The 144,179-nt window shown below is 44.1% G+C and overlaps 1 protein-coding gene across 1 annotated transcript; it reads right to left on the bottom strand.

Moving 5' to 3' along the window:
* Positions 1-462: 462 nt before the first annotated feature.
* Positions 463-73,611, bottom strand: LOC112235335 (teneurin-2). Its single transcript, XM_024403762.2, is given in 29 exon segments — positions 463-2,217; positions 2,351-2,481; positions 2,600-4,220; positions 4,461-4,757; positions 5,125-5,360; positions 6,382-6,557; positions 6,914-7,788; positions 8,207-8,361; positions 8,961-9,193; positions 11,657-11,677; positions 11,790-12,042; positions 12,690-12,833; positions 13,351-13,618; positions 13,958-14,219; positions 14,402-14,521; positions 15,015-15,225; positions 17,083-17,229; positions 20,535-20,720; positions 21,043-21,243; positions 23,194-23,388; positions 23,740-23,841; positions 25,612-25,807; positions 26,401-26,606; positions 28,864-28,986; positions 41,265-41,503; positions 50,588-50,810; positions 63,542-63,615; positions 63,617-63,764; positions 73,293-73,611. Coding segments are annotated over 29 exon segments (7,797 nt in total). The 5' UTR covers positions 73,309-73,611; the 3' UTR covers positions 463-1,479.
* Between the last annotated feature and the right edge of the window lie 70,568 nt (positions 73,612-144,179).

Raw genomic sequence — 144,179 nt, forward strand, 5'->3', positions numbered from 1 at the left:
TGAATGTGAATGTACACATTTAACTTGGTAATGTATAGGGAAACATGTTTCACAGTTGTAAAGACAAAAAAAAGTAAACAATATAAAAACACAACATACACCATAATTTAGGTAGACCTTTACTTGACACCCAGTGTCATAACACATTATGACACGGTCATAACAACTGACATAACTTGTCATAACCTGTCATAATATGGTCATAACACTGTCAGGTGTCTTGTCCTGCTCCTGCATTCATCCCAGTCATCAGCAACAGAGCACTAGCGTAGGTGCATGTCTGACATCAACGTGTGCGCAATTACAATGATAATTTAATATGGTCAATTAAAAAACAAATATATATATATAACAAGCATACTGTTGACACATAGGCTATGGTGTAATGGAATGTTTTGCCTTGTGTGGTAGGTTTGGTGGGTTTTGACACTTATGTAGGTGTCATAACCAGCTATAAAATAACGCACCTTATGTCACAACAGGTCTAAATATATGTGTCATGACGGTGTTATGACCATATTATAACAGGTTATTTCAGATGTTATGACATATTATGACATGGTTCTGACCGTGTAATAACGTGTTATGATGCTGGCTATCAAGTGTTACCATATTTTATCTGTAGCATGTCTTGGGCTGCAAATTCAAATTCATGTATTGAGAAAACTTTAATATATATATATATATATATATATATATTTTAAAAGACATGTATTTCATCAATACAAATTCTTCATGATTGTCATATAGTGCAAACAAAAAGAGCAAGAAAAAAAACTATCCTGTGATTCCATTTGTATTTTTCTTGAAATTGTGAGAGTTATCCTGATTTAGCTTCGATAAGTCAACAGGAGTGCCCAAGTGAATGTCTTGTTTCAAAGTCTACAGCACAGGAACATACAAATCTACATATATGTCATATCCTCAATCTCTGTTGTTGTTAAATTAAACCATATTTTACTATGTACTCTGAATGAAGAACAATTGAGCGTCTTTAAACATTGCTCATGGTTATGATGATGTTGGCAAGTGATGGCTCTATGTTCTTCAGATGGTGGCCTGAGACAGTTCAAGAGTTGTTTAGCCATTAGAAATAAAAGCCTCGACTGTGTTGTCATTGTCTGAGTTGGGTCAGATACGTCTGATAAGCTGTTGGAATAGCAGTTAACCTCACTGGCATCAATACCAATCCCTCAAAAAAGAGTGAAAAATATTTTCAATTTTTTTTCCACATAAAAAAGTCTGTACAGTTCACATCATCAGTAGTTAAGGGTGCCTTTTTAATTCATAGTCTGAACTCATTCAGGCGTTGTTTTTGCCTTCAGCACGACATCCGTTTTGTGAGATTGTGTCCTCTCAGATGCCCCTGCAGCACTGCCAGGGAAACCCCATGTTTACTCTCCCTAGGAGATGAAGTGTCAGAGGGGCTGTGCAGAGGGAATGTGCTGTCCCAGAGGGGCTGTGTTGAATTGTACTCTGTTACCTCTTGCCCATCTCCTTCTGTCTGAGGAACTGGATGTTGCTGCTGCTGTCTGCCAGTTCTGGGTACTGCTCCACAGGCAGCACATAGTACCCATCGTAACCTGGCACCTTCCCTGCTGCTAGGAGCTGCTGCCTCTCTCCCTCTGCCCACAGCCTCCCACCCTCTCTGCTTTCTCTCAGACACTGCTGCTCCCTCATCCAGGCCCCCGACAGGGCCCTCTGGTGGGCCTGCTCCAGCAGGCGACCCCGTTCCTTCTCCAGCACGTCAGCCGCCAGGCCGTAACGTACACTCAGGGACAACGCTACCGTGTGGATCTCCACGGTGACACCCCGACGAGAGCGGCCGCTTACGGTCACGTTGACGCCATTCTCCAGGGCTTTCCTCCCGCTGCTCAGTCCTAGAGACAGCAGGTCACTGTCAGCCAGGCCCAGCTTCACAAAGAAGTGGCAGTCCTTCCCGTCTACGGTGTAGTGGGTTCCCTCCAGATAGATGGCGTTGTTCAGGACTTGGGCCACCTTACGGCTGTCCTCGCTGGCCAGGCCGGACACTCCCGTCACCACATGGCCCTCCTTGATGGCTAGCATCATGCCCCGGCCCACGATGGGGATCTTGGTGCCGAACCAGTACCCAGGCTTGTCCCGTTTGGCCCGGTGCTCCTTGTTGAGCAACCTCCCCTCCAGGGCCATGAAGGCCTGGTTATAGCGCTCCGCTGCATGCTGCACCCCTGTGATCAGCTGGAGACAGAGCAGAGGGTCGGCCAGTCACTTGATTATTTTGTTTCAATTAATAAACATAAAAAAACATGGAGATTTGCCTGTGTAGTCTCAGTAATCAGTAGCTCAAATATGTATTTGACACATAACTCACCTGAGCAGTCTCACAGTCCTGGCTTGCAAGTAGTTCATAAGGCGGCTCAACAAAATACATGGGGTGCCTGGGGAAGCCTGGTATGATGTTACTGAGCTGGAAACCGAACATCACCAGCCAGCTCTTCACATCTACAAAATAGGGCAAGAGTATTAATGAATTAAAACATGTCAAGATGTCATAACAACATACTTAGCTCACTTGATGGATCTTTTTCCATAAGAAAAAGCAAACTCAAATCATCCTCACCTGTCACATAGCTCTTGACGTCTATCATGTCACTGAGTGGGTTGTTGTTCTTGAACATGTACAGATTGAACGGGGATGGCTCCTTGCCAATCTTAGGTAGGAGTTTATGGTCTGGAGCAGTCCATCTGCCTGCCAGCACATCGTAGTCTCTCTGGCCAAAGTGCACCAGCTTAGTGAGGGGGTCGTAGAGCCCTCCGTGGAAGCCCACCGCCATGTTGAAGTCAGGGTTGGAGTCGTGGTACACCTCCCCGTAGGCAGTGTACTGGAGCTGCTTGACCATCTGTCCGTTGCTGCTGAACACGGCGAGCGGCGTGCCCGTGTTGTCTGAGGCGATGTAATACTCCTCCCCGCCGGTCACCTCCATGGCAAACAGATGGCCCTGCAGGTCGTAGTAGAAAGAGGTGATCTCCCCTCCAGAGTGGTTGTACACGTGGGTTATCCTGCCGGGGTAGTTGAGATCTGCGTAGAAGAACTGCAGGTGCTCTCCCTCATTGGTCTTCCTGGAGATGCGGCGGCCCAGGCCATCATAGCGGTAACGCACGCTCCACCCCCTGGGCGTACGGCTGTACGCTTGCTCCAGCAGCCCGTTGGAGTTGTAGAGGAAGACGTCAGCGCCGCGCTGGCCCAGGACGCCGTCCTCATCCACGCGGTACTGCATGTCGCCCAGGCGGGTGATGCGGTCGCGCAGGTCGTAGCGCAGCGGTAGCAGGCGCGCGCTGTTCCCAGGGTTCAACAGGTGCAAGTTGCCGTTCAGGTCGTAGCTGTAACGCCAGGTGGACCAGTCGTTGACTTTGACCCCGACAAGCTGGCCGTCACCGTCATATTCATAGCGGTACTGTGTCGTGTTAGCATATGGCCCGATCTTCAGCTCTCTCTTGATGACCCGGCCCATGCTGTCATACTGTACCGTCATCCAGTACATGAGCGAGCGGAAGATCTCGTACTGCACCTCTTTGATGCGGCCGTGGGCGTCAAAGTGCTTGCTGAGGGTCATCACTGCCGTGGTGATTATCTGATTGACGTCATAGTAGATAATGCCAAACTTGCCAAAGTGCTCCACCTTGCCTGAGATCTCATCGTAGCGGTAGAGGTCTACGGGCAGGGGCGTCTCGCCGATCACAGGCTTGACGCTGGCCACACGGAAGCTGTTGTCGTGGTAGGTGTAATCAAAACGGGCGTTAACCATGCCCTCCTCAGAGAAGCGGTACATCTGTTTGTCCACTAGGGGGCCAACTTTACGGTAGCGGATGGTGCAGGAGAATCCCCCACTCTGCAGATTAACCATCTTCAACACTCCGGCTGTCTCGTCGTAGCCGAACGTCACAGCTGTGCCGTCGTACAGAACCTCAGACAGCTTGGCCAGCTTGCCATACTTATAGATGACGCGTCGACCCGTGCCTAAGTAAAAGGTGGCGCGGGGTCGCCCGTCTTCGCTGAAGTCGTGGATGACTGTGGCGTTGCTCTCGGGAGGGTTGTAGATGTTGCGGATGTAGCCGATGGACACGTGGGTGGACATGGTGTGTCTGGCCATGCTGGGCATGGTGACAGAGATGATACGCCCCGAGGTGTCAAACTCAAACACATACTGCCTCTGACTCTGCTGGAGGTGCAGCACCATGGACTGGGGAGGAAGATAGAGAAAACAAAAAAAAGGTACATCCATTTGTATTCTCTACTGTACATCCACAATAACAGAGACCTTGAAAAACTACTCACAAAAAAAAAACCTCAGGGACAGGCAAGAGTAAAAACACTGTTCCCTCGCAGCTTACAGCACGCACGCCAGGCAGACAAACAGGCAGACAGACAGGCAGGCAGGCAGACAGACAGTCACATCCAGTAGTGTATCAGAATGCCTCACCCTGTCCAGATAGCTGAAGCTCCACACCTTGCCGTCCACAAAGGTGCGTGAGAGGATGCGTCCGAAGGTGTCGAACTCGCTCCTCTGGCTCATGCTGCCTCTCTGCAGGCCCACTAGGCGTCCGGTGGGGGAGTAGGACACGTTGACCACAGCCAGGCTGCTGCTGGGAAGCCAGGTGGCTGGACGGCCCTGCTGGTCATACATGATCCTCAGTGTGAACTTACGGTGGTCGTCATAGATCTTCTCTGTGCGAGTGTTGCGGTCAAAATCAATGGAGAGGAGGTTCCTGCCATGGGCCTGTGCAGAGTGTGAGGGAGGACATTTCATTAGTTATAGGTATTAGGTCAAAAATTATTGGCACCTGACTGTACATGAAACATGAGAGGAAGACATCCTAAGCCTGTATAATCATCTGCATTCTGATAAAATCAAATGTTTTTCTGGGTGAAAAACTAAATGTTCTCTCTTTTGCTCAGAGATGGCTGTGTATCATATATAGTTAAACACAACATTACTCTACAAATCCTATATTGTAGCTCTATTTTCCTTCTCAGTGATAGAGAGGGACTTCAGTTTGACAGAGAGCAAGCTGCATTGATTAAAAAACCTCCAGAAATGGATTGACATTAGAGACAGCACTTTAAGTGCATTGTGTCCAGCTTACTCTCAGCTTCCTGCCATAGACGGTCACTTTGCTCTTGATGAGTTCCTTCCTCATCCTCCACTCGATAGAGTTCAGCCCGCTGTCAGTGGGCAGACTGATGTTGCGCTGACCAATGGTAGGGCTGACTGAGCCGGCTAGGATATGGGGCTCTGTGTGGAAGCTGAGGCCCATGCCATTGGCATACGATACTCTTAGTGTACCATTGTAACAGAACTGGTAGTTGTTCCGCACTTGGTCTGCAGGGGGAGCAGCAGACACAGGCACACATACACAAACAGGCACACACACACACACAAACAGGCACACACACAGAGGTTGGATTAGAAGTGAGAAACTGAGGGCATGTTTTATTACAGAGAAGACATTACATTTGATCTGATTGAATGCTCTGCATTAGGGGAAATGCAGTCTCTTGGGCTGGATCTGTGTACTTTTCTACCAGACAATAACAAGTATCCTCTCTCATAATGACATGACCAAAGATAAGAGGGTTTTTAGTCTTTCAGCAAAATGCAGAACATTAGCTTTTTATTCCATTTACATGCAGTAATGAGATCATGTACTACATTTGAGGAGGAAAGGTACCTGGAAGCAAAATAATCCATGGAGCTTAATGCGAAGGAAACTTCCGAACACGTCTAACCAGACGAGAGTACTCAAAACCAGCTTTTAACGGCTTTCAAACTCAATTTATCTCCCTGAAACAGTAGAAGCAAACTTTGGAAGCCTTTATAGACAGATTTACTTTGTAGAGTCCATTTCAGTCAGAACTCTCGCATTAGATTGAAATAAAGTGTGCAGTTTAAGGTAGCCAAGTCGCTTTCCCTCTTTTATGAGCCCCCCAGGGCACACTTTCATATAAATCTCTTCAATTCTTATTCTCGCGGCTCCAGTAGTTTCCAGACGTACAGATGAGATTGCATTTATTTTCTGTCACACCCCCATGGGTCAGTAGGGAAATCTATACTCTCTCCTGCTCTTTCCTCCACACTGTTAAACAGCTGAAATAAGCTCTGGGATCAGGGGCCTTCTTGTTGGGCAGCAGCCACCTCCTATGGCGCCCACAGACACAGATGAAGATTTACTGTGTCCTAGGTAATGAATTTCCACCTCAATCGCATTTGTCATAGGACTGTAACAAGTGTCAGGTACCCTAGGGTGTTGGAGTTGGGGAGACAGAGAGAGCGAGCTGGGTAGGGGATTATAGTACTGTAGTTTAAATATGAGAAGGATCCTTTTAGGTGACATGTTTGCTACCTTGCACCACAGTGTACGACGCCTCCGCAGAGGACAGGTTGGTGATGACGGTGACATCATCATCCCTGTTGGAGCTCTCCATGTCGATGTTGATTGACTGGTCTATCTCCCGGTGCAGGCTGGTCACCACTCCCGTGGGGTAGGTGACGTTAGTCAGACGCCCCTCACTGTCATACCTGCATGGGAAGAGTAGGATGGAGCTGAGTCGAGGGGCCATGGAAGAAAAATCCTACATGTGCTGGAATGTTTGTCAAACGTGAGACCAACAGATGTCGTCTAGCACTCCGAGCAGTACCAGGGTCAGACACCAGATGGTGACAATGTGACATGACACATACTGTTGATTTGACTCCGAGTGGCCTGACGGAATCCAGACTTCTTTTTCTCTCTGACTAATGCATTACTTCCACACCAATAAATGGCTATTGCTCCTTTTCTTCACCTAATATTAATACACTGCACTTGTGAGCTATACCACTGAATACGTTAGGCTAATTTACAGTCACACATACACTAGTTAATTCCCACATACTCATAAAAGTTGGTCCATCCAGTCTCATCAGCCTTGGAGGCCAGCAGGCCCGTGTTCGCAGCATAGCTCATCAGCGCCACCTCCTGGTTGAGGGCAGATACGGAGCGCAGGCCACCGGCAGGGTCCAACCCCAGGGTGACCACCTGGTTCTCAGGCAACAGCACCAGCCTCAGCTGGCCAGATCCGTCTCTCCTCACCCTCAGGGTGTTGTTACAGTTATCAGCAACAGCAGCCAGCTCCATGTCCGGCCCGTAGGTGAAGTTATAGAGAGGTTCCCCGGTGATCAGACTGACTGTCTGTCTGTGGAGCCCATCTCTACTGAACACATACAGCTCCTGCTCCCGGGGTGACCCCACCTCATATAGTCCCACTGGCGTGGCCACGGGCCTGTCGCGCCGCACTGCCCGCACACGGATGTTGTTGAGGTCAGCGATGAACAGCGTGCCGTCGGGAGACACAGCGAGCGAGGTGGGGGCGTTGAGCCCGGCGTCCGTGGCATAGCCCTCGTCGCCAGAGAAGCACTGGCAGTTGACGTCGTTCTTGCAGTCGCACTCGGAGGTGGCGCCGGCCAGCAGAGAAGTCTCTCCGGAGGCGCTGACCTGCCGCACGCGGTTGATCTTCTTCTCGTCCGTCTCGGCGATGTAGAGCACACCGGTGTGAGAGATGGCTATGGCCGTGGCGCTCTCCAGGGCAGAGTGGATGGCCAGCTTGCTCAAGGAGTAGTCGATGCCCGGGACCTGGCAGTGCATGGGCCTCCCAGCGATGATGTTGACCTGGTGGTTCTCTGTGATGCGGAGGATCATGTTGTTCTCTAGCACGTACAGGGAGTTGTCTGTGGGGTTCACCGCCAGGTCTGTGGGCCACTCCAGACGCACCTGAATGAACAGTTACACAACACATGAGTAAATCACAAATCCACTGGAACTCCCCAGTGCTCTTTAGATCTCCAAGTCTTTACCCAAATTCCTCTCTCTCACACACTATTCAGAAGAGAGCACAGCTAGGATAGCTTGGATAGGTGGGTATAAATACTGTCAATTGATGACAGCAAAGAGGCAGCCCTCTTATGTTGGACAGTAGTAGATATATCCCTCTAAAGAAAAGTCTCTGTAGTGGTCCATGCTTAGCCTATTTGGCCATAAGGCAGAGGGGGGGAAAATAGGACAGATGGGGATATCATTTAGACTGCAGACTCTCTTCCCACCTGGCTATTAAGAAAAACATATAGCCTCAGCACTACACAGGTTTCCTGCCCCAAAGGATGATTTTTTGTCCCCCAGTTTTTCTCCCCACCTGACTGACGTCCATGCTGGAGTCACAGCTGAGTGGACGGACCGCTGTGAGGTCATTGGTCTTGATCACGGTAGAGATGATGCCGTTTTGGTCCACCCTACGGATCATGGTGGCGTCAACAAAGTACATTAGGCCGTTCTTATCCACCGCGATCCCTGACAGACAGAAAGATGGAGACAGAGTTCAAAATCATAACATTCTGACATATCAAAACTAGTTCTACTTTACATCTGGGGCTGCTAACACAAACAGTCATAACACTGTCAAAGTTGGGCTCATCAGGCATTCTGCAGGGTTGTAACCTCATCCTGACATCAGAATGTCTCTGTGTTAGAGTGTCACCTCTGCTGTGACACCAAGTGACAGTGTTAACACTCCGCCTGGCAGTTTGGTGTCAAGAAGACACGCTGTTTCTGTTCCAGGTCACTGCTCTGAACAAACAGATTGCAAATCACTCGTTTACATACACCCTCCCTCCTGAGGACACCACTAGATAGATACTGAGTGACAGCTAAAGACCCCAAAAGAATAGCAGGTGAACATGTGTAAAATCACACAATATGAGTGTTTCTTACAAGGGGGTATAAGTGACAGACTGTATGTAACAGTCAGATATAACTAAATAATCCTGATGGAAATTAGATGTGTGGATCTGATTTTATATGGAATGTGTGGAGCAGAGCATCCCTAAAATAAGGAAAGGCTTCAGTCACTGTCACAGTAAGAGTTGATACACTATGCCCCTGGAACTCACCCCTAGGGCTCATGAGTGTGGCCTCCGCGGCCTTGCCCCCGTCCCCACAGCGGGCCTCGTCGAAGGGGACACACTGCTCGCCGGTCCCAGCCACCACCTGGGCATTGTCCAACAACTGCCGCCCGCCGGTCAGTGAGCGCACGCGGTAGATCTGTCGAGAGTTGGTGTCCGAGAGAAAGACCGACCCAGACAGCGGGTCCACCGCTAGGTAGTACTTGTGTGTTGGGTTGTTCCTAGGTAGATAGGAAATTAGAGAATATTCTAGATAGATAATCCCTCAAAAGGACTGAGACTATAGGAATTACAAGAGAGATAACTTACAGGTAACGATCACTTTTGCTAAAGCTATATGTCAGGCAATGTTACCAAGCTGGAGGATACCAAAAGTGCTTCAACAAAGTACTGAGTAAAGGGTCTGAGTACTTACAGTACCAGGTTTAGACACACCTACTCATTCAAGGGTTTGTCTTTATTTTTTACTATTTTCTAGATTGTAGAATAATAGTGAAGACATCAACACTATGGATTAACACATATGGAATCATGTAGTAACCAAAAAAGTGTTAAACAAATAAAAATATATTATAGATTCTTCAAAGAAGCCACCCTTTGCCTTGATGACAGCTTTGCACATTCTTGGCATTCTCTCAACCAGCTTCATGAGGTAGTCACCTGGAATGCATTTCCAACAGTCTTGAAAAAGTTCCCACATGTGATGGTGTGGGGGTGCTTTGCTGGTGACACTTTGGTGGTGACACACATAAGGCACACACCCAACCTCAACCCAGTTGAGATGGTTTGGGATGAGTTGGACCGCAGGGTGAAGAAAAAGCAGCTAACAAGTGGAACAGAGCAACCAACAAGTGCTCAGCATATTATGCTGAGCACTTGTTGGCGGCTTTTTCTTTACTCTGCAGACGACGTCTGCGGCTCCCGAGTGGAAACTTTCAAAGTTCTTGAAATGTTGAAATTGTCCAGATTGACTGACCTTCATGTCTTAAAGTAATGATGGACTGTCGCTTCTCTTTGCTTATTTGAGCTGTTCTTTCCATAATATGGACTTGGTATTTTACCAAATAGGGCTATCTTCTGTATACCACTCCTACCTTGTCACAACACAACTGATTGGCTCAAAAGCATCAAGAAGGAAAGAAATTCCACAAAATAACTTTTAACAAGGCACACCTGTTAATTGAAATGCATTCGAGGTGACTACCTCATGAAGTTGGTTGAGAGTATGCAAAGAGTGTGCAAAGCTGTCATCAAGGCAAAGGGTGGCTACTTTGAAGAATCTCAAATATAAAATATATTTTGATTTGTTTAACATATGATTCCATATGTGTTATTTCATTGTTTTGATGTCTTCACTATTATTCTACATTGTAGAAAATAGTAAAAATAAAGAAAAACCCTGGAATGAGTAGGTGTCAACTTTTGTTGAAAAACATGTCATGTTTTTTTTTTAACTTTGCAAAAAATGCAGCCTTATTCTAAAATTGATTAAATTGTTTTTTTCACTCATCAATCTACACACAATACCCCATAATGACGAAGTAAAAACAGGTTGAGAAATGCTAAAAAAAAAAAATTAAAAATGAAATATCACATTTACATAAGTAAATTGGTCACCTCCCTGACCAAGGCCCTTCAATATCAATTGCTCAATTTGGCCAAGCAGCCAGCTCCAGGGAGAGTCTTGGTGGTTTCTAACTTCTACCATTTAAGAATGATGGAGGTCACTATATTTTTGGGGACCTTCAATGTTGCAGAAATTTGTTGCTAGCCTTCCCCAGTTCTGTGCCTCTACAATCTTTTCTCTGAGGTCTAAGGACAATTCCGTCGACCTCATGGCTTGGTTTTTCCTCTGACATGCATCACATTTCCAAATCATGTCCAGTCAATTGAATTTCCCACAGGTGGACTCCAATCAGGTTGTAGAAACATCTCAATGATGATCATTGGAAACAGGATGCACCTGAGCTCAATTTATTTTTTTGGGGGGGGTGTGTAGACTGATGAGGAAATATGTTTCTTCAATCAATTTTAGAATAAAGACTCTAACATAACTAAATGTGGAAAAGGTCAAGGGGTCTGAATACTTACTGAATTCACTGTAAAAATGTACAATATATTGATGATTTATAAAGCCAGGCACATTTAACAGTTACGCTATTGATTATAGACCTAATTAAGTTGGGGTTTCCTCTCGCCTTAGACAACTAAGGCAAGGGCTGTTTTCTCCTCTCCCAACTCCCCTGCTGTCTCCGCCCATTGTTCTCAACACCAATATGCTGGTTAACTTTGCTATTGTTCACATAGCAACATGGTCTAGGAAAAGGCACCAATTCAACAGCGCAGTGATGATGTATTTCAGAACCGCGGACAGCGACCGCTACCCAAGCCGGAGAATTGTTATAAAATAATATCATTTTTATTAGTGTTGCACCATTGTTCTTACTTAATACAACCATATATATTTTCAGCAGCACATGTCTTAGAGTGATGGACTGTGTCATCCCCGCGGCCTCCACAATAGATTAGTCCACTCAGACAGGTGTCTTGTACGACATCATTTTTCATTTTTGTTTGCTGCTGCTCGACTAAAGAAATTTCGGTTGACCAACAGCCTATCGACCAAACAATCGACCAGTCGACTAAATGGGGTCAGCCCTAGAGGATACACAAACATAACTTACCCATGCCTCAAGTCTTTATTTCTGGAGAAAAACAAAAACAAAATAAAACAACCTTGTTAGTTTCCACCTATCATGTTACTCAACCCCTCCTCCATTGATAACCTCTGTCCATCCGTCATGTCTGCCAACCTACCTGAGCTCCAGCACGGCTGTGGTGTTCAGAGTGGGGTAGACCCGGCGGACGAAGTTGAGGTCTCCCACATACAGGCTGCCGTCTCCCCCACAGGCCAGCGCCATGGGGGCCAGCAGCTTGTTGCCTTCAGCCAGACCACTGCAGCTGGGGCAAGAGATACTGCGCCTGCGCCCGTTCCCCATGATGCTGTTGATGACTGGAGGCTGCTGCTCTGATACAAACACGTTCTCCCCACTGCCCTTATGCAGGATCCCTGAAACAGTAGAGGCATTCCGATTCAAAACAATATCCTTTTAGATCCTAAACTTTACATCTACGCCGTGAAGAGAGCTAGGGAACAAAGACCCAGTGTCACTTTTTAATCAGCCTCTATCTTAATATTGACTTACTTGTCATTTTAGACTTTAAATTCCCTGTGTACCTAAAAATAAAACAATAAAGTCATCCAATAATACTGTTCAAACTGTTGCTATAGAAACTGAGTGTGAAGGTGTGAGAGTCAGAGAGGTATACTATTAGTGTTTTTCATCTTATTGACTCCCTGCTTGTCACTGCCTGGGCACAGGACTATTCCATTGGTTTTCAGTGGAAACGGGGTGCTGTCAAATATGGAGACGAAAGAACACTGTTTTAGGAGATCCTCAGTGGCACTGCATTGATATACAGATGCGACACAAGAAAATACACGACTACTTGGATGTTGAACATTCATTCATGCATTCCAAGACGTTGTCTGGTTTCAGTGACCATTTAATGTAGCTACACCATAAATAAAAATAAAAAAACACACTTCTCAACACTAACAAAAGATGATACACACGTGTAAATGATCTGTCCTGCTGTGAGTGAGGTTCGTAGCTAAAATGTTCTAAGTGCGTTTTAAAAGGCTGTAGGTCGTACCACTGGCAATGTTGAGGGCGTGGTGTTTGTCCAGGGACCAGCCCCCCAGGTTGGACGGTAGCAGCTCGTAACCCTGCAGCACCGCTGTCCTCTTCTCCCATAGGATCAGACTGGGACACGTCTCATACTCAAACCCCACTGACACTGTAGAAAAACAGAGAATATAACTTTTCCTCCCCTTCCACACTTTAGCACCACCTCAAACTAACACAGGGCGTCATCACACTACATAGCACGTACAGTCATTGAATGCTTTAAATGTACTCTCAATGACCACAGGAATCAAATGCAATACACATACGTGTGGACGAACGCATCAGGTTTAGCCTGCTTCCACGAGAATGTTAATCAAGCGAGTGAGATTTAATGAGACGTGTGTGCGTAGGGAGAAACGTATGCAGTGTGATCACATAGTGTTTCTGTCAATGCATGGTTCACACCTACACAGCACCACACAGTATCTTACTGTGTAGGTGTCAACTTAATTAAACGCTTGTGTTGTGGCTTTCTTTTGTCAGGAAGCCACAACAGAAGTTCTGCCAGCCTGTTGCGGTAATAGAAGGCACGGTCCTGTGTCTTGACAGATAGAGCTACACAGTTACATCTAACATAACCGACAAAACATAATCCAAACACTACAGAATCTCACAATGCCACTCACCAGCAGCCTGGGTCAGCCCATAGACCCTCTGCCTGTAGGCGTCCATCTTGTCCCAGATGTAGGAGTAGGCCAGGTTAGGAGAGGCGTGGAACCACTTCTGGAAGAGGTGTCCCTCCACAGCCACCATCAGGTGCACCTTGACCAGGGAGAGGGGCACCAGGGTCTGAGTCATGGTCACCTTCAGCAGGGCGTGGTACCCCGAAGCACGAGAGCTCAGGTAGCACAGCTTCAGACCTGTACCTGGGATCTCTAGCTGCTCATGAACCACCTAGGAGGAGGAGGGAGAGAGGGAGTTAGTGGAAGAGAGAGAGAGAAGAAAGTAACAGACAAAGACAGCGAGAGGGAGGGAGAGAGAGAGAGAGAGTATGCTAATATATATATATTTTTTAAATTGTGGTTTGATACTTTATTCAGACAGTAATGACATGAGATGGGGAGACAGGCAAATACTAGAAACAGTGGCAAGGTTGTAAGCAGGGATTGATTGGAAAGTTGTAAGCAGAGAGAGACAGAGAGAGAGAGAGACAGAGAGAGATTTAGAGAGAGAGGAAAGTAACAGACAAAGAGAGCCAGAGGGAGAGCTACTGAAATTATGTACAGTAAGTACCTGAGTCTCAGGGATGATGTGCCTCTCTGCAGGATGGGAGCTGAAGAAGGAGGAGAGGGGTGAGGCCACCACCACAGGGTCAGGGTGGACGTAGCCACTGAGGTCACAGGCTGGGATGGTGTTCTCCTCCGTCTTCAGTATCAGCGTGTCCATGGCATAGAACCGGTTCCAGGGCAGCCACACCGTGCGCTCTTGGCTCAAGAACGGCGCTCGCTCGAAGTGCAGGGTCAGAGACGCACCCCCATTGGCCACCAGGTCAAATCTACAGAGGAACAAAGACAGGGTGATATAAAGACGTTGATCGACACGGTCCTCCATTCACTCTAAGATGTTTGTAATTCATGGGGGAACTAAGGGACATACAGTAAATCCATTAATAATAAAAATAAAAAAAGAACAAAAATGGTAGTCATTGTCATATTCAAAACCCAAACGGTCACTCACGTGCCGTCCTGTCGAGTCAGGGTGTAACCATAGTGAGGGTACTTGACAAATGTCACGTTGACCCCTACCAGGGGAGTCCCGTCCGTGGTCAGGACCTGGCCTCTGATCAACGATGCCAGGCTGCAAGAGGAGGTGAAAGAAGATACAGTTGCTTCCTAACTGACTGCCAAGGCATGAAGATGATGTAACAGCAAGTGATCCTAAAATCTCAATGTCAAAGTCAGTGGTAATTGCTTAGTGACAGAAAAATACTACACGTTTGGATATATTTGAAACTCTCATATATATTTAAGCAATAAGACCCGGGGGTGAGTGGTATATGGTCAATATACCATGGCTAAGGGCTGTTCTTACTACAGCCCTTAGCCGTGGTATATTGGCCATATACCACAAACGCCCAAGGTGCCTTATTGCAATTATAAACTGGTTAAGAACGTAATTAGAGCAGTTAAAATAAATGTTTCGTCATACCCATGGTACACGGTCTGATATACTACGGCTGTCAGCCAATTAGAATTCAGGGCTCGAACCACCCAGTTTACAAATGCTAATATTTATTGCATAGCTAGTTGATTCCATCCAAGGAAGTGAAATGAACAGATGGGTACACTACCTTGAGTTGAAGGGGTTGTTTCCAGGGATGATGTGGGTGCCATCCCTCCCCACCAGTAGCTTGACCCTGTCATAGAATGATCGGACTTTCAGGGATGGTGATTGACTTTGCTGGATGATCTGCAGTGGATCCCTTGCTCCCAGACACAGTGGATTGGTCAGGCACAGACTCTGAGTGCAGCAGTCGGGATCCATGCAGTCCGTCAGTCCGTCTGCACGGGGAAACACACAGAAATATCATCTGGACGGACAGACAGACAGCGCCGCAGCTAAATAAGGATTCAACGGCATTCTTTATGTCAAATTGGTCCTCTTGTAGTTGGGCAGAACAGAACAAGGTGATTGCTCACGCAGGAGCAGAGCTGATAAAACGACAGTCGAAATGGAATTTAACATTCAAAGACATGGCACAGCATTGTTTAGCATTCGGGGTGCCCTCTACACTGTGTCCATGTGAACCACAACGTGTGCATGATTCAAAATGTATAATCCCTTTCCATTCTTCTCCTGATTGTTTCATGAGACAGTTATAATTGAGCTCTTCATCTAACGCTCTATTTTCATTAGGACGGGTGTGTGGTGTTGTATTTTCTCCAGGTTCTCCTTTAGAAGTGGTGCTCTGCAGCCTGCTCCCCGGCACAGTGCCTGCATGTCCTCCTTTTAATCAAACCCAATAACACTGGCATCAAAGTCAAACGGGACATAACGCACAACCCTGTGGGGGGGGTCTCCTCTTTTCATCTCTCTTTACGCGCCCGACACAAGCACGCGCGTGCACTCACCCGCCTCTATTTTCCTTCCCTCCCTTTTACACCTCCCATCCGCTTCAGACCTGCCAAAACAAACACTGCCAACTACTTTCAGAGACTTTGTACACATTTTCCGTTTGATCTTTCAGGTATTATTTGGTGAAATAAAACCCAGACAGAGACAAATAGAAAGGGAGAGAGACTGATAAACACACAGACAGACATACATACACAGCGAGAGTGTTACGGATTAAGGATGCGACTTGGAAGTATGACAACATCTCCACGGAAGAAGGAAGACGATTGGATTAACCACATCAGCCAGCCAGTTAGGCAGCCAGGCAGCCAGCCAGTCACACATTGAAACATGCACTGAGCCAGTCTGGTAATGGAGGGCTGTTCAAGTGAGCCATGTTTGAAAACCCATTGTCCTCGGAGCCCATGACCTTATTGCTCAGACGCAGACGGGGAGATGAAAGATTAAAGGCTTCCAGGGGCTGCATTAAGACACCTGTTCAATCACCACCCGTTTCCTTGGTGACAGGCATCCTCAATTGCATGACATGCCACAGAGAAAGCGCTCTTTAAAATTGACACAGCTCTGGCCTCTGCAAACTACTTAGCCGTTAATCAAGGAAAAATACATCTGGGTATCATTTTCATGTTAGATAACCCTGCCCTGACATGCTGACTGAGGCTGACTGGCTGACTGCTCAGAGCTGCTGCTTGCCCTGTGAAAAGCATCTATTGCCGAGGCCTCTTTGATCCTCTCACAAATGGTCACAGGAGGGGGTCACTCCATCTCCCACCAGGGAGGGAGGGAGAGGAAATAATATGGGCATCCATCTCAGCAAACTCTAGGTCACTGATCCCCACATGCTCTTAGGAGGAGGAGGAGGCATTGATTCAACCAGCCTCTCCTCTCTCCCCAGCCCTCTCAGTACTCACACCGACAGAAGGATGCCATAATGGGGCCATTCAGACCTGATAGCACTAGCCCCGCAATCACACCTCTTTGATCCGCTAAAAACACTCACTGGGAGGAAACCTCTCAGAGAAACCTGGGCAGGCGTCTGTCTGGCTGTCTGGCTGACTGCTGCTCATCAGGGAGAATCAAGTAATTGTCACGCCTGAGAGACACTGCTATTATTAGGAAATAAACTGACTCAAAATCTAGACCAAATCAACAGTACAGTTGCACAAATACTGTAACTCCGCCACAGCTGGTTCAAAATCAGGGTATAATTTTTCATAGGCAAATCTACAAAGCGTCAGCCTGCCTTCCTGTGCTGCGATCCTTCACCTCTTCAACACACTCACCTCCTTCGTTGTCCTTGTTGTCAGCACAGGAGATCTCCATGGCAACGCTGCAGCCAGGTCCTCTCCAGCCAGTGTGGCATTCACAGTGCCAGTTGTTCTGTCCCAGGGTGCATTGGCCGTTCCCGTTACAGAGGCCCGGGCACCCGTCTGAGAGAGAGAGGGAGGAGGGAAATAGAGGAAGAGTGGACAGGGACCAGAGGAGAGGACCGATCAATAATAGTGACATAGTAACTTGTGCCAGCTAAGGGAGAGCAGCACACCAACTTTATATATTTAGTCTCTGTCTACCATTGCATCACACAACAAAGGCATTAAAAAAAACCGATTGATTACATGGCAAGGGGATTGCATCTCATCACAACAATTCTCTTCTTGTGGATGTGGATTTCATACAGCTACAATATATACCCTAGAGGCAAAAGGGAGGGTTTTGGCATGCGGTAAATTGTTTTGTTCAATATCCATTCATAGCTAAAAGTATTCAATAAAAGAAAGTACACAAGTTCACAGCCAATTCATTTGCAGTGGTTGATTTGCCTCTGGAGGCTGGCTGGGTTGTAAATGCTGCCTCATGAGAGAATTTGATTAGGCAAAACTGATGAGATTACAAGCCACCTAGACTTTGAAAACAGGCAGGGAGAACAACAGGAGAAATGCTACACATCATTGATGACTGCAGTCCCCCTCAGCAGATGTACTATTCTCCCAGGCTAGGTTAATGAAGAGGACATGATGAATGCTGCTGGGACATCTGTCTCAGTGGTGTAGTACAGTCTGTACAGGAGACCAGACGTATGGGACCAGGCAGTCGGAGGTATTGGACTGTAAACTCGCCGATGGTGTACCCACGAATTACCATCACCAAAAGGTCAAAAGAGCAAACCTCACTGAAAATATATATATATGAAGAAGTGATAAATATGAATCCATAAACTGCATTTAGAAAATCAGACACTTTCGTCAAATTAGGAAACGTCAAGATTAACATTAAGACCCCCCCGAACAGACTAAAATCTCATTAAACCGTATTAACCTTTCATTTAAGCCAGCCTCCTAACAACATGTCCGCCGTCCTGTCCCGATGTGGAGCAGTACAGTCATTAGTATTCTCCCAGCAGGGATGAGCATGCAGCTTCACTGGTCCAACTCATCTATTAGTATTCTACCTACTGCTGGGCAGATGCAGCTAGAAGGCCAAGGCCATTAATATTCCCATGGAGGGAGCGGACTGCTGCAGCAGAAATAGCTGCCGATCGGTCTCCATTGAGCCCACTTAACATGGAGTAGCAACGCTAACGTACACTTCCAGCTAACTGTGTGTCTACAACAAGACGTTGATAGACAGATAGACGGACTGACAGGCCGACAGTCGCAAAGGAACACACTTGACACAATAGTCCTATGCTTAACAAAGCACAAGAGAGAAATCAAGGCAATGGATACAAATGATAAGTCTATGAGGAAGGGGTTCATCTGTAGTGGACAGACTAGTTAAACATATAAATGGTACCATCTGACCATCTGGGTTAACCAATATTAGGAAGTCGTAGAAAGGGTGCACTAGCTGAATATCCCAATATGAGGGACCAATAGGGATTGGGGATACTAGCAAATGGGAGTTTGCATCACTCTACTGGAACTCTAAAACACCAGCTACCACTAAGACATGGAGTACAAACACTCCTCAACACTTCACAATACTAAAGGAACCCTCTTACATCCCTCTTCTACACAAGAGAGTGGTCTGTTTGAGGCGTGGGGAACTAACGCACACATCAGATCACCTCTTGTCCAAATACAATACCTTGTTCCAAGCTTTCCCAAAAGTCTGCAAGAAACCAAAATAGGCAGGTTTGACACGTTACTCGTGTGTGGAGGACAAAGTGGGATTCTTAACATGGCGTGGTTCATCACAGGTAAATAGGAGAGATAAATCTCCTTCAAACTCAACTGTCCAACACTAAGAGAGAGACGCATAATGAACAGAGAATGGGAGCTAGCACAGCTCTAACAACACAGCCCACAGTGGAGCCCCAGGGAGGTGTTTTTCTCATCAGATGGGAGGAAGATAAAGAGAGGAAAATAGGAAAATAAAGCCCTCTGGCACTCAAGAGCACTCTGGGGGAGAATGAGGGGGCAGAGTGGCTGTCCCTCTCTGTTGGCTCCCAGGGAGGCTGAGTGGGTCTTAAGGCTTCCACATGCTTTGGTTCGGCTGGCACCTAGCCGAACTAGGCTAGGCAAATCAAATGAGTGTGCTGGCATACTCCCTTAAAAGACGTTCGCTTGAAAAACAAGAAAAAAGCTGCAATAGTACTGTTTGTCCATCTTGAGAAGCCGTAGCCAGTATACACGTCCTCAAAATAGTCCGAATTAATCTAAGATAACTCAAGAAATCTGTCATTCATTTTGATGTTCTTGTTGATTAACTCTTAGTCCCGGCATTTAACATCTAACTAAGATGTCTGGTGCAGTATTTCTCAAGTGAAAAAATGTGCATGAAAAATAATAATCTATCATAGAATGACAATAAACCCTTCATTGAAGAATCCCTACTGTTGACCAATGACCGACGAAGGGGCGTAGACTTCAGCTACCAAAATTGGGCTTGCCTTGAGCCAAAAATAAGTGCGCACGAAGCAGGAAAAACCCTTGACGAAGACCAAAAAGAACAAAAACGTCAGAAAAATGCACAATCTGTTCCGAACAGTTTTGGATGGAATGCATGCAGACGCCTTAAGGGAGCACCAAGAGGCCTGCTGCCCAGCCTTCTCCACCGGAGAGTGGGTGACTAGGCTGGAGGGGTGAGGCTGCAAATAGATGTGGCTGAGTACTTTGGTCATGGATGAAACATTTGCACTGTAGTGGAGAAACCATTCCAAATGAATGGGAGAGCTTCTTAATGACATGAAGGAGCAGAGCAGGAAAGGAGGGCACTCATCAGCATTGGTGGAAGTATCTGCTGCTGAGTGCTATACTTCAGCAATAAGGCCAGAGAGGGGGGTGGTATACGGCCAATATACCACTGCTAAGGGCTGTTCTCAAGCACGAAACAACGTAGCATTCAGGGCTCGAACCACCCAGTTTAGAATGCTCTTTATATAATCATAGAAAGAGACACATTGGACATGGCTACGGGAAGATGTTTTGTGTTAGGGGTGCTGTCGAGGGGGTAGGGTTTGGTGCTGAGGAGTACTTTTCTCCGCTCTGCTGACAAGTATTTTTCCCCGCTCATACAGAATTAATAAAGGCCGAGTTCACTAATAAAAAAATTATAACAGAAAAAAGTAAATAGATAGATAGATAGCATCTTTTAAACATGTGGGGGTAGTGACAGTTCCACTCCTTGGCTGAGAGTTAGTATGGTGGGAAGATAGAAGCATGATACCGCTGTGTGTGTTAGCGTGCCAGGGTGTTGGCTGATTGGCTGGCTGGCTGGCTGGCCGGATGCATACCGATGGTGCAGTGCTCTCCGTTCCAGCCCTGTTGGCACTGACACTTCCCATCCCGGCATGTCCCGTGCTTCACACACAGCGGGTTGCAGACACGCTGGTCACACCCGGCGCCTGTCCAGCCCTCCTCACAGCGACACACACCGCCAACACACAGGCCGTGGGCACCACAGTCCGACGAGCACACCTCTGTGGAGAAACACACATGTAGGCACATGAGCACAGTAACAGGAGAGGAAAGCAGTACAGTAGACGGACACAGGGAAATGGATGGGTTTCACAGAGGAGGTAGTCACAAAGAGATGTGGCGATGGTGTGTGTTGAGTGTCTTTCTGAGTTGTAGAGACTAGTGAGAGAAGTAGTATAATATATGCCATTTAGCAGACGTTCTATCCAAAGCAACAGACATGCATGCGTGGTCCTGGGTGTTGAACCCACCATCTTGGCATTGCAAGCACCATGCGCTACCAACTGAGCTTATAGAGGGGAAGGTGTGTGTGGTATTACCTACCCATGGAGCAGTCTGGTCCCATCCAGTTTGGGTCGCAGCTACAGATGCCTGTGTCGGGTATGAAGGCACCGTGTCCATGGCACTGGTCTGGGCACTGGGCCCTGGGATGCTCACAGAGCGGGCCGGCCCAGCCTGGCTTACAGTGGCACTGCCCACTCACACAGGTACCATGGTCAGAGCAGCCTGGGTCAAGACAGTCCACTGATACACAGAGAGAGAGAAACAGAGGCATGCCGTCAATGCACCTAACAAAAACGTAGTAGCAGTAGTAGTGAATAGTGAATATACTTAAAGTAGGGAATATTCTGAAAGAAAGGAGGCAAAATGGCCATTTCTGATGTATTCTCAGTCCCTCTGTATAACTAGAACTCTCTCTACTCTGCCATCACACATCTCGCTTCTCTACTTACCCTACTTTTGGCTCCAACTCCACTTCATCCCAGATGAGCAGAAAACCCATCAGAACATAAGTGAATGAATCAGCTCCAGGGCAATTATTTAAAAGCGGGATCAATAGAAGAGATTCCATTCCCGTAATAACGTTTCTGATGTACAGTGGGGGTCTGAAATGATTGACGACCGTGACAAAGTTGAGCAAAGAATGACCGTGTAAAATAAATCATTTAAATACTGAGCTATATTGTATGCAAAGGATATTATATTATTTTTTATACGAACAGAACTGCTCAGAGAAAGAGATTTTTGTTGAACAACTCATTTAAAAACAATTCTCAAAAAGGTAGGGGGTCAAAATGATTGACACCCCTGTTTTCAACACTTCAGGTGGTGAGGATAAAAGAGTCTTCTTCTAAAATGTTTCATGAGATTGGAGAACACACTGGGAGGGACCCTTGACCGTTCCTCCATACAGAATCCTTCTAGATCACCGATATCCTTCGAACTGCCCTGTTCAATTCAAACAGCAGGTTTTTAATGGGTTTCAAGTCCGCCAATTAACCATTTCTTTTTTTGAAGGTTTTTGGCTAAAATATCCTGGTACAATGAAGTTCATGATGCCGATGACCTTAATAAGAGCCCCCAAAGACCAGCGGCAGCAAAATAGCCCCATAACATCAAATATTATTTTCTGATCATGCGTTCTCGTCTTGACGCCAAACCCACCACTGGTGTGCATGGCCAAAGAGCTCTTGGATTGGAACTGGAGCTTTGGTCTGATGACATGATACAAAAAACTATTGGATTTTATTTGAACTATTTATTTTATACAGACAATACTTGCTCATCATTATCAAGGGTGTCAATCATTTCAGACCCCGCTGTGTACACTGAGTGCACAAAACATTAGGAACACCTTCCTAATCTTGAGTTGCATCCCCTTTGCCCTCAGAACAGCCTCAATTTGTCAGAGCATGTACTCTAACAAGGTGTCAAAAGCGTTCCACAGGGATGCTGGCCCATTTTTGACCCAAATGCTTTCCACAGTTGGGTCAAGTTGGCTGAATGTCCTTTGGATGGTGGACCATTATTGATACACACAGGAAACCCAGCAGTGTTGCCGTTCTTGACACACTCAAACCGGTGCGCCAGGAACCTAGTGATACCCCGTTCAAAGGCACTTAAATATTTAGTCTTGTCCATTCACCCTCTGAATGGCACACATACACAATCCATGTCTCAATTTTTTATTTTTACCTTTATTTAACTAGGCATGTCAGTTAAGAACAAATTCTTATTTTCAATGACAGCCTAGGAACAGTGGGTTAACTGCCTGTTCAGGGGCAGAACGACAGATTTGTAACTTGTCAGCTCGGGGATTTGAACTTGCAAGCTTCCGGTTGCACCGCTCTAACCACTAGACTACCCTGCCACCCCAATTGTCTCAAAGCTTAAAAATCCTTCTTCAACCTGTCTCCCCCCCTTCATCTACACGGATTGAAATGGATTTAACAAGTGACATCATTAAGGGATCATATCTTTCATCTGGATTCTCCTGGTCAGTCTATGTCACGGAATGAGCAAGTGTTCCTAATGTTTTGTCCACTCAGTGTATATCACTGCAGTCGCATACTTTTTGAAACGTAATATGGCACTACATTGTGAATCTCCCTGAAGGCAGGTGTGTGTGCGTGTGTTTGTCTGAGAGTGGGCGTGAACAAGTGTGCGCGTGATCTACAGCGCTGTACACCCTACCTTCCTCGCAGGTGTCGCCACGGTAACCTGCAGAGCACGTGCAGGAGCCCTCGGAGCAGGTGCCACGGCCGTTACAAACTGGGTCAATACACTGGCCCACTGGGACGTCACACTCTGAACCCTTCCATCCGCTGTAGCAGATACACGAGCCCTTGTCATACTGGCCATTGCCACTGCACAGGACCGGGCAGGCAGCTAGACAACGTGGGAGGAATGAGATACAGCAAGGGAGACAAGGTGAAAGACATGGGCTTTAGGTCCTATTTGAGTCATGCTCCATTTTATTTCAGTAGATAATCACTTATGTTGAGATTGGACTCAAACAAGTCATGGTGGCTCTTGTTACGAGGATCATGGTAGGGGTAAAATATTCCACAATATACATTTGAGTGATGCTTCATTTGAATATATCAGTATTGAGTAACTTACGTTGAGACGATCCTATTGGACATGTCTCAAAACGATGATGATTTTCAAGATAGGGGTGAAATATACCTACAGAATACACAACTTGACAGCCGAGCGCACTGATACCAAAGTACATACCTTTGGCACAATCCATGCCATGGAATCCTGGAAAGCAGTGGCACACGCCCGACATGCACTCTCCGTTTCCATGGCAATTCTGAGGGCATTCTTGCACTGAATCTATGATCGAACAGAAATCATTGAAAACAGACAAGTAATTACAACCAAAATATGAGATCTAATATGATACAGGATGCGATTGTTCCCACTCCTCTCAACTCCCTCTGTTTGATCCCTCTCCTGTTTTGATTAGGCAGACCTCCCCCACATCACCTCTTCCCTCCTTACCGTTCATAATTAGATGCGTCTAAATAATTAACAGTCATTAATGTTTCACCGGAGGCCGAACCTGCTACTCTTTCTATAGCTAATATAATAGTCTGTGCCAATAAGAATTGAATGCAGAACGTCAAGTGTTTGATGGAAGAATACAATGAAGCACTAGAATGGTATGAACACATTGACATTACTCGAAAAAAGGGGGCAGCTCCTGGGGGGCATGTCAACATATACTCTATACAGCTTCATGCAAAGGCTACAGCTCAGCATTAAGAGGACAGGTGAAGACAGATGAGCTTTTGCGATTCGGGTCATTTTTATTAAAAGAATTCTCTGTAAATATCCGTTAGCAGACCATTCAAAAACGCCTCTGTGGTGTGACGTCTTAACACATTATTCAAACGATTCAGCATACCAACACTCTTTTTTAGCACACCCCAAATGTCCTCAAACAACCCTCCCTCCTCCACCCCCCCCCCCTGCCACAAGTGAAAACCTCCCCCCATTACAACATTACTCATCCCCACTGCTCAGTTAAGTACAATTACTGTAATATAATTGCCTCAATCACTCAGTGTCCCTACGGCAGTACGCCAGTGGCAGAGGCTACTCCACCACTGTATGTTGCTGCCACTGTTGCATGTCCTGTGTGCCTCCCCACGGAGGATTAGAGGGTCATGGAAGCATATAAGGCAAATGAATAATGAGCAGATGTGTATTCATGTACTAAGAGAGTCTACTGTTGAAGACAAAAGCGCCACTTTGACCTTGTGCATATCAATGTAGCCAGTAGGCCAAGCCAACCCATTCGTCTCAGCTCCCGTTCCCCTCTCTTTTAGTCAAGTTTAAGCCCACGCCCTGTTCTGTTGCCCTTTGTTCTCCTTTCAGTAGCATCATCCTTCAGACCAGTCTTCCTCATCACTGGTTATCATTTCAACTCATCTCTAAATCAAAAGATGTTGTTTCATGCCTTTACTGCAGCAGAGCCTGCCTGTGTGCTGTGTAGAGATAGTGTTTTTCTTCAGGGGAGCTCCTGACAGTCATGAAAACTTCAAAACCAAAGCAAGTGCAAAAATTAATGTGTTTTTTTTTCTTTTCTTGTTTTGTTCTCAGCTGTTGCACTCTTGTTTACTGTTAAGCGATGGCGAACTGTGTGACAGCTGCGGCAGGTAGCTTAGTGGTTAGAGCGTTGGGCCAGTAACCGAAAGGTTGCTGGATCGAATCCCCGAGCTGACATGGTAGAAATGTGTCATTCTCCCCCTGAACAAGGCAGTTAACCCACTGTTCCTTGGTAGGCCGTCATTGTAAATCAGAATTTGTTCTTAACTGACTTGATTATAGATTTTTTAAATGCAGCTTACAGACGGAGAGGACTCCACAGGCATACATCTTTTACAACTCAATCTCTCCCACTCAACCTTGCCAACACAGAGTTCAGAGTTCACTACTAATATCAGTCTAACCCGAACTGGCCAACAGGGCTGCAAACCTGGAATGGTGCATTTGTAGAACTCACTCAGAGGTGTTACTCGCTACCAGAATCCAAAAATGGTTTCCATGCCGAAGAGAAAACAGAGATATAGAGCAGGGAAATACAATAACAGCACCCACCTAGAGCCACGGTGCTGAAGGAGACAGACTCCTTGTCCTTGCCGTCGTTGTAGAAGGCCAGATGCCAGGTGCCAGGGTCCAGGTATTGAACAAAGATGGCCTCGTTCAGAACCACCGTGTGGATGCTGCGGCGCTCCCGAGGAGACTCCACCACACTCCACTTCTCCTTCCCGTCCAGACGCTCCATGTAGTCATACTGAACAGAGAGAACAGGGTTAGTCAGGAAGGAAGGGGCATGGCAGGAAGTAGTCAATTCTGCTTAATAAACCTGGTTTATTAAATTCAGGTGGAATTAATGTCAAGGTCTATAACATATCTGTGAAATATGTAATATACTTCTATGATAGCTATATCCAGGTCTTAAAACATGACCTATCCAGGTCTTAAAACATGACCTATCCAGGTCTAAAACATGACCTATCCAGGTCTAAAGCATGACCTATCCAGGTCTAAAGCATGACCTATCTAGGTCTAAAGCATGACCTATCTAGGTCTAAAGCATGACCTATCTAGGTCTAAAGCATGACCTATCTAGGTCTAAAACATGACCTATCTAGGTCTAAAACATGACCTATCTAGGTCTAAAACATGACCTATCTAGGTCTAAAACATGACCTATCTAGGTCTAAAACATGACCTATCTAGGTCTAAAACATGACCTATCTAGGTCTAAAACATGACCTATCTAGGTCTAAAACATGACCTATCTAGGTCTAAAACATGACCTATCTAGGTCTAAAACATGACCTATCTAGGTCTAAAACAATATAGACGGCCATTGCTGGGTACCTGTGCATGGGAGGGGGGCAGACCCTTGCGGATGTACACCCCAAAGAGTGCATCTTTGCCCAGGGAGATGTTGAACTTGAGGAACAGGGGCTGGCGGAGGTGTAGTAAGGAGCGCCAAAACACTCCTGGGGGGATGTCCTGGCTCACCCGCCGACCTACCTCCAGCTCACCTGTACTTATACTACTGTTCCTGTACACCCATGGTCCTGAAAGAGAGACGGATGAGGGAATGGGGATGGGAGAGAGAGAGAGAGAGAGAGGGGGTGAGTGAAAGAGAGAAGAGAGAAAGAGTAGGTTAGACATACCGAATCCAAGGTAAAGGCCCCTGTGAGTTTACCTCAGACCTCTGTCGAAATAACCCCTCTGCTGTGATAAAACCCAGAGGAAAGTCAATGTCTCCAGCTCATGGAGAGGCAATGCAAATATTTGTGTTTCATTGCGGGGGGAAAAAACCAACATACAGATGCTGTTTTACTAAGGTGGGCATTTTTACAACACTATTAATCATCTCACACTGTAAAAGGGTTTTAGATTCATGTTTACATTGTAGTGCTGTAGGATGCGGCATCACACAGTTCCTGTAGCTCCTTTTCCCTATGGGGACTGGTGAGGAACTAAAGGTCTGCTACCATTCTCCTCCTCCCTCCGAGGGGGATTACCGTATTCCCAGACCTGTTTATCATGCAGCTCTCATGGGACTGAGGGGGTCGACAATAGTGAGGACTTTGCTAAATCATCGTAGTCCACCATCATCTGTGGTGCAACATACTGCATCTCCCCTTAAAAACAAAAAAACGCTTGAGAAATTGATGCAGGAACAGGAAGTTCCTAGTATTAACTATAACTGCAAAGGTTGCTATCCCTCTCTGGTTTTGAGCAGTTAACCCCAAATAGTTTATTTTCCTAGCTGAGAAACCTCTGGCTGTATTAATATTGGATGAGGGAGAGAGATAAAGAAAGAATGGGGTGGAGAGAGAGAGAGAGAGAGAGAGTGAAGGGAGATACAGAGAGAAAGAGATGAGGTCCTAGGTAGCGATCTGTTCCTCCCACAGTATTAAAGCAGGGGTGTTATTCCTCCTGAACACATCTGGCAGATCTGCAAATGTCCTCCTGACAGTGAGAATCACAGACACACAGCGAGAGAGTCACACTAACCACAATGCTCTGGCTCGCCTCCAGCACAGTCTCACAGCTCCCTCTCTATGTCTTTACTGCAGAGTGACCTCAACTCATCTAGACACCAGGATCCAAGCCCTGGAGGTTAGGGATGCATCGACCGTTTAGTCTGGAGGTCTGCCTCACAACACAGTCTTATGAAAAACTATTCCCAGTCCTGCCAAACCCCGGAGAACCCAACGCGACTGCTGTATCTCTCAGTAGAGAGCCGTTTGATGCCATTCCCAACAGATGACAGATGTGCTCTCACTCATATCTTGTCCTTTCCACAACCTTCTCTAATTACATGAAGCCCAGCAAATTCAAACGCTCAATTTCAGCGTCTGGCTTAAACAAACTAGCTTGGCCCAGACATGCAGTGTGTGTGTGTGCGTTTATGTGTGTGTGTGTGTGTGTGCGGGTGTGTCGGCTCATCAGACAGCCCATGCTTGGCGGCTCCTCAGAGCCACTCCAGAGGCCCTCCATCAAAGCCAACGTCACGCTGTTGGAAAAACACTTCAGAGGACGAGTTCACAGCTCGAGTCTCCGAGAGCGATTTCACAGCTCCTTCCGCCCACACTACGCCTCCTCTAGTTGGATTAGATGGAATGTGTCGTTACAGTCCTCCTAAATTAAGACGTGCCTCTGACGCGGCCAGCAAATTCTACAGACCGAAGGGCGTGATATGGTGTTTTAACAGCAATCAAACAAATGTGCATTGGTATGTGTGAGGAATTACTAAATATTTATCTGAGGGCTGAATGCTTCCTTTCTAATGTGTTACTAATTCACAAGGGAAATGAGGCATTACATGCACTATGACGGACGGATGGTCAGCCTTGTGCCATCCTTTGATTGCGCTCCGACAGCAAACTTCAAAGCGCAAGGTAAATAACCTGAGTTCTAATGCAATTGGCAACGCTCCTTTAATAGAACCTGTGTAAGCTCTGTTGATGTGATTAGTATTCTATTAGGAGTTTTGCACCAGACGGGGTAAGCTTCACTATAATTCAAACACTCCAGCCAGCAGAAAAGGGAGAACTCGTTATAATTTGTTGATTAACAAATGAAAGCCAGGGACTTCTTGTTCTTCGTTCTTGCACATTAGCAGGTTGTCGATTTCCACTACATCCTTCCCTCCATTCATAAACAAATCTAGCCCAGAGCTACCAGAACAGCCAGAGCCTCACTAGCTGTTAGAACCCCCAGTACAGTCTCCAGTCATCCATGCTGCCTCAGTGTAGTGTAGTGGAGGGTTTCAGCACCATGGCCAGGGGCGGTAGCTGTGTGGACTCTGGCTGTTCTTACCTCTGCCTCCGGAGGGCACTGTTGCCACGTCGCTCCTGCCCGGCAGGCCAGTGCTCAGTCCGTTGTTGATCAGGTGACCATCGGCTGGTTTCAGCTGCCAGTTGAGCCCCAGCAGATTCAGAACTGATCGAGACACAGAGAGAGAGAGAGAGAGAGAGAGAGAGAGAGAGAGAGAGAGAGCGAGATAGAGAGAGAGCGATAGAGAGCACAATACCATAGTGTGAATATTGTAGTGTATATACCACTAATACACAGAGCTGTGCTGTTGAGCTGTGCTGGGTTGGGCTGGCCACAATGGCCAGGCAGCTTGCCCACACAGGTGGACTGGAAGCCCACAGCCCAGGAGAACAGTTTGATAAGCCTCTCACTTCACTACTTAATCACAATGGCCTTTAGGTAAATCACTTCATCCCAATACTCAAGAGAAAACTCTTTAAACAGACATTATAGAGTTGGCTTTGTCTCATACCTTCCTGTATATTGGATTAAATGCTGGGACATCCTAAATCTTGATTAAAAAGAGACAAATAGGCTGAAATCGGAATAATAATAAAACAAAAATATATGAAATGCTTTGAATTTAGTGACAAAGTGGCAAAGATAACTCTTCTTCTTGAGTTAATCAGCTCGTACATTCCATCGCTAGGAAAAGACCTTGGATTAATATCTCAGCAATTTTTCATCTACTCCCCAGAACGCCAATTACTGCTGCCAATGACCTTTTGCACAGAGCGAAACCCAGAGAGTAGAACGTTCAGGTATATCAAAATTCCCAAAAATGTAGCTATTAGGTTGGGACAGGGATGGCATCTGCTTGAAGCACACGTCAACCTCACTATAACAAGTCAGACAGATCAACACTCTTATTTTATAATTGTTTTAATTGTACCTTTATTTAACGATGCAAGTCAGTTAAGAACAAATTCTTATTTACAATGACGGCCTACCGGGGAACAGTGGCTTATCTGCCTCGTTCAGGGCCAGAACGACAGATTTTTACCTTGTCAGCTCAGGGATTCGAGCCAGAAACTTGTCTGTTATTGGCCCAATGCTCTAACCACTAGGCTACCTGCCGCTCTCTATGATAATATAAGGAACAGTAGTTTTGTCAGTCAGAGGTCCTAAGGTCATCTACATGACAACATGCAGAGTGGTCCAATGGCTGTTCATAACAGGGGTAGAAATTAAATCTACTCTACAAACGGCTATGTGGGGAGAGGCCGAGGGGTCTTAATACTCTACCCAGTCCCTCTTACCCTAGTCCCCTAATGGATGCACACCAGCACACACACTGACATTGGTATGTACAGGCACAGCAGTATGCAAACAAGCATACGCATGCAAACATATACACGCATGCACACACACACGCGTGAAGATGCAGACGTATGCAGTATCAGTGTTAATGACTCACCTTCATCTGTGCCCTACTATCCCAGCTACTGCCCTACTATCCCAGCTACCCCCCCAGGGCTGAGGCAGACAGTAGGCTGAGGAGAATGAATGGAGCAGGATGGGCCCCTCGGTATAGCTCCTGTCTGAGCTGTTCAGCTTGACTTGTGGGCAGGCAGGCTATGCTCCTGTGCCACTCCACTGTCAACCTCTCTACCGTCACAGAGATGGGAGCAGCCTTTCTTCACTATCTCCATTTACTCTCGCTTTCTCGCTCTTCTCTCCTCTATCTGCTTATCTGCCACAATCTCTCTCCTTCAATCTACCTCTGTCTCCACGTCTCCTTCATTCATCTCTCTCTGCAGCCTTTCTTTTCTCCCACAGCAGTCACTAGGCCTCTGTCCCAGATACACTTTGCTATCCAGACATTGGGCTGCTGCTGCTGATCCTGGCACAGATCAGGGACAAAGAAGTCCAGGAACGTTATCAATAATAAGCTCTCTCCGAAAGCTTTGTCTAATGGGACACAATTCACTGCATTTCTGTCGATGCCGGCAAGAAACCCATTGTCTTTCTACTCAGCCTGTAGAGGGCATCCTTGCTATAAACCATTGCAGAGTTCAAAGGGGAATTTCTGATAAGGTCTATGCATGGGGAGCCAAACTGCATATCGACTCGGTCTTGCAGCGAGACACACCTCTATACAGCAATGGCGCCACCTTCCGCAATTCAGGATGGTGCCAAGGGCCACATACAATCAATTGCTAATTGTATTAGATCATTTAACAACAATCAAATGATGCCATTCTAAAAATAGCACTTCTCAATGACTATTTTCAAGCCATCTCCTCACGGTGTGCACACAGTCACCCTACATTTAAACACAAGAAACAACAAATCAGGCTGGCTGTGCAGCTATAGTTATGCACACTATAAATGTGCCCATGGGGAGGAGTGTAGAAAAAGGATCAGAGAAACAGGCACTTTGCATACATTAGCTCAAAGACAAGAACTGCAGAACTGCACTGCTTACTGCGGTCTGCATGCTGCCTGTACAACTCCCAAGGTTTACCTAGATAATCATTAGCTGATTGAATAAAAAGCTTGTCAATGAGGCGAAGAGACAGTAAAAATAAACCTAAATGACAGGCGGGCCCCTCAAGCTGTTGGTCATCCTCAGTTAATTCTGAACAAGAACCCAAGTTCTGCCAAGGCATTAATAAATCCTCGCCTTCGGGTTCCTCCTCCCTCTCCAGCTTCTTTCGGTACAACACACAGTCTTCTGCAGGCCTCTTTAAAGACACACATATACGTGTAAAGCAATGTAAGCTAGGTAATCAGTGGTTCATCAGTCTGTCAATGAACCAGCATGGCAAGTGTTAAATACTCTCTGTCGCTTCAATGCACTTAAGACTGCTTAATCACATCTGGGGGAAATCTTCCACAAACTCATTTTCGGCCCTGCAATAAACATGAATAATTAACAGAAAATGTGTTGGATGAGAAATTCATGAGATGGTGCATAACAATTTATGTAATCTTTATCTATAATTCACCTCCTCAAAGTGATGTATAACATTACCTAGAGAAGTACTAATCTGAGAGATGACCTCAACTCTACCGGGAAGGCACTGTGAGTTCCCCGTCTCGGTCTCTGCTGCAGGAGCAAGACGCTCCGACTTCAGGTCACATCCATCATCAAGGAACAGCACAGAGAGATACCCCCCGGTGGACTAATGCAGTATATTTATTTATTATTGGCTACCACTCACTTCAGTGGTTATGTATCAAAACTCAATGCGACGATCCAAAAAAAAGATCAAGTTGTAATACATTGGTCTGGGGAGTCTGATGAATTTTATGAATCTAACAGGTGAAGAGTGCTCAGTTTGAGGACTGAGACTGGGTGTGGCAAAAAAAAAGAAAAGATTCCCGAATATTAAGCCTTTATTCTTGTAATACCCCCATGTGAGCTGCTCCCTCCAGGGGATTTCTCCTGCAAACGCAAACACAGCTAAGTCTAAAGGCTTTGAAGTTCAACTACAAAGTGGAGCAGACCCAGGGGCCAGGGGAGGGAGCTTGCCGGGCCGGCTGAGGAAAGGAAAGCAGGCCGTGCTGGGGATGAGGATGGGCCGTGATGTGATGTGATGGAGGAGCGTAGAGCTCAGGTCTGCTTGGTTGGTCCCCTGGCAGGACCAGCCTCTGATGAACCGGTAATGAAAACAGCCGTGGGCCTTGCTCCCAGGGTGCCACACCTCCTCTGACTGATGCAACTAAGTGGCAGTTCACAGCAATCTGAGGACAGGATTACAGGAAGTTAAAAGCAGGTGTGCAGTCTGTGCAGCACCACCACCACCACCACCCATCCCCGAGAGACAACTCAAATTATAGGTGTGTAAACACAGACGTTAGGCTCCAACTTTCACACACGCACACACACACACACACCATATAAGTCACACACTTATCAACACAAACTCAAATCACCAACACTCTGCCACACACAAACACACACAAAAAAAGCACACTGTGAAATAAAAAGCTTTTATTCCCACTGATCTCCCGGCGTGTTTCCATCTTTGAAGTCTGTTTGATTTGTCGTTCACAGCTTCTAGCAACACTGTTGTGAATACAAATGTGTGACTACGAGAAATCGACAGTGTCTCTCCTAACAATGAAAAGCCAAGCCAATAACAGCAGCCCTTTCTGGGGTCTATCCATCCCCGCTGCAGCATTCTCTCCAATCCCTCCACAGTCTGTATCTTATCCGCTGCTCTATCCCTGACCACTGAGGGACCCCAGCCTCTGAGAGATGATGCGACATGCCTGTGCTGCGGAGCCATTTTGTTGTCTGATCATCACCCTTTCTGCAGACCCATGGAATCTAAAAAAGGATTACCACCCCACCAGCAACCCCCGCGACCCCCCCTCTCTGCGAGGGCGAGATGTGGGTGTGAAGAGCAGCGTGACGAGATGGATCCAATCTATTCCACTCCGCTTGTCAAAATCCCTGAGCCCAACCATCGGTCCCCCAGACACCTTTTCTTTCTTCTATAATTACAACCTTCGCGTTATGAGTTTCTCTCTCTTACTCTTTCACCGACTCCAAATGGACCATGTCACCATCCTGCCCATGTGCAAGTGCTGAGGAGACAATTTGTGTGACAGCGTTATATACCCGTCGGTCTCATGAAGGAGAGCCAGGGAGAACGTCCACACATATGCCAGCAGCATACCAGCCTGCATCCCACTGCTGGCTTGCCCCTGAAGCTAAGCAGGGTCGGTTCTGTCGGTCCCTGGAAGGGGGATCAGATGCTGCTTGAAGTCAAATCAATCAAATGTATTTTATAAAGCCCTTTTTACATCAGCCGATGTCACAACGTGCTGTATAGAAACCCAGCCTAAAACCCCAAACAGCAATGCAGATGTAGAAGCACGGTGGCTAGGAAAAACTCCATAGAAAGGCAGGTATCTTGGAAGAAACCTAGGACAGGATTACAGTGGTTTTGGAGGGCCAGTAGGGGGCACTCTTCCCTCTGGTCTAAGGAGATCCCCATTTCAGGGCAGTGAAGGGGACATTGCCCTGCATAGGGTGCCTTCTTGTGGAGGGAACGTTAAAACAGGTATCCTGACTCTCTATGGTTATTAAAAGTCCCATGACACTTAGCATAAGAGTAGGGGTGTTAACCCCGGTGTCATGTCAAAATGTCCAACCTGGCCCCATTCCATCATGGCCACCTAATTATCCCCCTCATTCCTAATTGGCATATATCACTTACCTGATAGCTGATGTGTGGTGAAAATGGCACAAAAATGGTTGCTATGCATCACCCAGGTGGGTGCTACAGTACACATTGATGGTGGATGAGGTGAGTTTCCCCCTACTATAGGAAACGCCTTGAGTACCTCAGTTGGTAGAAAAGCGTTATATAAATCCAATCAATTATTTATTATTATTATTATTATTATTATTAACCTGGAGTCAGGCCACATGCTCAGCCTCCCTCTACAGCTGCAGCTCTTGTACAGCTCATACTATATGCCTCTAACCGTAACCGGCCAAGTTCACCAATGGTGGCTGGCCATTCCAGCAATATTGCCAAGGTGCTCTGCTCTCTGCTGCTTTGAATCCGAAATAGACCTGAATTTACTATTACTATGCAGGCTGGCATTTGTTTATAGCGAGAGGTAAAAATATTAAATTAAGTGGAATGGAAATAAAGTTGAATTTTGATTGTCATTTCTGTACGGCAGAAGCAGAATTTAGAGTAGAATGAAGAGACGAGGACTCAGGGTTGTGGATTGTTTTTTTCTCCAGTTTAAAGCGCGTGCATTGTATAGCATATCTAACACATCCATGACATGCGGCATAAGGAGAAGTTTCACTCAAGGCCTCATCTCCAAAGTAGGGGAAGGGAAGGAATTTCAGGTTAGTCTCTCTCCAGTGTACACCGGATTCATTCTGCACATTAAGTTTTGCCAGCATGAAGGTCAAAGTCTCCAAAGGCTTGGGGACATTGGGGGTCGTGTTTTCCAGGGTAGAGTCAGTCTGATGAGGCAGATATAAAAAATATATATATTTTTTTAAACTGACAGACTAGGCGTATTGATGGAGCACTGGTTTCACCCGGAGAGAGGAGAGCCACGCAGGGCTGAGGACGTCTACCACCTGTCTCACATGTTTTACCACATGGCCTGTCACTAATGATGGACAGATGACTACAATCAGAACCCACACATAAAAGTGACAACCGCCAACCCTGCTCCATCACTGATACCGGAGGGAGAAGGGGAATAATATGAGTGGATATGTGTCTGTGTGTGCCTGTGCCTGTCAGGTGGTGTGTTATTCTAAATACAGTGGGGGTTGGGAAAGTATTTAGTCAGCCACCAATTGTGCAAGTTCTCCCACTTAAAAATATGAGAGAGGCCTGTAATTTTCATCATAGGTACACTTCAACTATGACAGACAAAATGAGAGAAAAAAAATCCAGAAAATCACATTGTAGGATTTTTAATGAATTTAAAATTATGGTGGAAAATAAGTATTTGGTCACCTACAAACAAGCAAGATTTCTGGCTCTCACAGACCTTCTTTAAGAGGCTCCCCTGTCCTCCACTCGTTACCTGTATTAATGGCACCTGTTTGAACTTATCAGTATAAAAGACACCTTTCCACAACCTCAAACAGTCACACTCCAAACTCCACTATGGCCAAGACCAAAGAGCTGTCAAAGGACACCAGAAACAAAATTGTAGACCTGCACCAGGCTGGGAAGACTGAATCTGCAATAGGTAAGCAGCTTGGTTTGAAGAAATCAACTGTGGGAGCAATTATTAGGAAATGGAAGACATACAAGACCACTGATAATCTCCCTCGATCTGGGGCTCCACGCAAGATCTCACGAAAATGATCACAAGAACGGTGAGCAAAAATCCCAGAACCACATGGGGGGACCTAGTGAATGACCTGCAGAGAGCTGGGACCAAAGTAACAAAGCCTACCATCAGTAACACACTAAGCCGCCAGGGACTCAAATCCTGCAGTGCCAGACGTGTCCCCCTGCTTAAGACAGTACATGTCCAGGCCCGTCTGAAGTTTGCTAGAGAGCATTTGGATGATCCAGAAGAAGATTGGGAGAATGTCATATGGTCAGATGAAACCAAAATAGAACCTTTTGGTAAAAACTCAACTCATCGTGTTTGGAGGACAAAGAATGCTGAGTTGCATCCAAAGAACACCATACCTACTGTGAAGCATGGGGGTGGAAACATCATGCTTTGGGGCTGTTTTTTTGCAAAGGGACCAGGACGACTGATCCATGTAAAGGAAAGAATGAATGGGGCCATGTATTGTGAGATTTTGAGTGAAAACCTCCTTCCATCAGCAAGGGCATTAAAGATGAAACGTGGCTGGGTCTTTCAGCATGACAATGATCCCAAACACACCGCCCGGGCAATGAAAGAGTGGCTTCTTAAGAACCATTTCAAGGTCCTGGAGTGGCCTAGCCAGTCTCCAGATCTCAACCCCATAGAAAACCTTTGGAGGGAGTTGAAAGTCTGTGTTGCCCAGCAACAGCCCCAAAACATCACTGTTCTAGAGGAGATCTGCATGGAGGAATGGGCCAAAATACCAGCAACAGTGTGTGAAAACCTTGTGAAGACTTACAGAAAACGTTTGACCTCTGTCATTGCCAACAAGGGGTATATAACAAAGTTTTGAGATAAACTTTTGTTATTGACCAAATACTTATTTTCCACCATAATTTGCAAATAAATTCATTAAAAATCCTACAATGTGATTTTCTGGATTTTTTTCTCATTTTGTCGGTCATAGTTGAAGTGTACCAATGATGAAAATTACAGGCCTCTCTCATATTTTTAAGTGGGAGAACTTGCACAATTGGTGGCTGACTAAATACTTTTTTGCCCCACTGTATGCCCATTCTAATCCTGGTTTATGAGTCATTAGGTTGATTTCAGTGTCAATGACCCATCTTTTTTGGTTTCATATCATGCCTAATGAAAGCCCCTACTCATAGCCAGAGCAGCAGCTCCAGCATCAGTTCAGGTAACATGCAGTGCACTCGGAAAGTTTTCAGACCCCTTCACTTTTTATACATTTTGTTACGCTACAGCCTTATCCTAAAATCGATTAAATTAACGTTTTCCCTCATTAACCTACACACATATTCCATATAATAAAGTGAAAACAAGTTTAGACATTTTTGCAAATTTATTGAAAATACAAACAGAAATACCTTATTTACAAAAGTATTCAGACCCTTTGAGAAATTGAGCTCAGGTACACCCTGCTTCCATTGATTATCCTTGAGATGTTTCTACAACTTGAATGAACTCCACCTGTGATAAATGAATTTGATTGGACATGATTTGGAAAAGGTACACACCCGTCTATTTAAGGTTTCACAGTTGACAATGCATGTCAGAGCAAAAATTAGGCCTTTATGGTAGAGTGGCCAGACGGAAGCCACTCCTCAGTAAAAGGCACATGACAGCCCACTTGGAGTTTGCCAAAAGACACCTGACCATGCCAAGCGTCACATCTGGAGGAAACCAGGCACCGCTCATCACCTGGCCAATACCATCCCTACGGTGAAGCATGGTGGTGGCAGCATCATGCTGTGGGGATGTTTTCAGTGGCAGGGACTGTGAGACTAGTCAGGATCGAGGGAAAGATGAACGAAGCCAAGTATGGCGAGATCCTTGATGAAAACCTTCTCCAGAGGCTCATGACCTCAGACTGGCGCGAAGGTTCACCTTCCAACAGGACAACGACCCTAAGCACACAGCCAAGACAACGCAGGAGTAGCTTCGGGACAATTCTCTGAATGTCTTTGAGTGGCCCAGCCAGAGCCTGGACTTTAACCCGATCAAACAACTCTGGAGAGATCTGAAAATAGCTGTGCAGCAATGCTCCCCATCCAACCTGACAGAGCTTGTGAGGTTCTGCAGAGAAGAATGGGAGAAAATCCCCAAATACAGGTGTACCAAGCTTGTAGCATCATACCCAAGAAGACTCAAGGCTGTAATCGCTGCCAAAGGTGCTTCAACAAATAACTGAGTAAAGGGTTTGAATGCTTATGTAAATGTGATATTTCAGTTTTTAATTTTGGATACATTTGCACAAAATTCAAAAAAACTGTTTTTGTTTTGTCATTATTGGGTAGTGTGTAGATTGATGAGGGATTTAAAAAAATCAATTTTAGAATAAGGCTGTAACGTAACAAAATGTGGAAAAAGAAAAAGGGGTCTGAATACTTTCTGAATGCACCATAACTAAGGGGATACAAGTAGAACCAATATCAAAAGGGGGTTTGGGAGGTGGATAGCTAAGCCTAGACATACTTGTAATTTATCTCTCCCTTTCATCATCATTCACCAATTAGTGTAAATTAGACCTGCTGTCCTTTAAGGGGGGGGGGGAGAAACGCAGGAGCAGGGCTCTCCATTGCCATTCCCCACCTAGCATAATGATGCTAGACCTGCTCGGCTTGCATCAGGCCTGCTCACCTCACCTGTGTCCTAGCAACAGTAAACCTCTCAGCCCCTTGGATGCGGTAGGTCTGTGAGCGAGTGCGTTTCACAACAAACCACAAGGAATATAAAAAGACCTTTGTGGCAAACGAGTGTCCTTAGAGGAATGGACGAGCGGAGAGATACAAGGACAACTGGTGAGAGTCAGTCTTTCATGATGTAACAACGTCCCCGTGATTGGCCCAGTAGCTCTTCACACTTGTACCCGTACAAGGTTTCAAAATAGCAGATTTGGACACGCAGTGGCTGTGCAATAACATGCTACTCATGTCGTCAGAGCTCAAGGACTCCACTTCACTGTGCAGTATTGGTTTTGACTGACAGCAGTTCCGAACTTGAACACCGGGCGTGACAAGACGTCGCCCCGATCCCCAATGCTAATTGGGGAAATCGCTGTCTTTTGAAAAGACGAGACATTGGACAAACACCCGTTAGTCCAAATGTGCAGTTCACATTTCCATATCATAAAACTCATGTCATATACAGTAGTGTCAACGTTTATGATCACTATGCTATGTACAGTTCGAAAGACATTTGGCGGGGAACACGCATCTGAATACACCAAAATGAGAGCCTGCTTCTCTGAACTGCCTTGTGAAAGCCTAACACTAAGATCCTATTGAGTAATTTAGCTAGCTAGCCATGTTGCCAATAGAACACACTTTCAAATAATGCCCATCTGACCAGATTGCGATTTATAATGGACTGTTTTTGGAATGTGTAAACAACAACAGTAATTGACACGGATGCAGGGCTGTGTTCCAAAGAAAACAACAAGTCTACTTGCTCTAGTTCCTCAACGGCACAGCTAGGAGAGCTCAAAATAGCACCTTATAGTTGAAGACTCCTCTTTGAGACATAAAAGTGCATTCAAATTACGTAGGAACTGTGTGTGGCCACTTGGAGATACAAGTTCAACCTCTCACTCAAAGCCGTGTCATTTTTGTCTTCTGTTGCACCTACCCCACATTTTCCAGGAATAATCTAGTCATGTTACTGAATTGATCCAGAGTACTTACAGATTTAGTTATCAACAAATAGGTACAGTAAATGTAAAATATACATCAAATCAATAATGTAATGTTTGGATTAAGTCTTGCCTCAGATTAACTGTTTTGTCCTCACATTTAATCATTTTCACATAATCTCCAATCTGTTCCCTTTTGATTGTTACCATGGTTATGCATACATGCTTTCCATATTTCTTCTGTAAGAAACATTTCAATTTAGCCCTGTCCCACGAGTGGATTGGGTTAAGAGGCATGCTATGCAGACTCAAAAGGAGTCTAGCGTTCAACTCTTTCCGAGCACATTCTTTGTCTTGAGTCTCTGAGAGACGTTCTCTTCAGACACTAATTCTGGAGTTCAAGAAAAGGACAGACAGCATCATTTTTTAGACACTTATGAAAGAGGGAAACAGAAATAGCTCATATTTGTCTGACTGCTGCGTTTCCAGATGCATTAGTGCAGATCTCCCTGGAACGTAGGCAGAGTCTGGGCTATGGCTGTGTCTGCGGTGGAGAGCTCAGCTGCAGCCGTCCAGGTTTGATCGCTTGTGAAGAAAAAAAAAGAAGCCACGGTCACATTTATTTCTGCAGTTTGCACGCACGCACAGGGTTCGGTTCTGCTCAGAAGTCCCGGGGCCCGCGGAGTATTGGCCTGGCCCGGGGGTGCTGGATTGGAACCGCTCAGCCCGTAAAGCCTCGACCCCCATCCTGGCGCTGGGGTACAGAGCGCTCTGCTTGCTGAGCTGTGGCCTTGCCTCCCTCCCTCGGTGTGCCTGAGTGCCACGCCATGCGAAACATAATCCCACAGGTAATGGGGGAGTTTCACCACGCATCACACACCAGTGCACACACACAGCCAGCTTCCACCCATGGCTGCCCAGAGACAATGAGCCAGCTCTCTCTCTCCCACTCGCTCTTTTTTTCTCCCTCTCTGTGTGTGTCTCTCCAGATTTGAATAGGACAAGCGTGTCAACGCAATCTCACAGTGAATAAATATATCCACAAACATTGCAATTCCAAACAGTGAAGCCCTGAAAGCCGGGTGAAGTTGACTTAAAATCCACAATACCGCATAGGCTTGGCCACCACTACTAATGTATCTGTTTCTACCCCACATAGAGCCCGTAATACAACACATTCAGGCAACTCACAATACACCCCCCAAGTGATTGGCCTTAGCTGTTATTATGTGACCACAGTGAGGCTCTTGATCGGCTCATCAAAGCCCTTTGATGTGTTTACTCTCATTTTCCACCCCTCCTGCAGTGGGCTCTGCTCCCTCTGTCACTCGAGCGCTCTTACGCCTCAGTATCGACTGTGTCCACAGTCCTCTGAGGAGCAAGGCTTGGGGAGCGGCAGGCTCCCTCTCTCAGCCTGGTGTGTGGAGCTAACAGCACAGCTCACTGCACCCCGCAGTGCTGCGATGACTCACAATCACCATGTCAGATCTGAACACCGCCGGAGAGACCTCAATGCTGACTATAAATCGTTACCGCACAAAACAAAATGCTAATAGTAAATATTGTGGGATGAAACCGACCATGGAGTACGGCTAGAGTAGGCTGAGTGTTCGCACGGCTTTTTCTTTCTATGTGCTTCATCCTCAGTCATATTCCATTTTATAATAACCAACATAATATGCTAACAGGCACACATGGATTCATTGCATGTCAAATGTCAAGCTAATTGTGATATATAAGCAAGGTTCTCGCAATTGCTTTTCCATGTCAAGTGTCTGTGAATTTTAATATCATTAGTGCGATAGGCCTATGGTATTTCAGTCAACCATACCCTTGACAAGAATATTTTCAGTTGGAACATTTTCCAGTTCATTCCCAAACAGGTGAAATGAGCCAAGCCAATCTGACAGCAGATGGCATATCAATATAACAAGGGGGGTCTACAGTACTGTATTGTACTGTACTGTAGTATACTGTAGCCTACCTATGAAGTAGGAGAGCAGCACGGCCAGCAGGACGGCAGCAGCGATGGCCGACACGGCAGCACATTTCCAGCTGCAGTACTTGGAGGGTTTATTCAGCTTGAAGGAGCTCCTGGAGAAGGCGTTTCTGGGTAGCAGCCGCGGTGGGGGGGAGTAGACGGTCCCAGACGTCAGGGGGTACCCTGGAGACGAGCTGCTGAACAGGGGAGTGGTCCCGGACGGGGTTTTAAACAGGAAGTGCCTACAGCGAAGGAGAGAAAAGGAGAGAGAGACAAGAGGCGGACACGGAGAGTTAGAATCAGCTGCTACATGGTCTCTATTACCAATAGAATGTGCAAATTGTGTTGGAGTGAACAGTAGCTTTCAGAATATAATGAGACATCTGGAGCAATGAAGTGCCCCTCTATATTCCACCAGCAATTATTCACTGGTCATTTACATGCATTGATTTTCTTATTCACGCTACTCAAAGCGGTCTAAGGACTCTGAATTATACAGCTAAAAGCATACAGAATATACAGATTATCGCCTTCCAGACTCGGTAGACCGGCATTTGATTATTATGCTCATTATCATCGTTAGCGCTTAGGCTAAGAATAAAAATCATCTGCTTCTTCGTCATCAGCAGTCTAATTTCTACCCAATGTGAAGATTAGTAAATACTGTAGCTAAGTTAGTCTGCTTCGACAGTATCTCTCCCCTAGCACCTCCTTTCCGTCCAGTGCCCAGCTTGGCTACAGGCAGACCCCAGTGCAATGCTGGCCTGTGCCAGGTGGGCGGCAGACCCTGCGGGGAGGTCTACGAGGAGGCAGATGGGATGGGGATGAAAGTGGAAGACAGTTGACCGTGCCGCTTTGATGCTGGTCGGAAGCTCTCACAAGCTGCTGCCCCACACTGAACCCAAAAACACTCTCCTCTCAGATCTCGTTCCACAGCTCCAGCCCGGACGGGGAAGAAAGTCCAAAACCCCCCAGCATCAAACCTCATGGTGTCCTCCTCTCTCACCTTAAAAAAACGAAATTTCCCTTCTATTCACTCACACACAACAAGAGGACAGTTTCTTCTCCTCTCCTCAATTGGAGAAGCAGTGACTAGATCAATGGTGCACATCTACCAATTACGCGTCTCAACTCCTGAGCTGGTGTCTGATCAATCCTAGCAGTAGAACACTGAGATCAACACTAACAGGCTCTCCACAGCCCATCTCTCAACCAACCCGAAGAATCGCTGGAGAACACCAAGGATGACTTGTAACAAAAGGTCTGGGAATTACAGTTAGAAATAAGTAGGAAATCTGTCAGAGATGTCTGTTAAATCGACTATATGTGTTGTAGAGGGAAGGAACTCTGATATGAAGTAGGTAGGGGGAAGCAGCAGAGAGAGTAACAAGTGGATTGACCGTCACTCCTCACGTCAATTCTCAATTCACCGGTTTGGTGGTCTGTGTCCAAATGAGAGCGTCAGCTCAGCAATAATCATTTCATGGGGTGAGAAAGCAACAGAATGACTTATATCTAAGTGAGAGAGAGAGAGAGAGAGAGAGAGAGAGAGAGAGAGAGAGAGAGAGAGAGAGAGAGAGAGAGAGAGAGAGAGAGAGAGAGAGAGAGAGAGAGAGAGAGAGAGAGAGAGAGAGAGAGAGAGAGAGAGAGAGAGAGAGAGAGAGAGAGAGAGAGAGAGAGAGAGAAAGAGAGAGAGAGAGAGAGAGAGAGAGAGAGAGAGAGAGAGAGAGAGAGAGAAAAAAACAGGTTGGACGCACAAACAAGCTGTAGGAGGCGTGCGCACATAACTCGAGGCCTTCCCTCGTCAGTCTTTACATTTGGGATCAGTCTTTACGTTTGGGCTTCACATGCAGGCAAGGTCAAAATGGGAAACCTGCTCAAGGCAACAGCCCGAATTTCATAGCCGTGATGAAGGTGCGTCGGCATTCCTCACCCTGGAATAGCGATGATAAAGTGGGCTGACTTGCCGGTCTACCCTATTACCAGTCAATATCAAACGATGGCTGGCTGATGACATCAACTAATCCCAGGGTCTGCAACATGTGACCTAATAATCCTCATTCAATTCACTCTAACAACCTCGTGTGGAGTGAAATAAACACCTCGAGGAATGGTTTGTCGGAACATAGTATATTGAATATACTGTACTGTCTATGGGAAATCAAAGGGATCACATAAAAAAAAACATGTTTGATGTACGTACGATTGGTTGTGTTAAATATGCGTTCAGCCAGCTGGCCATTAAGGTTCATCAGAGTATCATCCTCTACACCTCCTCCTCAGTATATAATAAAAGGGATGAAGACAGTGGAAAGAGGTGTCACCGCGGCGACCTGAGAAGGTGTTACACTTGGAGAGGAGTGAACCCCCCCCCCCCTCCAAGCAGCCCCTCCTGACGTCTGTGTACGTGCACTAATGAAAACATGGCTGAGGTTAGCGCCCTGCCCCTTACTTTGGCCTGCCCTCCGACGCTGCCTGATTAATGACCTGTTCCTTGGTGACAGGCAGGCAAGCACGCAGGCGGCTGGCCACGGCCATCACATCACACCGTGTTAGTGGAGAGAATATCCTCTCAACTAGATGCATGTTAATTGCACCATAGCAGGCAGCAGGTAAATGAATCCATAAATCAATCATATTTTATCCACCAGGGCATGAGTCATATAGCCGTCGTCAGAGACAGCTTTGCAAAGCAAAACAGAGACAGTATAATGGCTTTGGCAAGCACACAACAGATGAGATGGATGATATCACAGTTGATTATATGTGGGTATTACCACCTGAATTAATCACAATATTCTCACAACACACTGTAGAGAATGTAATATTCTCTCTCCTGACATGACAAAGAAGGCTGTTTTGTATCCAAAATCGGTCAATAGTGAAAATAAATGTACATGCTGTTCAGCAGTTATTAAAAATGCCACTCTAGCTTACAATGACATTCAGTTCACAAGCCTACTCTGACTTTAAACAAAAAAATGAAATCTATTTCAATGTGATTATAGGACAAAATGAGCATATAATATAAAGGCCTTCATACGTTAATTGCTTTAGTTACACATATCATATCAAATCCACGCTCGAGTTGCATATTTTCAAAGAGGAGAGCCAGCATCAAAGCTGCATTTGAATAAGGACACACACAAAAAAACACTTTTTTTTTCTTTCAGGTGAGCCTTTCTGTCTTTTTGTTTATTTATTTTATCCAGATGTTTGCCTATCATCATTTTAAATAGCACTTATGGTGATAGTCTTTTCTTTCCTTCCTGCTCCGGTGTGTAAATTGGCCACAACATGCCACTCAGAGGGGTTTATCCCACACAGACAGTTTAACAAAACCACAGATGAATACAAAACCAAGCCAAACAGAACAAAACAAAAACAGCAAGACAAAACTGTGTTCATAGTCTCTCTTTCACAGTAAACACTTCTCTCATCCTGAGGGAGGGCGTGTAAAGCCAGTGCAATTAACGAGTAAATGGAGATTTTACAGATAATGAACAGGAATTCAACTGGAGTGTAGATCTATTAGTATTCTACCAGACATGCCAGGACATAATGGTAAAGCTATCAAGGGCAACAGAAATTTAGCATAAGAATTTATGTAATGAATCCTGTTTGGGAGTCAAGTCACGGAGGGCTGAACTGTTGGAGGTTCTGGCTGTTTCTCTCTCAATACCAATACCTCCAGAATATCAGACAGGCAGGGCCAGGTCTGTCTGCAAGGTGCAACCACGGCAACACATTGAGCTGGGCGCTAACACACTGAACCATACCGACGGTGCCGGAGTCAGTCAAACTAATCTAATAAAAAGCAACATCAAAAGGTTCGGGAGTTGAGTCCCTAGCACCATGGCTTTTTTAAGGGACCACAAAGTCATTGACTTTATTGTGTTATCCCCGACTGGTTCTTAAAATGTATGTACTGTGTGTATATGTCATTTTTTAAACTGTCAAATCAAAACCAATCAACCAGCCTTTGAAGACTTCCACAACAACAACAAAAATTATCTGACAGGACAGCAACCACAATGACGCAGTTGAACTCAGAGAAAAACATGTTATATAACTAACCCATCCATTCTCAGAGGATGTCTCTCCTAGACAGAGCTCACATAAAAAAATTGTGAAAAACAGACTCAGTAGGGTTGAAACAGTGAAAAAAGCCATTTGGAAATTGAACAAGCTACAAACACTACCATTTAACATGGCTGCCATTAATAGTGCATAATTAATTCCAATAAACATGCCATCAACATGCAAATACAGCATCAGTGCGTACCATAATAATCAGCGGCTTGGTCTTCATGTTACAGGAGCCATACAATATGGGCTTTCACGCTACGTTGTGAGCATACAGTAGTAGGGCTAATATATACTGTAATAGGGCTCATACATGCAAATTGGCTAAATACAGGCTATGCATTCTGTTGTTGAGAATATAGGAGGAACACCTACAGGCCAAAAGCACCATTGCACAGGTGGCCACTACTCGCTACACTTTGTGATTTTTTATCTCCCCCAACCCCGTTTAATTTCAGGGCTCCTCAGCAGAAATCGACTGCTGGAGGAGGACATTCAATCTGCAGATAGAGAGAGAGAGGAAGAGAGTGAGAGAGAGAGGAATGGTTCAGCCTTCTCAAACAAGCCCATGGGGATACAGGGAGAGAGCGGACCGGGCAGCGACTCAGCTCACCTCTCAGGATAATGGATTTTTTTATTATTTCATTTCAATTCACCATTTCTGGAATGTGATGAGACTGGACCCTAGAGTATGACAGTGCCTTGCAGAATTATTCAGACCCCTTGGATTTCTTCACATTTTACTGTGCTACAAAGCGGGATTCCAAATAAAAAGTCAACAATGTACACAAAATACTCTGTAATGTCAAAGTGATCATATGTATATTTTTTAAGATAAATAAAACATTCATAACTAAAATACAGTCACTGCGTAAGTATTCAGACCATTTGTTATGGCAAGCCTAAATTAGTTCAAGAGTCAAATGTGGCTTAACAAATCACAGAATAAATTACATGGACACTGTGTGAAATAATAGGGGTTGATATGATCTTTGAATGACTAAACCCTCCTCTGTCCCCAATACACACAACCTCTGTAAGGTCCCTCAGCCAAGTATTGAATTTCAAGCACAGATTCAACTACAAAGAGAACGGAGCTTTTCGAAAGCCTCTTAAAGATGGCCAGTGATTGGTAGATGGGTAACAATAACAAATCAGACATTGATTATCTCTTAAGCATAGTCAAGTAAATAATTATGCTGTGGATTATGTATTAAACCACCCAGACACCTCAAAATATACAGTTGTCCTTCTGAACTGAGCTGTTGAAGCCATTGGTGATTTTATAACAGCTACACTTTAATGATTGTGATGGGAGAAAACTGAGGATGGATTAAACAACATTGTAGGGACCTAAATGACAGAGTGAATAGAAGAATACAAATACACAAAAAGAATATATATTACAAAACATGCAACAAGTCACTAAAACACAGCAAAGAACTACACTTTTTGCATAAATGCAAAGCCTTATGTTTGGGCAAATCCAACTCAAACCGTCACTGAGCAACTACCTCCTTATTTTCAAGCATGATGGTGGCTGCATCATGGTATGAGTATGCTTGACATCAACAAATACTGGGGAGTTTTTCAGGATAAAAAGAAACAGGATGGAGCTAAGCACAGGCAAAATCCTAAAGGAAAACCTGCTTTACACCAGAGACTGGGAGAGGAATTCACCTTTCAGCAGGACAATAACCTACAATAAATCTACACCGGATTTGCTTACCAAGTGAATGTTCCTTAGTAACCAAGTTCAAGTTTTGACTTAAATCTGCTTGAACATTTATGGCAAGACTTGAAAAAAGTACTGTGAGCCATGATCCCCAAACATCTTGACAGAGCTGGAATAATTTTGAAACAAATATTGGAAAATATTGCACAATGCAGGTGTGGAAAGCTCTTAGAGATTTTACCCAGAAAGACTCACAGCTGTAATCACTGCCAAAGGTGTTTCTAACATGTATTGACTTATGCAACAACTATATTTTAGTTATTAAATTTTTCTTCCACTTTGACAGAGTATTTTGTGTACATTGCTGACAAAAAATGACAATTAAATCAATTTGACTCCCACTTTGTTTCACTAAAGAAGGAGGATTCTTTATAGATAACATTGATGTCATCGCTGAATAATTTGGTAGCTCATTTATGCACGTTCCTTGGCGCATAAAGGCTAGGGTAAGCATTTCGTGAGGGAATTATATAAAATAGTGCACTATGAAAGTACTTTTCTTGCCCAGGCAAACTGGCGACCCAGCATATGTTAGCAAAAAGGTGAACGATAATGGCAAGTAAAATAAATACTTTATTTTAATGACTAGATTTGGTTGATAGCTTCATTATTTTGACATCCCCACAATTAATTGGAAGAGGAAGTGTCAACTCTAACATAGCCTATAAGCGGAAAAAGTAAAGGTATCTTGGCGTCGGAGAGAACATGTAGCTGTTTTAAAGGTCATTTTCTGCAATTCTTCTGATTTTTTCATTGAGCTGAAAGAACATTTTGAAGATTTGAAGTTAATTTCCAGCAATTCTATACAGTTTGGCATGGAGTTGAGGGACAATTTTGCAGCTTTAAAAGCACATTTCCTGCAATTATATGCATTTTGCAATGGCTAATGCTGTATTCCTCTGCGCAAACAAAATCAATGGGCATGTGCCCTGACGGTCTAATTTCTATTCGATTGTTAGTTCTCAAACATTGTATTATGAAAAATTATATATAGTTCAATATCTTTTCTGCATGCTTTTTATCTGGTTTTGGTCGTTTAAGTTGACAATGAAACCGTTTTTCCATCCCGAAAATTACCACTTAAGACAGCCCGCCTAAGAATTTTCTATACAGAAAAACCCCTGTAATTAGCTCCAATGACTATAATTTCCTCCATATTAAAGGGATGGTTTGAGATTTTGGCAATGAAGCCATTTATCTACTTTCCCAGAGTTGGATGAACAGGAACAGCTAGCACGGTAACTTCCTGAAGACAGCCAGTCATTGCGCTAACGCTAATTAGCATAGGCTCGTGAAACTACCTCTAACTTATTTCATACTGGACGCAGAGACATAAAAAAGTTATCCACAATGGCCTTCTGTTGTAGCTAGCTAGCGAAAATGTATTAAAGAAAATGTTGGTATGTGTCTTTCTACCGTAGTCATTTGCAATATGGTAACCTTACAGTTGATTTGTTCCATTGCAAAGAAAATGGCTTTTACAAGCCAAACCCAAGTCACTGCCTCCCTGAAAATGTGAGTGTGTGTGTGTGTGTGTGTGTGTGTGTGTGTGTGTGTGTGTGTGTGAGAGAGAGAGAGAGCGAGAGAGCATGTGTGTGCTAGTGTGTGAATGTACTGTATGAGTTATATTATCTCCAGCAGTGGTATGATGGACAGCATGTCGGGTGGTTCCAGGTCATAGGGTAAAGGGTCAGGCCCCAGATGAAATGTTGTTTTATGCCTATGACAGAGACTCTGTAAAGACCAAGCAGTATTAATGGGTGAAACTAAGTAAAAGTGCTAGCGCTGCAACATGCCCCAGACAGGGGCATCTGAAAGACAAAGAATTATGAACTGAAGTGTGTGAGGTCAGGCCCATATGCCCCGACAGAAGCTATATTAATCTGCCTGCTGAGAACAGGCACTGAGGGGGCAGGGAGAGAGGGGAGAGAGAAGAGGAGAGACGGAAGGGGGGAGAGGAGAAAAGGGCAAGGAGCACTAGGGGGAATTGATAGTGAGCGAATAGACGCAGGGTTCTTGTACTGTTTTGTGTGTAGTTTGCATTTGTGTAAGTGTATATAGCTGTCAATGTAAAGTGTAGGATTAGGAAGAGGAAATTGGATTGCTGTCCACAGTAGAAAGGGAAGTCATAAAACCTAATAAACTAACTAACAAACAGTGGTGTAAAGTACTTAAGTAAAAATACTTTGAAGTACTACTTAAGTAGTTTTTTGGGGTATCTTACTTTACTATTTATATTTTTGACACCTTTTACTTCACTACATCCCTAAAGAAAATAATGTACTTAAAAAAAAAAATTCCCCTGACACCCAAAAGTTACATTTTGAATGCTTAGCAGGACAGAAAATGGTCGAATTCACACACTTATCAACAGAACCTCCCTGGTCATTCCTAAAGCCTCTGACCTGGTGGACTCACTAAGCACAAATGCATCGTTTGTCAAATATGTCTGACTGTTGGAGTGTGCCCCTGGCTATCCGTAAATTTAAAAAACAAGAAAACTGCCGCCTGGTTTGATTAATATAAGGAATTTTCAATTATTCATACTTCTACTCTTGATACTTAAGAATATTTTAAACCAAATACTTTTAGACTTTTACTCAAGTAGTAATTTACTGGGCGACTTTCACTTGAGTCATTTTCTATCAAGGTATCTTTACTTTTACTCAAGTATGACAATTGGGTACTTTTTCCACCACTGCTAACAAACCACCATACTGGAGACTTTTGGGAAAATGCATGGCCTAAAAACCTGAAAAGCAGCAGAACACATCTCATGCTGCTAGGACACCAGATCAGGAAATACAACCCTAACATCCTGAACACGGTCTCGTTATTCCTGCGTATCTCAGCTAACATGATGGAATTTTAAAAAAAAACTGGAGTTCCTACAGTAAAAACTGATTTCCTCACTCAGTAGGAGGCATGCTGGCTGTGACTCAGGCGCCAGGCTCCATTTTGGAAAGGAGGGAACAGGCAGGTAAAGGCACCCGGCGGTAGCAGGAGTAGCAGGAGCTCCTGGCAAATAAAACATCTGAGACACACGCCCTGTAGTCCCGGTAACATGAATTGTGCATGCGGCGTGTTTGGAGTGTGATCTGGGAACATAGAGGAGCTACTCACAACCCAGCAGGAGCATAGCAATCACACACCAAACAAAATGCAGAACAGAGGGGGAGAGGAGGACACCAGCTTCTATCTACCAGAACACCAGAGAGAGAGAGCAGCAGGCAGGGCCTCTGCCTGTGTGCCAGTGTGGCTGTGTGTGAAGATAGGCAATGGCAGAAGGGGATGTTGAGTTCAGAGCTCTAGCAGCTGGGCAGAGGGCACCCACAAACCTGACCCGAGCCTTTAAGTTTAAGGTAAAGACCTTTGTCACTTGGATAAATACAGCCAGCTGTACAGTACCAGGAGCTGATAGGAAGCATAAAGTGTTCCTGTCCCTCTGAATAGGGAGGGTGTCCAAACATGAATGGATAGCAAGCAGGGAGACAGTGATACTGACCTGGTCTCCAGGGGCACGCTGCTGTTCAGCGCCCAGCTTTCCTGGAGCTGGACTGACTCTGGTGTGGAGGGGCCCTCCCCGGGGGCCGTCGAGGGGGCATGGGTTTGGCCGCGGCGGCTGGCCAGGGTGTTGCGGTTCAGGGAGTTGGCCGACGACTGGTGGTGGTTGTGAGGAGGGGGGAGTGGCGGCCGCAGAGACTGACTGTGGTGGTTGTTGGGAGGACCTGAAGGAGAACACAGGAACAAATTAGGGCTTATTGTTTGACAGGAATGGTGTTCTAGCGCATAGTGTATATTTCAGTTGGTATAGCCTTGGCGGGGGCTTTATAAATGTGTACTACTTCAGCCTGAATTGACTGATTTAATGAAAGCATTATCCATTGACAGTGATGTATGTTTGGATGCTTTAGTTTCATATAGAACATTTTTCATTTCATGTGTTACAAATTGCTTTATGAGAACATGTCAGATCGAAATACAAAAACACCTCTGAAGAAATAACTAAAATTGTACAAGTATAATATTTTACAGACTAAATCCAACCTCCTGTAGAGTGAACAATTCTCCTTAACATTTATGAAAATAACTTTGTGAAAGTTAAATGTTAATTATGATTAAAACTATCCCAATGTTGGAATCAAGTGTTCTTAACTTTTAAACTTTTAATCAAATAATATGATAAAAATACATTATTGTAGCATTATTGTAGCAGCCCTAACTCATTCCATTTAATCATTACTTCTGATTTTGGCAAATGAGATCTAAATATCTAAATTAAGAAAATATCACTAATTACTCAAGTCTAAAGAGAAATATTTGAACGATTCTAATTTCTATCTACAGATACTATATATTACAGAGAACAAATTGTGTAGCAACATGAATAAAATCTTAGTGCTTCCACCTCCACACATTCTTTACAAAGCCTGCGTGATGGACTGATCGGACAATGGCAAGACATCAATGAATCAACATATTCCTCAAAAAGGGTCAAAAGAAAAAGACAATATATACTTCTTCCATGATGCAATAACAGTCTTATTGACTAAAAGGCAACGCCTACTGTATAAAAAAAAGCACACAAACACACACACTGAGGGTACAAAATGACATAGACAGACCTGGTGACTCCAGGTGAAATAATGATCCCTTATTGATGTCACTTGTTAAATCCACTTCAAAATCACTGTAGATGAAGGGTGAGGAGACAGGTTAAAGGAGGAATTTCAAGCCTTGAGACATGGATTGTGTGTGTGTGCCACTCAGAGGGTGAATGGGCAAGACAAAAGATTTAAGTGTCTTTAAAAGTGGTATGGTAGTAGGTGCCAGGCACACCGGTTTAAGTGTGTCAACAACTGCAACGCTGCTGGGTTTTTCACACTCAACAGTTTCCTGTGTGTATCAAGAATGGTCCATCACCAAAAGGGACATCCATCCAACTTGACACAACTGTGGGAAGCATTAGTCAACATGGGACAGCATCCCTGTGGAACGCTTTGACACCTTGTATAGTCTATGCCCCGATGGATGAATTGAGGGCAAAAGGGGGTACAACTCAAGATTAGGAAGGTGTTCCCGATGTGTGTATTCTCCAACGGGTTTCTCCTTCCTTTCCTTGTACAATTAATTTCAGCTATTGAACCTTTCAGGAGTAACATAAAAATATCAGTTACCCATACAGTATGTCATGTCAACATCGTAAAAAACAGTGGGCCTACCTGATTACGTACACAGCACTGATAACTGAAAGAATGAGAGTCATACCAAGACCTAAGACATGAGCTAAGAAAGGGAGAGGCCCTTTACCCAAAACGTCTTGTGAAAAGAGGAGAAATGAAAAAGGGATTGGGCCGAGCTGAGATCAGTCATGGTTTGGAGGGTCCAGGGTGTGTAATCTCCCACACCACACTGTGTAAGAACTGGAGAAAGACCCAGTGCTACAAAACCCACAGTTCACAAAAGCTGCGTTTGGACTGCAGGGACGCAGGGAACAATCTGAGCAGCACAATAGGGGCTGAGAGCAGTGGATTATAAAGTGTGACGTGTCCATCAAAGCACCACTCCACACAACAGCCCTGGCTAAACACAATGGTATTCTGGTACTAACCCTTTAATGTGCTCTGATAACCTTGGTCGGGCTCTGATCTAATGCTTCTTCCACTGTTTCCCCCTGCAAACTGCCGTTCAAACTCAAAATCGAGCTGACAGCCATGGAGGTTGTTTACCAACCCTCAAAAGGTCTGTGGGCACACAAAAGGACACGCAGTCAGAGGCCTCAGTTTCAAACCTTCAGTAACGACATCCCTGTGTGAAACAGTGGAATCCCACAAACACAATGGCCGACTCCTCATCTGTTTAAACATACTGCCGAGATCACAGTGGAGATCTGAGCAGGGGGGTTACCAAAGTCCCTTCTGTAATACGCAGATTACAGCCTTCTGCAGCATGCTGGCCTTTATTAGTCTACTGTATTGTGTGTTTAATAGCTCTAATACAATGGCCTTTAAGACGGAATGAATGTCCTTTCATCCGCCTTGGGGTGGCAGGCAGCCTAGTGGTTAGAACGTTGGGAAAGTAACCAAAAGGTTGCTGGATCGAATCCCCGAGCTGACAAGGTAAAAATGTGTCTTTGTTCCCCAGAACAAGGCAATTAAGCCACTGTTCCCAGGTAGGCCGTCATTTTAAATAATAATTTGTTCTTTATTTATTTGCCTAGTTAAATATATCTATTTTTAAGATTAAGATCACTTTATTGGTCGATAGCACAATTTGACTTCCGCTTTTAGCTCAACCCTTACGAAATACACACATCCAGGTTTGGAGAGGTGCAGGGGGCTGCCACACTGAGAGTCTGGGGAGCTGGGATTTGATACCAGCAACCCTCCGGATGCCAGCTCACTTCCCGCTCTGACCCTGGATTTCAACCGGCAACCCTCCAGTTACCTGCCGGTTACCTGTCACAGCCAGTCTTTCCACAGAGGATCAGCCTTTCCACTGTGGCTCAGTACTACCATCTTCATACCTACTTAAACAACATATGCCATCGTAAAAAGACAGTTGTGCTGCACAGTAGAGGAATGGCAGGGCACCTACAGTTGAAGTCGGAAGTTTACATACACCTTGGCCAAATACATTTAAACTCAGTTTTTCACAAATCCTGACATTTATTCCTAGTAGAAATTCCCTGTCTTAGGTAAGTTAGGACCACCACTTTATTTTAAGAATGTGAAATGTCAGAATAATAGTAGAGAGAATGATTTACTTCAGCTTGTATTTCTTTCATCACGTTCCCAGTGGGTCAGAAGTTTACATACACTCAATTAGTATTTGGTAGCATTGCCTTTAAATTGTTTAACTTGGGTCAAACGTTTCAGGTAGCCTTACACAAGCTTCCCACAATAAGTAATTTTGGCCCATTCTTCCTGACAGAGCTGGGGTAACTGAGTCAGGTTTGTAGGACTCCTTGCTCACACACACTTTTTCAGTTCTGCCCACAAATTTTCTATAGGATTGAGGTCAGGTGATGGCCACTCCAATACCTTAACTTTGTTGTCCTTAAGCTGTTTTCCACAACTTTGGAAGTATGCTTGGGGTCATTGTCCATTTGGAAGACCCATTTCCGACCAAGCTTTAACTACCTGAGACCCATTTCCGACCAAGCTTTAACTACCTGACTGATGTCGCTTCAATATATCCACATAATTTTCCTGCCTCATGATGCAATCTATTTTGTGAAGTGCACCAGTCCCTCCTGCAGCAAGGCACCACCACAACATGATGTTGCCACACCCGTGCTTCACGGTTGGGATGGTGTTCTTCGGCTTGCAAGCGTCCCCCTTTTTCCTCCAAACATAACGATGGTCATTACGGCAAAGAGTTCTATTTTTGTTTCATCAGTCCCCATGTGCAGTTGCAAGCCGTAGTCCGGCTTTTTTATGGCAGTTTTGGAGCAGTGGCTTCTTCCTTGCTGAGCAGGTTATGTTGATATAGGACTCGTTTTACTGTGGATATAGATACTTTTGTACCGGTTTCCTCCAGAATCTTCACAAGGTCGTTTGCTGTTATTGATGTGCACTTATCGCACCAAAGTACGTTCATCTCGAGGAGACAGAATGCATCTCCTTCCTGAGCGGTATGACAGTTGCCTGGTCCCATGGTGTTTTTATACTATTGTTTGTACAGACGAACGAGGTACCTTCAGGCGTTTGGAAATTGCTCCCAAGGATGAACCAGACTTGTGGAGATCTCCAATCTTTTTTCTGAGGTCTTGGCTGATTTCTTTTGATTTTACCATGATGTCAAGCAGAGGCACTGAGTTTGAAGGTGGGCTTTGAAATACATCCACAGGTACACCTCCAATTGACTCAAATTATGTATGTTAGCCTATCAGAAGCTTCTAGAGCCATGACATAAATTCCAGAAAATTTCCAAGCAGTTTAAAAGCACAGTCAACTTAGTGTATGTAAACTTCTGACCCACTGGAATTGGGATACAGTGAATTATAAGTGAAATAATCTGTCTGTAAACAATTGTTGGGAAAACTACTTTTGTCATGCACAAAGTGGATGTCCTAACCGACTTGCCAAACTATAGTTTGTCAACAAGAAATGTGTGGAGTGGTTGAAAAATGAGTTTAAATGACTCCAACCTAAGTGTATGTAAACTAGCCTAGTGGTTAGAGTGTTGGACTAGTAACCGAAAGGTTGCAAGATTGAATCCCTGAACTGACAAGGTAAAAGTCTGTCGTTTTGCCCCTGAACCAGGCAGTTAACCCACTATTTCTAGACCGTCATTTAATATAAGAATTTGCCTAGTTAAATAAAAGGTAAACAAAAAAAAATGTATCTGCACTGCTGTTTTAGTAGTTGGGGGGCAGCGGCTTTTTCAGAATAGATGACATGGTGACTTAACCCTCCACAATAAAGAGATGCAGCACGTTTCAGTCACAGCAGAGTGGAGGGGTGCCTAACACAGCACACACATGATCACACACACATACATACACATGAACAGAAAGCAACAACATCAGCCAGGCAGAACCATTGCACTCACACAACCTATCCCCGGAGAATCAGGCCTTTTCTCTTTCTGCCTGGAAGACAATCATTCCAATTCCAAACAAAGTCCTATGAGGAGCAAGAGAGGCGCAAACTAGAAATGAGCAAATGAGGATACAAACTTAATAACAGGCAGCCATGTTGGTAATTACCCACTCCATGGATATAGAATGAACACACTTCTAAAAAGGTTAATTGCTTTTCTGTCAGCAAGGCAGCTCCACGCTACAGAGTGACAGAAATGGAAATTGAGAGCGTGTCTGTTTTCTTTATATGGAATCAGAAAAAATATTATATTTATTGTAAGAAATATGTATTACACAACAAGAACAACAAAAAATGCTAAATTATTTAAAAAAAATATGTCTTCATTAAAAACCATGATTTATGGCAAGATTTATCAAAGTAAAATTGGTATCAGCCAAGCTGCAGCAACATCCATATGAGCATGACTAAAACTTTGTTCTGTAGCTTTAGATCTCATCCTGCATCACATCATAAGCTCCTTTAATGTAAAAACTGTTGGCAAACAGCACTGAGCTGTAGTTCCACCCATAAAATGACATTCATTTTCCCCTCTATCTTCTACCTCCTTTTGTTTTTCTAAATGTCTCTTTTTCTTCCCCGCCATTTAAGAGAGTTGATTCACAATTGAGTTCTAATCTACTGTGCAAACCTACAGTACGCAAAAGACAACTCAACAAAAACACAGGGACGAGAGCCCATGTCAAATAAGCTACTATATGATGGTTGTCGTTTTGGAATCATTCCCAAACAACAACAACAAAAAACTGGATGACAGGCTCAAGCCAATTTGCTACAAAACTCAGTTTAAACTTGAAAAATCTCTGTTTGAACTTGAAAATCTGCTCCAACTCTCTTTAAAAAACAGTATGGGAAAGGAGGAAAACACAAACACATGAAATGGTCTTACATGCCTATTTGTTCCTCCAATGTTTAGGAGTCCAGGCAAAATAACAATTGCTGTAGATAATGACCCAGGTGTAGAATGTGTTTTATAGCCACCTCAGCTATCAAAGACTCATGTAGAGAAAAGAGACAGAAAGCTGAGAGGGAATTTTAAAAAAAATATCTAAAAGCAATTACAGTTCAGAGGCAATGCAGGGCGAAATGGAAGCACAGCACAACAGCTTCCCGGGTCCGCTTGTTGTTGTTGGTGGTGCATGGCGATGTTGAAATTACTGCAGCTCAGATTCGCAGGCTACGGGCTAGAATGACAAGGATTAAAATAAATTGCCCAACATGAGCGGTGGGAACCTTAGGAAAAACAATACGAGTAAAAGCATAAAATGTCAATTTGGAATGATAAAAGACACAATCTAAACAGGGCAGGAGAAGCCCCAAGACAGCGCAAGGTAATAGAAATTGTGATTTTTACTGTGACTCAGCCTGCTTAAAAATAAATGAGGTGGCATGATTGGAAAGGGGGCATTTTTCCGTCTTCCACTCTTTTGCTAGTTCCACCTATTTATCTCTTCACACAAACCAAAGACAGGTGCAAATGTCTTAATTGAAACAGGCCCAAAGGTCAGTGTACTCATGACAGCTCTCAACGCCTCAACGAGTGGTAGACGCCTGCCAAGCTGAATGGGTTAACATTTGGCTTCGGCTGCAAATTGGTAAGAACGGTGTTATGGATATGCAAGACCCAGGATTCAGCTGAGGGTGTCCAGACATCCTTTTCTTTCACTGCTAGTACATCATATCATAATAGAGAATGGCAGGATTAGCAGAAGCAGTTGAATTCGTTTTTTTTCTAGGGACTTCTGTTCAGTGAATAAACTTTATGTTGACACTTCTGTTGGGCGTTTCCAGGGCGATAGGATGGGTGGCAAAACAGAACCGCAGCAACACCACACCGAGTCAGATCAGTGAGCGGCCGTGCTTGAGAAGCCGTGGATCATACCCCTACTCTTCTAAACAGGGGAGGATCTGGAACTGCGGAAGGACAGCTCAGTTTCGGAGTGCACTACTTAGCCCTGTCCCCTTGATCTTTTTCTTTCTTGGGGATTTAATTAAAAAGCAAGATTGCAGTACGTTAGTGCAAATGAAATACAGAGACATACTGATGGAGAGAAGAGGGGGGAGATGAGACGGAGGTTGTTTTGAAATATTCAGAGCACACTATTTCTCTGCCTCGGTCACTCATCTCCACTAATTAGACAATAATAACTGTCCAGCAGCAACAGACAAGGAGAAGAGACTACTGCACATTCAACTTGAAACCCCTCCAAATCAAATACCCCAATGCTATGAAATTACATTCATCACCAGGGAGATCTGTGACATGCAATTTATTAACACAAAATTAACACAAAATTTAAGACCAGACAAATGAACTTTCCTTTGGTAACAAAGTGGCATAGAGAATGGAGTGATCAAACATTCAAAACACCACACAAACCTCTAGTGATTTCCCTGCTGGAATGTTTTTCTACTTCCAAAACGCATAGACACCGGAAATACACCACAAGAGGGGGAAAAAAACAACAGATGAATAATGCATTGGTAGCATTAGTGCGCTAAGAGCCTGGGTCGTTCCAGGAGTAGCTACTGCGTCTGCCACTGCTCACATCCAGTTCTGGCTAAACCTTCCCAGAGAGTGTGTGGAGAGACAGGCCCCAGCAGGCACACTTACAGTGCTGATGCCATCGACACCTCACTTCTCCCCCATGACACCGGAGAATGTGACGGCCTCAGGAAGGGAGATGGAGCGTACACAAGGTGCTAATGCTGTAGCATGGGTTAGCGCAAAAATTAGCAGGAGACTAACAATGCATACCAATTACGCACAGACGGCACTAGGGATAAGCCACAAGCAAGGCTGAGAGTGGAGGCTTCAGGGGCAGACTATACGTTTGAAGGCAATGTTTAGCATTTGGTTGGAGAGATGCAACACTGCCACAATATGGAAGGCATCCAAATATGATCATGGGAATGAAAAAGCCGTTACAATAATATAATGTAGAATTTAGGAGCAGAAAACGCAAAAAATCAACAGTCAGCCAACTTCAACACACAGTGATTTAAACTGCATATTTTGTTATCCCAATGAGGCTAGAGGAGTAGAGGGGACTGATGACCGAGTTGTCATAATAATAAGGGAATCAGTCGATAACTGAATAAGGCACACGGGCAGGAAAGCCAACTGAAATGTAACCTTGGAGAATACAAAGCATTGCAATATGAAGGGGGAAAAATGGTTCATTATCTGTTTCATTATTCAGCTTCTTGGTGGTTGTTGGTGAAAATGTTTCCCTTTGAGAGGTGATTGTACTAGAAAAGTACAGATGAGCATGAAACGACAAGGTGTGCAGGCGTTACAAAACAGCGCATCAGAATGCTTTGTAGAGAACCATGGTATCCGATTACAGAATACAGTATGTGAACTGTGTGTGCTCCACATGCAGGAACCTCAATCAAAAACGATATCAGGATTCATTATCAGAAACAGGGAAAGAGATGCCAGAGTGGAAAACAACAGGCAATTAAAATATTACTTATTCTATCCAGCTACCTAAACAATAGATGGGGAAAAAAAGGAAAAGCACACTTGACAAAGGAGGAGATGACAAGGAAATCTAAAAAGCGCTTTAGATCTGTGATACCTCTTAGAGCTAAAAATACTCCTCCGTTCCGTCCATGGAGAACATGAGGGCACAATGTCGACAGTGTTGATACATGTGCCTACCTGTCTAACAATCTGGGTTAATTGTGTTTAGTCAAAAAAATAATATCACTTCTGTTCTGACTCCAAACAGGACGAGGTGAGAAGCAGAGAGTCATATCAAAGCATTTTATACAGCAGCACCAGGCCATCAACTTCCGTAAGGATGATATGCTGGTGATATGCTATTTCATGTCGTAGACATACCACTTCGTCATACCTACAAGTATTGACACTTCCGTGGAAAAATCATTCTATGGGTCTTTTAACCGGCTGACTGACTTTGATAGATTTGATTTGATTTGATTTCTTGCAAAGATGGTTCATTAACTGCATGCACGTGATGAGTAAAAGCTGGTATGACATTTTCTTAACAATGTGCATATATATATATACACACATAATGCTTATTCACTTGATTAGGTCAGAAACATATTGATTTGCGTATTATAAAATCAATAACAGGAGATAGTTTATCTTTCTGCATATGCACTTTGGATGTTAAAGGGCCAATCGACAACTGAACCAATAACAAAGGCATCCACACCACCGCTGTTTTGGTAAAACCTGAGGGACGGGGCTGGAGAAATGTAACCACTAAAATTCATAAACAGACCTATGGATACAAGGACTGACCATCCATGATATCCAAATGATAGTTTTAACCATGTTTTGAGGTTATACAATGTTTGTTTACATTTGTTGTTTATAAACAATCGAGTAAAGCAAGCTTATATTTTGGGATCTGATGGGGTACAACAGTTTAACTAAGCTCAATGAGGAATTTATACATGTTATATTCATGATGAATCACTGGGTATATATCATTCATTTATAAGTCTGAATATGAATGAAGTAACTGCGGACTGCCCCTTTAAAGTGCCATGGTCAAATCAATAAAATACAGAAACATCTGCATTATTTTATCTCTAAACACATATTTGAACTTTAAAACATAATACATAACATTTGTGACTACTTCTATGAAATAACTTAGTTTTGTATTCATTGTTTTTATAATGCAAACAATATTGATTACGGCATGTACACCAAATACAATAATGATGCACTTTTCTAAATGAATTAAAATCGGGGAAAATCAAATTGAAAAATTCATCAGAACAAGTACTGTGTAAAAAGTTAAAAAGTTAAAATCCTAGTACATAGGGTGACTTTTCTTTTTCAAAGTATTCTTAGTTACTCCCTGTTGATGTGGTACATGATAGGTGAACAGTGAGGAGATGCAATACTCGGTAATATGCAGTACAGCATATTTTAAGAGTATTGCACACATGTTGCACTAGAACACTGCCAGAGCAACATGTCGGCACTTAATTTATTTTAATTTTACCTTTATTTTACTAGGCAAGTCAGTTAAGAACAAATTCTTATTTTCAGCATGAGCACTGAAAAATGGCACATACAGTATTTTCACCAAATTGCTAGCAACCTCTAGCTGCTGCATTTGACTGTTTACTAAACTACTCTGTCTTTCTGTGCTGATTATTTTCCACATTTAGGCCTAACGCAAATGCAGCATGGAGAAATGTTACACTAAGACTCAAATCTCCAGAAACACAGCCTCTGGAAGAGCAGAAGGCCATGCAGCAAAACATTATCGAACACAATAATTCATAGGAATATCATAGACATAGTACTATCTGTTGAAAACAAGACCTATAAGCTACCATAATGAAAATCCAATTGTGGATTCCCCAATCAATAAGAACCATATCTGTCTTAAGAGGACTAAACTTTTCACTAACCTATTTGATATGGGTGATTCACCATGATGTGGCTCCTTTGAAAAGTAAACCAATTTCAGCCCTGATGCAAAGTTGATTGAAATTGGCTATAAAGATTTATGGCTGATTAAAGGACAGACTAATCTAATTAAGACTAGACCTTGTTCCAGCAAAAGAATGGTTCCAACTGATTTTGCAAAATCCGATTTTCGTTTATGATATTGAAATAACACTTACTGATTTAGATCCATAGAAGAGGAAGGAGGTCTCTTTTACAGATTTATTCCCCATCATGCATCAGTATGTTGACTTGATTCTATGATTATTTGGGTTATTGGCAGGTATTGCTCAGAGTAGCTTTTCTGATTGCCTCCTCAGAGGGAATGGACTTCGCGTGGAGCATTGGGGGTTCAGAAAGAGCCAGAATGACCAAGCACAGAGAATATATATTTTTCTCTCTGTGTTAGTGAGGTCTCACCTCAGTCTATTCACAGCAGAAAACACATGACCCCAACAATGGGAGTCAGTGGCCTTTCAACTCAAAGGCAATGGGATGATGTGGATCAGAAGACAACTTAGGAAAAGGACAGACCCATTTCAAGGAGAAGGTCTATATATAGCCTGTTGCTATAGTGAGTATGAACTTTGGACACAAAAGTGATCTGTTACCTACTAAATCGGCACCATAAACAGGATCATTTGGTTAATGTAATATTCTTACGTGTATTAGACCATAATGTACTATTACTTTGTGGTACACAGACACAGTGGGTTTGAAATATATATGTAAAGCCAACGTGACCAATGAGCTATACAATGCGTATTCTTTTTAGGATCTGTGCTGAAATTCAAACGTAGGCTACAACGTCACACTGAGTGCATTTCAAAAATGTCATATTTCCGTGTAGGCCGAGCAGTTTTACAACACTAAAAATATAAACAATACCATGTAAAAATGTGCTATTTTTGGACCATTCATTAACTACAAAAAAGTGCACTGGCAAGACAAATACATAGCCTACAGTACACAATTTCATCAAGGGAAAATGTAATACAGAACTATTCAACATGAAACCACAAAAGCCAAAAGCTGTGCTTCCTAGCCACATTTTAGAAGACATAAATATACAAGTATTATATATTTAGTGTCGAACGTACAGTCAAAAAAACATAAAAGAATGAGAGAAACCATCGGAAACCCAGACAAAGCCCCCTCTGTATCTCCGGCTACAAGCAGGGTCTCTGTTTGACATCGCAGTAATCGTCTCAAATCCTTTCCTTCCACCATTCTCACCCACTGAGGAGAATTCAGTCACCTAGGAACTCTCATTCTGAATACTGACGTGATTAGAAACTAACAGCTGCATTCACGGTGTTTGGAACAAAAGCAACACTCAAAGACGCACAATTTTCTTGCTTGTTCATGCTAGTGCAGAAAAAGGCAAAGCAATTACAGGCAGAAAATACAAAAATGAATTAAGTGGGCCTATTTCTACACCATTCCTAATGACTAGTGCTTTTTAATATTCTTTTTTGATAGACATTCACAGTGGGGGGGCAGTTTCACAGATTGGACAGATTGAATTTAAACTCCAAATTCCCTTAATTCAACATCTTTCAAGCATATTTTTGCATTTCAGACTCAATTCAATAATTCTATGTAATACTACTTCAATTTAATAATACTTTATTAAACCACAATTTATCCATTGTGATATTTATCCATTTCCAAAGCATTGATAAATTCACCAGTTTGCTTTTTTTGAACTGAAAATTAACACATAACTTCCATTTTATAAAAAATATATTCTTAGCCAATTAAAATGTATGTATTTTCTTTAAATACTAATGTACACTAACAAACTTTCCTCATTTTATCCAATAAACCACAGAGAAGAGTGGAAATATAAACCCTAAGTGTGTTCCTCATTGAATATGCAACCAGTCTCACAAGCACAGGTAGAAACTGAGTGAATGATAAGGGATTCATCATTTACTATGTAATGGTAGTTATTAATATGGAAATAATATGCTCTGATTCAAAGGAGCTGCTTTCAAAACTCTTTCCTATTTTTATGACTTTGGGTGGCATAAGAGCAAATAATTGTAAATTCATAATGACTACTTTCTTTGCTGTGTGAAAAATATTTGGAATTGCAGTATATCAATGAATTCAATCTTAGCATATACATTTGATTTTCTACCTGAAGCGAGTGAGTCGTTTCTTAAAAAAGGACTGAGGTTCATTATAATTTTAACATTACAAATGATCGTTGTAGAATGTCCTTCACCTTCAACGATATGGCATAATTATTTACTATGCGCTTACTTTTGGGTTTTAAAACTAAATCTAAACTATTCAGAGATCTGTATCCATCCTTGAACCACAGTGAATAAAGACAGAGAGATATGCCATGGTAGATGGCGTATTAATGATACTCTACATTGGCTGGGGATGGTCTTACCCGCAGAGGGGGGCTGGGGTGGAGGTGCGCAGGCCCGGAGTAGGTAAGAATTGGGGGAGAATTCATCATCAGGAGGGGGTCCAGCATGACGTGGGGGAGCCGCTGTCCAGCAGGGGCACTTGGCACTCCCTGATGGCTGGGGGGGCAGGATGGGGAGGGCCAGTGGGTGGAGGTGGGGCAGGGGGTAGCAGGCTGGACGAAGGTGTGGGAGGTAGGGGACGACCTGGGGAGCACACACACACACACACACACACACAGAGAAGATGGAGGGCACGTGTTACTATGCACACTGGTATTGTAAATTACAGAAGGACAATAGACGGAGTCCTCTTTGAACATGAAGAAGTGCTAGAAATTACACAACCTCGTCTCCATGTCAATACAATTCTCTTTTAGACACACTGTCAATCTCTACCAGTATTGTCAATCTCTACCAGTATTGTCAATCTCTACCGGCATTGTCAATCTCTACCGGCATTGTCAATCTCTACCAGCATTGTCAATCTCTACCAGCATTGTCAATCTCTACCAGCATTGTCAATCGCTACCCGTATTCATGTGTTCAAGAGGAGACTGTCAATTCCATTGACAGCTGAGCGATAAAATAACGATAATGAAAGACGAGAGAAACAATTGAGAAAGAGATATAGAAAATGGAGAAGTATTGCAGGGCTTTCAATTCCTTCAATCGCTCTGATAACCTTGCTCTTTAATAGCAGCACACTGAAAGGAGGTCAACTTTGATGTCCTATGCAGGCTTTTAAATGAACCATCATGTACGGTATTTTATTTGCCTTGAAATAAGAACTCCTGCGTTTGACTCTGACCTTGAGAAATAAATTGTGAAAGCCTATGAGTTTTCAATTAGGATTCTTTGTGCCATCGATGGTGCAGAATTGTCTTTATTTTGCCATAGTCATGGGGGATCTACCTCCTTTTTATCTATTTTGCAACCAAACCAGATGGCACTGAGAAAATAACATTGATTTGCATGATTAAGCCTGCAGTAACACTAGAGTTCAACATTTGGTTAAAGCAGAATGGTTGACCCCAACAGAAAATCCAAGGGGTAGCCTTATGTTTATTTATTTTTTCATCCTATAAACCCTTTTCTCACATCCTATTTTAGGGCATCAAATATTTGGTTTGTGAAAGGAACTATGTCCACGAACCACAAGTATTTAACTTGTGAAATGGGACATAAACGTGCTTATTAGGACATTTCAAGGAGATAACAAAGGAGATTATATTAATAAATGTGTTTTGAGAATAATCAAAAATATATGATCAATTGTGGCCTAGAAATTCCAGAAAATACTCATTCTTCAATAAAGACAAGTAGGCAAAGTACATTAATTCAAGGCTACCATTTCTCAAAATAATTATTGCTCCATTTTCTGATTTCAGTCAATTACAGCATTTTATTTAACATATTTAATATATTCTGTTTTCCTACTTATGTCCAACACAGCAATGGAGAAATGAAGGCTGATTCCCTCCCACACATCCATGGTGTCCTTTTAGATTAGCATGTTTTGATGCAGCTCATCAAGATCACAGACACATATATCAACCCTACACCTTGTTGTGGTGTGATGGAATGGTGTCACCAAGGCCCTGCAACTGTCAGTACAAGGCAAAGCACTCCCAGCTCGTGTGAATACTCTCACTAATAACATGAGCACCACCACCCACTTTGCCTCTGAGCAAGTCGGCAGATCCAACATCCACGGCTGCTTTGGCAAACGTGTCCTTGTATAGAGGCCGGGTGATTTTGACTTGATGTCAGTTCTTGTCATGCGTAGTTAAAAAATAAAATAAAAAATAAAAAAGTGGCCTGCTTTTGCTGAATAATATATGCCTGCTTCAAAGTCCCGGAGTGGAAGATAACCATTGCATCACTAGCTTGCTGCCACACAGCACTCTTCAAAGCAAATAGGCTAGCAGAACATTGGAATGGGCAGTGGAGGGGACGAGCACATATAGTACAGTACTGAGAAGCCAGAGAGTAGAGTGGCTGGACGGCGATAGAGGGCAAATCTCTCTCTAATGATGAGGATTCATCCTCCTCTCCTGTCGACAACAGGCATTCAGAACATCAACATAAAATAGGAAGGTTTTCTGAATGGAAGATTGGAGGATGACATCGGCCCCTGCCACAGAGTATCAGAACAGCCCTCATTTCCTATTCCAGTGTGGATGTTTGGCACAGGCCTCCATTGTGGCTCATTTGGAGCCGTTATCGCTGTTTCAAGCCTTATCCTCTGCTGTTAGCGTCCCTGTCCTCTGAGTCACATAATGTGTTGGGAAGCAACCCCCACCACACTCTCCTCCTCGCTGACTCCTGCTGAGGCTGTCTACACACAGCAGGTCTAGCTGTGACATTTGCAGAGATGTATCATATCGGTGTCCTCCTACATCACACAGCAAAACAAAACTAGAGGACCAAAAGAAACCAGAGCTCCTCGCCTCTGTCCTCTTTGTCACGTTTAACACGGCTCCAAACGCTGACATCAAGGGGCAAGAAAGAGAGAGAGAGAGAAAGTGAGCACAAGCCAGCTCTAATGTGACAAGTCGACAAAGATTACTTCACAAAATGTCACTTGAAGAGACATCACACTATCTAAAGCGCCTGGCATTACATTATGAGCATCTGATTATGTTGCTATTTTGATTGCTGAGGGCTTTGATGTGCACCATAAATAGTTTAATATGCACCTCAAATGTAAATTAATGCTAAGCTTTTTATAAAGTATTTTTGTACCAAGTAGTACAGTACTTTTTCTTTCTATTGCCTGATATGTTTTAATTTTTTATTTAACCTTTATTTAACTAGGCAAGTCAGTTAAGAACAATTTCTTATTTACAATGACAGCTTACCCCGGCCAAACTCGGACGACGCTGGGCCAATTGTACGCCGCACTATGGGACTCCAATCATGGCTGGATGTGATACAGCCTGGAATCGAACCAGGGACTGTAATGACGCCTCTTGCACTGACATGCAGTACCTTAGACCTATGTGCCACTCGAAGCCCCTGTTAGGTATAGCATCCAGATGTGGGGGCTCCATAAAAGCTCCTTTCTATCCCTCACTGCCCCCCCTCTCTCCTGGGCCAAGGCCTTTTCAAGCAACAACATTCAGCGTGGTCTGAAAATAACTGTCTCCAATCGGCCTGACTCCATTTTGTCACGGACCTCTTTGTGTCATCACTCCCCGTGACTGGGATGGCTCCGTGCTGCATCCTCAGCACATTCACGGCCCCAGTAGCCCCATGCCCAGGCACCATCGTTCACATGAAACCACACTTTATTTCTCAAATTATTTTCAACACACTCAAGGTGGGATTCTGCACCATTTACAAGGTAAAATGGTGGAAGATAAATGGCCCCCAACCACCAAATTATTTTTGTCCCACAACTTCCCATTGCCTCCATCTCATGCACTTATTAATCTCTGTGTGGCTCTTCTCTATAACTGTCTAAACCAACATGGCCTCGGATTGCTGTTGATTTGATCCTATTGTTTCCTCCACAGGCACCACCAGGCCACTATTATACACACTGCACCGGCCAGTCATCACCACAGGCACCACCAGGCCACTATTATACACACAGCACTGGCCAGTCATCTCTTCAGACTGCCTGTCCCAGTGATCTCACAACCACAAACAGTTTCACAAACACTCAGGAGCATGTGGTCCCTTAACAACAGGCAGTGGTGGCATCTACATGTCCAAATTGAAATGGAAATCCAACTTTGTTCTCATCAGCCATGGAGACAACTCTATTGTGTGATTTCAATGTCGGCTCAGTTGTTCAATTTCATTCGAGCAAATGGGTGAAATGATCCACCACAATGTGATATGGTGATATATGTGTGCTACGATATACGAGATGACATGACACCGGCGTCACAACAAGTTAACCTCACCCGTCAACCCCCTCCCTCCCTCCCTCATTAACCTAGCTACTCCTCCTCAACCCAACAGAAACACAGATGGTTTTGGAGTGTTTGCTAAATCCTGCAGCACAAACAACACAGCAGCAAACCCACTTCCCTCCTACTGTCCTGTGTGTGTCTCGCTGCTGATGTACAGATTAGCCCAGAACATGGCAATGTGGAACAGCAGGAGGGAGGCAAGAACCAAGACTTAGGCTCAGCTGCAAAGCACATCGGAAAACCAGACTTGAGCAATAATATCACTATCATCTCCCTTTCTATCCTTGTATGTTTCATTACAAAGACAGCTGGGAAACGGGTTAAGATGTGCTGACTCAGCTCTCCATCACACAGAACAAAGCTCCACTTAAAGCTCCACTTCTGCCATCAGCTGTAGCCTTTTAATATATGTACGGTATAAATTACTTATTACATCGCTGCCTTTGAAGTAGGATGCTTCCATTCTGGCACTATTTTTATCCGGTGTCGCAAAAGTAACAACAAAAAAAAGGACTTACTTTTCTATAACGCCGACTCCTCCTCGAGCCTCCCCCTCCCCATACTGTTACCCCCAATCTGTAGTCCTAAGAACTCTTTGCCCTCACACAGGATCAAAGCAGTGAGAAATGAGATTCCATTCCGAACCAATGAGAGCAGCCTCTCCCCCCTAACAACACGTTCCGCATAAAATCACAGCTTTTTTTGTTTGTTTGTTTTCCTAGAACCTGCAAATCTGCAAGCCTCAATTCTTCTCTCTCTCTCTCTCTCTCTGCCACTTTCTCACTCTGATTTTAGGTGTCTTCTGATCGTTCACTTGGAGAAAGTATTTTTCCTATGCCACCAACCCGAAAGTACTCATAATCCCAAAATAAGGTAATTACTCAAATGAACTGATGCCTTTGAAGTGGGGAGAGAGATTTTGTCAAAGACACACCATATTGCTTTGAGTTTTATTTGAAGTAGGTCTCAACGGTAATGAGTTTGAGTCACTGGCCTCAGAGGATGCACTTTTATCACAAAGACGCCACCATCTTCATTAATTTACTCAAATCAACATATTGCACTGTAAACATGTAATTTGAACGAAATGAAAGACAACTAAAAGGCTTGTTAACAGACCAACCTAGTCTCAGTGCATTTCGTATTATTCTGAACGGAAATCCTAGACACTCCATTTAGTATGATGTTACATTTCTTATGGTATGTATTCATTTGTGGATGTCCATCACCTATTTTGTATACGTTACGAATTTCAATTCAATTTCAATTTACGAAATAGCAAAACGTACAATATGTTACCAATATACAAAGCATATGATATGTTAAAAATTCTAGCTAGGTGGCTAACGTTAGCTACCTCGCTAACATTAGCTAGGCTAGGGGTTCGGGGTTATGGTTAAGTTTCAGAGTTAGGTTAAAGGGTTAAGGTTAGGGGACGGGTTAGCTAACTTGCTAAGTAGCAAGTAGTTCAAAAGTTGCTAATTAGCTAAAATGATAAAATTGTGTGTGACGATTCAAACTCGCAATCTTTGGCAACCATGTCACGCCCTGACCTTAGAGATCCTTTTTATGTCTCTATTTTGGTTTCTATGTTTTCTATTTCTTTGTGGTTGGCCGGGTATGGTTCTCAATCAGGGACAGCGGTCTATCGTGGTCTCTGATTGGGAACCATACTTAGGTACCCTTTTTCCCCACCTGTGTTTTTGGGAGGCTGGCTTTGTTTAGAGCACTATGATGGTGAGCTTCACGGTTTGTTTTTGTAGTGCTTATTGTTTTGTTTGGCGTCATTTGGATTAATAAAGGAAATGTACGCTCACCACGCTGCACCTTGGTCCGCTCCTTCCAACAGCCGTGACACACCACCCCGATCCAACCACCCTCATTTCGTTTTTTCCTTAAGTGACGATCCGTCTTATGTAACTATACCAAACATACCATACTAAATTGAGTGTCATGGATTTACGTACAGAATAATACAAAAAGCTCTGAGGCCAGGTATGTAGGCATGCATGCTTGGGTTTTGCAGTATCCACATTTTCCTACCATCAAAGTTTCTGTTCCATCCCAGGGTATACGGTATTATCGGAAATGCACACAAGGGAGAAAATTTCAATGTATTATTTTTACGCACAAAAATATTTAGGCAATGGGGATCTTCATCCAGGAGGAAACTGAATGTCTCTAGTCTGGGTACCAGTCTTTTAGCTAACATTCCATTCCTTGCCACACCATGTCATAGCAAGAGACTGGCCTTTCGGCAATCTCAACATTCAATATGCAGTTGGATTTAAGGCAGAGTTGGTTGTTGAAAATAACATTAATATTTTCCATGACAACATGTTGAGCCTCAAAAATATAATTATGATGTCAAAAACAAGTTGTTGTATTTTGAGGCTTAAAATCAAAGCAAATAGGTTATGTGGTTTGCAGTATGTATTTAGAGAATTTAGAGCTAGAATCTTTTGACAGACTGGTTTAGTCTGGATAAACAAAATAATGGATACCGACGTGTTCTGTGGAGAGAAAAAAAGTGATTGAATGCCAATATTTGGGTAATTGTTGTTATTGGATGATCGCTGTGAGGGTTATCGAATCAGGATCAACTCCTCTGTTCTCCTTGAGTTCATTAATGATAGAATGTTCATGTTTGAATATGGCAGAAAGGTCAGGCTCTTTGGCAATGACAAGGAGTGGCAAGGAGTTGTTAGCTAAAGCAACTGGTACTCAGGCTGGAATGTCTCTGCTGTAACCAAGAAGTTTAGTCTTGACATCTAGCCACTTAGCTAGCTAGCAAGACAGCAAACAACATCATTTATTTGACACATCTTAGATTTCTTATAGTTGTACATATATTTATAAACAGTGGTCGGTATTGAAAATCACACTGTAGGTATTTCAGAATACCCCAGTATTCGGTATAAAACAGTATATCGCCCAAGCCTAGAGCTCGCACAAATTACTCACACATGCATGCACACACACACACACACACACACACACACACACACACACACACACACACACACACCCCTCCTAAACCTTTATAGTGCCTTATAAAATAAATGTCAGAATGTTTTAGCTGAATCCCAGAAGCAAATGCCAGTCACATATTAGCCATCTGACAACTGGTAACATCCAGGGGACCCGAAGTCTGGTCCTGAGGACAGCAGCAGGACACAGGTCATTAGTGACCAGCAGCCCACTGGGCACTGTGACTGCACCAGGCTGCAAGGTGACAGGGCCATCGCTGTGACATACAGCGCTAGGCCAGCCAGTAGTAGGACCAGCCCCACTACTCCAGGCTCTGGGATCAGCACACACAGCACACTGAGGCAAACGCTGCTCCTCTTTGCATCATCTGACCCCGAGGAGCAGGTTGGCTGATGTTGTTCTGCACAGCTCCCCCTACAGAGCCCCACAATGGATGCGGCAATACCCTGCAGCACTGACACACACCACAAACAAACATACATGTGCTAGGCATTGTCGGTCTTTCCCTCTCATACACCCCCCACGCACATACGTATCATGCACATTTACTTGGCTGTACAGTACGTAATGCCCAAATCATACATGAGCATGTACTCACTTCACTTAACACAGAAAAAAACACTGCCTTGAAAAACCGAAGTGTGCTCCTTCCTTGGACAGTTCAAGGATAGTCAGTGATACACACACACTCCAGTATTCATGAAGAGCAGGTATAATCGAGCCTCTCCAACCAAAGGAAGTCATTAATTTTTCTTCACTTATGAACTGTTTTTCTTTTCTAGTTGTAAATGAGATCCTTAGTGTTTAAATCATTAGTGTTTTTCCTACATTGCTAATACATTTATTACAAGTGTCATCAACCCAGCACTAACTATTCCCCTTTCGGCTAATCTATACACTGATAACAGTGAATGTCTTGGTAGGGTATTGCTCATTTTGACTTATTAAGTGAGAAATGGTTCAAACGCCTATGCCCCACATATAGGCTGTCTAAGAATATAGCTTTAGAGTATTATAATCACCAAGTTAACCATATTTACACCTCTGAGAGATTTATAGTTTGGCGCCCACATAGTACCCTACATTTCCAACAATAAGCTAGCCTTATGTATAACCTTAACTCTCCAAGCAGCTCTCTCTCGCTACCTCTCTCTCCAGCTAGAACTTGGCAGATGCTTTGAGAAGGGATGCCTCCGTGTGGTGAGGGCACATATCAGAATACATCAGGGCTGGAAATTGCCAGGGACCTCACGATATGATATTATCATGATACTTACAATATGTATTGCAATTCTCACAATTCTATATGTATTGCGATTCGATATTGAGATGTTGATTTTGATCGGCCATGAAAATAAAAGTGATGAAAACATGTTGGTTCACTATTTAAAAAGAAGATGGAGAACAAGCTATAGGATGACAAATCAAGTTTTTTGGCGTATCAATTTGTACAAATTGATACTTGGAGTCAAATATTGATATAGTATCATCCAAAACAAATATTGTGATATGTAACTATCAATCCCCCCCAATAACTCAAAATATATTAGAGTAATGCACTATGAATTGGACCGTCCAACATGTCAATTAGTAATAGCATTATCAGCCTTTGAGACATGGGCACTGAGTTGACCTGAAAAGGAGGCAGAGAAGGAAAAAAGCAGCTCTGCTAAATAAGAATATTGCCTAGTGACACGAAACACAGACAGTGATGAATACACTACTACGTTGATAGTAGTTATGAGAAAAAAAGAGGCAGGACTGTTGCAGCCCTGTAAAGATGGAACATGCTCATGAGTATGTGTCTAAAGTCTTTTTTTCATATATATCAAGGTCCCTGAAAGCATTTATGTAAACACTTTATGTAGGCCAAACAAGAGCTGTGGAAATCCACTGTAAAAAAACATTATCAGACAAAATCCAGAACATAAAAAAGTATATATATATCTTCAAATTCAAAACCCATCACAGGGCATGTCCTAAAATAGATATAGAAGATGGTGCAATACATGTTGATGATTAGTAAATCAGATTCTCAGTGGGAGATGAATATATGGTTACATATACATTTTCCTGAGACTGACAATTACCCGAAGAAAGCTAAAACACAAATATTTAATAACAGGTGGACTACATCGGGAAAATGCTGATTATTTGAGGAAGAATGTAGAATAACTTAGCATTTTAAGCTGCCAACCACTCCCCCTTACTTTGATTGCAATCAGTTGTTCTGGGAGTGTCCCTAGACTCCATTAAAACGTCACGATTATTCTAACAACAAAATCAAACAACGTTCATCAACCTAATTAAATGCACACACACATTTAAAATGCCCTTACGAGTGTAGATGATGCACAATTTCGAACACATATCAAAACGAAGTTCATTAATTGTATATAGATTACATAAGACGCGTCAATTATGATAAAAGGGGGATACATTGTTTATGTGATGTAAAATAAAACAATTATAGGAAATGCAACCAGGTGTTGCTAGATGAAGCCCTAATACTGAATAGATTGCCTACAGCTCGAATCCTACACGACATCCTAAAAAGCAGATGTTGGAATGATTTATTCCAAAAGACGCTGACATTATCATGGGATGGGAGTCAGAATTCAGAACCAAAATTCCGTTCCAAAAGACTCAACGGGCTGAAATAGGAGATCTCACGACAGATGCACCCCCATATGTCAACCAACTTTAAAACCACATTCAGAGGGAACACACAAACCGCCTAATATTATTTTAACAGCATCCAGGCATAGTTGAATGAGCCACACACAGCAAGAAAGATAGGTCGATTTATTCGGCTTACCTTTGCTTTTCACCATGCTGCGAACTCGGTTTCTTCTCTACTCATGCAAGGGAGGTATACATTTTTCCAACATCAGCAAAGAGCGCCGTGTTCCGTGTCTGCTACACAGACGTGCACCAAGAGAAGACAGTGAAAGGCGCGAAACTGAGGTTGTTAGCATCCGCGGCAGTAGCTTTGTCTGGTTGCTGATGTGTTTGCATCGAAACGAACAGACATACATCCAACTTAAACCTTCAGCGCTACAGTGCACTAACGTTACCATGAATTACGCGCAGGCAAACTGACAAAGAACCATGCAGTTAGTGTCCAGTACAAATGTTGCAGAGGGGCGGGCTGGTGCGTAAAGGTGAGCTCATGGTGTCATTATAGGGTGTGGATTTGTCTGTACCTCCTGTATGTTCAACTAGGCAACTCCTATCTCTCTCTTTGTTATGCTGCCTTTGCAGCAAGTGTCTCAGGTATACATTTAGTGCCATTATGCTCTCGCTATGGGGTCAGTCAAATTGTGTTTAGATCATCATGCCATGCACCATAGGGCTTTTACGGATCAGTCTCCAGCTCTCCACTCCTACAGTCTACACACACACGATTATGAGCCTTTAGAATACCCTCCAGTGTGCGGTATTGTATAGCTGACATGGCAGTGTCCCTCTAGTATGGGTGAATTCTCCATGGCATGCTGCAGTTGCCCAGACAGACTGGGGAAAAGGGTGGTTTTCATGTTGAGAGTCTGGGGGTGCCACCCATATAGATTGCCATCACAGATAGGCTATCATCTCCCTGATTCCTTTACATTTTATATAACAACCTTCTTGCCTGTGTGTTTACCTATATATTCATGTACAATATATTGCTGAATATTACAAACCATGTCCATGAAACCAAATGGATCAATAGTCCAGAAGTAGATTCATCTGTGTCTGTTAAACCAGTTCCAAACCACTGTCTCTGTAGTCCAGAAACAAAGTATTCTAAGGCTAATCACTGCATTTGATAAAATTGTAGTTCTTGATGTATGCTATAAAACTATATTCAAGCCTAGTTCTGGAAACATATAATAGCCTATCTGTTGTTCATTCACTGTGTGTGTGTGTGTGTGTGTGTGTGTGTGTGTCTAAAGTGAGATTGAGATGATAAAATCTGTACAATGTCCATTGTTCTATCTTTAGACCACAAGAGATTAACAAAAAGGAAACTTACACCAAGGACCCACTTACAAGCACAGTGCCGCTTTGCTTCGGATTCAACAGCTTTGTGCTATGAGGTGAGGAAATATCATTGTCAACTACACTTTCCTCCCTTTTAATATTTTTGTTGTGACACTAAGCATAGAGCATCAACCCACAGTTAAGTGAGAATAAGAAGTGAGAATAAGTAGTAATCTAATTAGTGCTAATTCAGAAACTGTCTTTGCTAAACCCGCATTTCTGGGCAGCTCTGTTTACTGTGTGGCAATACTTTGACTGCTTCCAGGAGCCTCCCTTTTGTACAGCGACACTACAAAGCGCCAGCGCTTCCCACGCATGGGCATCCGTCCTCATTAACCACGGCAGTTCTCGACTGCCAGAGCTCACAAAGAGCGCCATGGCACAGAAACTCGGCTGTGCCACAGAAACACGCCGGCACTGGAGAGTTGGGGTTGAAACAGAACAATAGTAGAGGCAGAGAGAAAGAGGGAGAGAGACAGAGAGAAGGAGAGAGGGGGAAATAGAGGGAGAGTGAGAGAGAGAGAGAGAGAGAGAGAGGGAGAAATAGAGGGAGAGAGGGGAGAGCGAGGGAGAAATAGAGGGAGATAAGATGTGGAGGCTGTGTTCTGCCCTTTGTTGTTTCCCTGACAGGAAAAAACACATGGAAATTGGGGAAGAAAATTTATGAAAATGCATCCGTATCCCTGAGGCCCCAAACCCTGGACCCAGCTGCACTCACACTCCACAGCCTTACAGAGCTAAAACAATGGAGGCAGACCTTTGTTTAGCTCACAGCATTCAAAGCTGCAGGCATGCAGATTGTACAGTACGTCACCCAATAACAAAGGCAAAATGCACACATGTGCACATATTACACACAAGCACACACACAAAAACGTACACACAGTGACACCTAAGACACTCTGGGCTCCCTCCTGAGGTTGTGTAGCCCTGCTAAAACATGCTGTCACTCGCAATTCTCCCCAGTGCCCCTTAGAGGTGAGAGCTGGCCTTTCCCCTCTCACAGCATACTTAAATGAGAGAAAATGAAAGAGCCCAGCCCAACTCTATGGGGTTTCTTCACACTAAGCTATCAAGGCTCGCTCCATGAACACATCAACAAACAGTTTAACCTTAGCCTAAAAATAACAGGGCAAAAACACAGCTCACACACATACATGCATGCACGAACACACGCACGTGCACACACACACACACACACACACACACACACACACACACACACACACACACACAGGCAAGCATACGCACGGACACGCACAGAAACACATACACCCAAGAGGGCCATTTATCAAAAAATGACATAAAATCCATTTAAATTCTATTAGAATCTGCTGCAGTATGATACTGTATATACACACCAGTATTATTTCACCCAGCAATCCCTTCTGACTCCACCTATTGCCAGCATGAACCTCTCCATGCCTCCACTCTGTGTTTTCATCCTTCCCCCAAATACACCGAACAAAAATATAAATGCAACATGTAAAGTGTTGGTCCCATGTTTCACCCAGCCACTTCGCACAGCCATTGAAGAGTGGGACAACATTCCACAGTCCACAATCAACAGCCTGATGAAGTCTATGTGAAGAAGATGTGTTGAACTCCATGAGACATATGGTAGTCACACCAGATACTGACCGGTTTTCTGACCCACACACCTACCTTTTCTTTAAGGTACTGTATCTGTGACCAACAGATGCATATCTGTATTCCCAGTCATGTGAAATCCATAGATTAGGGCCTAATTTATTTATTTCAGTTGACTGATTTCTTTATATGAACTGTAACTCAGTATAATCTTTGAAATGATTGCATGTTGCGTTTATATACATTTTTCAGTATAGTAGAATACATACTCCAAATCGTGTCTGAACAGATAACAAAATATTTTAACTATCCTCTATGGCCACCTTAACACACATATCAATAGTTTAAAAATGCAGAAAGCTATTCACTGCTTCACCCAAAGATGAGAATTGATTTGCACCACAAACAATAACAGACATTTTCCAATTTGTTGATGCAAACGATTTCAGAAAGCAATTAGGCATTTTTCCCCGAAACATATTCAAATGAGTTATTTTCTCCTCTCGTAGGGATGTTTAATCATGAGCACTTTTAATCAGGTGGGCTGGCAGATAGGTCTCGATCACCATCATGTATAAACTGGAAATAAAGACAAAGGCCCGCATTTGTTTCAATCAGAGTGGAACAAAGCCCTGTATCGCTTCCAAATTGACTTAGGGGTGCTCCGCATTTCAATGGGAGAAAGTTTGTCCCACATTATGTAAAAATGAATTTCTTGACGTGAGTTTGTGCCCCCAGGGGGAGTGGGCTGTTTGCGGAGGAGCAGTGACTGGAACCAGAACATTATCCACACTAATGAACCTCTCAGGTGTTCACAGGATCCAGGGATGGGAAGGGGAAGGATGGGAAATAAAAACAGGGTAAACACAGCAGGAACATTTGAGCAAAAGCAGTGCATTTACACTATGGCCCTGTAAATCCAGTCAGTTCAGAAAGCTATGCATTCCTATGAACATGTTTCATGTCCAATTCAAAAAGGAATGGACAATACCCTCCTGTACAGACAGCTGTAGTGCTGGTTCTGGACTCTCCTCTATCTGTCCTTGTCGCTCCAGAATACACACACACATACACATGAAACCATCACTTACCTTACCCTGCATATGGACTCAACCCGTTGGAAATTAATGTTGCACTGTTACAATGCCACAACTACTACTGCTTAATTGCTATAACAAATTAAGAAGGGGATTACATTTTAATCCTAAAAATAATATTTCGAGGGCAATGGATCCTGACCTGTGATTTTAATTGTTCACTGTAGATTTTTTTCACAAAGCCATTGGAAAGCTGGCAATGTTGATTAAAAAAAACATATCTGTAATGTAATGTTAATTTCAGAGATATGAAACAGAACAGTTGCGTCTATCTGTCCTCTACAGCGTCTGGCTCTCCTTGCCAGAGTCTGTTTTTTTAATACAGGTGGGCTCTCAGTCATGCTCTGCATTCTCTTTTATGCCCCTAACTCTGCAACACACTCTCATTCTAGGGTGTGTGTCTGTCAAAACAGCACCGCTGGGTATTATCCACAGAGAGAGCCTTTGAAAGTGCACCAGATCCATCCTCCCTATTACTTCTCTCAGTAGGAAGTGGAGGAGACGGAAGAACGTTGGTGCAGTGTCAGCAAGCGGATTGTTCGCATTTCCCCCAAAACCTATCCCCACAGGTGTGTCAGTCTGTGTTTAAATTCTCGTTATCTGCCTCGCTCTACCTTTTGTTCTATGTGGCGCGCCGTAGCATTTACTTTTGGTGGGATTGGTTTGTTTACATTGCACGTGTCTGGAGTAAATTCCTCTTTTCAAGCCCCTTACCATGCAAAATGTCCTTGCTGTGAACTGCTCCCCAATCAAATGTCACAGGAAAGACTCCCCCTCTTTCTCTCTTTCTTTTAAATTGAATGTTTACATCAGATAACCTGACCTAATTTGGTTTCTAGCTGGTCGCCCCCCAATGAAGTCTAAATGCAGTTATCAGCAATGTTTCAGTAAACAGCAGCAACGGTCTGATAGCACACAACGGTCTGATAGCACACAACGGTCTGATAGCACACAACGGTCTGATAGCACACAACGGTCTGATAGCACACAACGGTCTGATAGCACACAACGGTCAAGTAAAAACATAGATATTTACATGTATTCAGGCTGCATTAGCTGTTGTCATACAGAACTGAATTACGTAACTTGCATCCACAGGCCACAGAGACCAGACCACCACTGAATACCTAATATTGTTGCCGCCCAATAGTTGAAGCTTGTGAGGAATAGAGAAGGACAATTTATGCCGTTTATGACTTTACTCAGTACTATGAGTTCCCCTGTACCAGGGGAGTACGGCTCCAGTCCTAGAGTCTACAAGTCCATGCTAGGTAAAGCTCCGCCTTATCTCAGTTCACTGGTCATGATGGCAACCGGTATCTCTACCTGCACATGACCATCTGATCATTTATCACTCCAGTGTTAATCTGCTAAATTGTAATTATTCGCCTACCTCCTCATGCCTTTTGCACACAATGTATATAGACTCTTTTTTTCTACTCTGTTATTGACTTGTTTATTGTTTACTCCATGTGTAACACTGTGTTGTTATCTGTTCACACTGCTATGCTTTATCTTGGCCAGGTCGCAGTTGTAAATAAGAACTCGTTCTCAACTAGCCTACCTGGTTAAATAAAGGTGAAAAAATAAATAAAAATAAAAGGTCTGCTGCTTTCATCGTTTCACATTTCAATCAGCAAAATGATAAGGCATGGGAAACCAGGTTTGATTACCATCCAATCAATGCCTGCCACTGATCAATTATGTGCTGAGGCTAAACGAAAACCAGCAGACATTGCAGTCCTACAGGAGTGGAGTTGTATATTCCTATTCTATGTCATTGCCAATACTTGTCCTATAGACATCTGAGGCGGTAGGAGGGAGGGTCGGTAGCAGGAGGAGAGGCAAGGCAGCAGTAAGCCAATGTACGGTTTTACTTGCTTGCTTTCCCAATATCCTCGTATTCATGCTCAGAGAGCCCCGATTTCTCCCTCAAAGTATCTGTCCCTGTTCATTAAATTTCACTTAGCAGCTAAGGACCATCAGAGGTGGAGCCACTGAATCATGGCCCTCTATCTGGAATTGGCGAGAAAAGCAAAGCAGCGGGAGGGTTCCCCCAGTCACTCAGGCGGATGGCCAGTCCCTGAGCTTATTAGGGAGAGGAAAAGGGAGGGAGGCTGAATGGCCAAATGGAGGTGCAGGCTGACAGAAAGCTCCAGAGACAGGGAAGGGCACAGGGAGGAAGGGTGTGTGTGTGTGTATGTGTGTGTGTGCTACACTGAATTAACCACTGTGAATGTGTGAGTTCTTGCTGCCAAGTGCCGTATGGAGGTAGCAGAGCAGCCAGGAGGTCGTTGCAGAGGTAACGGGACGACTTACGCTGCCGGAGGCACGCTAAGGTGTAGGTGTCATTTTTCCAGCTATGATGTAAAGAGATGGCTATGCAAATGAGAGAACGAGAGAGAAATCAACGGGGGAAAGTGTTGAATGTTCATTGTTTGTGATGGAACTGTTAAAAATGTTTATTTTGTTTTCTCAAGGATTAATTTGCACATAAATTATATTCCATTTCCACTGTATGCTGTCCTTGAACCTAGGGTTCCACTCAGTGTTCCGAACCCAAAAGCATAGTCGGTGAACAGCGGCATTGTATCCGTTGTGTAAAAGCCCCGCAATGAATTTTGACTGTGCAACTTTAAAGTCAGAAGAAAGTCAAGTCATTGACAGTTTGCACAGGGCAATATATCAGATGAATTGAATTCAGCTATTCTAGCCAGTCCGGACAGAGAGATGTGTGTGTGTGTGTGTGTGTGTGACTAACCCCGCTGTTGTCCAATGAGCCTGTGTGCATGGTACACACACCATCCTCCCACCCATCCCAGTGTCATTAAAAGGAGTGAGTCACCAAGCTCACCTGCGCTACACTGCTGCTGCCAGCTGTTAATAAAGTGCTTATTGGATTACCTTCCCTCTAATGAAGTAATTTAATCAGGGGACACAAAGCACGAGTAAGCCCCGGTTCCTCCAGGACAACTAATGTCCACCTCTGGTCTAAAGCTCAATATCTGGAGCAAGACAGATAGATTTTATTGAGTACTCTTACTTAGAAAAGCAGTCATGTCCGTGCTGCCATTTTGGGTGCAGGATCAGTGACTGGAGCCAGGAAAGGAATATGCCAGGGTAGACTGATACCGGCATGGTCAGTCTGGACACACATGCTCTCTGGCATTGGATATTCGGCCCGAAACAAACGCTTCAACAGTTTTTTTAATCTCAGCCACTTCCCCTGCAACAAAGGCATAAGAACTGTAGGCCGATACAAACAGCATATGGAAATACCTCTGTGTTATGTAAAAATATGCAGATACCGTGTGAGCCACTGCTCCACATCAACAGGCAAATGTCAAACAAATCAGAGCTAAACCCACACATATGTCTCCACACCCTGTTAAGAAGACATTAAATCACCTTAAAGGCTTTTCAAATAATGCAATACACATTATTACAATACAATTAAAGTAATGTGTTTACTCCTTCAATATTTATTTGGAAATGCCTCCTGTTTCCTACAAAGACTGCCAGAGCACCAGAGCTGCTGCCATCTAGGTCTGGCCGGCAGCTTTGAAACGTTGCAGGACCGTGTCCTAAGTTCCCATGCTGCCCCATCCACCCAGGGAGGGGAAGTGAACCCGAAGATCTGAGACAGGATCAGGAGAAGCAGCGAGACACACTGTGGAGAATCAGATTACTGGCACTGCTCTGCCAGAGTCCTGCCCCTGTTTTATCCCATTACAGCAATATGTCTGAGTACTGGATCCTCTTTCTGCAGCAATTACAAAACCTTTGGAGAGATAAAATGCCCAGTTCCTCATGGCAAACGCCATCCATCAAACATTTAGCCTCCTGAATGTGAAAGACTTTTTGTGGTTCCCTGCTCACATTTGTAAACTGCGTGGTTACTCCGCAGCGAGGACTTCCATTCACTGTCACATTATCTTCCTAATGGATGTTTACATAGATCTTGTTGCTTTCTATCAACACCTGCATATACAAGCAACACAATACACAACAATGCAAACCCTACTACAAATGACATCATAAACACATGAAAGCAATCCAGGTTTAATGGCTTACACAGCACAACAGATCAACATGTCTAAAAACCCTACAGTTTCCTACACATATTTTCAGTGGCGCATGATTTGTAATAAATCTCGACTGGATGGAAAGGAGTGGAGTGTCAGGATACAAAGTGGCTTGCCCTAGGCGTCGATAGGAGAAGGGGAGAGAGGGAGGGATGGATGGCGGTGGGGGGGGTAGATGGAGTGAGGGGGCTGTAACACAGCCAGGTTGGTTGAGAGAGTGACACTGAGGGGAGCCAGGCGGCAGGGCTGATGAGATAGGATATGATGTGCCCTTGCCAGCTGTGAGAGTTTAATTAAAACCTGGAGTCACACCACCACACACAGAGAGAAAGGGAGGGAGAGAGAGAGAGAGAAGAGAGCGAGGGGCGGTGAGACAAAGAGAGACTGGGGGGGACAGACAGACAGAGGGAGATGAGAGAGAGAGAGAGACAGACAGAAAAGGGGAGAGGGAGAGCAAGACAGCATGCCAGAGAGAGACAGATGAAGGGAGAGAGAGGAGGACACTCCAAAACAAATAGGTAAATTAGAAAGGGAGCGTAGTGGGGCTGGGGTGCTAGGTTGTTAGCGACATTGGGACGTCAGAGAAAGTGCAGCACATTGCACATTAAGGACAGTGATTCACTCCGCTGGTATCTCGCTGCTGACTCCAGGATGTTAATAAGGGCCTGTGATGGGGCTTGTTAGTGGCTAACGAGCCATGGCACTGATGTCACCTCGCGGACCAAAAACAGGGAGAATACAGTCTCCCACACCTTTGGAGCCAGAGATAGATGGGCTTTTTGACGGGTAGTCCTGTCACACACGGATTCAAAGTGGTCTGTCTGTACCCATGCAAGCGTTAGCTGATTCTCGGGGAAAGAGAATCAAGATCCAAAGACTGGTGTTGAGACCAGTTTGTGAAATCAAAGATGTGACAGATACAACTGCCATTTACCTTTGAGTATACTGTACACCTATGTACTATATGTGTACCTGGGAAACAGGACACTGCTCTCGGGAAGTGTTAGTGAGAAAAATCTATCCATCAAACAACCTGTTCCAACATGTAACAGTCATCTTGTCATCTTACAGTCCTAACACAGCCTTCCAGCTGAGGGAGTGATGGAGAGAGAGAGATAGAGACAGAGGAAGAGAGGAAGAGAGAGAGAGAGAGAAAGAAATGACAGGGCAAAGGGCAGGATTACAAGAGACAGACTGAGGAGAGAAAATAGGACAGAATCTAAAGGGTACAAGAATAGGCAAGATCTATCTAGTGACGCACTGACCCTGAGGCCAGAATGGAGGATAGAGGGTGAGAGAAAGTGGGGGATGAGGGAGACAGGCGAGAGAGAGAGAGAGAGAGAGATATGAAGGCGAGAGTGGGAGTGAGAGGAGAACGGAAAAGGAAGAATTTGAGGAATACATTTGAGGGTCTAATAAGAGAGGTGACCTATCGATCATGTGGAGGGAGAAGTGGGAGGAAGGCATGGTGGAGTGGAGCTGGCTGCATGATAGGGGTGAGAGAAGAGCTAGAGGAGGATAAAAGGAGGAGGGGTTTACTGTAAAACAACAGCAAAGGCCTAATGCCGTCCAAATGAGCCGAATCAGGAATAGCCTCAAAGAAAGGAAAAGTGATTTATTATCTGACAATATCCGTCTGTAATGCTTCCCTCGCTCCTTTCAACCCTGTCCATTTTTAACCACCGTTGCCAGATGCGGATAAGCGACCCCGACATTGACGACTTATTGTGTGGCAAACGCCCACCACTCACTGGGACACCAGCGACAATGACAAGGACCTGGGACCGTCTAGTGTAGAGGCGAGAAGATATCAGTCAACCAATGATTAACCACACTTGTCGTCACTATCATTACAACTGCTTTCTATGACTGAATGTCATTGGCTACTGTTCAAAGACCACAACTGTCATTGTTTTGACAGATGTAAACAGTACATTTCAGATGGACGATGAATCGATTTAGTTATGCTGGACAAGTCACTTGGGTGCCTCTGATAGCCTGTTGGTCATATGCATGTTTACAGACTGCGATTCAAAACGATCTTCTCTATTCTTTCATGGAGGGTGATTGTGGCAATCCGCTCTCTCTCAACCTCGCCATCTCCTTTCAGTCTCTTTTTGAACACATCCTAATAATAAATGAGCACAGCATTCACTCCGCACTGAACGTAGCAGATCCGACTAAAGCTCACAACTAATACTTTGTGTTTTCTCACTGAATTTCCCCATTATCGTATCTGAAAGATTGCGTTCTGGACCGGCGTGGAGTAAGGGGAGGTTGGTGAATGTGCACCCATGTATACTGTATGTGCAGTATTTATAATGCAAAAGGCGCATCATTCGTTCCGTTAGGATCACACAGTCTTTGGACCACCGTAGACCACCACATGTAAGCCACTCCCCCTAATTGGTCTTTTGAACAATCAGATCGTCTGCCAATAATTGGGCTGCCTGTGTAAACGCACCCAGTGAAGTTCAGGGATGTTACCTGGCCACCCAGATAGAACTCCTGCAGCGTCACATACACAACGAGAGAACAGTAGGCCAGGTGACACACACACACACAAAACACAGCAGAGCTATTTCTGCCCTACGATTTATGGACTGTCAATATGAGCACTGTGCTGGGGGAGAGAATCCAATTACCTTATTTGGGTGGGGTGTGCTGTGTGAGGGTAAACAGCTCAGCTAAAACAGTAGCAGGCACATCAAACCGCACATCAACAGCAACCCACTTTCCCTGCTTCCAAGGAGGTATAGAGAGGGATATCGCTCGACTGTTTGATTGGACAGCTCTGGGCCTCCAGTGAATTGAATGGCATTGGCTTTTGCTTTTTAAAAGCAGATCAATTATGAAACGCAACATTAACGGCAACAAAATGGACGGGGGGAAAACTTCACCTGGGAGGATCTAGAGAGAAATAAATATAACTCTGACACTGCCCCCCCCCATCTCTCTCGCTCTATCTCTCTTTCCCTCTGAAAAGAGGAGTGAGTGATGGCAAAATTCTGCAGTCAAACAACATTACAGTGAATAAATTATGCAAAGAGAGGCATAAATTACTGGGTACATCTCCAGGCATAGAATCCTGCATCAGATAAACATAAGTCTTAATTTAGAAACTGGAACACATGACATGGTATTGTTTATGGGCATCGCAAATCATCTAGGTGCTGACTTGTTGCACCACCGAGCAAAACAAAATCCATAATGGACATCTTGTAACCACTGTCTGTCTCAATCCTATGTTTGTTTCAAATACTTTTTTTCTTCATTTTTTTTAATTTGAATTTTTTTCTTCAAAGAAACCCTCCGATGCAGAATGGCTGAAGTCCCAGGAGATGACAAATTATATGGGAGAAAACCAAGGGCTAAAAATACTCAGCTGGCTTCATTATTGAAAAGGTAGCCATCCTCTGTCTTAGCCTACCTGTGGTGAACCACACAAGACAGAACTCAACTCAGGCCCTGGTTCATTACACTCTCCTCCCTCCGTCAGACTTTAAGTCAGGGCCGGAAGGAAGCTGTGGAGATGAACTCTAATTCCCAATATTTGAGCTGCCTTGACAGGGGTGATGAAAGTTGCCTTAATTATCAGAAATAAAGTTAGCTGAACTGAACTAATATATCTATATTTTTATTTTATTTAACCTTTATTTAACTAATGGGGGACAGAAAAAGAAGGAGCCTCCTCTGGTCTCTGTTCACTGTGGCCCTGGTAGCTCCTCCAGTCCTGACAGCTAAAACCGTCTCTATCAGGTGCACTACGCTCTGACAAAATCATCAGCCAATTGCTTTGCCCTCCCCATCGGCCATCAGAGGGGCGATTTAGAAGACGTGCCTTGCAATTAAAGCCTTCCTGGCACCTGCTGCCTTAATGAGATTTGTGAGCAACGCTCTCCCTTCGTTTCCACCCCTGCACACCAAGGATATCTGCGAGGAGGCATTCCCCACACATGGGTCACCCAGGACTGACTCTCTCTCTCTCTCTCTGCCCTTGACTTTGTGGGCTCTAACAGGCAGCATGGCAGGCAGCTCCAGACTGGAGGGAAAAACAGAGAGAGGCTAGCAGGGCTCTTCACATCAGATAGCCCCTCCAGGTCCTGTGTTGTGTTCTCTTCTCTTAGAGAGAGAGAGAAAGAGAGAGAGAGAGAGAGAGAGAGAGAGAGAGAGAGAAAGAGAGAGAGAACGAGAAAAATATAAATACATGTAAAAAAAAAAGAGAGGAGAAAGAGAGAGGGAAAGAGAGAGAGAGAAAGGAGGGGAGAAAGAGAGGTGGGATAAAGAGCAATGGAGGAGAGAAAGAGAGGAGGGATAAAGAGCAATGGAGGAGAGAAAGAGCTGGACCTGGATGCCAGACAGGTACAGCAGGCTCATTAGTGCTTCCTTAACAACAGCAGGTTCTGTTCTCACACTATGCCCACACACACATTTTCAACTTTTAAATTCATTTAATTGATTATTCAACTTCATTTTTAAGCCCAAGTTGTATCTTCATTATTTATAAAAAGATCTGTCAGCTGTATTCTGCAGAGGGGGCACACTGAATGGTCCATGCAAATCTCCCTATTCTCCCTAGTAAGTGATTCCTTCCAAGGTGCAATACAGAGCAAAAATATCCTAGGCAGGACGCTAGATACTCTAAGTGCCCTCAAACTCAACTCTGGACCTTGAAGCCAGTTTCACTGCATTTTTCATTGTTCTCCTCTAATCAGGGACTGATTTAGACCTGGGACACCAGGTGGGTGCAATTAATTATCAGGTAGAACAGAAAACCAACAGGCTCCAGACCTCGTAGGGTAAGAGTTGAATACCCCTGCTCTAGTGCGTGCCGACAGATTCGTCAGTGGAGGAGGAGATAGAGTGTTGAGTGACACGCACAGAGTTTGATTTGATTTTAGCTGCCGGTGATGGGCAGGACTCCCAGGAGGTATGTTTGTAAATTAATTTGATCACGCCATGTAGCCTATTGATTCCTTCTTGATGAATAAATACAACAAAAATGCTGTTGTTTCTCTGTAATTCTACCCACCTACCAATTTTATTCTGGTGTATGTGACACTTAATCTATTATTTTAAAACATTTTTAGCTATCCGGATAGATAATCTCCCAACCTCATAACTAGCTACCAAGCCAATTCAGGCTATCAATCAAGTTAGAGTAGCTAGCTTGTCTAACTATCTTAGGTGGCATTCCTGCTGGCAAGATTGCTAGACTTCATAAAATGCAGAAATTGCTTTGATTCTTGGGTTATGATACTATATACCAGTGTGGCAGTTGTACTAAACTCCTAAGGCATAAAAGTTCTTAAAGGGTGACTGGACTTCTTATCTAGCCTCGTTTTATATTTGGTTTGTTTTAGATTTGGTTCATTAAAGCCACCATAATTATATTTTTAAATACATTTATCTAATAAATCACTGTGTGCGTTTTTTTATTTTTTATGTAACTACAAAATATCGTTTTTCTATTTTATTTCCCTGAGCCTCCGTTTCATTTTCTTATATACTGTTATACTGTTATTGTAACGGTTCTCTTGTGGTGAAGGAGAGTCGGACCAAAATGCAGCGTGTAGATTTCGATCCATGTTTAATAAACAAATGTAAAACACAAATAAATTATAAACACTACAAAACAAAGAACGTAACGAAAACCGGAACAGCCTATACTTGTGTAAACTAACACAGAGACAGGAACAATCACCCACAAACACACAGTGAAACCCAGGCTACCTAAATATGGTTCCCAATCAGAGACAATGACTAACACCTGCCTCTGATTGAGAACCATATCAGGCCAGACATAGAAATAGACAAACAAGACACACAACATAGAATGCCCACCCAGCTCACGTCCTGACCAACACTAAAACAAGGAAAACACATACGAACGATGGTCAGACCGTGACAGAACCCCCCAAGGTGCGGACTCCGAACGCACAACCTAAACCTATAGGGGAGGGTCTGGGTGGGCATCTGTCCGCGGTGGCGGCTCTGGCGCTGGACGTGGACCCCACTCCATAATTGTCTTAGTCCACCTCCTTAGCGTCCCTTGAGTGGCGACCCTCGCCGCTAACCTTAGCCTAGGAAACCTAACAACGGGCCCCACTGGACTGAGGGGCAGCTCGGGACTGAGAGGAAGCTCGGGACTGAGGGGAAGCTCGGGACTGAGGGGAAGCTCGGGAGTGAGAGGAAGCTCAGGCAGGTTGATGGATCTACCAGATCCTGGCTGGCTGGTGGTTTCGGCAGATCCCGGCTGACCGGCGGATCTGGCAGATCCCGGCTGTCCGGCGGTTCTGGCAGATCCCGGCTGACCGGCGGTTCTGGCAGATCCCGGCTGACCGGCGGTTCTGGCAGATCCCGGCTGACCGGCGGTTCTGGCAGATCCCGGCTGACCGGCGGTTCTGGCAGATCCCGGCTGACCGGCGGTTCTGGCAGATCCCGGCTGAACGGCGGTTCTGGCAGATCCCGGCTGACCGGCGGTTCTGGCAGGGTTGACCGGCGGATCTGGAAGAGTCCGGTTGACCGGCGGATCTGGAAGAATCTGGCTGACCGGCAGATCTGGAAGAGTCTGGCTGACTGACGGATCTGGCTGCTCCATGCTGACTGGCGGCTCTGGCTGCTCCACGCTGACTGGCGGCTCTGGCTGCTCCATATAGGCTGACAGCTCTGGCGGCTTCTTACAGACTGGAAGCTCTGGCAGCTCCGTGCAGACTGGCAGCTCCTTGCAGACTGGCAGCTCCTTGCAGACTGGCAGATCCTTGCAGACTGGCAGCTCCTTGCAGACTGGCAGCTCTGGCTGCTCCATGCAGACTGACAGCTCTGGCTGCTCCATGCAGACTGGCAGCTCTGGCTGCTCCATGCAGACTGGCAGCTCTGGCTGCTCCATGCAGACTGGCAGCTCTGGCTGCGCTGAACAGGCAGGTGACTCCAGCAGCGCTGTAGAGGAGGAAGGCTCTAGCTGCGCTGAACAGGCGGGAGACTCCGGCTGCGCTGGAGATGAGGAAAGCTCTGACAGCGCTAGATAGGCGGGAGACTCCGGCAGCGCTGGAGAGGCGAGGCGCACTGTAGGCCTGATGCGTGGTGCTGGCACTGGTGGTACTGGACCGAGGACACGCACAGGAAGCCTGGTGCGGGGAGCTGCTACCGGAGGGCTGGGGTGTGGAGGTGGTACTGGATAGACCGGGCCGTGCAGGCGCACTGGAGCTCTTGAGCACCGAGCCTGCCCAACCTTACCTGGTTGAATGCTCTCGGTCGCCCTGCCAGTGCGGCGAGGTGGAATAGCCCGCACTGGGCTATGCAGGCGAACCGGAGACACCGAGCGCAAGGCTGGTGCCATGTAAGCCGGCCCAAGGAGACGCACTGGAGACCAGATGCGTAGAGCCGGCTTCATGGCACTTGGCTCGATGCTCACTCTAGCCCGGCCGATACGCGGAGCTGGAATATACCGCACCGGGCTATGCACCCGCACTGGGGACACCGTGCGCACCACTGCCTAACACGGTGCCTGCCCGGTCTCTCTAGCCCCCCGGTAACCACAGGAAGTTTGCACAGGTCTCCTACCTGGCATAGCCATACTCCCTGTGAGCCCCCCAAGAAATTTTTGGGGCTGACTCTCGGGCTTCCGTCCGCGCCGCCGTGCTTGCTTCGCCAACCTCATTCTCCGATAACCTTCCGCGCACTGCTCCATCGAATCCCAGGCGGGCTCCGGCACTCTCCCTGGGTCGACCGCCCACCTGTCTATCTCCTCCCAAGAAGTATAGTCCATACTGTACTCCTCTTTGGGCTGCTCCTGTTGCCTCCTCTCCTGCTGCACCTGTTGCCTCTCCTGCTGCTCCTGCCTGTTGACACACTGCTTGGTCCGGTTGTGGTGGGTGATTCTGTAACGGTTCTCTTGTGGTGAAGGAGAGTCGGACCAAAATGCAGCGTGTAGATTTCGATCCATGTTTAATAAACAAACGTAAAACACGAATCAATTATAAACACTACAAAACAAAGAACGTAACGAAAACCGAAACAGCCTATACTTGTGTAAACTAACACAGAGACAGGAACAATCACCCACAAACACACAGTGAAACCCAGGCTACCTAAATATGGTTCCCAATCAGAGACAATGACTAACACCTGCCTCTGATTGAGAACCATATCAGGCCAGACATAGAAATAGACAAACAAGACACACAACATAGAATGCCCACCCAGCTCACGTCCTGACCAACACTAAAACAAGGAAAACATATACGAACGATGGTCAGAACGTGACAGTTATTAACTATGAAGTTGCTTAGCTTTATCCTTTGAAAATAGATAAATTATAAAGTAAACACTCTTGAATTACACATTTTGGAATGTTTTCTGTTGTTGAAAGTAAATAAAGAAACCAGACTGCAATTAAAGGTTGTTGTCATTATTCAGCGTAAACAGTGTTATAATGAAAGTCAAAATCAAAGCATGTAAGTATGTTTCCAAGTTAATGTTTTCCAACTCAAGCTTTGGAAGGTATAACTCACAGTAAAAGGTATTTCTATTCTGATCCTTACAAAATAAGGAACACCTGTTTTAGTGAGCTTTCCTAAATCATATGATCTATCACAGGGTTATTCAACTCTTGCTCTATGAGGTCTGGAGCCTGTTGGTTTTCTGTTCTACCTGATAATTGATTACACCCACCTGGTGTCCCAGGTCTAAATCAGTCCCTGATTAGAGGGGAACAATGAAAAAATGCAGTGGAACTGCCTTCGAGGTCCAGCGTTGAGTTTGAGCGATCTATCACAAGGGTTATACATTCATTCTTGCATTCAAAAGCCAGAAAGCGTACACATTTTTTCGCAATCATATCACAGATAAACATGAGATATGTAGCTAGCTAATAATATACCCTCTCTTTTTCTTCTGGCTGGCTGGCTAGTCTACTAATCTAATAAAAAAACAGTTCATTTGAGCTCTAATACCTAATGACAAATAATCTTGAAATTGTCAATTTGTGCATTTTAATTTGGACAGTCATGATGGAAAACATTAGCATCAAAAAGACAAGACACGAGCTAAACCAAGTAGGCTACCTTGGTCTGTTTTGGGTGACTGACTGACTGCAGCTTGAACAACAGTCAACAGGCTACCTAGCTAGCTAGCATTAGTTAGCTCACCGACTTTGGTAGCTAGCAATCTAGCTAACATAATTTTTTATAACTAACCCAAGATAGACCAGAGCCTGTCGTTTCCAATGGGAGCAAATTAATCATAGTGGGGAGAACAAGCAAGGAGTTGGGCAGAGCCAAGCACGATTTAGTGAGATCCTATTGGCACGTTCTAGCATTTGTTTCATATTTCCATTAGGGAGTGCCTACTCTGTGAAGTGCACGTGTGTACTCAATTCGCCTTTGAACTCCTGAAAGAAATCAAAGCTGAAAGGCTGACATTTCTGACATTTGTTTTAAACAGCTCTTACACAAATAGGGCATTATCATAATTTTCATAATTTCAGTGTTAATTTGACCTTATAGTGGAAAAATCATTACAGAAAAATAAGGAGAGGTGTTCTACCTCCTAGAGATGAACGTACTTTGGTGCGAAAGTGAAAAACAATCCCAGAACAACAGCAAAGGACCTTGTAAAGATGTTGAAGGAAACGGGTACACAAGTATCTATATCCACAGTAAAACGAGTCCGATATGGACATAACCTGAAAGGCCGCTCAGCAAGGAAGATGCCACTGCTCCAAAACCACCATAAAAAAGCCAGACTACGGTTTGAAACTGCACATGGGGACAAAGACCGTACTTTTTGGAGAAATGTCCTCTGTTCTGATGAAACAAAATAGAACTGTTGGCCATAATGACCATCATTATCATTGGAGGAAAAAGGGTGAGGCTTGCAAGCCGAAGAACACCATCCTACCTGTGAAGAACGGGGGTGGCAGCATCATATTGTGGGGGTGCTTTTCTGCAGGAGGGACTGGGGCACTTCACAAAATCGATGGCATCATGAGGTAGGAAAATTATGTGGATATATTGAAGCAACATATCAAGACATCAGTCAGGAAGTTAAAGCTTGGTCACAAATGGGGTCTTCCAAATGGACAATGACCCTAAGCACACTTCCAAAGTTGTGGCAAAATGGCTTAAGAACAACAAAGTCAAGGTATTGGAGTGGCCATCACAAAGCCCTAACCTCAATCTTATAGACAATTTGTGGGCAGAACTGAAAAAGTGTATGCGAGCAAGGAGGCCTACAAACCTGACTCAGTTACCCCAGCTCTGTCAGGAGGAATGGGCCAAAATTCACCCAACTTAATATGGGAAGCTTGTGTAAGGCTACCTGAAATATTTGACCCAAGTTAAACAATTTAAAGGCAATGCTACCAAAGACTAATTGAGTGTATGTAAACTTCTGACCCACTGGGAATGTGATGAAAGAAATCAAATCTGAAATAAATAATTCTCTCCGCTATTATTCTGATATTTCACATTCATAAAATAAAGTGGTGATCCTAACGGACCTAAAACAGGGAATTTTTACGAGGCTTAAATGTCAGAAATGTTGAAAAACTGAGTTTAAATGTATTTGGCTAAGGTGTATGTAAACTTCTGACTTCAACTGTATATCTCACCAGGTCAGGGTTTTGAAGCCTCCATATATCCACTAATTCCAATATATCCATGACTTTCATGATTTCCTTAAGTGCCTGAGGGTGATAGTTTGTAGTGTGATTTCTTTTACGGTCCATAGAGGTGTTTAAAACCACATTCAAATATCCCACTATAATAATACTGTTGCTTGTAGAGTTAATACATTCTTATATATTTTTTCAAAGAAGCTTGGTCATCATTATTTGGACCATATAGGTTAATAACCCATATCTGTTTATGGTTCAATAACGTATTTAAAATAATCCATCTACCTTGAGGATCTGTTTGGACAATTTGCACATTTGGATCTAAATTACTGTTAATTAAAATCCTCACCCCTTTTGAATTTCTTTCCCATGGGAGAAATATATTTTGTCCCCCCCAGTCCTTTTTTCACAAAACTTCATCTAAAGTTGTTGAATGAGTTTCCTGTAAACAATAGATAATATATTCCTTCTCTTTTAGCCAATACTGATCGTCTTTTCTTATCTGCTAAACCATTACAATTATAACTGGCTATACTTATTTCACCACGTACCTTAATGAGACATAAGTTTCAATTATATTTATCATAATATACAGTAGCAAGAAAAAGTATGTGAACCCTTTGGAATTCCAAATTCCTGGATTTCTGCATAAATTAGTCATAAAATTTGATCTGACCTTCATCTTAGTCACAACAATAGACAAACACGGTGTGCTTAAACTAATGACACACACATTATTATATTTTTTTGTCCATATTGAATACACCATTTAAACACTCACAGTGTACTGTAGGTTGGACAAAGTATGTGAACCACTAGGCTAAAGACTTTTCCAAAGGCTAATTGGAATCAGGAGTCAGCTAACCTGGAGTCCAATCATTGAGATGAGATTGGAGATGTTGGTTAGAGCTGCCCTGCCCTATAAAAACACTCACAAAATGTGAGTTTGCTATTCACAAGAAGCATTGCCTGATGTGAGCCATGCCTCGAACAAAAGAGATCTCAGAAGACCTAAGATTAAGAATTGTTGACTTGCATAAAGCTGGAAAGAGTTTTAAAAAGTATCTCTAAAAGCCTTGATGATCATCAGTCCACGGTAAGACAAATTGTCTATAAATGGAGAAAGTTCAGCACTGTTGCTACTCTCCCTAGGAGTGGCCGTCCTGCAAAGATGACTGCAAGAGGACAGAGCAGAATGCTCAATGAGGTTAATAAGAATCCTAGAGTGTCAGCTAAAGACTTACAGAAATCTCTGGAACATGCTAACATCTCTGACGAGTCCACAATACGTAAAACACTAAACAAGAATGGTGTTCATGGGAGGACACCACGGAAGACGTCACTGCAGTCCAAAAAAACATTGCTGCACGTCTGAAGTTCACAAAAGAGGACCTGGATGTTCCACAGCGCTTCTGGCAAAATATTCTGTGGACAGATGAAACTAAAGTTGAGATGTTTGGAAGGAACACACAGCACTGTGTGTGGAGGAAAAAAAGGCACAGCACACCAACATCAAAACCTCATCCCAACTATAAAGTATGGTGAAGGAAGCATCATGGATTGGGGCTGCTTTGCTTGCCTCAGTGCCTGGACAGCTTAGTATCATCAATGGAAAAATGAATTCCCAAGTTTATCAAGACATTTTGCAGGAGAATGTAAGGCCATGTGTCAACCAATTGAAGCTCAACAGAAGTTGGGTGATGCAACAGGACAACGATCCAAAACACAGAAGCAAAAGAAGAAAATATGCCTTCTGGAGTAGGCCAATAAGAGTCCTGACCTCAACCCGATTTAAAATGTGGCATGACCTCGAGAGCGGTTCACATCAGACATCCTAAGAATATTGCTGAACTGAAACAGTTTTGTAAAGATGAATTGTCCAAAATTCCTCCTGACCGTTGTGTATGTCTGATCCACAACTACAGACAACTTTTGGTTGAGCTTATTGCTGCCAAAGGAGGGTCAACCAGTTATTAAATCCAAGGCTTCACATACTTTTTCCCACCCTACACTGTGAATGTTTACACGGGGTGTTCAATAAAGACATGAAAACATATAATTGTTTGTGTGTTATTAGTTTAAGCAGACTGTGTTTGTCTATTGTTGTGACTTAGATGAAGATCAGATCAAATTTTATGACCAAATTATGCAGAAATCCAGGTAATTCCAAAGGGTTCACATACAAACATACAGTGGCAAGAAAAAGTAAACGTACCATTAAAAAGTAACATGATGATTGAGTGTCTATATACTGTAGCTGTACCATGATATTTGCATTGCTACTAAGTAAACCTCCAATTGGTCCCCACTATTCCACCCGCTAAAAACCCTCCTCATCCCGAGTTGTCATCCCAATGCCCGGCAGACCACCCTCGACCCCCCTGATTCCATGGCCCTGGAGAGACCGAGACCCATCCTTTGAAAAGAGCACACAGTGCCACCCACAGAACAGAAGCAGATCAACTGCCAAATGCATTTCCATCGCCCTCATCTCGATTTGTATTATATATAGCCATTAAAAAATATACAGTATATATATAAAAAATTCTGTTTATCTTATTTTCTATAAATAGCTATTAATATTTATAGTAATGTAGCATATCTTTTAGTTGTCTCATTACATTCTTTCAATATTTGTATTTGAATTTCTACAATTTATAGTTGGTTTGTGTCACGCGGGACTAGGTGTGTGTGCAGGAATCAGACCACACTCTGGACGTGAATTGGGGACCCCGATCAGAAACGATGTCCTCAGGCACCCCATAGTGCCGGAAGATATGGGCAAACAAGGCCTCCGCAGTCTGCAGGGCCGTAGGGAGACCGGGCAACGGGATGAGACGACAGGACCTGGTGAAACCGAAACCTGGTGAAAAACATGGCCCATCTAGCTTGACGTGGATTTAGTCTCCTCGCTGCCCGGATATACTCGAGATTACGATGGTCAGTCCAGATGAGAAAAGGGTGTTTCGCCCCCTCAAGCCAATGTCTCCACACCTTCAGAGCCTTGACTACAGCTAACAACACTCGGTCCCCCACGTCATAGATTCGCTCCGCCCGACCGAGCTTCCTCGAAAAGAAGGCACAAGGGCGGAGCTTGGGTGGCACGCCCGAGCTCTAGGACAGCACGGCCCCGACCCCCGCCTCGGACGCGTCCACCTCCACTATGAACGCTAAAGAGGGGTCCGGATGCACCAACACAGGCGCATTGGTGAACAGCTCCTTCAAACGTGGTCGGAGTCGGCCAATTACGCACAGCTGTAACGCGGTCATCCTCCATCACCACCCCGGAGGTGGAAATACGATAACCCAGGAAGGAAACGGCCTGTTTGAAAAACTCACATTTCTCCGCCTTGCAATACAGGTCATGCTCCAGCAGTCGCCCAAGTACCTTACGCACCAGAGACACATGCGCCGCGCGTGTGGCAGAATAGATCAAGATGTCATCGATGTACACTACCACTCCCTGCCCGAGCAGGTCTCGGAGAATCTCATCTACGAAGGATTGGAAGACGGCTGGAGCATTCTTCAACCCATATGGCATGACGCGGTACTCATAATGACCAGATGTAGTACTAAATGCGGTTTTCCACTCATCTCCTCCCCGGATACGTACCAGATTATACGCACTCCTCAGGTCCAGTTTTGTGAAGAAGCGCGCCCCGTGAAATTATTCCACCGCCGTAGCAATGAGAGGTAGTGGGTAACTAAACACCACTGTGATGGAATTTAGACCTCTATAATCAATGCACGGGCGCAGACCTCCATCCTTCTTCTTCACAAAAAAGAAGCTTGAGAAGACGGGTGATGCAGAGGGCCGAATGTACCCCTGTCCCAGCGATTCAGCAACATATGTTTCCATCGCTACTGTCTCCTCCTGGGACAATGGATACACGTGACTCCTAGGAAGTGCAGCGTTCTCCAGAAGGTTTATCGCGCAGTCCTCTCGATGATGGGGTGGTAATTGGGTCGCCCTCTTTTTACTGAATGCGATAGCCAAATCGGCATATTCAGAGGGAATGCGCACGGTGGAAACCTGGTCTGGACTCTCCACCGTAGTCGCACCAATGGTAACTCCTATACACCTGCCCGAACACTCCCCTACACTTGTGCTGAGCTAGCCAGGGAATGCCCAACACCACTGGAAATGCAGGTGAATCTATAAGGAACAGACTAATCTGCTCCTTATGACCCCCCTGCGTTACCATGTCCAGCGGCACCGTAGCCTCCCTAATTACTCCTGACCCTAATGGTCGGCTATCTAAGGAGTGCACGGGGAAAGGTAGGTCTAACGACACCAGGGGAATCCCTAGCCTTAACGCGAGCCCACGATCCATGAAATTCCCAGCTGCGCTTGAATCGACTAGCGCCTTATGCTGTAGAGAGGGAAGAATCCCAGGGAAGAAGTTAACACATACATATGACCGACAGGAAGCTCTGGGTGAGTCTGGTGCTTACTCACCTGGGGTGATCGAGTAGTGCTCCGCCTGCCCTCCCGACTCCCAGACGAGTTCCTCCAGCACCGGTCGGCCGTGTGCCCTCGCCGACCACAACTGGTGCAGGAGGACACTCCTCCTCCGGTCCCCCTCGAAGCCGCCCCTCCTAACTCCATAGGGATAGGGGCAGGAGGGCTGGGAAGTGGAAACGACAGGACCTGATCCGAACGCCCGCTGGCAGTCAGCAGGTTGTCGAGACGGATAGCCATGTCAATGAGTTCATCCAGTGTGAGGGTGGTGTCCCGACATGCTAGCTCCCTGCGGACGTCCTCCCTGAGATTGCATCGGAAATGATCTATCAGGGTCCTGTCGTTCCACCCTGCTCCTGCGGCCAAGGTCCTGAACTCCAGGGCAAAGTCCTGCGTGCTCCTCGTCTCCTGACGCAGGTGGAACAGCCGTTCACCCGCCGCACGACCCTCTGGTGGATGGTCAAACACAGCTCGGAATCGCAGAGTCCGGACCATTCCACACTGCGTTGGCCCACTCGAGAGCTCGCCCAGTCAAACAGGAGACGAGGGAGCTCACGCGCTCCTCTCCGGAGCCAGGTACAGTTCCAGTTGTAGAAGGAAACCCTGGCACCCAGCCGCCGTTCCATCCTACTCCCGTGGGAGCGTCAGCCGAAGAGCCCCGGAGCCAGATGCGGTAGCAGGAACAGGAGGTGCTGGAGGAGGGGGTGCTGGAGATGAGGTGGGAAGGCCACTCCTCTCCCATCGATCCATCCTCTCCATCATTTGGTCCATGGCCGAACCAATCCTATGGAGAACGCTGGTATGATGGAGGACCCTTTCCTCCATCGATGGGAGAGGAGATGCGGCTGCTCCAGCTGATTCCATGTTGTTGGTGCGGGATTCTGTCACGCGGGACTAGGTGTGTGTGCAGGAATCAGACGCAGAGAGAGAGTAACGGAGTAAAGTGCTTTACTATTGCACACCAAACTGATAAGCCCAATAAAATACAGGGCGCAGGACACTATACCAGACAATCCAAAACCACAGGGTGTCCAGTATAGAAAACAAAATACACCACGACCTAATATGTACACACGGAACAAAAGACAATCCCGCACAAAACAAGGGCGGGTCAAACTACTACATATAGGGAAGCTAATTAAACCAAAATACACACAGGTGAAACTAAAAAGACAAAACCAACAGACAAACGAAAAAGGGATCGGTAGCGGCTAGTAGGACGGTGACGACGACCGCCGAGCACCGCCCGAACAGGCAGGGGAGCCAACTTCGGTGGAAGTCGTGACAGTTTGAGGTTTTTAAGTCATTGACATTTGGAGCTATTGACATTTAAAAATATTGTCCCATGTACATTGTGTAATTTACTTATGGTCCCTAACTAGCCCCATAGGGATATCAAATGTCAAACCAAATTGACCATGACCATTATGATTGGGTCCCTTGCAACTGTGCTCCTAATTGATGATTACTTGGGTACTGCCAGCTGTGGGCATGTGGGTAGGATTAAAATAAACCCAACCTACGGAAAAGTGTTACGGTACCCTTCATTTTATAACATTTTTTTTAAACATAGAATTAGGCATAATGATTATGGCTCTAGATTGCAGGAACAAGCAGTTTCAGGTGTTTGAAAAATGCTAAATTCTCATGTACTTCATGCCCCCTCTAAAATAATGGATGCATGACGCCCCTGCACACAAAGACACACAGCTCAGAAAAAGAGAGGCTAACATATAATCACCTCACCTTTTTCACTACAAAATATGTAAGGTTGAAGCCCCAGGGAATTCAGACAGGAAAATGTATTGATAGTTGTTTTCCTGTGAGATTTTTTTAATGCACACTAATTATCTTCCCTGGAAAATAATGTGTGGGAAAAATGTACACACACTGTGGTGTGACTATTGATAAGGAAAACATTCAGAATGGACATCTGTTAGTTTGATGGGGCTGTTGATAAGGGGTGATAGTGATAAAGCTTGTGCCTGTCTCTTCCCCAACTGGCAGCCTATGCCAGCCAAGCCTGTTGATCGGAATGCTGGATGAACAATGTGCTTCAGCCAATGGAAGCACCTTAGAGGAGGAAGGGGAGGACCATCCTCCTCAGGGATTTTCATAAAAATAAAAATATTGAAGCATTTTAAAGGTTATACTTTTTAGAAAAAACTATTCCAAATATGTTCACATCACCAAATAATTGATTAAAACACATGGTTTTGCAATGAAGGTCTACAGTAGCCTCAGCAGCACTCTGTAGGGTAGCCTGAGGACAGCTAGATTCTGTCCTCCCCTGGGTACACTGACTTCAATATTACACAGTAATGTTGACAACTTTCGGAGGACGTCCTCCAACCTATCAGAGCTCTTGCAGTATGAACTGACATGTTGTCCACCCAATCAAAGGATCAGAGAATCGAGTACTGAAAGCATAAGCTACAGCTAGCTAGGACTACAGTGCATAAAATGCGGTGAGTAGTTGACTCAAAGAGAGAGAAAGATAATAGTTAAACAGTTTTGAACAAATTCATTTCTTCCAGAATTAAGGAGAAGCAAGAAAGAGAGAGATTTGGTTGTATTTTTTAAAACTTAATGCAGCTAGCTAGTTCAGCCTACTCAAACAACCGGCTGCTATGTTATCTAGCTGGTTATGGCTATCCAACACTGGAACTCTTCCAAGTTAAGGTAAGCTTTTGGTTTTATTAATTTATTGCCACCGGGGCCTGCCAGTGTAAATGCTAAACTGAGTTCTGACTGTACACTGTACTGCATGATTGTAGCGGATTTACTAACACGTTAGTTCCAGTCTCAATGTTGACTATGAGGTGCCAACGGTGTAGGCTGTGCGTAGCAGTTAGCAGTCATGATATGTTTTGGCTCGGAAAGGTTTTTTCGCTTGGTCATAGATAGCTGATGTGCTGTGCACTGAAGGGAAAAGGTGAGAGAAGGAGAGCGGGTAGCAGTTGCGAGAAGGAATTATGTATACAATGAGCAAAGTGATCATGGGGTTTTAATATGGCTGCTATGAAAGTGAATTGTGTTCAGCGTGCGATCAGGGGTGTATTCATTCTGCCGATTCTGTTGAAAAACATACCTGAATTCCTCCAATGGAAACTGTCGTTTGCAACTGTTGGATTAATGATTACACCCTAGCTAGATCAGCTAGATGCAGTCAAGAGTTTGCAAGGTGGTATTGAATGTGAATGATTACTCAAAATTCTCTCGACCTTTCCACCTACTTGTAAACTTTCATTCATAGGCTAGGTTGTAGCAACCTCATGATGGGTACAGGGAAAATTTGAGTATCATGCAGTAGCCTAAACCTATCAATGTTACATTGAGCTGGGAATGGAATATGGAATATGAATGACAGTCTTCCAATATGCTGTAATATAAATAAGGCCACAAAAAAATCCTCCCTCATCTTAAACGTCACCGACAGCCACTGGCTTCAGTGATACGGTATTTTAACTTCAAATGCAGATAGCAGCAGATCTTTGCAAGCAGAAATTCATATTCCAATCATACATTTTGTCTTTCATGTTTTAATGAAGCCCATTTTGTTACCATCGGACATGATTATGAGGCTGATATGTTTGAATGTAAAGCAGCTGTGTGGGTGAAATGCTGTAGATGTAGTAGATATCAGGCCTAGTGGGCCAATACCTTTCAAATGATACAAGGACGATCTTGTCTTTTTTAATGGAAATGTAGTAGGCTCTCTCTCTCTCTCTCTCTCTCTCTCTCTCTCTCTCTCTCTCTCTCTCTCTCTCTCTCTCTCTCTCTCTCTCTCTCTCTCCCTCAGTGGGTGCGGTGGGTGTCTGGCTGCGGGTAGAGCTGGCTAGAGATCTCGCCAGGGAGCATCCCTTTGACATTACGCATTCTCCTCTCTGCTTCACCCGTCAGGAGGCTGCAATACATGAATTCGGCCGTGTCTCTAGAGGCCCACTTGCGTTATCTGACAAAACAGCTTTCTTCAAAGGGAAAGTAGATGGTGGGAATGTGCAGCCGGAGGAAGACTGCAGGCCTGGGCTCCGGGCCTGGGGCCCACTGCTGAAGCTAGTCCTCTCTCTCTGTCCCCAGATAGCATTCATTTGAGGGCCTTACTTAATACATCAGACAGGCCAGGCAACACACGCATCATTAAGGCCTCATGATGGAACCGCTTACGGCTCGAGCTCATTAGGATTAACATTATTACAGAGAAAATGGGTGTCACTTATTCTGAGTCAAGAAAAGCAAATGAGGCCAGGAGCAGTAAAAGATTGAAATTCCTCCTTGTTTATTAAATCAAACCTTTTCAAAGTGCTCTAATTGAGGAGTATTAGCGCTGTGGCGGGCGGGCAAGCATTGTAGCCTGGCTTAACACATGCAAAACAACCTGTCGTTGGCAGCAGTTACCATGCAAAACTTAGCATGCAAATCCAGAAGGTCAATGAGCCGACAAACAAGCACATTAGCAGCGCCTCCACTCTAAACAAACCCATTTGCCCCACTTTGTATGCACTCTTTATGCATTCTGTATGCGTGCTCCCTGAACCAAACACAAGCACACAACCTTATTCCAACCCTGCACACCTCCATGTCAGGTGTAAAGTAAACCATTTAACTAAGGCATGTTTAAATCACACAAAAAAATCTGACTGAAAATGAGCTTGAACTGTTGGAAGGATAAAACAACAGGAAAACGAGAGGCAGGTTCCATTCTGATTGACTGACTGGGGTCTGGCCTATCTGAAAAATAATTTGCGCCTCATCTGTGATTCCACCCAGGTGGAGAGAGGGTTAAAGTAAACACTTCCAAATGACACTATCGCCTTTCATATTTTCATATTTCAAACCATCACCTTGGCTACGAGGTGGGTATTTTGCATTTCACACAAACACAACAGAAGCATTCTGAGTCATTCCATATTCTCCCTTTACAGATTCATACAGACACAAAGACAGGAAAAGGCTCTGTCTATGCTGGCGTCATTAGGTTGAAACTTTTGTGGAAAATTGTGGAGTTAGTTTGGAAGAGTTTCCTTCCTTCCCCTGGGCCCGGTGCTCTAATTGAGATTCCTGCAGAGGACCTGATCCCTCTGATCCTGTCACATTCATTTCCTGCTCCCGCTTCACACCAGAATTCCAATTACACCTGTCTGCCTTCTCCCTGCCAGGCCTTCATGCAGGCAGCCACACACACGCCTCTGTTTGTGATGAGGCTGTGTTTACCAGCAAGAAAAAAACAACAAGAGCTTTAATTAACAGGGAGATGTTAAATTAAGTTACTGATTCAGATGGGAAGGGAGACAGATAGTTGAGGAGCAACTCATCAATGAAATGCTCATCAGGTTGAGATATTGGCCACATTGAATACTGGTCACTGATCAGTTTTTACATACTGTTTTAGCACTTTATATTTATTCCGGACTCTGACATTGCTAATTCTGATATTTTTGGGGGATTTTAGATTTTTGTTGAGGCTAGAAACATAAGTATTTCGCTGCACCTGTGATAACATCTGCAAATCTGTGTACGTGACCAATGATTTGAACTAGATTTGAACTAGAAAACACTGTTCCTAGTTCAGACCCAAGGCCTCTGCAGACCACTTCAACTAACGGCGTTCTGCCAGCATGCATAGCCTACTCTAATACTCCCTCTATTCTACCTGGCCTTGTGTAATTTCACTGTGTGTTTTACTCATCCTGCCAACTGAAATCCCATTTCAACAGCACTCGAGACATTTCAACATTTCATCTCGGCTAGCAGCTGATGTTGATGTGTTCATCCTGACTATAACAGTGTGAAGATTTACAACAACAACAGTTCTAGTCTATAGCCATGCTTCTGACCTATCACAGCTCGGCGTGGACCTGCCAATGGAGCTCGGGGCCCAGACGGATGTCCTCCTGGAAGTGTCAGCAGCGGAGGGATTCCTGGCACATAATTGGTCTGTGAATGGAGCTGCTCCACCCCCTGTCTCATTGTCATGCATGGCTGTCTGTGAGATTTCTGCCTGCGTGCCGAGTGCTGAGGCAAGGGCGTCAGACTGTGAAACGACCCTCCGCCACTCAAACTGGGAGCTAATTGGGTGTGGCTGAAACAATATGGCTCCCCATGGCTCAATGGAAACTAATAGTCTCTCTCATCAAAATACCTGCTGCCGCACTTCGCTTCTTTATCGCACCTGATCAACAGAGTCGAACACAGAACAACAATAAACCGGGCTAGAGGTTCACCAGATATACTTGTAAATGGGGAAAAGACTGGAGAATGCTCCCCACCACCTATGATCATTATAATCAGAGAGGGATCACATTGCTTTGCAGCCTCACAGGTAGCTGTGAGAGATGATCTTTGGGCCTGACAGTAATGGAGACCCAGGAATGATGATAAGGCACTGCACACTGGAGTGTCACTCATGCCTGCTATAAATGTCACTCAGGGCTCCATGTTATCGAGTGAACGGGCTAGATACTCCTGGTATGAAGTAAAACAGAAAAAAACACTGATCTTGCAGTGAGTTCAGAATGTGCAGGCTACGACTTCCAGTTAAGAGCTGAGCACGGTTTTTCATTAGATCATCTAATACAGCAATTAGCAGCAACCATTTAGCTGTAGAGAATGGTGCTTTATTCAGGAGAACGTACTGTATGCCTGCTACACATTATCAATGAATATGAAAATAGCACAATGCTTGTAATTGCCTATTGATTTATCCAATTCTACTAGCATGCCATCAACAACTTAATCCATGCTCTACTGAGAAGAAAGAAACATTCCTCATGAACCACGGTTGATGTGAAATGGATGACAGAAATAATGTAATAGTTTCAGCTACCTCAGGTGTGGTAAACCTGCTGTTCTGATACTCCCAGTCCCACAAGTAGCCAAGTGATGCTGATATAGCCTGCAGCTATACCACCCTGCCTGCTTCGCTCTGCTGTCCGATGCTGAAGCTAAACAGGTTCGATCCTGATCAGAGGGAAACTGCCATGTTGGGTGCTGGTGGAAGGGGAGAGCTACATCCATGCAGCGCTAAGCATTGAGTTAGACAGAAATACAGTTAAACCATCCACTCAGGCCTATCCAGTCCATAACACACACTCTTAAGAAAAAAAGGTGCTATCTAGAACCTAAAAAGGGTTCTTCAGCTGTCCCCATAGGAGAACCCTTTGAAGAACCCTTTTTGGTTCCAGGTAGAACCCTTTTAGATTCCAGGTAGAACCCTTTCCACAGAGGGTTCTACATGGAACCCAAAAAGGTTCTACCTGGAACCAAAAAGGGTTCTCCTATGGGGACAGCCGAATAACCTTTTTGTAACCCTTTTTTCTAAGAATGTACCAGATGCAAGCAATTAGTATCCCCTCCACACATGCACGCACACGCACGCGGACACACACACACTCTTTTGAGAGTGGTTAGGAGCAGAGCAGTACACGATGAGGTTCAGGTAATTAAACCCCATTCATGTTGCCATGGAGGATCAATACCTTCACTCTCCCTTACTCTCTCTTTCCATCTCTCCCTTCCTTTCTAGCTCTCTCTCTCTAGCTCTCATCTCTCCCTTCCTCTCTTACTTTATCTCTCCCTTCTCCCTTCTCTCCACAGAGTCCAAAGTCCAACTGTTATCTGCTAAGTGAGGCCAGAGAGGAGCATAAAAATATGAAAAAACAATATATTTAAAAAACACTCCTCTAGCCTTTTGCACAAAGCAGAAGGGGCCCACCACTGACAGGGCGGTGCTCCACCCAGGAAAGACCCCAGACAATTAGTGTCTGGGTGGGAAATCAAACACACCCTTGCCTTCATGTAAAATGTAGATTATGGCAATTGTGTCATCCAGCCCTCCAGGGATCGAAGCTTTAACTGCACTTCAGAGGCAGAAGAAAGAGGAGCATGGACCCTGGGCAGGGGGCAGGACTGGCTGTGTTTTGGCAGCTGCAGGGTTCCCTAGGAAAGGCCCACTGGGCTTAAAGAACACAGCATGTCTAATGCTTGTAAAATATCCAGTTCTCGCTCTGTGTGTGAATTACCCTTGAGACCTAACACGTCAAGACCCTTGCAACCCCATGGCCTGCGGACCAACGTTCTCTACTGTACATAAATCTCTCCATCCATGCTAACACCTCACACACAGGAAGCACAGGCAGACACACACGTAAAAAAATATATAGGGAGCCGATCCGAGACGAGAGTTCAATTGTAATTAAAACAAGCCCATAACATCTCGGTTAATGGGAGCTGGAGGCCCATTGGCATGGAAACATAACAGCATGTGCTGCCCCCCCACCAGACGGAAATTGGCAGACAAATCAAGCCATACATCACCGGGCCGATATGAGAGCATCACTCTGAATAATGGGCAGTGGAGAAGCAGCGCTGCCTTATCAGAGGCATCCCACAGCAGCACACAAACACTGTTATTAGGGGCCTCCATTACACTACTCACACAGTCATACAGATAGAGCTAATGAAGATGTGTGTTTTATGTCAGGCATCAGTTTAGAACGCTACAACAACAAAAAAGAGTGTAGGAGGTGACGTCAAACGAGAAGATTTGCTCAGGCTCAGTCCCTTAACAAGGGAACACCGGCCTACTTGAGTGAGTGCTGCTGCTGACGTTACATAAAGCACTTCTGAAAATGTCAGCAGCATTGTTTTTGTAGGTTGCCTGTCAAAACACAGCCTCAAACCCCACTCACACCTGATGTAGATAGATGGATAAATAGACAGCTACCAAAACATTGATAACTGCACTGGAGCACAATAAGGTGGGCGGTAGTGACTCATTCACACTGTTTACAAGCTGATCAATGGCCAACTGGAGGAACCTGTTGCAATGCACTGTTTCTCTAGAAGTCTGACAGACAAACTCGGCGGGTAATGAAAATGAAGTTTCGGCATTGTTTAAGAGGCCACAATTTCAGAGACATGTTATTGAAAGCGGGCCTCCCAACCCCGCCCACAGCGAGACACTTTCTTTGTGATATTCCAGATTAGAATTATGTTTGTGGGCATTTACTCACAAATGGCTTTTTTTTTATCACCCAGAGACTGGCAAAGAGATCCAAATTAAATGCAAAATATCCTGCAACACCAATGTCATTTATTTAATCAAGTGTCCATGCGGATGAGCATATGTGGGAATGACACACATAGCGCTTAAAACAAGAATCACAGAACACAGGAGTTGCATAAGAAATAATGATATCAAATGTCCCCTTGCTGTGCGCTTTTCCCAGGCAAAGCACAACTTGTCCTCTCTCTGCTACTTGGGAATTGAACATGTGAAAATGTCATGTGGAGAGGGCGATACATTTCCTCAACACTCTATTTACAAGAGGTCTAAACGGGGAACTAGATATAAAACCGTTTCTATAATGTGTTCAGCTCACAGGGGGTTGCTTTTTGCCATTTCCCCTATATAATATTGTATACAAAAATGATTGTCACGTTTGTCTCACCCGTTTTTATCTATCGCACACCTACTGTGTATTACTTGACGTGGATCAACAAACCTAAATGTATTCATGTTTTTACATATATTTCTACTGTGTAACCATTTTTGTGATGTTAACATATTATATGTACTCAATTGACTGGATATACATGCCTCTAGAGGTTTTTAGGTGTGTTTCACAGTGGTGTGTGACCTGATGAAGATCCAACTCTGATCGAAAACGTTGTCTTTTTTGTGCGTCTGGTTAATGGGAGCATACCAGATTTTTTTTCTTTGATACATTATTCTGTTCTGTTGGATGTGCATATTTTCTATTTTTAACAAAGATACAGATACATTTAAAAAATAGTCATGGACGATGGGTACTTTGAGTTAGTTCATGTTATGTCTTCCACCTGCCCTTGCTGTTGTCCAGAGAGGAAAACTGACAGACAGAAAACTGACAGTGGGACATGGGACAATAGCTCAGCCAGGTTAGCCGTGATACAAGTCAGTATTTGTCGTCCATTCATGTCTGAGGAAATCGGGACAACCGGCCACTAGGGGCACCAGAGAGCGCTGTTAACTTCAAACAGGTTTCGGTTTTGGTACAACAATCCGGATGTGGATGGGTGTAAGCCTCTGCCTCTGATTCCAAAGGTTGCAATTTCAAATCCAGTGATAGAAAGTTGTTTTTATATTTTGGTTTTAACCCCATCCCAAACTATAACCCTTAACCATTCAGAATTATTGTCTAACCTTAAGAAATTGGAGTTAATGCCTGAACTTAACACTAACCTTAAACATTTGGAGTTGATGCCTAAACTTAACCTTAAACACGTCAAAATTTGACGTTTGGAGCAACTTCGAAATGTTATGTTTGAGAAACATGAATGAACGTCTAATTCTGATGTGAGACTGTGAGAGCTGGTTGCTAACATGCACACCTAATTAGAGGGACCATCAGATCCTCACAGCTCTTCTCTCTCTCCATTGATCTGTTTTAAACCGAACCCTGTCTGATAAACCAACTCCCAACTCCAGGTCAGCGGTCAGCCTTAACACCTATTTCTAAGGGGAAAACCACACCTAAATACAGAACAATGAATACACCTCCCTTTAACCTTGTTGTTCCACCTTCCACTCCCCCACTGTGGGGCTCCTTGGTGGGTCTGTAAACCAGCCATAAAGCCCTGACTTACACCATAAAGCAGAGGGGGTGTGGTCGCTGGGATGACACAGGTACATGGTCTAGTGAGGACAAGTCCCAGGATAACAAACAGTCAGAGCCCCTCCATCCCTCTCTAAGCTAGGTGGGGACCTGGATGAGCTAACTAATGGCTTCATTTTGGAGTGTGTCGAGAGCTGTATTGATAGTAGAAGGAAAGGTGCCGGTTGATTCTCCATCCATTGATTCCCTTTCCAGGCACATTGTGGATATTGATGGTGGTTTTTGCCAAGAGCTGTTCTCCGACGCACGCTAATCAAACAGTTCCTCTGACGTAGAACGTGAAATGGGGTTGGAGACTTTATTCTCAATATCGATGCAAAAAAAACACAGCACACATTTGTATGAGCACAGACATTTTAAATCTCAGCCACTTGTGGAATTTGAAAGCTGAAATTCTCTTGTGGAATTTGAAAGCTTGAAAAGACGCACAGGACTAAATGTAAGCCTTCTATTAGCTTGCAGTTTGAAGGTCACAACTCCACCGGTGGTATTTGAGAGTGAGTAACAGATTACCAGTGGCCAGCAGTGAGGCTAGGGGGGTAAGGCGAGCAGGGCGAGGTGACAGACGCTTAGCATCTCGCTCCAGCCTGGCAGGCAGGCAGTACGGTGTGTGTCTGTGTGCTGAGGAATGGCCTCTGTGGGCTGCCTGACGCTGAGCCCTATTGATGGATGGCGATGCTACGGCGCCCCCCCCCCCCACCCCAGTTTACCGCTGGTTATTTGTCACGTCTGTCACCCCAATGATCCTCTCACAAGGAGGCTGGCTCCCACTACATCACTGTCTCCAAAACAAGGTGATACAGCAACCTCCTCCTCATCCAGCCACTGCCTCACTTCCTGCACCTCTTATGTGTGTGGGGCGGTGTTTTTGGGCTATATTCAGCCAGGATGACTCAAAGGCAAATGTCAGAAAGCAGCAGTGATCTGGGCTTTGCTTTCAGCCGAATTCACATTTACTATGTCTCACCTTCTAAAAAAGCATTGCAATTTCATCGAAAAGGATTTGATACAACCCCTGCAGTCCCACACCCAAGGACACAATTCTAGTGCTATTTATGAAAACACAAGTAAAGGTTGTGACAACAGGGTGCACAAACTGTATGATGATAAACTGTAGACCACACTCTCTACCTAGAGAGTTTTCACCTGTATTTCTCGTAGCTGTCTACATACCACCACAGACCGATGCTGGCACTAAGACCGCACTCAATGAGCTGTATTCCGCCATAAGCAAACAGGAAAACGCTCATCCAGAGGCAATGCTCCTAGTGGCTGGGGACTTTAATGCAGGGAAACTTAAATCAGTTTTACCTCATCTAAACCAGCGTGTTAAATGTGCAACCAGAAGGGAAAAAAACTCTGGACCACCTTTACTCCACATACAGAGACGCATACAAAGCTCTCCCTCGCCCTCCATTTGGCAAATCTGACCATAATTATATCCTCCTTATTCCTGTTTACAAGCAAAAAATGCAAGCAGGAAGCACCAGTGACTTGGTCAATGAAAAAGTGGTCAGATGAAGCAGATGCTAAGCTACAGGACTGTTTTGCAAGCACAGATTGGAATATGTTCCGGGATTCTTCCGATGGCAGTGAGGAGTACATCACATCAGTCACTGGCTTCATCAATAAGTGCATCGATGACGTCGTCCCCACAGTGACTGTATGTACATACCCCAACCAGAAGCCATGGATTACAGGCAACATCCGTACTGACCTAAAGGGTAGAGCTGCTGCTTTCAAGGAGCGGGACTCTAACCCAGAAGCTTATAAGAAATCTCGCTATGCCCTCCAACAAACCATCAAACAGGCAAAGCGTCAATACAGGACTAAGATCGAATCATACTACACCGGCTGGTCATGGCTCACATCAACACCATTATCCCAGAAACCCTAGACCCACTACGATTTGCATACCGCCACAACAGATCCACAGATGATGCAATCTCTATTGCCCTCCACACTGCCCTTTCCCACCTGGACAAAAAGGAACACCTACAGTGGCTTGCGAAAGTATTCACCCCCTGTGCTATCCCGGGGGGTGGTAATAGAGGGGAGGTACGTGCTGCGACGTTCGTGCTGCGACGTTGGCTCCCTATGCTGGGAGTACACGAGCTGGACACCCCAACACTGATGGCTCCAAGTGGAGGTAATTAGGGGAAGTGCCAACCAGCCGTGGAGGACACATAAAAGGAGCACTGTGGCACACCGCGGGAGAGACCAACACCGAGTCAAAGCTGAGAAGAAGGACGAAGCCAAACCTACGTGATTTTTCTTTGTTATGTTTATTTTATGGCCTAGTAAAGTCATGTTTGCTGACTAAAACAGTCTTTGTGTCCCAGTCTCTGTGTTAATCTCTGCACGCTCAACCCAACACCCCATGGGTTACCACACCCCCCTTGGCATTTTTCCTATTTTGTTGCCTTACAACCTGGAATTAAAATGGATTTTTTTGGGGGGGTTGTGTCATTTGATTTACACAACATGCCTACCACTTTGAAGATGAAAATATTTTTTTTGTGAAACAAACAAGAAATAAGACAAAAAAACGGAAAACTTGAGCGTGCATAACTATTCACCCCCGCAAAGTCAATACTTTGTAGAGCCACCTTTTGCAGCAATTACAGCTGCAAGTCTCTTGGAGTATGTCTCTATAAGCTTGGCACATCTAGCCACTGGGATTTTTGCTATTCAAGGCAAAACTGCTCCAGTTTCTTTAAGTTGGATGGGTTCCGCTGATGTACAGCAATCTTCAAGTCATACCACAGATTCTCAATTGGATTGAGGTCTTGGCTTTGACTAGGCCATTCCAAGACATTTAAATGTTTCCACTCAAGTGTTGCTTTGGCAGTATGCTTAGGGTCATTGTCCTTCCAGAGTCTCAAATCTCTGGAAGACTGAAACAGGTTTCCCTCAAGAATTTCCCTGTATTTAGCACCATCCAACATTCCTTCAATTCTGACCAGTTTCCCAGTCCCTGCCGATGAAAAACATCCCCACAGCATGATGCTGCCACCACCATGCTTCACTGTGGGGATGGTGTTCTCAGGGTGTTGAGAGGTAATTGGTTTGAGCCAGACATAGTGTTTTCCGTGATGGCTAAAAAGCCCAGTTTTAGTCTCATCTGACCAGAGTACCTTCTTCCATATGTTTGGCGAGTTTCCCATATGCCTTTTGGCGAACACCAAATGTGTTTGCTTATCTTTTTCTTTAAGCATTGGCTTTTTTCTGGCCACTTCCGTAAACCCTGCTCTGTGGAGTGTACAGCTTAAAGTGGTCCTATGGACAGATACTCCAATCTCCGCTGTGGAGCTTTGCAGCTCTTTGTTGCCTCTCTGATTAATGCCCTCCTCCTTGGTCCATGAGCTTTGGTGGGTGGCCCTCTCTTGGCAGGTTTGTTGTGGTGCCATATTCTTTCCATTTTTAAATAATGGATTTAATGGTGCTCAGTGGGATGTTCAAAGTTTCTGATATCTTTTTATAACCCAACCCTGAACTGTACTTCTCCACAACTTTGGAGAGCTCCTTGGTCTTCATGGTGCCACTTGCTTGGTGGTGCCCCTTGTTTAGTGGTGTTGCAGACTCTGGGGCCTTTCAGAACAGGTGTATATATACTGAGATGATTTGACACTTAGATTGCACACAGGTGGACTTTATTTAACTAATTATGTGACTTCTGAAGGTAATTGTTTGCACCAGATCTTATTTAGGGGCTTCATTTTTCTGCACCACTTTTCAATTTTTTTGTTATTTGTTATTTTTTTCATTTCACTTCACCACTTTGGACTATTTTGTGTATGTCCATGACTTGAAATCCAAATAAAAATCTATATAAATTACAGGTTGTATTGCAACAAAATAGGAATAATCCAAAGGGGGGGATGAACACTTTTGCAAGGCACTGTATGTGAGAATGCTATTCATTGACTACAGTTCAGGGTTCAACACCATAGTGCCCTCATCACTAAGCTAAGGACCTTGGGTCTAAACACCTCCCCCTGAAACTGGATCCTGGACTTCCTGACGGGCCACTCCCAGGTCGTAAGGGTAGGTAACAACACATCCGCCACTCTGATCCTCAACACAGGTGCCACTCAGTGGTGCATGCCCAGTCCCCTCCTGTACTCCCTGTTCACTGCACGGCCAGGCACGACTCAAACACCATCATTAAGTTGTGCCAATGACACAACAGTTGTAGGCCTGATGACCAACAACAACGAGACAGCGTATAGGGAGGTCATAGGCCTGGCAGTGTGGTGCCAGGACAACAACCTCTCCCTCAACGTGATCAAGACTAAGGAGTTGATTGTGTCCTACAAGAAAAGGAGGACCGAGCACGCCCCCATTCTCATTGACGGAGCAGGTTGAGAGCTTCAAGTTCCTTGGTGTCCACATCACCAACAAAGTAACATGGTCTGAGCACACCAAGACAGTTGTGATGAGGGCACGAGAAAACCTATTCCCCTCAGGAGACTGAAAAGATTTGGCAAAAGGTTCTACAGCTGCACCATCGAGAGCATCCTGACTGGTTGCATCCCTGCCTGGTATGGCAATTGCTTGGCCTCCGACGGCAAGGCACAGAGGGTACGGTAGTGCAACAGGCGATGCCAGAGGCAGATCCTAAAAATTGTCAAAGACTCCAGCCACCCTTGTCATAGACTGTTCTCACTGCTACCACATGGCAAGCTGTACCGGAGCGCAAAGTCTAGGTCCAAGAGGCTTCTAAATAGCTTCTACCCCCAAGCCATAAGACTACTGAACATCTAATCAAATGGCTACTCAGACTATTTGTATTGTCCCCCCCACCCTATTTTACGCTGCTGCTACTCTCTGTTATTATCTATGCATAAGTCACTTTAGTAACTCTACCCACATGTATATATTACCTCAATTACCTCGATTAATCAGTGCCCCCGCACATTGACTCTGTACCGGTACCCCCTGTATATAGCCTCGCTATTGTTATTTTACTGCTGCTCTTTAATTATTTGTTACTTTTATTTCTTATTTCTTATTTATTTATTTATTTCTCATTTTTCTTAAAACTGCATTGTTGGTTAAGGGTTAAGGGCTTGTAAGTAAGCATTTCACTGTAAGGGCTACCCTTGTTGTATTCGGCGCATGTGACAAATACATTTTGATTTGATTTGACACAATTTCATCCAGTTCAATCAGCGGAAACAAACAACCCACCCACTTCGAATAAAAACAGGTTATGTTTATCATGAAATCATTTACACCTGGGTTCTTAGCTGAGAAAAGAAAGGAAAAGATAGAGAGAGAGAAAAAGAGGGAAAAAAGAAAGAAATAGAAATTCAGATAGAAATTCAGGAGAGAAACCGAGAGAGAGAGAACATGAGGAAGGGAAGGAGGTAGGGAGGGAGGGATGGAGAGAGGGGGGAAGCGTAGAGGGAGGAAGATAGAGAGTGGTGGGGTAATGGATCAGAGGGTTTCTGATGAGGGAGACGGAGAGCACATGGAAATGCCACATGCAAATGAGTCGCTAGAAAGAGCACTGGGTGAAGTGAGCCGCAAACTTAGGCCTGGATGAGAGCCTGCCACTGCCAGCCTCCAACTGACCACTGAGACACCCAGGAACCCTGGCCAGCCACCCATACAGTTACATCTACAGGCAACTGCCAAAATAAAGGAAACGCCAACATAACGTGTCTTAATAGAACAGCTTCAATGCACCATGGCATAGATTCTACAGGGGGGTGGCAGCGTAGCCTAGTGGTTAGAGCAATCCCCGAGCTGACAAGGTACAAAATCTGTCGTTCTGCCCCTGAACAGGCAGTTAACCCACTGTTCCTAGGCCGTCATTGAAAATAAGAATTTGTTCTTAACTGACTTGCCTAGTTAAATAAAGGTGTCTGGAACTCTACTGGAGGGATGTGACACGAGGAATTCCATCATTTGGTGTTTTGTTTTTATGGTGGTGGAAAATGCTGGGTCTCTCTCCCGTAAGCGTTCAATTGGGTTGAGATCTGGTCACACACACACACACACACACACACACACACACACACACACACACACACACACACACACACACACACACACACACACTTTTAAAATACTTTTTGAATCCACCAATCAAATTTACAAATAAAGGATCCAAACATTTCAGAGGTCCCTGTATGCATGACATTAAAGGGTACAGAAAGCACCTCCTTCTCCAAATAGCTAGGCTGCCCACAACAGCTGAAACAGAGCAGTACTTAGCCAATTGCTTTGCCCTCATTTTTGTCAGGCCCGCAATCTGGAGGCCATGCACTGCAAGCCTGTGTACATGGCTGAGACTGTCGAATATCATCGCCACCAGCTTGCACCTCTACCCGAGGCTGTCCAAGCGTGCCACGAGTGGCTGGTACTTAAGCAGCTTCTCAGCAAAGGCCTGCTCCATGTAGTCGTCAATTGAGCAGCCACTTCCAAAATGAACACCTCCCCTGGCCTCTGGTGATTGACACACACACACAGACCATATAAAACCTCTATGCTCCTTTGAGACCCCCCTTTCAAAGTCACTGAGATCTCTTCTAGCCATAATAATGGGCCATTTTTATACATGACCCTAAGTATTATGTGGATGTTAATTGCTTAATTAACTCAGGAAGCACACCTGTGTTGAAGCACCTGCTTTCAATATATTTTGTATCCCTCATTTACTTATGTGTTTCCTTTATTTTGGCAGTTACCTGTACATACACAAGCGCGCGTGCGCACACACACACACACACACACACACCACATGTCAGCTGACATTTCAGTGGGCTTTATCTTGCTTTTGTCAATATACATGGAGGTTATAAAATAATAGTTTGTTACAATGACTCACACACAGACACACAGAATAATGTAAGTGTGGGAAAAAGATCATGAGGGGCAGCCTGGAACCCGATTCCATGTGACTTTGCTGCTGTGACCTTGAGCTGGATAGTCCCTAAAGAGCAGTAGCCGTGTCAAAGTCCCCTGCACCTCCATCTGAGCCCACATACAGCCAGGCAGCCTCCCAGGAGCAGAGGAGGTACAGCCGAGGAGAGGAGAGAGAAAACAACACACATACAAGCTATCACAGCCATAGAGTTAGATAGGGGAGTCTAGATGGATATAACCTATTTTGGCATGGACAGTGCCATTGAGGGCTTCCACCATTTTAAAGTATTCAACTGAGTGAGACTTCTTATGGGTTAAGGAAGCTGACCGTGTGCTCACAGATGCCATAATACAACTGATACAATGATGTACTCTATCATTCTCTATGATCAGAGCAGGAATAATACCACCTCCCTCTCCCTCTCTTCCTCCATCTTGGGAAGACTGACCTCCAAGGTCTCACATTTAAAGATAGGGAGCAAAGGGACCTGTGGCATCTGATCTGGACATTGGCTCTTAAACAATGTAGTTAGTTTGTTAGCATGCAGGCCAGCAGTTAGGCAGTTTGATAGTATGCAGGGAAAACAGAGTGTAAATAGCTCTTTTAGGCCAAATACTCTGTTCTCCTTTTCCATCTCTCGTTCTCTTTTTCTACCATATCTACGATTCAAATGTCAAAGCGGATTCTGTGCTATACGTGCATGACAATTTCTGTTTGGTTCACAGCAACAGACAGCAACAGGAGACACAAGCTGATCGAATCTCTGTCTCACTGCTCCCTCTTGGGGGCCACTCAATCAAAACAAATCGCCCAAGGCCGACATAGCGGTATGAGAAGATGTTTATTTATTTATTTATTTTTATATTTTTTTTAACCTCATATCAGTGATAGCCAAAGCAGAATCAACTTGTATCATTCTCCACTGGCTAGGACATGGGATGCTGCTGAGGTGACAGAGAGCACAATCCTAGATAAGACTCTATATGAAATAATAACCAACAGGATTTATACCTTAGTATGTATCAATGTCCGTGTCTGAATACCCATACTTGCGTTCTAAATTGTAGGCATTTTGGGTATGCTGAAAAAATAATGTTTTATCGCATGTGAAATTTTGAAAATCTAGTATGCTTTAAATGCCAGGATGTCATACTCATTAATAGAATTCGCTGCACACTATTGAGGAAAATAATCGTCTTTTAAGACAAGTGTGTCTGACAACAGCTGATAATCTGAGGGGAGGCACGCGCTCTACCAAAATGAACGAATGAAGGGAATTAATGCAATTGAGCATTAGATGATCCATTCTCATCCTACTGATCCATTCTCAGTAGGATGAGCCGAGCATGCTGATATTTGTGGTTTACTGTTTTCATTTTTACTAAACAGTACTTTCGAAATAGTATGTACAGTATTCATACCCCTTGACTTATTCCACATTTTGTTATGTTACAGTCCGAATTGAAAAGGTATTAAATTGCTTTTGTTTCTCACCCATCTACACACAATAACCCATAATGACAAAAGGGAAACATATTTTTAGACATTTTTACAAATGTATTGTAAATTAAATACAGAAATATCTCATTTACATACTGTATGTAGGCCTATTCACACCCCTGATTCAATACTTTGTAGAAGCATAGCATAGTCATTAGTCGAATTTGCTGCACACTATTGAGGAAAATAATCGTCTTTTGAGACCCAAGTGTGTCTGACCACCGCTGATAATCAGCTGAGGGGACGCGCTCTACCAAAATGAACGAATGGAGGGGATCAATGCAATTTCTCATTAGATGATCCATTCTCAGTCGGATGAGTCGAGCATGCTGATATTTGTTGCTTACTGTATTCAGTTTTACTAAACAGTACGTTCTAAACATACTGAACTAAAATATAAACGCAACATGCAAACCTTTCTAAGATCTACTGAGTTACAGTTACAGTACCAGTCAAACGTTTGGACACACCAACTCATTCAAGGGTTTGTCTTCATCTTTACTATTTTCTGCATTGTAGAATAATAGTGAAGACATCAAAACTATGAAATAACACATATGGAATCATGTAACAACCAAAAAAGTGTTAAACAAATTAGATTTTAGATTCTTCAAAGTAGCCACCCTTTGCCTTGATGACAGATTTGATTTGCACACTCTTGGCATTCTCTCAACCATCTTCACCTGAAATGCTTTTCCAACAGTCTTGAAGGAGTTCCCACATATGCTGAGCACTTGTTGGCTGCTTTTCCTTCACTCTGCAGTTCAACTCATCCCAAACCATCTCAATTGGGTTGAAGTTGGGTGATTGTGGAGGCCAGGTCATCTGATGGATCCCTCCATCATTCTCCTTCTTGGTCAAATAGCCCTTACACAGCCTGGAGGTGTGTTGAGTCATTGTCCTGTTGAAAAACAAATGATAGTCTCACTAAGCACAAGCCAGATGGGATGGCGTATCGCTGCAGAATGCTGTGGTAGCCATGCTGGTTAAGTGTGTCTTCAATTCTAAATAAATCACGGACAGTGTCACCAGCAAAGCACCCCCACACCATCACACCTTGCCCTCCATGGAGATCATACGTTAACCTAATCTGTGTCTCACAAAGACACAGTGGTTGGAACCAAAATCTCTACATTTTGATTTCTTTGCAGCAATTTGACCATGAAGGCCTGATTCATGCAGTCTCCTCTAAACAGTTGATATTGAGATGTGTCTGTTACTTGAACTCTGTGAAGCATTTGTTTGGGCTATAATTTCTGAGGCTGGTAACTCTAATGAACTTATCCTCTTTAGCAGAGGTAACTCTGGGTCTTCCTTTCCTGTTGCGGTCCTCATGAGAGCTTGATGATTTTTGCGACTGAAACTTTCAAAGTTATTTACATTTTCCGAATTGACTGATCTTCATGTCTTAAAGTAATAATGAACTGTTGTTTCTCTTTGCTTTTTTGAGCTGTTCTTGCCATAATATGGACTTGATCTTTTACCAAATAGGGCTATCTTCTGTATACCAACCCAACCTTGTCACAACACAACTGATTGGCTCAAACGCATCAAGGAAATAAATTGCACAAATTAACTTTTAACAAGGCACACCTGTTAATTGAAATGCATTCCAGGTGACTACCTCATGAAGCTGGTTGAGAGAATGCCAAGAGTGTGCAAAGCTGTCATCAAGGGAAAGGGTGGTTACTTTGAAGAATCTCAAATATAAAACATATTTTGATTTGTTTAACACTCGTTTGGTTACTACATTATTTCATGTGTTATTTCATGGATTTTGATGTCTTCATTAATATTCTACAATGTAGAAGATAGTAAAGATAAAGAAAAACCCTTGCATGACTAGGTGTGCCCAAATGTTTGACTGGTACTGTAAGTAAATCAGTCAATTGAAATAAATTCATTAGGCCATCATTTATGGATTTCACATGACTGGACAGGGGTGCAGCAATAGGTGGGTCTGGGAGGGCATAGGTCCACCCACTTGGCAGCCAGGCCCACCTACTGGAGAGCCAGGCCCAGCCAATCAGAATGAGTTTTTCCCCAGAAAGGGCTCTGTTACAGACAGAAATACCCCTCAGCACCCCCCTCAGACAATCCTGCAGGCGAAGAAGCCCGGATGTGGAGGTCTAGGGCTGACGTGGCTACACCTGGTCTGCGGTTGTGATGCCGGTTGGACATACTGGCAAATTCTCTAACGCGACGTTGGAACCTTATGGTAAAGAAATTAATATTAAATTATCTGGCAACAGCTCTGGTGGACATTCCTGCAGTCAGCATGCCAATTGTACACTCTGTGGCATTGTGTTGTGTAACAAAGCTGCACATTTTAAAGTGGCCTTTTATTGTCCCCAGCACAAGGTGCCCCTGTGTAATGATCATGCTGTTTAATCAGTTTCTTGATATGCCACACCTGTCAGGTGGATGGATTATCTTGGCTAAGGAAAAATGCTCACCAATAGGGATATAAACACATTTGTGCACAAAATTTGAGAGAAATAAGCTTTTTTATTTTATTTCAGCTTATGAAACATGACACCAACACTTTACATACTGCATTAATCTTTTTGTTCAGTGTAGTATGTACAGTACCTTCAGAAAGTATTCATACACTTTGACCTTTTCCACATTTAGTTGTGTTACAGGCCGAATTCAAAATGTATTAAATATATATTTTTCTCTCACTCATCTACACACAATACCCCATAATGACAAAGTGAAAACATGTTTTTTTACAAGTGTGCAAATGTATTGAAAATAAAATAGAGAAATATCTCATTTACGTAAGTAGGCCTATTCCCACCACTGAGTCAATACTTTGTAGAACCACCTTCGGCAGCGATTACAGCTGTGAGTCTTTCTGGGTAAGTCTCTAAGAGCTTTCCACACCTAGATGTGAAACATTTGCCCATTATCATTTTCAAAATTCTTCAAACTCTGTCAAATTGGTTGTTGATTATTGATAGACAACCATTTTCAGACGTTGCCATAGATTTTTAAGTAGATTTAAGTCAAAACTGTAATTCGATCACTCAGGAACATTCACTGTCTCCTTGGTAAGCAACTCTAATGACATTGTGTTTTAGGTTATTGTCCTGCTGAAAGGTGAATTCATGTCCCAGTGTCTGGTGGAAAATAGACTAAACCAGGTTTTCCTCTAGGATTTTGCCTGTGCTTAGCTCTATTCCATTTTTAAATGTTTTTTTTTATAATACTTTAACCCCTTTTTCTCCCTAATTTTGTGGTATCCAATTGGTAGTTACAGTCTTGTCTCATCGCTGCAACTCCCAAACGAACTCGGGAGAAGCAAAGGTCTTAGAGCCGTGCGTCCTCCGAAACACAACCCTGCGTCTTGACAAAAAAACGGAAGCCAGCTGCACCATTATGTCGGAGGAAACACTGTACACCTGGCGACCATGTCAGCGTGCATTTCGCCCGGCCCATCACAGGAGTTGCTTGAGTGCAATGGGACAAGAACATCCCTGCTGGCTAAACCCTCCCCTAACCCGGACGACACTGGGCCCCATGAGTCTCCCGGTATACATATACATATACATATGAGATGAGTAATGTAGGGTATGTAAACATTATATGAAGTAGTATTGTTTAAAGTGGCTCGTGATATATTTTAACATCAATTTCCATTATTAAGGTGGCTGGAGTTGAGTCAGTGTGTTGGCAGCAGCCACTCAATGTTACTGGTGGCTGTTTAACAGTTTGATGGCCTTGAGATAGAAGCTGTTTTTCAGTCTCTCGGTCCCTGCTTTGATGCACCTGTACTGACCTCGCCTTCTGGATGATAGCGGGGTGAACAGGCAGTGGCTCGGGTGGTTGTTGTCCTTGATGATCTTTATGGCCTACCTGTGACATAAGGTAGTGTTGGTGTCCTGGAGGGCAGGTAGTTTGCCCCCGGTGATGCGTTGTGCAGACCTCACTACCCTCTGGAGAGCCTTACGGTTGTGGGCGGAGCAGTTGCCGTACCAGGCGGTGATACAGCACGACAGGATGCTCTGGATTGAGCATCTGTAGAAGTTTGTGAGTGCTTTTGGTGACAAGCTGAATTTCTTCAGCCTCCTGATGTTGAAGAGGCGCTGCTGTGCCTTCTTTACGACGCTGCCTGTGTGGGTGGACCAATTCAGTTTGTCCGTGATGTGTACGCCAAGGAACTTAAAACTTACTACCCTCTCCACTACTGTCCCGTCTGCTGTTTCCTGAAGTCCACAATCATCTCCTTTGTTTTGTTGACGTTGAGTGTGAGGTTATTTTCCTGACACCACACTCCGAGGGCCCTCACCTCCTCCCTGTAGGCCATCTCGTCGTTGTTGGTAATCAAGCATACCGCTGTAGTGTCGTCCGCAAACTTGATGATTGAGTTGGAGGCGTGCATGGCCACGCAATCGTGGGTGAACAGGGAGTACAGGAGAGGGCTCAGAACGCACCCTTGTGGGGCCCCAGTGTTGAGGATCAGCGGGGTGGAGATGTTGTTACCTACCCTCACCACCTGGGGGCGGCCCGTCAGGAAGTCCAGAACCCAGTTGCACAGGGCGGGGTCGAGACCCAGGGTCTCGAGCTTGATGACGAGTTTGGAGGGTACTATGGTGTTAAATGCTGAGCTGTAGTCGATGAACAGCATTCTCACATAGGTATTCCTCTTGTCCAGATGGATTAGGGCAGTGTGGTTGCGATTGCGTGAGTGCTACGGGGCGGGAGTCGTTTAGCTCAGTTACCTTAGCTTTCTTGGGAACAGGGACAATGGTGGCCCTCTTGAAGCATGTAGGAACAGCAGACTGGGATAAGGATTGATTGAATATGTCCATAAACACACCAGCCAGCCGGTCTGAGCATGCTCTGAGGACGCGGCTGGGGATGCTGTCTGGGCCTGCAGCCTTGCGAACACGTTTAAATGTTTTACTCACGTCGGCTGCATTGAAGGAGAGTCCGCAGGTTTTGGTTACCTCTTGTGTCTGAGCAGTTAAATTGCGACTCTTGTTTGTCTCTATACTGACGCTTAGCTTGTTTGATTGCCTTGCGGAGGGAATAGCTACACTGTTTGTATTCGGTCATGTTTCCGGTCACCTTGCCCTGGTTAAAATCAGTGGTTCGCACTTTCAGTTTCACGTGAATGCTGCCATCAATCCACGGTTTCTGGTTTGGGAATGTTTTAATCGTTGCTATGGGTACGACATCGTCAATGCACTTTCTAATGAACTCGCTCACCGAATCAGCGTATTCGTCAATGTTGTTGTTGGACGCAATGCGGAACATATCCCAATCCACGTGATCAAAGCAGTCTTGAAGCGTGGAATCAGATTGGTCGGACCAGCGTTGAACAGACCTGAGCGCGGGAGCTTCTTGTTTTAGTTTCTGTCTGTAGGCTGGGAGCAACAAAATGGAGTTGTGGTCAGCTTTTCCGAAAGGAGGGCGGGGGAGGGCTTTATTTGCGTCGCGGAAGTTAGAATAACAATGATCCAGGGTTTTACCAGCCCTGGTTGCGCAATCGATATGCTGATACAATTTAGGGAGTCTTGTTTTCAGATTAGCCTTGTTAAAATCCCCAGCTACAATGAATGCAGCCTCCGGATATGTGGTTTCCAGTTTGCATAGAGTCAAATAAAGTTCGTTCAGGGCCATCGATGTGTCTGCTTGGGGGTCAATATATACATCTGTGATTATAATCGAAGAGAATTCCATTGGTAGATAATGCGGTCGACATTTGATTGTGAGGAATTCTAAGTCAGGTGAACAGAAGGACTTGAGTTCCTGTATGCTGTTATGATCACACCACGTCTCGTTAATCATAAGGCATACCCCCCTCTTCTTACCAGAAAGATGGTTGTTTCTGTCGGCGTGATGCGTGAAGAAACCTGGCTGCACTTCTCTCAAGTGAGCCATGTTTCCGTGAAGCAAAGAACGTTACAGTCTCTGATGTCTCTCTGGAATGCTACCCTTGCTCGGATTTCATCAACCTTGTTGTCAAGAGACTGGACATTGGCGAGTAGTATGCTAGGGAGCGGTGCGCGATGTGCCCGTCTCCGGAGCCTGACCAGAAGACCGCTTCGTTTGCCTCTTTTACGACGTCGTTGTTTTGGGTCGCCGGCTGGGATCCGATCCATTGTCCTGGGTGGAAGGCAGAACACAGTATCCGCTGCGGGAAAGTAATATTCCTGGTCGTAATGATGGTGAGTTGACGTTGCTCTTATATTCAGTAGTTCCTCCTGACTGTATGTAATGAAACCTAAGATTACCTGGGGTACCAATGTAAGAAATAACACGAAAAAAATCAAAATACTGCATAGTTTCCTAGGAACGCGAAGCGAGGCGGGCCATCTCTTTTGGCGCCGGAAGTCAATATGTTATGTTTATATTTCAACTACATTGTTGAAGCTATTCATATGTTTGTATATACAGTAGGTTTGTGACACCACCCTGAGATGGTGCTTAAACTCAAGGTTAATCTGAGTTTGACCTCCCAGCAATCTCAATGCAACAGAAGCCCCTGTGGCTGAGTACCAGTAGAGACCATCAAGCGGGGCTACTGCCACGTGCACGCTACTACACTACACTACACTACATTACACACGGAAGAAGACACCATTACTCTGTTGTTGCCATTGACACCAACAAAGATCAACAGCAGGTCCAAGCTGGCCTTGAGCAAGAGAATGGCATTATCTATCAAGAAGTTTCAGACCTGCCAACCATTACAACAACACGTTGATGTGTTCATGTGTCAGTATTTGAGTATGCATAATATTTTTGTGTGCCTCCATGCATGTGTGTGTGTGCACGAGCATGTGTGTGTATCCCAACAGTCTCCTGTTTATCAGGGACCTCCACACCTCTAAGCCGCTTCCATCACGCACATCCCATTAAGATGCTCTTGATGAAACAGTCCGTTTACACTTCAGACACAGCAAATTAACAAATTGTCAGCTTATAAAACAATAATAGAATTGTATGCGTTCCCCAATTCCCCTCACTGCTAATGTGATGCTGGAGTGGCCCTTTGCCTGCAAGGTTAATGGAATCCATATTTTCAATTTAAACCTTCCTTCTCTTTTTTTGCCAGAAAAGATGCACAAGTGGGTGTAATTAGTCTGTACTGTAACAAAGGAGCTTGCTGGACCAATGGAAACAGACCTGTATTCCACGATCATTTATCCTATCCCTCTCTCCCTCTCCAAGCTGCAGAAAAACAGCATGAAATTTCGCTCTTGTTTCACAGTGGCGTGTGATCAGGGTGGATGAGAAATTGCGCCTTCTACAAACACTGTTCACATAGCAGTGTGGAACATCGAGACGGACAGAGGTGAGGATTGGTGTGCAGAATCCCCCCTCCTGAACCAAGAGCAGTCAGGATTGATATGGACAAACTGCTGAAAGATGCCTCTCTGCTGCTCCTCATAATGCATGCTGTACCGGAGTCTGGGAAGCTTTTCAATCACACGCCCTCTCCCGCTGTCTGTCATAAGGTTTATGGGTCCTAGGCTGAGGTAAATTGCTTCTTGCCGGTCAAATTTGAAGAGCCTCGTAAAAACCTGGACGTGCCTCAGTCACCCCCAGCCTCCTCTGCACCCCACACTGCACAGATGCGACATATGTAAAGGTGAAACCTCCACAAAACACCCACACACACCTTGACTGGGCAGAAAATTGTTTTATTTTCATCTCCTCTCCCTCTTTCATGTCCTCTCCCTCTCTTCTCTTGTCCTCTTAACTGTGCCCATGTTTTCAGCAGGAGGATTTGATGCTGAGAGAGCAAAGACTTCCTCTAATTTCAGATATAGAGAATGAAATGGAAATCTGTCCCACTGCTTCAAATGTCAAATGAAGCAAAGGTATGTCTTGCAGACAACCAATACTAATCCCGCAATGATGTGGAGAAGGAATAAACACGAAACACATTTTTTAGAATATTTAGAATATTGATGAGATAGATAACTATTTTCTTGAAATCATGGTTGGGGTTCTCCCAGGAGGTTGGGCCCCCCCAGATAGCATATGAACATGTTATAAATTAAAAAATATGTATATTATAGGAAATTAGCTTTAAAACTGCAACATTTTCTCTTTGCCTCTTGGCAAAATGTGTAAAATAGCATGGGATTAGCTATAAAACTACAGATTTAAGAATTAGAATAATAGAATGGACATGAGCCGCGTTTTGATGGCCTAAATGTCAGCCATTTTGGTCAGGGAGTTTGCAAACCACAGTTTGCCAGTGTTGTGATAAGATAGCGTAAAATAATGCATTTTAAGAATTTATCTGCACTGTAGGCCTACTATGTTTGTTAGCTAGCTAGCCAGATAGTTTTAGATGAATAATTCCATACATTTTTCTAAATGCCAATATTCCATTCAAACAATGCAGTCAATCTACAGCCATACATTGGCTGAAATCAGTTGATGATAGGACTTGCAATGCAACAGGTACTGATATAGTATCATATCACAGCTTTCAAAGAAAATGAAGACATTTATGGTCTGTTTACATATAATTATAGGCTATTTATAAACAACCTTTGTATAAAACCCGTATAAACTGTATTTATAATTATAAGACAAATTTTAGGTTGACGGTAAATTCGATTACACAATTTCTGATATATCACATGCCTTGCTTTCTCATTCCTGCATAAGAAAAATCTGGATTATGCCTCTACTGCCATTAATTCCAATTAGACTGGTTTGGATTTTTCCCTGACCAATATGGATGCCATTTTCACTCCATTCTGGAACTTTGAAGGTTAATGACATAGCCTCTCAAAATGTAATAGGATCTCTATGTATAAAACAGCACATTTATCTCTCTACCCCAGTTTTTCGGCCTGCGAAACTGCGCGATGCCACTGCATGGTCTGGTTTGTTTACAACTGTTTGGTTCATATGTAAAGTGCCTTCAGAAAGTATTTTTCCACATTTTGGTGTGTTACAGCCTGAATTTAAAATTAATTAAATAGAGATTTTGTTTTCAATATACCTTAATGTCAAAGTGGAATTATGTTTTTAGAAATGGCATCATGTTATGGGTATGCTTGTAATCATTAAGGACTGGGGAGTTTTTCACAATCAAAACATTTACGGAATGGAGCTGAGCACAGGCAAAATCCTACAGGAAAACCTGGTTCAATCTGCTTTCCACCAGACACTGGGCGATGAATTCACCTTTCAGCAGGACAATAACCTAAAACACAAGGCCAAATATACACTGGTGTTGCTTACCAAGAAGACAGTGAATTTTCAGTTTTGACTTAGAGACTTACCCAGAAAGAAGCTGTAATTGCTGCCAAAGGTGCTTCTACTAAGTATTAGCTCAGGGGTGTGAATAGGGCTACTTACAGTATATAAATGAGATATTTCTCTATTTGATTTTCAATACATTTGCTAAAATTTATTAAAATATTTTCACTTTGTCATTATGGGGTATTGTGTGTAGAGAAAAAAATCTATTTAATCCATTTTGAATTCAGGCTAACAACTAAATGTGGAAAGGGTCAAGGGGTATGAATACTTTCTGAAAAGACTGTACATACTACACTGAACAAAAATATAAATGCAATATGTAAAGTGTTGGTCCCATGTTTCATGAGCTGAAACAAAAAAATCTGTTATATTTTCCACACGCACAAAAAGTTTATTTCTCTAAAATCTTGTGCACAAATGTGTTTTCTCTCTATTGATGAGCATTTCTCATTTGCCAAGATAATCCATCCACCTGACAGATGTGGCATATTAAGAAGCTGATTAAACGGCATGATCATTACACAGGTGCACCTTGTGCCGGGGCCATTTTTTTCCCGGCAATAAGAATGTGCAGTTTTGTCAGACAACACAACGCCACAGATGTCTCAAGTTGAGGGAGCATGCTATTGGCATGCTGACTGCAGGAATGTCCACCAGAGCTGTGCCAGAGAATTTAATATTAATTTCTCTACCAAAAGCCACCTCCAATGTAATTTTAGATAATGTGGCAGTATGCCCAACCGGCCTTACACCACGTGTAACCAGACCACATGTAACCAGTAATAAGTTAAGGAGTACGAATAAATTCTGAAGGCATTGTATGTGTAGGAGTGGGAGTGTGTGTGTGTGCTATGAATTGGTGATGCTCCATTCAAGTCAGTTTTATTACATCTAAATTGCATCTCTCCCTTTCAACCAATAATAAAACAGACCAAAAATCACCAGTGAGAAATTAGTAATTGTACTGTAATAAATCTAATTAAATCTCAGTATTATGGTGAATACCACATAGGCCTATAACAGTGTAGTAGACTATTTTTTAAAAAGTGTTTATTCAAAGTTAATATCTGACATTTGATATTATATTCAACGTCCCCAAGAAATTATGTTACAACATTTGAAGTTACTCTGAGGATTTTCAGGCATGCTATTTGGAGGATGCTAACAGGGGTCCTGTCACTCACATTGTTTTGCTCTGATAATGCTAATGCAATAATGTTGCTATGTAAACAATCAGCTCAATCTTGGGTTGCTAAATCTCGAGGTAGAGTAGGCTATTTTCCCCAATTTAAAAAAAATATATGTGTAATTTAGGTGAATTATACATTTAATAACACGACAATACACATATTACAACCATTAATGGTATCTCAAAAACCAATACAATGATGCCAAAACACTTCAACATGTAGTCATAGGCCTACTGCTTTTTATAGGAATTATAATCACAGGCTTACAAATAATGTATTAAAATGAGTTTACCATCAACAGAATAAGATATTTCCTTTATATATGCATTCGGCATGGGTGCAACTAATCACAACACATAAAGAGGCACAGGTCTTCCTCATGCGTTCCGTCTGTCATTCGATTATGTGAAGATGATGCACATCTCCGTTGATATTTCAGACAGCTAAAAATAGGCGGAAAGGCGACTCATAATAGACTAATGAGATTAACGGTTCTGTAGCAAACATACAGAGATATTTTGATGCATGTTATAGCAAGTTACTGTCCAGGTTAATCTCTAATTTCTAATTAGTCTCTAATTTCTCAATTACTCCATCTCTATTGAGACTACGGTTTATGGTTTGACTCAAATAACAACCCTTACAAGTTTAACAGTTCTGTTGTCTGTTGTCAATCTAACAGGTACACTCACGCAGTGACCGCACGTACTTCCTGCCTATGAAAGAAAGCGTGCGAGTTAAAAGGGTATCCTTACCTGGCTCTTGTAACAGCCCTTTCGTTCTGTGCATGCCAGACTGGTGCGTCGCTCCCCGCATATCTCCGCACAAACCCGGGCACTCTCTCCGCGCTTTGAACTCAATTCTGCAGCAAAGTCTCAAAGCAACGCGGGTCCGCAATGTTCAATAATTACTTCTAAATCAAAAGGTGTTGGCACTAGGCGCAGACAATTTCAGTTTGTGGTAAAGTTTATTGGAATATTGTTTTGCATCTCACTCACCCTTACACAACATGTAGTACGAGTTTGCGAAGTAAATGAGTGGAGAAAAATATATCTGGGAGTGAGAGGAATAGAACGGGAAAAAGGGCTGGGCGCTTTTCAAAGAAAGAGCTGCTCTGAAGTGAGGGAGCATGGAGCTTGCTGCCTCATCGCTGTTCTGAACAAAGAAGAAGCTACCAGCAGAGAACAGAGGGGGGTGGAATGTGGTAAAGCATGTTCTCTAGGAATAAGGAGATGTGGAGAGTGAGAGGGGAAGAGAGAAAGCAGGAGAGAGAGGACAATTTGATTTTGAAGATTGTGGGTCAGAAAATGTATTACAAACAACGTAGAGGAGATTGTAATGATGGTCTCTACCTCCAACATAGATCAGTAATTGGGGAGTAATTCAAGACAGTAAATAGGCTACATTTATTTCCAATCAGGAATCCCAGTGGTATTTATTCCCACAAATGAATTTGTCATTGAAATAACAGAGTATGCATAGTACAAATGTCAATGTGGGGTCACCACACTATTTTATCTGAAACATTACTATCCTAATATCACTATTCTATGCTTTGAGCAGGCTATGCCTGAAGAGAAGCCTAGGCCAAGGTCTCATCACCTCAGCTATGACAGTAGCCAGTGCTGGAGCAAGCTGTGTCCTGTCAACAGCCGATGCTCCTGTGAAGTTTCATGCTGCCACCCGGTCCAAAACTCAGTGGAGAACTAGGTTCCAGGAGGACATGCTGGCTTCCTGCCCTCCATTGTCTTCCACCTGGGTGACTTCCTGGTTCAACAGGGCTGCAGAGCTGGGACCCGGGCTGCTCAAAGATCAAAGGATACTGATCCATAGCTGCAGTTCTGGTTGAGTAGGCGTGTGAGAAAACTCCTGTTGTCTTTAGTCTAAATTTAAATGCCCAATCTGGAGTGTTGGACACAACAGCACCGAGTCAACCAAACTCTGTTCTATATGCAGGTTGGCATTTATGGTCATGAATCTTGCCCTGGAGGCAGCTCTGCAGAGTGGTCACTAGCTGGCACACTAGCTGGTTTTAAAACTAACCTTAACCCGAACCACATTGCTAACATAATGTCTAACCTTACCTTAAATTAAGACAAAAAAGCTTATTTTTGTTTTTAGAAATTTGTATGACATAGTCAATTTGGACTTTGCAGCTGGCCCACCTAGTGGAAATCGCTCAGTTTTGCCCCCAGGGCAATATTCATGACAATAAACGTCAACCTGCTTTCTAAATTTATAATACTGGTCTGGATGGATTAGTCATCTTCTAACAGCATGGTGAGTTGGCCTATTTTAGGTCACATGGAAGGCTTATGATACATGATTTATATATTTTAATGAGAGCTGGTAAACTAGTGGTATGTCATTTTTCTATGGATCATACAATCTTGTGAAGGCAAGGCTCCTACTATGCCACGTCAGTTAAAATCAGTCAGCTTGGCGCTATGGTAACACATCTAGAAAGTAGTACAGCTTGACAACTGTCCACCTGTGCTTTGATATCCCAGTCATTTGAATGAGATCAAATATTATTCTCTCTAAGCCGTGACACAAGATATCACAGGAAGAGAATCAAGTTATTCATATTCACATGTTTGTTACACGTGTAAATTTGATCTTCACAGGCTCTGCAATTTCATTCTTCCCGACCTGTAAATATGCATACTCATACTGCGTTATTCCAACGCCACCACTGAGTTCCGTCTCCAGCAGAACTTTGATCAGGTAGACATAACTGGAAATCACTAGACAGACACTAAAATTACCCACCACAAGCAAATGCCTGAAGTATGAGAATCAATATTTTACGGAAATGGCAATTTAGCTTACTTCAAATGTTTGGGCTCACATTATATTGCGGTAACAGCCGTCATTAAATTATGCCTGTGTGTGTGTGTATGGAAGCAGAGGGCCCGTGTAACAGGAGGGGAGGGAGAGGGGATTTGAGCTCTGATTGAGCCTGGCCGTTTGTCTTCCTGTCAGAGATTAAGCAAAGATTGGTTAACCTTTACAGGAAACTAAAAGGAAAATAGACAGGCAGAGAACAAGGAGGGAAAAAACACCTGACAGGTGAAAAGAAAAGCCAAGCAAGAGGAGTAAATGTGACCGGTAGGGGTAAATACAGTAAGGCTCATCTCCTCTACTGTGTGATGGACTTCTGTTGGGCCTCAGCTGTTTCATCATGGGGCCATTGGGTCCTCATTTACAGCCGTCCCTGAGGACACTACACTATACTGCACTATACACACACACACACACAATATATCAGAGAGTAGGCCTGCTATTACTGTTGATTTGGAGGAAATATATCTGAGAGCCAGGCATGTTTTTCATACCTTCAACCTATCTGCGCCATATTGCAGTTTATCATCTAATCTTGGGTATATTGTGAAAATTGGTTTGGGGAAAACTAAGTAATATCAGTAGTTCACAGATATCAGACATTCACAAATGTCTATAAAGCCAATCAGAACATAACCATGCCCATGTTGTAGTGTTTCACATACTGTATAAGTAATGCCCTCAGCTACAGTATCATTTATCTGAATTAACAGAGACCCTCCTGTGTTGACAGTGGGTGTCAACGATTAAAGTGACTGTATGTTCAGCACCAAAGACATTCAAATAGAGGAGAAATTGAATTTAGTGAGGCCTACTATGTACTGCTGGAGTTATCAAGACGACATGGTAAGGGACACATTTTCTGTCCATCAAAAAAAGCCCTCACAATGTGCGATCCCGTGTGAAACAACGATATGGCATTGTCCGAACACGATAATGTGCCCCTGCATGGATAAGAGCAAAGGTAGCAGAGCCGCTTCACCACAATCTTCCAATTGCATTTTACAGCGATTAAAAGAGCACGGGGAGAGCAACATGCCTATGTTAACATTCATTGCTAACTCAAAGTGAACACAAATCTAAATGCTTTAACTTACTGTCCTTCATTGTGTGTCAGGATGCCTCGTAGCCTCGTATTACCAGACTGATGAAAGGTGAATTGATATCCCAGTATCTGCTGGAACGCAGATTGAACCAGGTTTTCTGGCATTTTGCTTGTGCTTAGCTTTATTCCGTGTTTTTTTTTATTCTAAAAAACTCCCTAGTCCTTGCCGATAACAAGCATACCCATAACATGATACTGTCACCACGATCAAAGGGATATTCAATGTCTGCTTTTTAAATGTTTACCCATCTACTAATAGGTGCCCTTCTTTGCGAGGCATTGGAAAACCTCCCTGGTCTTTGTGGTTGAATCTGACCTTACAGATAATTGTATATGTTGGGTACCTAGATGAGGAAGTCATAAAAAAAGGTATTTGAGGTAGATACGCATGTGGGTTCTTACACTGATTCGGTGTCTGTCGAGAAGAGTAAATTGGTTAAAAAAATACAAATGTTTTCACCTAACTTAGTGACAGGGTGCCAAATAAACTAACAGGGTTGACCGTAACAGGGTTGAACATTTCATTTAAAAAAAATCTGCCATAAATCCCCTCTTGACAGGGGGAATGGAAGCTTGTTGTGTGCAACAGGGAGTGGCAATTGAATCACAAAAAAAATGTAATTGCAAAAACATTTCTAGGCTGTCTATCTATAGGTAACAGGGTTGACGTGTTTTGCTCAACCCACTCAGTTTTCCCACACAAAACACAAGAAAATGGCCAAAAATAGTCAAACTAGCTCATCTGCTTTTACACTCTGATATGAGTATTAGATGTTCAATGTTTCTTTTGAAAAAAATGTTTTAAAAAAAAGCAAAAGTTTCACTATATTAAAATGAGAGAATGAGGGACAGTCTAATAATAATAATCTTCAGAAATGACTATGTCAAAGAAACAAAATAACTAGGGCTTTACATCGATGGTGAAACCTGGTGTAATAGGATTCACCTTCATTCCACATTGTCCTTTTTCGTGATTGATGTCTCATCTGAGGTTGTAATGGGCTTTCTTGTATGCATTCATGTCTGTCCCGTTCCTTGTAACATGTTGACTACACCAGTCACATGCGTGTCCACGTCCGCCCTTGCGCTCATGTTGATTTTGTCCATCCACAACAGACGTGATCATGACACACAGATTAAAATATCAAAACCAACCGATTATTTTCATTTGGGCGCATGTTAAAACACTAAACATTCATGGACATTTAGCTAGCTTGCTATTGCTAGCTAATTTGTACTGGGAGATGATCATTGGGTTGTTAGTTTGATTACTCCTGAGGTGCTGACCTGTTGCACCCTCTACAACCACTGTGATTATTATTATTTGACCCTGCTGGTCATCTATGAACATTTGAACATCTTGGCCATGTTCTGTTATAACATCCAGCACCGCCAGAAGAGGACTGGCCACACCTCATAGCCTGGTTCCTCTCTAGGTTTCTTCCTAGGTTCCTGCCTTTCTAGGGAGTTTTTCCAAGCCACGGTGCTTCTGCATCTGCATTGCTTGCTGTTTGGGGTTTTAGTCTGGGTCTCTGTACAGCACTTTCTGACATCGGCTGATGTAAAAAAGGGCTTTATAAATACATTTGATTGATTTGATTGAGTTAACTGAAATGCATATGGTACTTGTTTTTGCTGGATCTTTGTAGAATTTTCACCCGGAGTCCTACAAAACCTGGTGTTTCTCGACTCCGACTATTAACACTAGAAAAGCTGAGCATCTAGCAATACCCGTCTGAGACAATTCATTCTAACAGTCTAATAAATACATTTCATATATGTATTCTATTGCAAAAAAAAGTATAATTTGGTAGTATTTATGAAGGTTTTAGGTAGGCCTACCATTAGAATTCGAAAAAAACAACATATTTTCGTTAGTTTGTTTGTGTAGGCTAAATGTAAAAATGAGAAAGAAAAAAAAACCCATCACAACTCAAGTGTTATACACCATCACACATACATAATATATCATTTCATTTAGGCAAAATAATATTTCAAAATAATAGAATATCATATTTTAAGTTGAATTATGTTACTAGTCTGTGCATAGCCACAAATGCTCACATGTAGAACACATTGAATAGCTGCTGTAATATTCTACAAAAAAAAAATATATATATTCTAAATAGAGCCCATGCCTTAATTACATTTGATTAATTTAGCAGACACTCTTGTCCAGAGCGACTTACAGTAGTGAGTGCATAAATTTTAATACTTTTTTTATACTTTAAAAATTACATAACAATAATGAGGCTATATACAAAGGGTACTGGTACAGAGTCAATGTGCGGGGGTACATGTTAGTTGAGGTAATTTGTAAAGTGACTATGCGTAGATAATAAACAGCGAGTAGCAGCAGTGTAAAAACAAATGGGGGTGGGGTCAATGTCAATAGTCGGGTGGCCATTTTGATTAATTATTCAGGAGTCTTATGGTTTGTGGATAGAAGCTGTTAAGGAGCCTTTTGGTCCTAGACTTGGCACTCCGGTACCGCTTGCCGTGCGGTAGTAGAGAGAACATTCTATGACTTGGGTGACTGGAGTCTTTGACCATTTCTTGGCCTTCCTCTGACACCACCTAATATATAGGTCCTACTGTAGATGTCAGAAAGCTTGGCCCCAGTGATGTACTGGGCTGTACGCACTACCCTCTGTAGCATCTTATGGTCAGATGCCAAGCAGTTGCCATACCAGGCAGTGATGCAACCGGTCAGGATACTCTCTATGGTGCAGTTGTAGAACTTTTTGAGAATCTGGGGGGCCATGCAAAATCTTTTCAGTCTCGTGTGGGGGAAAATGTGTTGTCGTGGCCTTTTCACGACTGACTTGGTGTGTTTGGACCATGATAGTTTGTTGGTGATGTGGACACCAAGGAACTTAAAACTCTCGACCCACTCCACTTCATCCCCATTCATGTTAATGGGGCCTGTTCGGCCCTCATTTTGCTATAGTCCACAACCATCTCCTTTGTCTTGCTCACATTGAGGGAGATTTTGTTCTCCTGGCACCACACTGCCAGGTCTCTGACCTCGTCCCTACAGGCTTTCTCATCGTTGTCGGTGAGCAGGCCTACCATTGGCAGATGTGTTGTTGCCTAGCACCTGGGGGCGGCCCATCAGAAAGTTCAGGATCCAGTTGCAGAGGGAGGTGTTAATTCACAGGGTCCTTAGCTTAGTTATGAGCATTGTGGGCACTATAGTGTTGAACGCTGAGCTGTAGTCAATGAACAGCATTATCACATTTTGTCCAGGTGGAAAAGGGCAGTGTGGAGTGCGATTCAGATTGCGTCATCTGTGGATCTGTTGGAGCGGTATGGAATTAGAGTGGGTCTAGGGTTTCAGGCATGATGTTGTTGATGTGAGCCATGACCAGCCTTCAAAGCACTTCATGATTACCGAGTGCTATGGGGCGGTATTTATTTAGGCAGGTTACCTTCGCTTTCTTGGGCACTGGGAATATGGTGGTCTGTTTGAAACATGTAGGTATTACAGACTCGATCAGGGAGAGGTTGAAAATGTCAGTGAAGACACTTGCCAGTTGGTCCGCACATGCTTTGAGTATACACCCTGGTAATCGGTCTGGCTCCATGCATTTGTGAATGTTGACCTGTTTAAAGGTCTTGCTCACATCGGCTACGGAGAGGGTGATCACACAGTCGCCTGGAACAGCTGTTGCTCTCATGCATGCTTTAGTGTTGCTTGACTCAAAGCGAGCATAAAAGGCATTTATCTAATCTGGTAAGCTCGCGTCACCTGGTAGTTCATGGCTGTGTTTCCCTTTGTAGTCCATTATATTATTCAAGCTCTGCCACATCCGACAAGCGTCAGAGCCGGTGCAGTAGGATTCAGTCTTAGTCCTGTATTGACGCTTTGCCTGTTTGATGGGTTTTCTGAGGGCATAGCGGGATTTCTTATAAGCATCCAGATTTTTGTCCCACTCCTTGAAATGGGCAGCTCTAGCCTTTAGCTCGGTGCAGATGTTGCCTGTAATCCATGGCTTCTGGTTGGGATATGTATGTACGGTCACTGTAGGGACGACGTTGTCAATGCACTTATTGCTGAAGCCGGTGACTGAGGTGGTATACTCCTCAATGCCATTGGATGAATCCCGGAACATATTCCAGTCTGTGCTAGCAAAACAGTCATGTACTGTAGCATCCACGTCATATGACAACTTCCGTATTGAGCGAGTCACTGGTGCTTCCTGCTTTAGGTTGTAAAATTGTAATTTAATTATAACCTCGATCCTGACTAGTCTCCCAGTCCCTGCCGCTGAAAACATCCCCACAGCATGATGCTGCCACCACCATGCTTCACCGTAGGGATTGTGCCAGGTTTCCTCCAAACCTGACGCTTGGCATTCAGGCCAAATAGTTTAATCGTGGCTTCATCAGACTAGAGAATCTTGTTAGGTGCCTTTTGGCAGACTCCAAGCGCCCTGACACGTGCCTTTTACTGAGGAGTGGCTTCCGTCTGGTCACTCTACCATAAAGGCCTGTGGTAAATTCAATTGATTGGACATGATCTGTCTATATAACGTCCCACAGTGCATGTCAAAGCTAAAACCAAGCGATGAGGTCATAGGAATTGTCTCTAGAGCTCCCAGACAGGATGGTGTCGAGGCACAGTTCTGGGGAAGGTTACCAAAACATTTCTGCAGCATTGAAGGTCCTCAAGAACACAGTGGCCTCCATCATTTTTAAATGGAACATTTTTGGAACTACCAAGACTCTTCCTAGAGCTGGCCGCCCGGCCAAACTGAGCAATCGGGGTAGAAGGGCCTTGGTCAAGGAGGTGACCAAGAACCCGATGGTCACTCTGACACAGCTCCAGAGGTCATCTGAATTCCGCTGTGGAACCTTCCAGAAGGACTACCATCTCTGCAGCACTCCACCAATCAGGCCTTTATGTTAGACTGGCTAGACGGAAGCCGCTCCTCAGTAAAAGGCACAGCCAGATTGGAGTTTGACAAAAGGCACCTAAAGGACTCTCAGACAATGACAAACAAGAATTTCTGGTCTGATGAAACCTAGATTGAACTCTTTGGCCTGAATTCCAAGTGTCACATTTGGAGGAAACTAAGCACCGCTCATCACCTGGCCAATAACATCTTTACGCTGAAGTATGGTGGTGGCAACATCAGGCTGTGGGGATGTTTTTCAGCTGCAGGGACTGGCTGACTAGTCAGGATCAAATGTAAAATGAAAAGAGCAAAGTACAGAGAGATCCTTGATGAAAACCTGCTCCAGAGTGCTCAGGACTTCAGACTGGGGCGAAAGTTTACCTTCCAACAGGACAATGTGCCTAAGCACACAGCCAATAGAATGCAGGAGTGGCTTCGGGACAAGTCTCTGAATGTCCTTGAGTGGCCCAGCAAGAGCCAGGACTTGAACCCGATCGAACATCTCTGGAGAGACCTGAAAATAGCTGACCAGTGACGCTCCCCATCCAACCTGACAGGTGTGCTAAGCTTGTAGCGTATTACACAAGAAGACTCGAGGCTGTAATCGCTGCCAAAGGTGCTTCAACAAAGTATTGAGTAAAGAGTCTGAATACTTATGTAAATGTGATATTTCAATAAAGTTTTATACATTTGCAAAAATTTATCAAAACCTGTTTTTGCTTTGTCATCATAGAGAATTGTGTGTAGATTGATGACGAAAAAAACAATTTAATACATTTTAGAATAAAGTTGTAATGTAACAAAATTTGGAAAAAGACAAGGGGTCTGAATACTTTCTGAATCCACTCCATATATACACTACATGGCCGAAAGTATGCTGACACCCCCTCAAATTAGTAGATTGGTATATTTCAGTCACACCCATTGCAGATCAAATAAAGCACACAGCCATGCAATCTGCATAGACAAACATTGGCGGTAGAAGGAATGGCCTTCTTGAAAAGCTCAGTGACTTTCAACTTGGCACCGTCATAGGATGCCACCTTTCCAATAAGTTAGTTTGTCAAATTTCTGCCCTGCTAGCCTTGCCCCAGTCAAGTGCTTTTACTGTGAAGAGGAAACGTCTAAGAGCAACAACGGCTCAGCGGAGAAGTGGTAGGCCACACAACCTCACAGAACAGTACTGGCGAGTGCTGAATCACGTAACGCGTAAAAATGGTCTGTCCTCAGTTGCAATACTCACTACTGAGTTCTAAATTTCCTCTGGAAGTAATGTCAGCACAATAAATGTTCGCCAGGAGATTCATGAAATGGGTTTCCATGGCCCAGCAGCCACACACAAGCCTAAGATCACCATGCGTAATGCCAAGTGTCGGCTTGAGTTGTGTAAAGCTCGCCGCCATTGGACTCTGGAGCAGTGGAAATGCATTCTGTGGAGTGATGAATCACGCTTCATCATCTGGCAGTCCAACTGATGCCAGGAGAAAGCTACCTTCCCTAACTGCATAGTGCCAACTGTAAAGTCTGGTGGAATAGGAATAATGGTCTGGGGCTGTTTTTCATTGTTTGGACTAGGCCCCTTAGTTCCAGGGAAGGGAAATCTTAACGCTACAGCTTACAATGACACAAAGCGAGGTCCATACAGAAATGGTTTGTCGAGATGTGGATGTGGTGTGGAAGAGTATGACTGGCCTGCACAAAACCCTGACCTCAATCCCATCAAACAACTTTGGGATGAATTGAAATGCTGACTGCGAGCCAGGCCTAATCGTCCAACATCAGTGCCCGACCTCACTAATGCTCTTGTGCCTGAATGGAAGAATGTCCACCCAGCAATGTTCCAACATCTAGTGGAAAGGCATCCCCAGAAGAGTGGAGTCTGTCATAGCAGTAAAGTGTGGACCAACTCCATATAAATGCTGATGATTTTGGAATGAGATGTTCAATGAACAGGTGTCAACATTCTTCTGGCCATACACTGACCAAAAATATGAATGCAACATGTACAGTTTTGCTCCCATGTTTCATGAGCTGAAATAAAAGATCCCAGAAATGTCCCATACACACAATCTTTCTCTCAAATTGCGAAATTTTTTAAAATCCTGTTAGTGAGGATTTTTCCTTTACCAAGATAATCTATCCACCTGACAGGTCTAACATATCAAGAAGCTGATTAAACGGCATAATCATTACACAGGTGCACCTTGTGCTGGGAACAATAAAAGGCCACTGTAAAATGTGCAGTTTTGTCACACAACACAATGCCACAGAGGTCTCATGTTTTGATGGAGTGAGCAATTGGCATGCTGACTGCAGGAATTTCCACCAGAGAAAGTAATGTTAATTTCTCTACCATAAGCCGCCTCCGTCAATGCTGGGAGAGTAAGAAAATCAAATCGGGAGCACCGAGAGCAAGCCTGTGCCAATTATATCAGTGATAAACTGATATAAACTGCCCCCACCCCCCACTCCCATACCTCAAAAAGCCAGGCATGCAAATGGAAATTAACATACATCTAGATGCCAGTTCACTCGCCCCTAGCGCTGCCTCATTTTGCATTCATCTAATTAAACTTAAAACTTAACAGACACCCCCTGTTTGGCCTACTAAGTAGCCACGGGCTGTCTGTAGAACTGCATGAACAATCACTACTCTTGGCCATGTCCTGCTACCACACCACAAGCCACCCTCTTAACTCTCTGAGCACACATTAAATTCCTTTCTGAGAAGCCAAAGTCAAGTTTATAGTAGTGAGTTGAATAATGTTAAGTTAGATGTACTACATTTTCAGCTCCATAGTTCTGAATAATCTGGTGCAATTAAAAAAAGGTTCTAGACAACAATAATGTACCATATACTGTTTTTCCACAACAGTAAAGCATAATTAAGCATAATGTGAGGATATATTAGTATAGTAATTCAAACTTTGATTGTATTTAAGGCAGCAGAATTCATTTTATAATAACAGATTCTTGATTTTGCCCTAGAGCTAATAGGTGGAATCAGATTTGGTTATATCCATGAAGGGAACAATGGAACTAGTTTTAATCAAACACTCTCCTTTGAGTAAAGAAGAAAATAGTGTCACTTCATGGTATCATCATTTATTCCCTCATTTATCATTTACTCCATTCATATCCATCATTCATCTTTTCATGTTAATTGATTCTCGTGCGGGACCGCAGACTATTAAAAAGAACAGTAACACCAAGGTTAAGAGGCTTAACCTCCGACCGCTTCTCCTACCCTATTTTCACTGAACAAGTATTAGATTCCTCTCACCGCCACAAGTAAGACTGTATCACAATGTAGACGGTTCTGTTATGAACGGTCATACATCCAGTATAGCACTGAATGTCTTAATATGGCACCTGCCCTTCAGTCAACCTCAGACCAATGTGGGGTCATCACACAGCTCCCTATATAATAGCTATCATGGTCATTATGAGCTTCAGGCTAACACAGAGAGACACAGGAACCATGTGACTCATCGGCTTTCCCATTCCTTCCACATGTGTTCTGTTTGAGGGGAGCCTCAGCCTTCACACAGTAGCATAGCTCCCAGCATCTTTGTCAAATCACGCTGCCACTGAACCCCCCCCAACTCCTTCCCAAGAGTGATTAATCTTCTAACACTAATTAGATACTTGCTAATTAGCATCTGACATATGAGGGGAGGAAGGGAAACATTTGCATGACGATACGGTTGGCTGTACCAGCCCAGACCCTGCCAAAGTGCTGTCACAGCTCCGAAAGATTTGAAGCTCTGGAACAGTAAATCCCAATCAGAACTCTGATACAAAGCCTGTTAGCTACATCTTCTCTGTGATGGGAAGTCATTATACAGTGCATGAACACAGAACAAGAAGCCTTATGTTTCATTTATCCCTTTCTATTCAGAAAAAGTGTACATGTAAGAAACCTTAAACAGATACAGCTATTGCACACAAAATACATGGTGTGTAGCAGAAATAACATGAGACAGCAAATCATGTGTATGTGACCAATAAAATTTGGTTAGCAGATGTTATTGCGAGTGTAGCGAAATGCTTGTTCTTCTAGTTCTGACAGTGCAGCAATGTCAACAAGTAATCTAACAATTCCACAACAACTACCTAATTACACACAAATCTAAGTAAAGGGATGGAATAAGAATTTGTACATATAAATATATGGATGAGCAATGAATGAGCGACATAGGCAAGATGCAATAGATGGTATAAATTACAGTATATACATATAGGATGAGTAATGAAAGATATGTAAACAACAGTGACTAGTGATCCATTTGTTAGAGTGGCCAATGATTTCAAGTCTGTATGTAGGCAGCAGCCTCTCTGTGTTAGATGACTGTTAAACAATTTGATTGCCCTGAGATAGAAGCTGTTTTCAGTCTCTCGGTCCCAGCTTTGACGCACCTGTACTGACCTTGCATTCTGGATGGTAGCAGGGTGAACAGGCAGTGGCTCGGGTGGTTGTTGTCCTTGATGATATTTTTGGCCTTCCTGTGACATCGAGTGCTGTAGGTGTCCCGGAGGGCAGGTAGTTTGTCCCAGGGAATGCGTTGTACAGACCCCACCACCCTCTGGAGAGCCCTGCGGTTGTGGGCGGTGCAGTTGCCGTACCAGGCTGTGATACAGCCCGACAGGATGCTCTCAATTGTGCATCTGTAAAAGTTTGTGAGGGTTTTAGGTGACAAGCCATATTTCTTCAGCCTCCTGTGTGGGTGGACCATATCAGTTTGTCTGTGATGTGTACGCAGACAAATTCAAAACTTTACACCTTCTCCACTGCTGTTCCGTCAATGTGGATATGGAGATACTCCCTCTGCTGTTTCCTGAAGTCCACGATCATCTCCTTTGTTTTGTTGACGTTGAGTGAGAGGTTGTTTTCCTGACACCACACTCCGAGTGCCCTCACCTCCTACCTATAGGCTGTCTCGTGTTGATGGTGATCAAGCCTACTACTGTTGGGTCATCTGCAAACTTGATGATAAAGTTGGAGGCGTGCATGGCCACTCAATCATAGATGAGCAGAGAGTACAGGAGGGGGCTGAGCACCCACCCTTGTGGGGCCCCAGTGTTGAGGATCAGCGAAGTGGAGATGCCTGTTTCCTACTTTCATCACCTGGGTGTGGCCCATTAGGAAGTCCAGGACCAAATCGCACAGGGCGTGGGTTGAGACCCAGGGCCTCAAGCTTAATAATGAGCTTGGAGGGTACTATTGTGTTGAATGCTGAGCTGTAGTCAATGAACAGCATTCTGTTCATTGAGGGGTTTTGGGTAATATATGAATGTTATAGTGCATAAAGTGTATAATCTACAGCATAAATTGTATAATCTAACCCCTCTCACCCTTTTTGAAGGCCTTTGGATCAATCTCCCTCAACCCATATATATATATATATATATATATATATATATATATATATATATATACCTGTATGTTTGTACAGATGAACGTGGTACCTTCAGGCGTTTGGAAATTGCTCCCAAGGATGAACCAGACTTGTGGAGGCCCCCAATTTTTTTGAAATACATCCACAGGTACACGTCCAACTCAAATGTGTTAATTTTTCATTTATTTCACCTTTATTTAACCAGATAAGCTAGTTGAGAACAAGTTCTCATTTACAACTGCGACCTGGCCAAGATAAAGCAAAGCATTGCGACAGAAACAACAACAAAGAGTTACTTGCAACAAAGACTAAACAAGCGGCGAGTCAATAACACAATAGAAAAAAAGTCTATATACAGTGTAAATGGCATGAGAAGGTATGGCAATAAATAGGCCATAGTAGCAAATTAATTACAATTTAGCAGATTAACACTGGAGTGATAGATGAGCAGATGATGATGAGCAGATGATGGTGTGTAAGTAGTGATACTGGTGTGCAAAAGAGCAGCACAGTAAATAAAATAAAAATATGGGGATGAGGTAGGTAGATTGGGTGGGCTATTTACAGATGGACTATGTACAGCTGCAGCGATCGGTTAGCTGCTCAGATAGCTGATGTTTAAAGTTAGTGAGGGAAATGTAAGTCTCCAGCTTCAGCAATTTTTGCAATTCGTTCCAGTTACTGGCAGCAGATAACTTGAAGGAAAGGCGGCCAAATGAGGTGTTGGCTTTAGGGATGATCAGTGAGATACACCTGCTGGAGCACGTGCTACGGGTGGGTGTTGTTATCGTGACCAGTGAGCTGAGATAAGGCGGCAGACTTGTAGATGACCTGGAGCCAGTAGGTTTGGCGACGAATATGTAGCGAGGGCCAGCCGACTACAGCATACAGGTCGCAGTGGTGGGTGGTATAAGGCGCTTTGGTAACAAAACGGATGGCACTGTGATAGACTGCATCCAATTTGCTGAGTGGAGTATTGGAAGCTATTTTGTAGATGACATCGCCGAAGTCGAAGGATCGGTAGGATAGTCAGTTTTACTAGGGTATGTTTGTTGGCGTGAGTGAAGGAGGCTTTGTTGCGAAATAGAAAGCCGATTCTAGATTTGATTTTGGATTGGAGATGTTTGATATGAGTCTGGAAGGAGAGTTGATAGTCTAGCCAGACACCTAGGTATTTCTAGTTGTCCACGTATTCTATGTCAGAACCGTACAGAGTAGTGATGCTAGTCAGGCGGGCGGGTGTGGGCAGTGAACGGTTGAAAAGCATGCATTTGGTTTTGCTAGCGTTTAAGAGCAGTTGGAGGCCACGGAAGGAGTGTTGTATGGCATTGAAGCTCGTTTGGAGTTTAGAAAACACAGTGTCCAAAGAAGGGCCAGATGTATACAGAATGGTGTCATCTGCGTAGAGGTGGATCAGGGAATCACCCGCAGCAAGAGCGACATTGTTGATATATACAGAGAAAAGAGTCGTCCCGAGAATTGAACCCTGTGGTACCCCCATAGAGACTGCCAGAGGTCCGGACAACAGGCCCTCCGATTTTACACACTGAACTCTATCTGCAAAGTAGTTGGTGAACCAGACGGCTGCACAGTACTGTCTTTGATCTATGGCAGTTATGATATTGTTTAGTACCTTGAGCGTGGCTGAGGTGCACCCGTGAGCAGCTCGGAAACCGGATTGCACAGCGGAGAAGGTATGGTGTGATTCGAAATGGCCGGTGATCTGTTCGTTAACTTGGCTTTCGAAGATTTTAGAAAGGCAGGGCAGGAAGGATATAGGTCTATAACAGTTTTGGTCTAGAGTGTCTCCCCCTTTGAAGAGGGGGATGACCGCGGACGCTTTCCAATCTTTAGGGATCTCGGATGAAATGAAGGAGAGGTTGAACAGACTGGTAATAGGGGTTGCAACAATGGTGGCGGATAATTTTAGGAAGAAAGGGTCCAGATTGTCTACCCCGGCTGATTTGTACGGGTCCAGGTTTTGCAGCTCTTTAAGAACATCTGCGATCTTAATTTTGGTGAAGGAGAAGCTGGGGAGGCTCGGGCAAGTAGCTGCGAGGGGTGCGGAGCTGTTTGCTGGGGATGGGGTAGCCAGGAGGAACGCATGGCCAGCATAGAGAAATGCTTATTGAAATGATCGATTATCGTGGATTTATCTGTGGTGATTGTGTCGCCTAGCCTCAGTGCAGTGGGCAGCTGGGAGGAGGTGCTCTTGTTCTCCATGGACTTTACAGTGTCGCAAACATTTTTGGAGTTAGGATGCAAATTTATGGTTGAAAAAGCTAGCCTTTGCTTTCCTGACTGACTGTGTGTAATTGGTTCCTGACTTCCCTGAACAGTTGCATATCTCGGGGACTATTCGATGCTATTGCAGTCCGCCACACAATGTTTTTGTGCTGGTCAAGGGCAGTCAGGTCTGGAGTGAACCAAGGGCTATATCTGTTCTTAGTTCTACATTTTTTGAAAGGGGCATGCTTATTTAAGATGGTGAGGAAATTACTTTTAAAGAACGACCAGGCATCCTCGACTGACCGGATGAGGTCAATATCCTTCCAGGATACCTGGGCCAGGTCGATTAGAAAAGCCTGCTCGCAGAAGTGTTTTAGGGAGCGTTTGACAGTGATGAGGGGTGGTCATTTGACCGCGACCCATAGCGGATACAGGAAATGAGGCAGTGATCGCTGAGATCCTGATTGAAAATAGCAGAGGTGTATTTGGAGGGATAATATCTATGAGGGTGCCCATGTTTGCGGATTTAGGGTTGTACCTGGTGGCTTCCTTGCTGCTGGGGTGTTAAGCATATCCCAGTTTAGGTCATCTAACAGAACGAACTCTGAAGATAGACGGGGGAAAATCAATTCACATATGGTGTCCAGGGCACAGCTGGGAGCTGAGGGGGGTCTATAATAGGCGGAAACAGTGAGAGACTTATTTCTGGAGAGATTAATTTTTAAAATTAGAAGCTCGAACTGTTTGGGCATAGACCTGGAAAGTATGACAGAACTTTGCAAGCTATCTCTGCAGTAGATTGCAACTCCTCCCCCTTTGGCAGTTCTATCTTGATGGAAAATGTTGTAGTTGGGTATGGAAATCTCAGAATTTTTGGTGGCCTTCCTAAGCCAGGATTCAGACACGGCAAGGACATCGGGGTTGGCGGAGTGTGCTAAAGCAGTGAGTAAAACAAACTTAGGGAGGAGGCTTCTGATGTTAACATGCACGAAACCAAGGCTTTTTCGATTACAGAAGTCAACAAATGAGAGTGCCTGGGGACACACAGGGCCTGGGTTAGTCTCCACATCACCCGATAAATGGAGGAGGATTAGGATGAGGGTACGGCTAAAGGCTAGCAAAACTGGTCGTCTAGTCCGTTAGGGACAGAGAATAAAAGGAGCAGATTTCTGGGAGTGGTAGAATAGATTCAGGGCATAATGTACAGACAGGGGTATGGTGGGGTGAGGGTACAGTGGAGGTAAGCCCAGGCACTGAGTGATGATAAGAGAGGTTGCATCTCTGGACATGCTGGTTATACTGGGTGAGGTCACCGCATGTGTGGGAGGTGGGAAAAAGGATGTATCTAAGGCATGTACAGTGGGACTAGGGGCTCCACAGTAAACTAAAACAATGATCATTATCCTAAACCACAGTATACAAGGAATATTGACATTTGAGAGAGACATAAAGTGAGGCATAATGCAATCACAGGTGTTGATTGGGAGATCTAGCTAAGTCAACAACGGGTAAGACAACAACTGCTAATCAGCTAAGTCAACAACAACAGGTAAAATGGCAATGAATGGGCAGAGGGTCAGTTAACTACACAAAGGGCCTGAGTTCGGGGCTAGGGCCGACAGATAAACAAAGGTAAACAAAGTGGAGTACCGTGATAAATTAACAGTCCAGCAGGCATCAGCTATGTAGCCAAGTGATCATAGGGTGCAGTGTACAGCAATAGATGAAACAGGGAAGCCGCTAGGCAGTCGTTACTACACTAGCACGCGGGAGACACAGTGTTTAAAGTTAGCAGTCCGGGGTAAGTAGAAGCGTCTGCTCCGTCATCTGGCAAAGGCTGGTTGAAGGCACCGCTGATGGATTACGTCTGCGGACCAGTCG

This window comes from Oncorhynchus tshawytscha, linkage group LG09 (genome assembly GCF_018296145.1).
Source record: "Oncorhynchus tshawytscha isolate Ot180627B linkage group LG09, Otsh_v2.0, whole genome shotgun sequence".
NCBI classification, from domain to species: Eukaryota; Metazoa; Chordata; class Actinopteri; order Salmoniformes; family Salmonidae; genus Oncorhynchus; species Oncorhynchus tshawytscha.